The 144179-nt window shown below is 38.0% G+C and overlaps 2 protein-coding genes and 1 pseudogene across 3 annotated transcripts; 1 reads left to right on the top strand and 2 right to left on the bottom strand.

The window, feature by feature from the left end:
* Positions 1-8704: 8704 nt before the first annotated feature.
* LOC118546907 (mitochondrial adenyl nucleotide antiporter SLC25A24-like) lies at positions 8705-59561 on the bottom strand. Its single transcript, XM_078071717.1, has 10 exons — positions 59233-59561; positions 41018-41144; positions 33868-33955; positions 32494-32605; positions 24241-24399; positions 21028-21180; positions 15072-15179; positions 12425-12592; positions 10071-10221; positions 8705-8907 (listed from the first exon to the last, which is right to left on the bottom strand). Exons 1-10 carry the CDS (start codon positions 59413-59415, stop codon positions 8729-8731), a joined length of 1428 nt encoding a protein of 475 aa, XP_077927843.1. The 5' UTR covers positions 59416-59561; the 3' UTR covers positions 8705-8728.
* A 21169-nt stretch (positions 59562-80730) lies between these two features.
* On the bottom strand, positions 80731-119729 carry LOC118546841 (mitochondrial adenyl nucleotide antiporter SLC25A24-like). 2 transcript variants are annotated; one of them, XM_078071715.1, is made up of 4 exons: positions 119433-119729; positions 94984-95151; positions 85597-85738; positions 80731-81946 (listed from the first exon to the last, which is right to left on the bottom strand). In XM_078071715.1, exons 1-4 carry the CDS (start codon positions 119598-119600, stop codon positions 81876-81878), a joined length of 549 nt encoding a protein of 182 aa, XP_077927841.1. In that variant the 5' UTR covers positions 119601-119729; the 3' UTR covers positions 80731-81875. The 2 variants fall into 2 exon arrangements, with proteins under 2 accessions (XP_077927841.1, XP_077927842.1); XM_078071716.1 differs by lacking the exon at positions 85597-85738.
* Positions 119730-131860: 12131 nt separating this feature from the next.
* On the top strand, positions 131861-132255 carry LOC118546905 (cytochrome b5 pseudogene; annotated as a pseudogene).
* The last annotated feature ends 11924 nt before the right edge of the window (positions 132256-144179 follow it).

Below are 144179 nucleotides of genomic sequence, written 5' to 3'. Positions count from 1 at the left end.
GTGGCGGAGTGATGGACATTGGGGAGGGTATGTGTTGTGGTGAGTGCTGTGTGTTGTGTTAAGACTGATGAATCACAGACCTGTACCCCTGAAATAAATAATACATCATATGTTAATAATAAAAAAAGATAAAATAATCATAATAATCATAATAATCTCAACTTTCTGTGAGATTGAAGCAAGAGAACCTTTAAAAGTGTCTTGAAATAATTACTGGCACATAGCAAGAACTTAATAAAAGAAATTGGATTTTGACTTCTGATACAATAATTGGATCTACCTACTCTAAAGAGAAGCGCTTACTCAGAAGCCAGCATTTTATAATTACAACTATGGAAATAACATCCTAACTGGTCTTGCTGGCTCTACTGTCTCCTCTGTCAATGGCTTTCTTCTGTCATCAGTTATCTTCTTACACCAGAGCATGTCATTAACACATGTAACTCACAGCTCTCCATGACCTGGCACCAATCTATAGCAGTAGCCTTATATCTCACTGTTTCTTCCTATACACCATACATTTTAAAGTGACCAGGCTACTTGTCATTTCCCTAATGCTCCATGAATCACCCCCCCATTCTGGGCCCCCCCCCCATTTCCATGTTACTACTCAAGTGATCTCATCAATTTAGAATGCATTGTGAAAGTCTATCCAAACAACCACCACCATTACTCAAGTTTCTTTTTTTTTTTAAGATTTTATTTATTTGACAGAGAAAGACACAGCGAGAGAGGGAACACAAGCAGGGGGAGTGGGAGAGGGAGAAGCAGGCTTCCCGCCAAGCAGGGAGCCTGACGCGGGGCTCCACCCCAGGACTCTGGAATCATGACCTGAACCTTAGGCAGACGCTTAACGACTGAGCCACCCAGGCACCCCAATTACTCAAGTTTCTTACACACCTACTCCTGGACTTCACATGAGATTTGCCTTCCTCCCCTCTGGTGATCTGTGGCTTAGTTTAGCTAAAGTTCCACAATCCTCTCCTCTCTTACACCTCACGCCTCAACTACTCTTCCTTGTACACAAGGTTCCACTTATTCCCACCTTAACTGGGATAGGTCTGAGTAAAACATTCCTCTCTTTGTCCTAATTCCACATCAATCTTCTCATGACTTATTTGGTTTCCCAGGTACCCTGATAACCAGCAAACAGTGTGCCCTGGAGAAGGGATGAAAGTATTCTGGTGAGTGGCAAGTATTAAGCTCCACTATAAATTAATAACTTTGCATTGTGATATGTATCTCAATCTTGTAATTTTAATTAATCTATAACCAAGAAACTGATCATCTTGAGGAAATTAATAAAGTCAAATTTTGGGATCAGCAAGGCCAAGACTCAAAGCCTGCACTTGAGTCAGTTTAGTGAGGCAGTTCTTGATTTGAAGCCTGCTGTGGCCAACCCAACCCATTACCATCACCTTCCCACACTCGCATTTAATTCCAGCAGAGAACAGGATTCATTTTTTCATAAAAGTGCAGAGAAATATTTAGGACTTTGAAGGGCTGACTCACTTCGTAAGCTGAAATAAGGATTCCTTCGACAGAGAGGGGCAAGATGGCGGAGGAGTGGGGGACTCTGTTTCAGTCGGTCCCCTGAAGTTAGCTAGATATCTACCAAGCCATTCTGAACACCCACGAAATCAGCCTGAGATGTAAGATTATACGCCTGGATCTCTACAGGGGCAGAGGATCATCATTTGAGAGGTACAAAGGCCATTGGAAACTAATACTCCAATGCAAAAGCGTCGTGTGCCTGGGGACCAGCGATAGCTTGCAGAGCGTTGTGGGCTGGACGGGAAGGGCCTGATAACAGCGCTCCAACAGAACACAGGGGCTTAAGGGGAAAAAGCCGGGACCCAGGCAGCCCCTCACACGGACCTGAGCCTGCAGACCCGGGGGGCCCACCGCCACCACTGCCCGCACCAGTGCCCGCCCAGACCCGGATCCCTCACGGTTTTGGAGGCACAGGGGGCAGAGACAAGCGGGGGCCTGGGTCCACTGCTGGGGGGATCGCTGGGGGCGTGCACCACCTGCGGGAGGCTGCGGTTTTCAGGGGCACAGAGGGGGAGACTGTGTGTTCTGGAGGATTCAGAGAGGAGCTGAGTGTGGCTTTTCTCCTTTGGGGCGGAGGTCTGGGTGCGAACATTTTCCTTTGCTCTGACCCTCCCAAAAGGCGGAAAAGCCTCCAGAGAACAAAAGCCCAAAAAACCGGTTTCCACGGCGTCAGCCCCTTAATAGGGCAACTCCGCCCCAGCGGGATTGACTGAAAAACAACGTGGCAGGCCCCTCCCCCAGAAGACAAGCTGGAAGAATAAGAGGAGGACAACCCGAGAGTCCCCATAAAACTGTAAAACCCCCACACCAGGGGAAAGAGTATATTGAGCTCCTGGTGTTGCCTCACGGCCTGTGTATTTCTTAGATACAACTTTCTTTTTTATTCTTTCTCATGTTTCTTCTCTGTTTTTTCTTTTTACCTACTTATCATTTCAACTAGATGTTTAGTACAACATATTCCATCGTAACTTTTTAACTTATACTTTTTCACACATATACATTTTTTCTTTATATATATATCTATATATAGATATATAGAGATATAGATATAAGCTTTAATGTAGGCCTTTTTTCCCTATTCAATACTACCTTTATATATATACCAGTTTTAATCTCCCTGTAACTCTGGGAAGTAGTGCTCTCTAACAAAGAGAAAAAAATACACCTAGGAAGAACTGAAACACCCTACCTTGCCCACATTGAGAGATTATAGCCCTCCCTTCCTCCCCCCCCCTTTTTTTTTGAACTTTATAAATCTTATTCTTGGGTTTCATTTTGGCTGAGTTTTTTTGGTGGTGGCTTCCTATAGCTCCACACTTTCCAGGGTGCACCTTGCCTGGATTGTGGTTGATATTTTCGACTCTGTACACCCCCTCAACCACCACTCAACAGAATGACTAGGAGGAGGAACTCCCAACAAAGAAAAGAACCAGAGACAATGGCTTCTCCCGCAGACCTAATGGATATGGATATAAGCAAGATGTCTGAAACAGACTTCAGGGTAACAATTATGAAGACAATAGCTAGGCTTGAGAAAACCGTTAACGGTAACATAGAATCTCTAAGGGCAGAAATGAGAGCTAATCAGGCTGAACTTAAAAATGCTATGAATGAGATGCAGTCTAAACTAGATACTCTAACAGCTAGGGTAAATGAGGCAGAAGAATGAATTAGTGATCTAGAATATAAACTGATAGAAAGGAAGGAACAAACAGGAGGAGGCCTGGAACAAACAGCTTAGAATCCATGAGAACAGACTTAGAGAAATCAACAATGCCATGAAACGTTGCAATGTCAGAATTATTGGGATCCCTGAGGGGGTGGAGAAAGAGAGAGGACTAGAAGATATATTTGAGCAAATCGTAGCTGAGAACTTCCCTAATCTGGGGAATGGAACAAGCATTTGTGTCCTAGAGGCAGAGAGGACCCCTCCCAAGATCAAGGGGAACAGACCAACGCCCCGGCATGTAATAGTAAAACTCACAAATCTTAGAACAAAGGAAACCATCCTAAGGGCAGTTAGGGGTAAGAGATTCCTTAAGTACAGAGGAGGAACATCAGAATAACATCAGACCTGTCCACAGAGACCTGACAAGCCAGAAAGGGTTTAGACAGGGTACTAAATGAGAATAACATGCAGTCAATAATACTTTACCCGCCAGAGCTGTCATTCAGAACGGATGGAGAGATAAAGATAAAGAGCTTCCAGGACTGGCAGAAACTGAAAGAATATGTGACCACCAAGCCGGCCCTGCAAGAAATACTAAGGGGGATTCTATAAAAGAAGAAAGACCCCAAGAGTTATATGGACCAGAAATTTACAGAGACAATCCATAGAAACAGGGACTGTATGACAACAGGATAGCAAGAAACACATGTCTTTCAGTAGTAACCCCCAATGTGAACGGCCTAAATGCCCCCGTGAAACGGCACAGGGTTGCAGATTGGATACAAAGACATGACCCATCCATATGCTGTCTATAAGAGATTCATTTTGAACCTAAAGACACCTCCAGACTGAAAGTGAGGGGATGGAGAACCATTTTTTTCATGCCAATGGACCTCAAAAGAAAGCTGGGGTAGCAATTCTTATATCAGACAAATTAGAATTTAACCCAAAGACTGTAATAACAGTCAAGAGGGACACTATATCATTCTTAAAGGGTCTATCCAACAAGAAAAATCTAACAATTGTAAATATCTATGTTCCCAACATGGGAGAAGCCAACTACATAAGCTGGCTGTTAACCAAAATAAAGCATCAGATCGACAATAATACATTAATAGTAGATTTTAACACTCCACTCTCAGCACTGGACAGATCATCTAAACAGGAGATCAACAAAGAAACAAGAGCTTTGAATGACACATTGGACCAGATGGACTTCGTAGATATATACAGAAAATTCCACCCTAAAACAACAGAATACTCATTCTTCTCAAATGCACATGGAGCTTTCCCCAAAATAGATGACATACTGGGTCACAAATCAGGTCTCAGCCAATACCAAAAGACTGAGATTATTCCCTGCATGATATCAGACCACAATGCCTTAAAACTGGAACTCAATCACAAGAAAAAATTTGGAAGGAATTCAAACAGTTGGAAGTTAAAGAGCATCCTGCTGAAGAATGAATGGGTCAACCAGGAAATTAAAGAAGAACTTAAACAATTCATGGAAACCAATGAGAACGAAAACAAATTGGTCCAAAACCTATACTGCAAAGGCAGTCCATCCTAAGGGGGAAATAAATAGCCATCCAAGCCTCTCTCAAAAAATTAGAAAAATCCCAAATGCACAAGCTAACCCTACACCTAAAGGAGCTGGAGAAAGAACAGCAAATAAAACCTAAACCAAGCAGGAGAAAAGAAATAATAAAGATTAGAGCAGAGATCATTGAAATAGAAACCAGAAAAACAGCAGAACAGATCAACGAAACTAGAAGCTGGTTCTTTGAAAGAATTAATAAGATTAATAAACCACTGGCCAAACTTATCCAAAAGAAAAGAGAAAGGATCTAAATTAATAAAATCATGAATGAAAGGGGAGAGTCACAACTTAACACCAAAGAAATAGAAACAATTGTTAGAAATTATTACCAGCAACTGTATGACAACAAATTAAGCAACCTGGAAGAAATGGATGTCTTCCTGGAAACTTACAAACTACCAAGACTGAAACAGGAAGAAAGAGACAATCTGAATAGACCAATAACCAGTAACGAAATTGAAGCAGTAATCAAAAATCTCCCAAAAAACAAAAGTCCAGGGCCAGATGGCTTCCCAGGGGAATTCTACCAAACATTTAAAGAAGAAATAATACCTATTCTACTGAAGCTGTTCCAAAAAATAGAAACAGAAGGAAAACTTCCAAACTCCTTCTATGAGGCCAGCATTACCCTGATCCCAAAACCAGGCAAAGACCACATCAAAAAGGAGAATTACAGACCAATATTCCTGATGAACATGGATACCAAAATACTCAACAAGATCCTAGCTGATAGGATCCAACAGTACATTAAAAGGATTATTCACCACGACCAAGTGGGTTTTATGCCTGGGATGCAAGGGTGGTCCAACATTCATACATCAATCAACGTGGTAGAGCACATCAAAAAAAGAAAAGACGAGAACCATATGATCCTCTCAACTGATGCAGAAAAAGCATTGACAAAATACAACAACCGTCCCTGATTAAAACTCTTCAGACTATAAGGATAGAGGGAACATTCCTTGATATCATAAAAACCATCTATGAAAAGCCCACAACAAATATCATTATCAATGGGGAAAAGCTCTCCTTTTCCCTTAAGATCAGGAACATGACCGGGATGCCCATTCTCACCACTATTGTTTAACATAGTACTAGAAGTCCTAGCCTCAGCAATCAGACAACAAAAAGAAATAAAAGGCATTCAAATTGGCAAAGAGGAAGTCAAACTCTCCCTCTTCACAGATGACATGATACTTTATGTGGAAAACCCAAAATACTCCACCCCCAAATTACTAGAACTCATCCAGCAATTCAGTAATGTGGCAGGTACAAAATCAATGCACAGAAATCAGTTGCTTTTCTATACACTAACAATGTAACTGTAGAAAGAGAAATTAAGGAATCAATTCTATTCACAATAGCAACAAAACCCTTAAGATACCTAGGAATAAACCTAACTAAAGAGGAAAGCATCTATATTCTAGGAACTACAGAACATTTATGAAAGAAATTGAGGAAGACACAAAAAGATGGAAAAATATTCCATGCTCATGGATTGGAAGAATAAACATGGTTAAAATGTCTATCCTGCCCAGAGCAATTTACAGTTTCAATTCCAGCCCTATTAAAATACCATTGACATTTTTCAAAGAGCTGAAACAAAAAATCCTAAAATTTGTATGGAACCAGAAAAGACCCCAAATCACCAAGGGAATGATGAAAAAGAAAAACAAAGCTGGGGCATCACGTTGCCTGACTTCAAGCTATATTACAAAGCTGTGATCACCAAGACAGCATGGTATTGGCACAAAAACAGACACATAGACTAATGGAACAGAATAGAGACTCCAGAAATAGACCCTCAACTCTATGGTCAACTAATCTTTGACAAATCAGGAAAAAATATCCAATGGAAAAAAGACAGTCTCTTCAATAAGTGGTGCTGGGAAAATTGGATAGCTACATATAGAAGAATGGAATGGACCATTCCCTTACACCATACACAAAGATAAACTCAAAATGGATGAAAGACCTCAGTGTGAGACAGGAATCCATCAAAATCCTAGAGGAGGATGTAGGCAGTAACCTCTTTGACATTGGCCACAGTAACTTCTTTCAAGACACGTCTCCAAAGGCAAGTGAAACAAAAGCAAAAATGAACTTTTGGGATTTTGTCAAGATAAAAAGCTTCTGCACAGCAAAGGAAACAGTCAACAAAACTAAGAGGCAGCCCACAGAATAGGAGAAGATATTTGCAAATGACATTACAGATAAAGGGCTGATATCCAAGATCTATAAAGAACTTCTCAAACTCAACACTCAAAAAACTAATAATCCAGTCAAAAAATGGGCAGAAGACATGAACAGACACTTCTCCAAAAAAGGCATACAAATGGCTAACAGACACATGAAAAAATGCTCAACATCACTAGCCATCTGGAAAATACAAATCAGAACCACAATGAGATACCACCTTTCACCAGTTAGAATGGCAAAAATTAACAAAACAGGAAACAACAAATGTTGGTGAGGATGTGGAGAAAGGGTACCCTCTTACACTGTTGGTGGGAATGCAAGCTGGTACAGCCACTCTGGAAAACAGTATGGAGGTTCCTCAAGATGTTAAGAATAGAGCTACCCTACAACCCAGCAATTGCACTACTAGGTATTTACCCCAAAGATACAGTCGTAGTGAAAAGAAGGGACACGTGAACCCCAATGTTCATAGCAGCAATGTCCACAATAGCCAAACTGTGGAAGGAGCCGAGATGCCCTTCAACAGATGAATGGATAAAGAAGATGTGGTACATATACACAATGGAATATTATTCAGCCGTCAGAAACAAAATACCCACCATTTGCATCAACATGGATAGAACTGGAAGGGATTATGTTAAGTAAGTCAAGCAGAGAAAGACAATTATCATATGGTTTCACTCATATGTGGAACATAAGCAACAGCACGGAGGACCATAGGGGAAGGGAGGGAAATCCAAAGGGGAAGAAATCAGAGAGGGAAATGAACCATGAGAGACTATGGACACCGAGAAACAATCTGGGGGTTTCAGAGGGAGGAGTGTGGGGGGGAGGGGGCGACAGGGTGATAGGTATTGAGGAGGGCACGTGCTGTGATAAGCACTGGGTGTTATACTTAACTAATGAATCACTGAACACTACATCAAAAACTAATTATGTACTATACAGTGGCTAACTGAACATTAAAAAAAAAATTGCTTCGACAAGTATGAAATAATGGATTTAATCTTTAAAATTCTTCCTCTCAAAAGTTTTTCAATCAGAAGATAAAAAGAAAATTTGTCCAGTGCTGATTTGTTCTCAGTACTGACTTCCTTATAACAGCCAAAAATATCAAGAATAAAAATGAACCAACAATGTTTATGTTTACAAATAAAGTAGCCAGAGAAGAAATAGGTTATCATGCTATCATTATTCCATACAGAATCTGATAGAAGGAACTATGAAGAAATTAGGAAACCAACATTCCATTTTGCTTAAAAAAGAGAAACTGATCATTTGCTGTAACAGCGACTTTAAATGCAGTGATTTTTGTTTGTGTATAAAACATTTTCAAGAACAGCTTTTCAAAAAATTATTTAAATAGAAAAAGGTTAACACAAGCAGCTACAATTGGCCAAATGTTTTATAATGTTACCATGGTATATCCAAACCCAATAAAAAGAAGTTTCAAGTTAAGATTCAAGGGAAAGTAGTGGGAAATGTAAATGGAATTCTGTGGATATTAAGGATTTTAAATTATTAAAGAACTGTACCAAAATGATTATTTAATTTATAAATTTTGTAATAGATAAAGAAAAAATGTTTTAACAATTATTTGATATGTCTTTCCTTTTAGGAAAAGACAAATTTCTCTTTACAAGCCAGGTATTATCTTACAATTAAGTGATTTTGGTAATGATAACAGAAGTGATATTTCACTTTTAAATTAATCCCAAATATTGTCCCACTATTTCATAAACTACACAGCTGATGCCTACTGCGGGAAGCACCTTTATGATGTTTGGGGTGAGACCCCTGAAAAATCCCCTTTTTCCTTCATTGTTAAATATCTCTTGAATGAGATGAATCATAGAAGTTGTTGTTCCTTTTTCTTCCAGTGCTATAAATTGAAAAAAAATCAGTGTAATTCAATATTTAATCTTTGTACATTAAGATAGTCCAACGATTAATGAGAATTACGGAGGCTAAAATTACTTTAGAATATTCCTCTCTCCCTACTTATAGAATGGTCTTGTGCTGTCCAATATAGTAACCACTAGACACTTGTGTCTATTTACATTTAAATTAAGTAAAACTAAAAATTCAGTTTCTTAGTTGAATTAGTAACATTTCAAGTGTCCGATAGCCATGTGTCACTATTGGCTACCATACTGGACAACACAGATATAAAATATTTCCATCATCGCAAGTTCTACTGGACAATACTTGAAAGTCTTTCATAAGGGACATCAAAGGAGAATTTGGAATTGGGTATGACCCAAATACTTCGATAGGGCAATTAATGGGTGATGGGATAGATACAGAGATGCCCCACCTGGATTGCAATATAAATTAAATCCGAAAATCTTACTAAAAAGAGGAGAAAATGTAAAAGAATATCACCACATGACTCCTTAAATAATTTACTGAGGAAGATAATAAGATAGTAAGGTTTTTTTTCCTCTTCTTGAAAAGTGATAAAGGTATTTTCTTAAAATCTAAATTTCTAACATTTCACTTGACAGAACAAAACAGATACCCTCCCTTCTGCTTAATATCTCTTTGCTAGGGGGATTGCAATACAAATTCAATTCCACAAATGTATTAACTTCCTGATGCAGAATATAACGAGAGCAGAACTAAGGGCGAAACTGCATGTTCATATTGAGTAACTGTTGACTTAATTTGAAGAAAGCAAAATCTTTTCTATTGCTCGTCATAGTACTTCCTAATTATAAACTCCTTAAAGAGATCATTCGTAACTGAAGGAAATGTGGAAAGTCCCAAACAGAACTTTGGAGAAGAAATAAAATCTAAAATTAACAAAAGGCTCTATAATAAAACAATAAATTCAAGATGCGTGCCTTAAAAATCAGAGTCTGCTTTTGATTTATCAATTCTCCAGTTTTTCTGTTTTTTTACATCGTTAATTTCTACTTATTTAAAACAACCTAGTTATTTTAAACTGTTTTTAACTTAATTTTTATTAGTACTTCATTAAAGTTATTCTTAATCACTTTTTAACTGATTACTTCATTAAAAAAATAAAATAAAAAAACTCACCTTGAACCTGCATGCGAGTTCTGATAAGGGTCAGAGGGAAGGTGGCTATCTGAGCACACGTGTGAGACAATGTACTACATCCCAGCAAAATTATTATCCCAGGGTCTACAGACTCTGCCGCATGATGTTCTAGCCAATAATTCTTCAACAGCTGGCAGAGAAGATAGTAGTAAGTATCCTTTAAACACTATGCAAGTCTAAGTAGACTGAAGTTCACTGCTCATTCAATTTCAATAAACGTATTGAGTAGCTTCTTGATTCAAGAATTACACTGAGCATTATCATAGATGTTCTCTCATTTAATCCCTACAGAAACTTGACAAATCCATACTGTCATCTCCACTTTATAAATTTTATAAATGAGGAACTAATTCAGAGAAACTAAGTTATCAAGTCACAACACTGATAAATAAGAGTCAAGCTTAATGGCTTTGTTTTAGTAACTGTTCTCTCCAAAATCTTTATGGAGGATTGGTCCTACTCCGTGTACAGAGGAGGTTATCCACCTACTGTCCTATCAGGGACAGGGCACACAGATGTTTTCTCCAAAAAATGTATTCAGACGGGGCGCCTGGGTGTCTCAGTCGTTAAGCGTCTGCCTTCGGCTCAGGTCATGGTCCCAGGGTCCTGGGATCGAGCCCTGCATCGGGCTCCCTGCTCGTTGGGGAGCCTGCTTCTCCCTCTCACACTCCCCCTACTTGTGCGCTCTCTCTCTCTCTCTCTCTCTGGCACACGCACTGTGTCTCTCTCTGTCAAATAAATAAATAAAATCTTTAAAAAAAATGTATTCAGACAACCTCAGTTTGAGTTCTCCTATGTTTTGCATCTCTTGGTGTGCTTTTGTTTAGTTTGGTTTTGTTTGTTCTATTTTGCCTAGTTGTTTTGGTTTGTAATGACATTCAAAGACCCAAGCAAAATTCTGGAGATTCTCAGAGGGATTAACAGAATAATGTAGAGAAGACTGCATAATCCACTCTAGGTTAACAAAACCACATTTTCTGAACTTTTAAGAGAGATTGATCTTTCCAAATTTGCTTTTCCTTGAATAAAAGTGGCTAGAGGAAATTATTTTAAAATAGTGGGTTTAAAAGATCACTAAGTGCTTTTAGAACTGTTCATTTATCAAAAGATACAGCTTTACCATTATATATTGAGGCAATTACTATGAAATACATAATTTGATGCTTTTGAAAAAATATATTTCAAAATGTCTTTACTCAGTGCATTCATTAGTCATGCAACAAAAAAAAAAGAGAAATGTGTAATGTCACTCTTACTCTGGTAAGAAAGCAAAAGATACCGAACTGCAGAAATAAAAGAATGGAGGGAACCCAACATAAACAGCAGCAATGAATTTATTTTAATAAGACCACAGAAGCAGGCAAAAAAGGAGAAAAGAAATACATACTATATTATTCAATACTTTAAACATCTATAAAAAATATATGCATTTTTAAGTGCTAAACAAAATTGGCTATCTTTCATAGGACTGTGGTACCACTTGCCAAAAACACCATTCGGCCTGTGGCTGGAGAGCTGTCCTTCTTGCACTGAGAATGAATTTGAGTGATACTAGTCACATACTCTCACCTGGTTCTTATGACCAAATGGTATATATTGTTACAATAGTCTGCCTAAAACATATGATCATAAAAATGAAATGATTGGCGAGAAGGGGAATAACTTGGAATCCTGCCTGATCAACAAGCACTACACTATTAGGATATTTGCCCTGTCTCCATGCTGCCTCTCCCCCAGTAGCCCCCAAGGACTCCTCCCCTCAATTCTCATTTTCACAACTGGGCGATAACATCTCAGCTTTCTCAATCTTAAATGTACATCAGATTTTTCTAGAGAGTAAAAAACCTAAATCCCAGGCCTCCTCCCAGAATAATTAAATCAGAATCTCTTGGGTGTATCCCAAGAATCTTTTTTTTTTAAAGATTTATTTATTTATTATTTTAGAGAGAGAGAGAGAGTGAGCATTCATGCAAGGTGGGGAGGGGAAGAGGGAGAGGTAGCCCAAGAGTCTTATTTTTTAAAGATCTACATACAGGTGATTCTGATATCCATCCAGAGTTGAGAACCACTATATCAGCATGTAAGTTTATAAATATTATCAGTAAAACCTAATTCACAAAAAACACCAAACAAAAAGTTACCATTAGAATACTAGACAACTAAGATTATAAAATGAAAAACCAAATAAAACCATTCAACTCAACCAAACTTCTTGGTCAGAAACTACTTCATGTAAAATCATTTACAACTAGATTTTTAGAATGAAGACTATTTTAGAATGAAGACTATTTTTAAATCTAACACATAATGTCATATTATGAGAATAAACTCACCTCATAAACAGCAAAATCTATGCCTGCATAAGGTAGAACACCTAGCAAGTTAGGAATATAACCTTTGAAAAATGTTCTAACACCTTCTTGTTTCAGAAGCTTCTTGCCACAATCAATGAACCCTGAATACTCTCCAGTTTTACCTAGAGCCAGTCTGGTCTTTAGAACCTAAATGTGAAGAATATTATAAAAATATATTGATCAGATTCACTCAACTCATCTAGGAATACACTAAACTCCATTATATACAATGCTTACTAATTATCATAGAAATCAAAAAAGAAAGCAATCTTAAATAAAATTTTAGCTTCTCCCTAATTGGCTTTTAACTATAAACAGCTAACACAGTACAATTTTTACAAATTATTTAAACAGGAAAATGTAATTAATCACTGTGGTTTTGATTGATAACATCTGCTCAAACTCATTTAATGTGCTATAAGGCAACATATTCTAAAACAAACTCATCTGAGATAACATTACTGCTTCAAAATAAAGCAACTACAGCCAAATTCCAAGTTAAAAAAAAGATATATATATACATATATATATATACATATATATATATGGTCATGTTAAAGTGAAGAAGCAATATGAAAATAACATTCTGTATATACTTAAAATACATACTGTGGGAACTATTGTAACAGTGAGGTGGATAAACTATAAGCATTTAATATGATGAAACATGCTCATGAAATAGTAACATAACAGGAACTATAAGGCAATAGTAGACTTCAGTAGTCTGTCTGTGATCAACATTTCTGTGCAATAGAACCTCACTCCTTGTCCTATTAATTTCCATTAATTTAACTTAAGGGAGTCCTATAAATACTTGGAGAAATGGCTCTCCAAAACAGCCAAGACCAAAAAAAAAAGGCATGAACTTTTTCTTGATTGGGCAAACTGTGTATCTTGATGGAGCTGCCTCTGAGTCATCAGTTGGAAGGCTTTGTTTTAAGAACTTCTCTGCAGCACCCCACACTTTGGATAATCCTATTCTCAAAACTCTCTGCCCTCCCCAGGGCAGTGTACTCAACTCCCTTCTTACCCAAGTAAATCTTTTCTGTCTGCTTCCCTGGCAGGTTTTTTTCCCACTTACTCCCTAAATTAAGGTCTTCTCAAAAATTTTCTTCTCAGTATTAAAAAACAAAACAAAACAAACAAACAAACAGAAAAACCACTACTTTTTTTCTAAGTAATCTCATGACTTTAACTAGCACTTCTTTGCAGATGACACATCAAGACTTGAAACCTCTCAAATCTCAGTATCACATTTGCAACTGCCTGCTGAAAATCATAACTTGGTTGTCCACCAACAAGTCAAATTAAATACGTACAAAGCTGAACTCCTCATCCTCTCACAGTCTGGGCCACTCCCACCACTCTCGAACTCTGTTAGAGATGTAACTCTGACGTAACTCTCCTCAACACTCAGGCACACAACCCAGACAGAACTTCACCTCCTTCCTTTCCCTCTCTCCTACTTTCCACTTCTCAGGCTGTCAGTTCTCAAGACAGCTTTAATAGGAGTCAGGGTCCTCTGGTCAGTGTCATATTTCAAGCCTTTACTATCACTTCCCTGAGTGACGGCAATCTCTTGTATGTAGTCATCTCATTTCTCTAGTCCCTCTCACTCTAAAAGACTTTACCAAGATTATATTTCAGGCTCCAAAGTGTTTAATGGCTTCTTATTTTTTTAAGAAATTGAAATTATATTTCTTACACTGCATTCAAGAGCCTTTCTGATCTGGCCCCAACCCATTATTCATGGTATTATCCAATCCGAACCTAAATATCTGCTCTTTTGCCTCCATTCCTTTGCTTAAGTCATTATTTCCACCTAAAATGCCTTTCTTCATTATCTCTAAATGTCCAAAATCTAAGCCAAACTCACATATTTTATTTATGTCTTTCATGAAACCCCTAACTGGCAATAATTTCTCCCCTCTGAATTTCCATAGCACTTCATATTGACCTCTCTTCTAGAATTTATATTTTCTATTTTGGATCATCATTATTGATGTACATGTTTTATCTCCCCATCTGAACTATAAGTTTCATGACCAAAATGCCTATTTGATTTGTCTCTGCATCTAGAAATACCTTAAACTTAGTGGTTGTACAATACAGATTTGATTTGATTAATGATTAAATGATTCTATCAATCAAGCAAGCAAGCAATAATTTTTTTTACCTTCTTGATACACCTACAATACTACTTTGATCCTAAATAAACAAACAAACAAAAGAAAACATGTACTAGGGCCAACTAACTCTTGGTATAAGATTTAAATCCTGTAGCTATAAAGCTGTTTATTGTACAAAATCCTGATCTCCTTTCATTTACTTTAAAAGTTATAATTTGTGGGGCACCTGGGTGGCTCAGTAAGTTGGGCATCCAATTCTTGATTTTGGCTCAGGTCATGATCTCAGGGTTGTGAGATCGATCCCAGAGTGAAGTCCAAATCAGCGGGGAATCTGCTTCTCTCCTTCTCCCTCTCCCTCTGCCCTTCCCCCTGCTATCCCCCACCCTGGTTTGCACACACACACTCTCTCACTCTCTCTCAAATAAATAAATATTTTTACAAAGTTATACTTTGTATTGAAAGCATTACTTTACTTAAAATTTTATAATAATACATACCTCCATGGGGTAAATACAGGTCTGGGCAGTTGCACCAGCCAATGAGCCAGATATAAATCTCTCAATAATTCCTACATTAGCACCATCAAAACTAAGCCATTTCTTATACTGTATAAATAAAAGTATTGAAATGTATAATATTACTGAAATAGAATGTTTTTAGAAAAATATTATTTTTTCTAAGTTTATAACATTAATTAGTAGTATAACATTATTTGAAAAAGTATTCCAGACACCTGACATTAGCATCTAGAGGAATACTTGATTTTAATTTTTATGCAATTAGTTGTCTAAGATAATAAGTAAGACTTCTCTATTCAGCCTCCTCTTTCCTTCCCCCCCCTCCAGAATGAGTTAGCAACATTAAATCACTTAAGCATACTCATGAATGTACTATTTCATAAAGAGCATGCAAATGACAAAAAGGAGGCAGGGACTGTATCTGCTATCTCTTTTTCACCGCCTGCCTTACATAAGCACAGTACTTAAAATTATTTGGTTACAGGATAATCCAGAACTTAATATTATTTGTTTACAAGGTAATCAAGAATAGTAAAAATGTGAGAGGCTCTTTCCCTTACAAGGAACAAGGGGTTACTCTGGTTAGCTTAAGTAGCAGAGAGGTTATTGCAATAACACATGTAGAAATAAGGAAACAAATATCAGCATAAAGGTCAGGCTTCACAGGAACTAAAGTAAGTTTCATGGAGATTGAAATTGGAAACTCACTTAGGATCCAAGAGAGCCTTAGCAAACTGATTATCTTGTTACCTCCTAGGCAAGATGTTTTCCTGTTTGCCTTTTCTAGAGGCCTATCATCAATATAATTCAGCTATTCTCTATAAACTAACTCTAGTTCTCAAATCAGTAACTCCCCATCAAAAAGTGTGATTGATTCAGTTAATATGAGAGACTGCTAGATGTTCATGTACCCACTATCTTCTTCCTTTTAGTAACAGAGCTGACACAGCTGCAAACCACATTTCCCTCTTCTTTCTCGCAGCTAGGTTGTGTGGCTAAGTGACTAATTCTGGCCAATGAGATATGAAGGGAAGTTGAGTATGCAAATTCTGACATCTCCTTAAAGAGGCCTGTCCCGGACTCCTCTTCCCTCCATCTGAGAAATGGCAACGATGGAAGCAACCTCTGAAGCCATGTAGCTGTACCGCTAGCCCTGGACCACTGGCCTCTATCTCATTTAAGCTACTGTATTTTGGAATCTGTTTGTCTTAACAGCTTAGGATGAACCCCAACAAGAACAGGAAGTGGTTACTAGATGTAGTGTACTACCATAACTAAAACCTAAAATATGTGACATTGGCTTTATTGTTAGGACACAGATATTGCAGTCTGAGAAGATGATGATCTTTCATTATCAAATGCTTGATAAAACTGCCTGCTGTGATAATTTGGAAGGTAGATCGTGTGCTTTTTGAGCCTGAAGTTCTAGGAAAACTGATTGTAAAATCTCAGAATGTTGGTCAGTGTTGCCCACTCCTTGCTGCTTTTAGCAAGATCTATTAACACATGACCTAATGCATCTCTCAGCTTTTCAGCCTTAGGGCCTTCTCCAAAGCCAATTTGCAAGCAGAAATGGATGGAAATGGAGCTCTGCTAAGGGAGTTTTCTTAGCCTGGTTTGGTAGTCAAGAATGGCGGGCTTCCAAGTAGGAAAAGCCACCTGTTCTGTACCCCGACAGAAGGAAATTAGATGTCCTAAAGAGCTTGCCTAGCTGCCAAAATCAGATTAGGGGTGTTGTCATCCAATTTCAGCCTACTGTTTCATTTGACATCAATGTAGCCCACTATAAAAATGAGAGAGAAGGGGAATGACTAAGCACAGGAACTGGAAAATAAAACATCAGAGAAGAGATTTTTAGATATGGTTACTCCACATGGTATTGACTGGAAACAGAGAAGTGTAAGAAGTTTTTAAAAGAATTGTATGCTAGAAAACTCATAAGCAAAGCCTACAAAACCCTATGTTCCATTGATCTCTAAAGCAACTCTCAGGCCCCAAATCTAAGCAGGCTTTCGCTGGCCATGGCAGACCCTTCCAGAGCCCCACATCACATCTGGGCAGTTCTGTGCAGACTCACAGACTCACTTCACTGACAGAAACCCATCAAAAGCAAAAGCCTCTCATCTCTCTGCTTTTCTGCCTCAGGGCCTGCTCTGAAGCTGTGGGAGCCTGTCCAGCCCAGAAGTCTGGGGAAGTTAAAGTCCTAAGAGCAATCTTCATACAATATGGGACAGAAACTGGCAGATAAATAGCTCAGCTCTCTTCCTTCAGACAGATAATTCTGGGAACTATTGTGTACACTTCCTAGAAGTTCCCTCAGAATCAAGCCCCTACTGCATATAGCTGAAACCTTACTTATGTACCCCTGTATTGGCTTTTCTTCCTTCTGTGTCTCACTGTCCCTGCTTCCTCACTCCTGCTTCTTCACAGATAAACTTTGGGGGGAATCCAAAGTAAAACTATTGGTATTACTTCAAAAGTGGTCCTACGCACCAATTAAAAGCCAGAGATTGTCAGAGTGGCTCAAAAAACAACACCCAACTATATATTATTTACAAGAAACCCACTTTAGATACAAAGACATGTATAGATTAAATGTAAATGAATGGAGAAAAATATATCACATTAACACCAATCAAAAGAAAGTGTGAGTAGCTATATTAAATTCAGACAGAGCAGACTTCAGACCAAGGAAATTTACCAGGGATAAAGAAGGCATTACATACTGATAAAGGGGTTACTTATCTAAGAAGATATAACAATCCTTAACACATATGTGCCTTACAACAGAGCATCAAACTACATGGGGCCAAAACTGATAGAAGTACAAAGAGAAATAGATGAATCCAGGGGCACCTGGGTGGCTCAGTCTGTTAAATGTCTGCCTTCGGCTCAGCTCATGAACCAGAAGTCCCGGGATCAAGACCTGCAATTGGGCTCCCCGCTCAGCAGGGAATCTGCTTCTCCCTCTGCCCCTCACCCCACTTGTGCTCTCTTTCTTTCACTCTCTCTCTCTCAAATATATAAATAAAATCTTAAAAAGAAATGGATGAATCCACTATCATAGCTGGAGATTTCAGCATCCTCTATTAGAAATAGACAGATCTAGCAAAAAAAAAAAAGAAAATCAGTAATGACATAGCTGAACTCAACACCACCATCAATCAACTGTATATAACTGACATCCACAGACTATTTCATCCAACAACAGCAGAGTACACATTCTTCTTAAGCTCACATGGAACATTCCCCAAGAAAGACCACATTCTGGGCCATAACACACCTTAACAAATTTAAAAGAATGGAAAGCATACAATGGGTGCTCTGAGACCATAATGGAATAAAATTAGAAATCAGTAACAGAAAGATAATCTTTTAAAATACCAAAATATGCGGAGATTTAAAAACACACTTCTAAATGTCAAAGAAGAAATCTCAAGAGAAATTGAAAAATATTTTGAACTAAATGAAAATGAAGACACAATTTATCAAAAGGAGTGGGAAGTAGTACTTTGAAGGAAATACACAGCACTGAATACATATATTTAAAAAGAAGAAAAATCTAAAAATAGTAATCTGTTTCTACCTCAGAAAACTAGAAAAAGAAGAGCAAATTAAATCCAAAGTAAGCAGAAGAAAAGATATAACAAGAATTAGAACAGAAATCAATGAAATTAAAAATAAGAAATCAATAGAGAAAATCAAAAAAATCAAAAGCTGGTTCTTTGAAAAGTGGTCCTAGAAAGTAGGCCTGCTGATGTTGTTAGAACTGGATCACTCACCAGTCACCTTGACAATAATGGGATCTTTGTTGGTGAATGGGATGATGAAAATCTATGGTGTGCTATGGCATTACAATTACTAAGATTCATAGGCATAGTGGCTTGGGATAAAGTACTGGTAGACAGGAAAGAATTACATTATGCAGTTGCCCTAATACTTGAACAGCATGGGGACAATTATAAGGATTCTGGAGTTGGCTGATTCTAATTCACTATCTTAGAAACTTGGAAGGAAGACAATGTCAAGGTTAAGTCATCTAACTATCACCTTAAAGCATATTAAGAACACTATGAGGCCTTCATAGCAGCATTTAGAGATCCTCATAGACTGCTAAAAATCAGGCTCACGATATAAATGTAAAGGTAACAGAGTCACTAAGGAAACAATGTAGAGCCTCAAAAGGTCTCCTATGCTAAAGTGAGGCCCCTCACTGGGAAGGAGTAGGGTCCTGACACATGGGATGCGAACATTTGGGTGTATATGCCTGAGAAATCTGAGCCCCTAAATTCACAAGCACCCTCCAATTTGGCAAAAAGTTGTCCCCTTCCCACTGCTAGAGCAGAGCAGCTTCTCTTTGTACCGAGGCCATGCACATAAAGGCCTCAAAGAGGCAGATGCCTACCAAGAGGATGTTTGCTCTCCTCACAATCAGCCTACCCATCACCTCCTCTGACTGCCTCCCAGCCAATAACTTACATAGAGTCAGTCCTTAGGTAGCCCAAGGACCTGGCTATTATGGACTGGAAGGAACCAGGGGAACAGTGTGAGAGTGGGTCACAAGAGTACTAATGGTGGGGATCTGAGGGATGGAATATAATGCTGGATAGGGAAGACTTTATTGATGTGGAGCACTCTCCCATGACACAGGACTCCTGAAACCTATCCTAATATGCTGCAGGAATTTCTCTTTAAAGCTTGGACACAACTCTGGCTGAGAGCAAGCAAGGTGGTAATGCTGAAGTCTTGACAGTTTACTGAGGAAGGGATGAGTAGACTCAGGAAGGTGGAAATACTACCATGGAGTTTATCATGAGGAGAACCTTCTAGTAGACTATGTTTCTAAGATAAGAAGGGAATCCTTGTTGAAAGACCCAAAGATGACTGTTCTTAGGGTTGACAGCACCGGTCGTTGCCATGGAACTATAGCTACCATAAATACCTCTGATGAATCTGCACAAAGTAAATTGAAAACCTTTGGGAAAGGATTTGCCATTCTAGATGTCATTAAGAACATTCATGATTCATGGGAAGAGGTCAAAATATCAACATTAACAGGAGTTTGGAAGAAGGGGTTCCAGACTTCAGTGGAGAGTGTTGCTGCAGGTGTCATGGAAACAGTAAGAGAACTAGAATTAGAAGTGGACCCTGAAGACGGGACAGGGTTGCTGCAATCTCATGATAAAACTTCAATGGATAAAGAGTTTCTTCTGATAGATGAGCAAAAATAAGTGGTTTCTTGAGATGGAATCTAATTCTGGTGAAGATGCTGTGAAGACTGTTGAAATGACAACGAAGGATTTAGACTATTACAGACACTTGGTTGATAAAGCAGTGGCAGGGTTTGAGAGGACTGACTCCAATTTCGAAAGAAGTTCTACTGTGGGTAAAGTGCTAACAAACAGCATCACATGCTATGGAGAAATTGTTTGTGAAAGGAGGAGTTAACCAATGAGGCAAATTTCATTGTTGTCTTATTTCAAGAAATTGCCAGAGCCACTCCAGCTTTCAGCAACTGCCACCCTGCTCAGTCAGCAGTCCTCAACATCCAGGCAAGACCCTCCACCAGCAAAAAGATTACGACTCACTGAAAGCTCAGATGATGCTTAGCATTTTTCAGCAATAAAGCACTTTTAATTAGAGTATATACCTAGTTTTTTTTAGACATAACGCTATCACACACTGAATGGACTACAGTATAGCGTAAACATAACTTTTATATGCCCTGGGAAACCAAAAATTCATTTGACTCACTTTATCGCGCTGATAAAGTGCGATGAACCAAACCCACAATATCTTCACGGTATGCCTGTATTTACAATGATATCTATTGCTGTACACATTCCAGTTTTGTCTTTCATTAAAGTCTAAATTTTTTAAATAAAATTTAAAATCTGATCTTTATCATAAAATTCCATAGGCGATAACATTTTACCTGTTCATAGGCCCCAATCTTGAGAGCTGTCTCAGGTGCAATTTTAAAAACATTTACACCATTTCCCCGCCAAAGAGAACGAATTCCTCCTTCTTTTAACATCTGCTCAAATCCACCAATCAATCTCATTCTCCTTGACTTTAAACTATGAACCTAGAAATGTACAGGAAATTTATTTTTAAATTTTTTGCTCGTAATATAGCATTGATGTTATTATTGCTAATAAAATAATGAGACATAAATGTAGAAATCTATGAACTTCAACACCATTTTCACTGTCCTTTAGAGACATATAAAATTGATATATTAATTTTTTGTTGTCCCCAAATACATACATTAATCTCATACATCAAAGAGAGCAACTTAAAGAAAACAGGAATGACTTAATTATCAGAGAATTTTTGCATACAAAAAATGTGTTGTTGGGCGCCTGGGTGGCTCAGTTGGTTAAGCAACTGCCTTCGGCTCAGGTCATGATCCTGGAGTCCCGGGATCGAGTCCCGCATCGGGCTCCCTGCTCAGCGAGGAGCCTGCTTCTCCCTCTGACCCTCCCCCCTCTAATGTACTCTCTCTCATTCTCGCTCTCTCAAATAAATAAATAAATCTTTAGGGGCGCCTGGGTGGCTCAGTCGTTAAGCGTCTGCCTTCGGCTCAGGTCGTGATCCCAGGGTCCTGGGATCGAGCCCCGCATCGGGCTCCCTGCTCGGCGGGAAGCCTGCTTCTCCCTCTCCCACTCCCCCTGCTTGTGTTCCCCTCTCTCACTGTGTCTCTCTCTGTCAAATAAATAAATAAAATCTTTTAAAAAAATAAATAAATAAATAAATAAATAAATCTTTAAAAAAAAATGTGTTGTTGCTGCTAGATTATTACAGAGTACACTGAAATATGCACTGAAAAAGGAATGGATGAAAATATATCAAACTTTCAATAGTGGATACTTCTGAGTAGCAACGTGTTATGGGTTGAAATGGGTCTCCCCAAAATTTATATGTTGAAGTCTTAATGCCTCAGAATGTGACCTTATTTGAAGATAGGGTCTTTATAGAGATAATCAAGTTAAACTAAGGTCTTAAAGTGGGCCCTAAAAACTAATATAATTAGTGTCCTTATAAAAAGGTGAAATTTGGACACAGAGACATGTACAGAGGGAAGACAACATGAAGAGACACAGAGAAAAGACAGCCATCTACAAGCCAAGGAGAGAGACCTGGAACAGATCCTTTCCTCACTGGAACCAACCATGCAGACACCTTGATCTCAGACTTCTAGACTTCAAAACTGTGAGACAATAAACTTCTGTTGTGTAGGCCAGTCAGTTTGTGATATTTTGTTATAACATCCCTGGCAAACTAATACACAAGGATTACAGGTCATTTTAATGTCTTCCATTCTACTTTTCTGCATCATCCATTTTTCTAATGTATTATTTTATAATAAGAATATGTCCTTTTTAAGAAAGTGAAAATTAGAATTTAGTAAAATACCCTCCTGTCTATAATGTAACAGGATAATAATGGGAGAGCAAGGTGAAATGGGCATTCTCATCTCTCGTGGGAAGAAAAAGTCTGGAAAAGAATTTAACAGTATACACACATGCACACACACACACACAAAGCCTTAAAAATGTTCATATCATTACTTAACTTCTAGGAACTCTTTCTAAATAAATAATCCTAAATATGAAAAAAAACCTCATAATCAATGAAGCTCATCATTATGAACTATTATGAATTATAATTTTAAAAGAGTTTTAAAAACCACCTACATGTCCAAGAATAGGGAAAAATAATTTAAAAAATTAATATGACACATCCACTTGAAATAATAGTCATTAAAACCTGTTTTTGAAGAATACACAAATATTTGAAATATTTAAAGAATACTTGAAATAACATGAAAACATGCTCATGCTATACTGTTAATCACAAAACCAAAAAACAATATATAAATTATTCATAAAGTGAGCACTGCTACTGAGTATGGGGCATTTCTTCTATAGATACAGGAGATCTGGAGAAAGAAAGCCCAAATTTGTTCAGGGTTGCATTGTGGATGCAGACCTGAGTGTTCACAACTTGGTAATTGTAAAAAAGCAGGAGAAAGATATTCCTAGGCTGATCCTATTGTGCCTCATCACCTGGTGCCCACAAGAGCTAGCAGGGTCTGCAAACTTTTCAATCTCTCTGCAGAAGATGATGCCCACGGGTACATTGTCAGAAAGCCTGTGAACAAAGAGGGCACGACACCCAGGACCCAAGTGGCCAGCATTCAGCATCTCATTGCTCCACGTGCTCTGCAATACAATGCCTGTGAAGAAACAGCATACTAAGAAAAATAAGGAAGAGTCCACAGAACATGCTAAACTTTTGGCCAAGAGAAGGAAGGAAGCCAAAGGAGAACATCAGGAACAGATTGCCAAGAGATGGAGCCTATCACCTCTGAGAGCTCCTACTTCTACAGCTGAGTCTGTCAGAAGTAAGATTTTTTAAGAGTAACAAATAAATAAGATCAGACAACAACCAAAAAAACTATTAATAATCCATTACCAAATGTCACCAATGTAACCAAAAAAAAAAAAAGACAATAAAACACCCCCATATGTAAGTTTAATTACAAATTTAAACTCACTAGATTTTGAATTATTAATTTTTGTATCTTTGTGAAGAAAGTATTCAGCAAATATTAAATTTTAATCATGACAGTTAAGAGATTAAACTATGCACTATTGAAACTACTATTGACAATCCATTACTCAGTAGAATAAAGATAATTAGACACCAATACCTCTAGTGAGGTATCAGTCAATAGCATACTCTAAGTAACTTATTTGCCAATTCTTAGAAATATGGCTTAATACTTAAATAGTACAATAGAACCATGCTATTATGTAGGTGCCAGGGTCTAGAGATAATCAACAAATAAGACTAATGGTGTCTTATCACTTCTTTGATATTTTTAGTTCTATTTCTAAAAAAACTTCTAATAGAGTGTCCTATCATTATTATTTCAAATAAAATTAATTTAAATAGCACAAAGCATCTTTAAGAAAGTTTAAAAATCCTTTAATATTGAAAATAAGAAAATTTGCATTTTCAGAAAAATGTGAAATTTTAATGAGAAATAGTATGAAATGTGCCGAAACATTTCTTTTTGAAAATTGTCAAGGGTTTTTCAAGTGACTTTAATCCTTAAGGGGTCAAGTGTGCAAACTACCTGCATCATGACTTTCAAGCGGTCAAAAGGTGCTGTGCATGTCCTTGCAACTGCACCAGCTATACCTCCTGCCACCAAACGCCTCCACCAATCTCCAGAACGCTTTTCTTCTTCAGTAAATTCATCTGGGATAGATATACTCTCCCCTATGTCAATTATCTGATAAAAATGAAAAAATGAATTACACAATAAAGAAAAATATACATACTTGATAAATTAAAAGGATAATTTTTTTAAAAAGGATAATTTTTTACAAAGACCAAAAACCCAAAGAATTTTTTCATATCTCACCTCCTGTTAATGAATACTGACAATTTTGTCAGCACTTGCCCTAGACCCAATGATTTTTAATAATACATTCACATACAGATTTAAAATCTGTAAAAATCAATTCCTATTAAATTAGAGTTATAAACTTTAAATTCTCAAGCTATTTAGATTAATCTCTTCCACAAAAAATGTAAACATTCAATGCAGGGATAATGTCCTAGTCACACACCACAATGCCTGTCACACAATGCTTAATTTTCTCTACTTCATTTCAAAATCTCTCGAATTCCACTGTGTACTTACCTAATCTGTCAGAATTCAAGAGTAGTATTTTATACTCTTATACTTCTTTCTCCATTACTTACATTGACTCTTTTCTCTAATGACAATTTTCTTTTTAAAACTCTGAACTCTAACAAGTTTTGCATTTCACTTTATTTTCAGTCATCATACATGCTTTTGCTGAGATTATCCATTTCTGCTAAATATTGAGGCAAGGTGACTCACTGAAAAGAGTGCCACATTGGACACAGGGGATCTAGGTTCCATTACTTGTCAATCATGGCAGACAAGTCACTTCTCTGCTTCTTAGTTTTCCCACCTTTATTTATGCATTCATTGAGTGCCCCCTTTCCAAGTGCCATTCCACCTCAGAACTTTGTACTTGATTTTCCCTCTAGTAGGACCTTTCTCCTTGGCTCTTTCCATAGATTTCTCTCTAATACTTAGCATAATCTTTATTAGTTCATTTCTATCTGTTGCTTGCTTCCTCCTTTAGAAAATAAGTCTGATAAGAGCAGCAACCTGCACTGGGATAGATGTACTATCTATCCTGGTCTTATTTAAGTATCTAAATACTTAAAAGGTCTATTTAAGTATTTAAATCCTGTACTATTTAAGTATTAAAAAAAGACCTAATCTGGTCTTTTTTATGCACTGTTGTAAACCTTGCACTTTGGTCACTGGAGATAAGTGTGCTCAATAAATATTTGTTGAATTAATAAATTAACATACCAGGTGCTGGGTTGTGTATTCATAATATAGTGCAGAAATTAAGTTTCTTCCCTCCGGGAGTTGACAGTATAATACAAAAGATAGGAAAGGAAACAAGCAATTATAATATAAAGGAATAAGTACAATAACAAGGGTAGCAAAAAAAAATGTCTTAAGAACACAGTATCGAGACATTTAATGGAGTGTTGAAATTCTTTTTATTTTTGTTGGGGGGAGATGAGTGGAACTGTCAAGGAACACTTTTCACGTAAAGTAACTTAGAAGTAGCAAAGCAATATGAATCCAGGTATTCTGACCTCAAAGTTTACCTTCTTGTCCATCACACTGTACTGTCTCCCTATAGAAGTAGGGATTAACCAAGGGAATGTTCTAGGCAAAGAAAATAATTTGTTCATAGACATTAGATATTCTAAGAACTGCAAGACTGTATATAGGGATGGAAGGAGGGTAAAGGAACACTCAAGACCTTGGAATAATGTTGACATTTATGGCTTGAGCAATTAGGAAGATGATGACACCATTCAGTGAAATGGTAAAAGAAGATCTAGGGGACAAATGATGTGGTGTGTGTGTTTGAGGTGTCCCAATTGATATCCAATAAATGCTTGCACATGCAGAAGGAAGGTGTGCTCTAGAGATGTAAGATTTGGAGCAATCAATTGGTCTATACCTGGTAGTTCAACGTGGAAGAGTAAATAGGATTGCCTAGAAAAAAAATATACAGGGTGAGAGGCAAACAAAGTTGAAACTAGAACATAGAAGAAAGCTAATATATAAGAGACAGGCTGAGAAAGAAGAGCCTCAAGGGAGACAGAAAAGTAATGACAGAGAGGTGGGAAGAAAACCAGGAGAATGCAGTGTCAAGGAAGCCAGCTGAAGAGAACACGTAAAAAAAGAGAGTGGTAAGATCTAGAAAATATCCACTGAACTAACAGTAGAGAGACTGGCTTAGTAAAAGAATTTCTACAAAGTGGTGAAAGCAAAACCAGTTAGTTGAGAAGTGAATGGGAAGTATAGCCATGAAGAGAGAAAAAGGATAAGGTAGCTAGACGGGACTTCAGTAGGATTACATTTTTTTGTTAAAGGTACTGGCTTAAATATGTTAAATGTTGTATTTAAATGCAGGATATTTAAATACAAAAAATAAAGGAGATAATAGAGAGAATAAGGCCCCTGAATGGGTCAAAGATGAAATCAAAGGGGAAATAAAAAAAAATACCTTAAGACAAATGGAAACACAATATACCAAAACTTATGGCATGCAGCAAACTCAGTTCTTAGACGGAAGTTCACAGCAATACAGGCCTACCTCAAGAAACAAGAAAAACCTCAATCTAAATTTAAACCTTAAGGAACTACTATTATGCTAACTGAAATAAGTCAGTCAGAAAAAGAAAAATACCATATGATTTCACTCAAATGTGGACTTTAAGAAACAAAACAGATGAACATAGGGGAAAGGAAGGAAAAATAAAATAAGATGAAAACAGAGAGGGAGGCAAACTCTTAATTCTAGGAAACAGAAGGTTGCTGGAGGGGGGGGTGGGGGGATGGGGTAACTGGGTGATGGGCATTAAGGACGCACTTGATGTAATAAGTACTGGGTGTTATATGCAACTGATGAATCATTAAATTCTACCCCTGAAACAAATAAAAAATAATAATAATAATAAATAAATAAACCTTAAGGAACTAGAAAAAGAAAAACTAAGACCAAAGTTAGCAGAAGGAAGGAAATAATAAAGATCAGAGCAGAAATAAGTGAAATAGAGACTGGAAACAAAAACAAACAAAAAACAAAAGATCACCAAAACTAAGTGCTGGTTTTTTTTAAAAAGATAAACAAAATTGGCAAACCTTTAGCTAGACTAACTAAAGAGAGAAGACTCAAATAAATAAAAGCAGAAACAAAAGAGGAGACATTACAACTGATACCACAAAACTACAATGGGTCATAAGACATTACTCTGAACAATTATACACCAATAAATTGCATAATCTAGAAGAAACGTATAAATTCCTAGGCACATACAACCTACTGAGACTTAATCATGAAGAAAGAGAAAATCTGAACAGACCAATAATGAGAAAGCAGATTGAATCACTAACGAAAAAAATCGCCCAACAAAGAAAAGCCCAGGACCAGATGGTATCCCCGGTGAATTCTACCAAAATTTAAAGAAGAATTAATGCCAATCATTCTCAAACTCTACTAAACAACTGAAGAGAATTGAACCCTTCCAAACTCATTTTACCCTGATACAAAAGTCAGACAAGGACACTACAAGAAAACTACAAATCAATAGCCCTAATGAACATAAATGCAAAAATCCTCCACAAAATATTAGCAAATAGAATTCAATGGCACATTCAAAGGATCATGATAAATGGGATTTATCCCTGGGATGCAAAGATGGTTCAACATACACAAATCAAAAAATGTGATATATCACATTGAATTAAGGATAAAAATCATATGATCATCTCAATAAATGCAGAAAAAGCATTTGACAAAATTCAACATCCTTTCAAGACTAAAACTCTCAAAAAGTTGGGTATAGAATGAATATAACTCAACATATTAAAGGCCATATATTACAAGCCCATAGCTAACATAATACTCAATGGTTAAAGATTGAAAGCTTTTCCTTGAAGATCAGAAACAAGACAATGGTGACAATTCTTCTCACCAACCCTATACAACATAGTACTGAAAGTCCTAGCCTCCACAAGAAAGAGAAATTAAAGGCATCCAGAGGCGCCTGGGTGGCTCAGTTGGTTAAGCCTCTGACTCTTGATTTCAGTTCAGGTCATGATCTCAGGGTCATTAGATCAAGCCCCACATCAGGCTCCATACCAAGTGTGGAGACTGCTTAAGATTCTCTCACTCCTTCTCCCTCTGCCCCTCCCTGCTCAATCTCTGTCTCTCTCTCTCTCTCTCTCTCTCTCAAAAAAAAAAAAAAAGCATCCAAATCAGAACAAAAGAAGTAAAATTGTCTCTGTTGCAAATGACATGATCTTATATATAAGAAATCCTAAAGACTCCACAAGAAAAACTTAGAACTAATCAATGGAATCAGCAAAGTTGCAAGATACAAAATCAATATATAAAAACCAGTTGCATTTCTATACACTAACAACAAAATATCTGAAAAAGAAATATAGAAAACAATCTCATTTATAATAGCATCAAAAACAATAAAATAGTTAGGAATAAATTTAACCAAGGAGGTAAGAGACTTGCACACTGAAAACTAGATAACATTGATGAAAGAAATTGAGTATGACACAAATAAATGGAAAGATATACCATGCTCATGGACTGGAAGAATTAATATTGTTAAATGTCCACATACCCAAAGCCATCTATAGATTCAATGCAAGCCCTATCAAAATTCCAATGGCATTTTTCAGAGAAATAGAAAAAAAAATCCTAGAATGCATATGGAAACACAAAACTCAAATAGTGAAAGCAATCCTGAGAGAGAACAAAGCTGGAGGCATTATACTCCTCGATTTTAAGCTATACTACAAAGCTATAGTAATGAAAACAGTATGATACTGGCACAAAAACAGACACATAAACCAATGGAACAGAATTGAGAGCCCAGAAATAAACCCTCACATATATGGTAAACTCATATTTGACAAAGGAGCCAAGAATATTCAATGGACAAGGAATAGTCTTTTAAAAGAATGATGTTGGGAAAACTGGTTAATCACATGCAGCAGAATAAAATTGGACCCTTACCTTAAACCACTCAGAGAAATTAACTCAAAATGGATTAAAAACTTAAACATAAGATCTGAACCTGTAAAAATCCTTAAAGTAAACAAGGAAAAAGCTGCTTGATATGGGTCTTGGCAATGACCTTTTGTATATGACACCAAGAGCATAATTAGCAAGAGCAAAAAGTTTTTGTAAGCATCCAACTCTTGATTTCAGCTCAAGTAATGATCTCAGGGTCATGAGATGGAGCCCCAAATCAGGGCTCCACACTGAGCATGGAACCTGCTTAAAATGCTCTCTCTCCCTCTGCCCTTCCCCTGCCTCTTGCTCTCTCTCTCTCTTTCTAAAAAGAAAACAAAAGGAAAAATTAATAAGTAGGTCTACATCAAACTTAAAAGCTTCTTTCTACACAGTAAAAGAAACAATCAGCAATATGAAAAAAGGCAACCTACAGAACAGCAGAAAATACCTACAAACCATATATCTGATTTGGGGTTAATATCCAAAATATATAAGGGTCTCATACAACTCAATAACAACAACAAAAAAACCAATCTAATGAAAAAAATGGGCAAAACAACAAAATAGGTATTTCTCAAAAAAAAAGACATACAAATGGCCAACATGTATATGAAAAGATGGTCCACATTACTAATCAACAGGGAAATGCAAATCAAAATCACAATGATATTACCTCTTGTTAGAATAGCAACTACCTACAAAACAAGAGATAACAAGTGTTAGTAAGGATGGAGAGAGAAGGGAAGGAACCCTTCTGCGTTGTTGGTGGGAATTTAATTGGTATTAACCACTATGGAAATCAGTATGAGGTTCCTCAAAATATTAAAAAAGCACTGTCATATCCAGAAATTCCACTTCTTGGTATAAAGCCAAAGGAAATGAAATCAGGATCTCAGGGGCGCCTGGGTGGCTCAGTTGGTTAAGTGTCTGACTCTTGATTTCCGCTCAAGTCGTGATCTCAAGGTCCTGGGATTGAGCCCAAAGTCTGGCTCCCTGCTCAGCATGGAATCTGCTTGTTTCCCTCTCCCTCTGTCCCTCCCCGTGCTCGCCTAAGTGTGCGCTCTCTCTCACTCTCTCTCTCTCTCATTCTCCCTCCCTCGAATAAAGCATTAAAAAAAAAGAAATCGGGATCTCAAAAAGATATCTGTACCTCCAGGTTCACTGCAGCATTATTCACAAAAACCAAGTAATGGAAACAATCTAAGTGTCCACCTGTAGATGAATAAATACAGAAGATGCAGTATATATACACAATGGTTTATTATTCAGCCATTAGAAAGAAGAAAATCCTGCTATTTGCAACAATATGGATGGACCTCAAGGACATTATGCTAAATGAAATAAGTCAAACAGAGAAAGAAAAATACTGTACAGTATCACTTAAATATGGAATCTAAAAAAAGGTAAATTCATAGAAACAGAGTAGAATGGTGGTTGCCAAGAGGTGGGAAATGAGGGAAATGGGAAGATGTTGGTCTAAGGACAAAAACCTCTGGTTATGAGGTGAATAAGTTCTGGGGACCAAATATACAACAGCATGGTGATTACAGTTAATAATGTATTATATACTTGAAAGTTGCTAAGAGAGTAAATCTTAAATGTTCTCACCACAAAAAAGAAATGGTAATTATGTGAGGGTTATGGAGGGAAATGTGACAATCGTTTCACAATACATACGTGTATCAGATATCATGTTGTACACCTTAACTTACACAATGTTGTATGTCAATTCTGCCTCAAAAAATCTTGAAAAAATAGACAAAGATAAAAATAGACAATTTGTAGAAAAGAACATGTGAATTTCTAGTATTTCTATGAAGACAAGTTAGAAATGCCCATTAAGACAAGATACCACTCTATACCCAACAGAGTGGAAAATATTAGAAAATTGGATAATACCAAGCAATATTCATGCATTGCTGGTGGGAATGTAAGCTGGTATAGAAAGTCATCTGGGAAATAACATGGCTATCTTTCATAGAATTAAGACTGGATAACCTCTGTAAAATTGCAAATGCATATTCGTTTTGACTCAGAAATCCAGGTGAAATTCTCTAAGGTACAAAAGAGGAAAGTTTTTTGGTTTTTTTTTTTTTTTTTGGTTTTTTGGGTTTTTGGATGAAGTTGGAGAAGATCTAGATGTCTATTACTAGGGAAATGGATAAAGAAGATGTGTTAAATGCATACCATGTAGTGGTTAGAAGCAATAAACTAGATGAATGCATAACAACAAGGACAAATCTTAAAATCATAACACCGAGTGAACAAAGCAAGAAATGAGTTGTGGACTTTAGCAGAATACTACCTATGTAAATTAAATACACACACACACGAAACACTACATGATTCCTAAGAATATATACATATCCAAGACACAGACTACACATATTAATATAAGTGCCTATCATAATAAGTAACATTTATTGAAGACATATATTACCTGCCCAGCCCTTTTCTAAATTCACTAACTAAGGTATTAATTTAATTCTCAAAACTCTTACCATTATTATCCCCAGTATATAACTGAGAAAACTGAGGCACAGAGGGATTATGAAGCTAGTGGGTGGCAGAAGTGAAATTCAACCCTAGACATCTGACTCTGAAGCCTATGCTCTTTGTCCTCCCCTATATTGTCTATGAAGAGGAGGATGCAAATAGTATGCCATGAATAAATGATTAACTTAACCCCCTGCATCGAGATCTAAAAAAGAAAAAACAAGTTTTCGATTAAAAAACCTCATTTGTTCCTCACAACTCTGAGTCAAGTCCTTACATAAAAAGAACAGGTAGATTATATATTTGATCCTTTCTGATTCTGAAATTTTGAATCTTAATCTTTGACTTTACATTTCCCATGACAGAAAGCTAAGTGAGTATATCATCTCGATATACTCTGTGAAAAAAGAAAAGTATATTATTTTTCCACTTTCCGAGGACAGTTAAGTATATTAGAGTAATTTATTCTCAACACAAAGTAGGCCCTTTCAGTAGATGAGTATATACTTTAAGTTCTAGGTTTTAGTAAACAAAGAAATTGTAGTAGCTATGTTTGTACATTTAATACTAATACTCGTTGCTCAATTAGTAGAACATTATAAGGAGAGAATATTGTTATTTTAGCCACTGAGGCTGGAAGTATTATAGAGGTTATGTAATCATAATAACAGCTATGACATTGTGACAAAATAAAAATAGATTAAAATACAAAGCAATCTTACAGTAGAATGCTTCCAGAAACGAGCAATTTCATCAATATTTGTTGCAGGATGAAGTAAAAAGTAGTACTTCCATTCATCCCAGTCTACTGTCATTGTTCCATCACTATCAATGCTGAAATTTAAAACAAAAATAGTGCTTATAACATTTATAACAAATACTCTAAGAATAAGTACTAAGAATACTCTGTTGAATATTTTAAAAGTTGCTAAGACAGTAGATCTTATGCTAATTGTTCTTACATGGACACAACCTAAGGGTCTACCAATGGATGAATGGATAAAGAAAATGTGGTATGTGTGTGTGCATACAGACACACACACACACAATGTGTGTGTGTGCACAGTGGAATATTATTCAGACATAACAAAAGGAAACTTAGACATTTGAGAGAACATAGATGGACCTTGAGGGCATTTTGCTAAGTGAAATAAGTCGGACAGAGAAAGACAAATACCGTATGATCGCACCTGTAAGTGAAATCTTTACAAAAACAAAGAGCTCATAGATAGAACAGATTGGTGGGTGGTTGCCAGAGGTGGAGGTTTAGGGGATGAGTGAAATGGGTGAGAGAGGTTGAAAGGTACAAACTTCAGTTATAAAGTAAGTCATGGGAATGTAATGTACAGCATGGTAACTATAGTTAATAATACTGTGCTGCATATTTTTGAAAGCTGATGAGAGTAAATCTTAAAAGTTCTCATCACAAGAAAAAAAAATTAATTACATATGGTGATAGATGTTAACTAGACTTATTGTGATGATCATTTCACAATATATACAAATATCAGAACATTACATTGTACACCTGAAACTAATGTTATATGTCAATTATACCTCAATAAAAAAGAAATAAATTTAAGTTTTAACTATAAAAAAGTATTCTTATCACAAAAAAAATAGTTATAAATAAGACGGTGGGAGGAAACTTTTGGAAGGGATGGATATGTTTATGGCATAGATTGTGGTAATGGTTTCCTAGGTGTATACTTACCTCCAAACTCAACAAGTTGCATATATTAGTTATGTACAGATTTTTGTATGTCAAAAAAATTAAAAATTAAATATTTTTAAATCAATTGCTTAAGAGAATTACACCTATTCTTTAAACTAAAGCAGGCAGAGTTTTACTCTAGGGACTTTGTAACGTGTGAACACTTTATGATTTAGTCAATAGCATTCTCACAATTCAATAAATTTCTTAGGGATCTTTCTTATAACACTGTCAATAAAAGCTAATATTATCAAACCTAAAAAGAAAGGCAGGCAGGCAGGAAAGGAGGGAGGCAGGCAGGGGCTACACCTATAGCAATTAATTTCTACCATGGAATATTAAATAAAAATAAAAACTATCAAAAATAAGGATAAGGACTGACCTTTGTAGAATTTTTTTTGACTGAGCTTCAGAAATATTTATACCCAGTGATTTCAAAGCAGCAATTATTTCTGAAGTTTCTATTATTCCTTTAAAAAGTGAAAAAATGTCAAATTAAATTATCTGAAAAGATAACAAGGCAAAATATACTTAGAATGCAATAGTCTTTAAAAAGTCCATGTTTCTTAGACCTATAATCCTATATTCACAACACAAAGGCTAAAAGCGCTGAAAACTAAAAGACTTTTTGTAAATTTGGCACCAAAACTCATTTGGTAGCCAATTATTTATCTGATTTTGTGTGATTATTCATTTGTTTCACTGAAGAAATATTCACGCTTATAATTGCATGGTGATGCCCCAAACCCCACCTGGAGTATTACATAATATATCATACACGCACTCTGTTGCTTTTCTAAAACCCAAATTCTAAATTTCTAAACACATTTTACCCTAAGGGTTTCCAATAAGAGATTTTAGATCTACAACAGATCTAGATTATTGTACCTACTTGGAAAAAATTAAAAAGCTAACTCTGAAGATCTGATTCAGGGGCATGAAAATAAGGCCACTCAACATTTTATAAGGTAAGTTTTTAAAGAAATAACATACTTAAAATATAATAGAACACAAACTCTTTTTAACACAACCATATCCCATGTTAAATAACTCGAGTCAACTGATATATTTAATACAAGCCTACTATGCATCTCAATCTCAAATTGCTGAATGTTGTGAAGGAGAAATTAAGTATTCCATATGCTCCTCAAACTCTAAAACATTTAACTCATCATGCTGCTCTCCAAGTCCAAAAAATCTTTGATGCCCCCCCACCCGCACCACCATGTAAAACAAAGAATTGAGGCTACTCATCTTTTAAAATATGAGGACATTTTCATGTTAAAAAAAATCAACTTAATGTCACCTAGCTGTAAAATCTATAACATCAAAAAACTACTATAAATTCAGTCACATCTTTATTTCATATTTTATGAACTACAGCTGCATCTGCATACATTTATAAATAGTATACATATGTATGAGACATATTGATTTACCCTATAGACAAAGCCCAGTATTCACACACAGAATTTCAGATTCTTTGTGATCACTCCAAGGCCCCTAGTATTCCAAGTTCCACAGGGTAGAATTCATTGGTCTATTCCTTAGCCCAAAAATCAAACTTTTCCTCAATTGGGGAAACTGAATCCTCTGCTTTATATCCCATTACAATTCTCAAACACTATACTCATTAATTCAATAACTTAAAAAATTTTTTGGAAGTATACTATTAAAATCACTATGTTAAATGTGAAAGAAGCCAGAGATTAATAAAACAACCCCTGAAGAGCTTACTAGCTTGTATGGATTAACTACTTATTTTAAAAATATATTGCACTGTGCTAACTATATGTTATAGAAGAGTTATGAATAAAAAGCAATGCAGGGATAAATAAGAATTAAAAACAAAAGTCACAAATGAAGTACTATAAAGGATAAACAAGAGACCACTAAAGAAACAAAAAAAGCATTTCAGCAAAAGGTACAGTATGAGTAAGGTACACTTACTTGTTTAATAAAATTGATTGAGAACTTACATGCGGTACTAGAAAGCAGGTTAGTAGCTACTTTGGAGGGTGGTAATGATTTGGATGGGACAAAAAGGGACACTCCTGAGATGCTAGTAATATTCTGCTTCTTAATCTGGATGCTATTTCCATGTTGTATGTTTGCCTCAGGAAAATTCATGGTGCTTTTACTTAGAATTTATGCACATTGCTATATATGTTATATGTCAATGAAATCTTCCCCCCAAAATACTAAGTTAGAGCTAAACCTGAAATGCTATATAAACCAGTTCTGACCTTGACTGACAATTTCCTAATTCTGCCTTTGTTCAAACTACGATCTCTCTGCTCAAGAAACCCCTTCATTCTTTTTTTTTTAAGATTTATTTATTTATTTATTTATTTATTTATTTATTTATTTGAGAGAGAGAGAGAATGGCCCTGTGAGCTGGGGGAGGGGCAGAGAGAGAGAAACTCAAGCAGACTCCCCACTGAGCACAGAGCCCAACACAGGGTTTGATCCCACAACCCTAAGATCATGACCTGGGCCGAAACCAAGAGTAGGATGCTCAACTGACTGAGCCACCCAGGTGTCCCTCAAGAAACCCTTTCTTTTCAATTCTGTTTATGTATTGATCCAGCACAAATCTAAATTGTCCCTGGGCACAATTAAGCTCTCCCTATATCGCTTCTACAGTAACTATCATAGTCCGTCTTGTGTATGTTTATTCTTAATTCACCCAAAATTGTTTACTTCTGAAGACCTTTGTTAACACAGTTCCAAGTGCAATAGTTCACATATAGTGCTCAAAAACTGTTTGCTTCATTGAACTAAAATACATCAAGTAATTTTTACCTGAAAGAAGCTAAAAATCCAAGCTTAGATGTAGAAAAAAATTAGGTAATGAGATCCAGAATATTATCAAGGCCTATGAACTGAAAAGGAGATTCAAAATTGTCTTTAATTATATGCAGCTAGCTTTCACTGAGAATATAGACTTGAAATGAATTCAACGGAATAACAGTTGTTAGATGGATAGAGAGGAGGACCACAACCATTCCAGCATTGCAATTCCAGGGAGAAATGCAAAATATTCCATCCCTGTACCAGCAATTTATTGCTAAGTAACAAACTATCCCAAAATTTAGTGTTTTAAAAAAGATGTATTTGATTATGGGTATGCAATCTGAACTTGATTCAACTCACTGGTTCTTGTGCTGGTCTTGCCTGAGCCACTCTTGTGAATTCATTCATTTGAAGATTTGTTCAACTACCGTCGGAAATCCAAGATGGCTTCACTCATGTCTGTTACCTCAGATGGAAATGTAGAACAATTGAGAACTAAATGAGCAATCTCTCCCGTTGGGAAACTAGATCTCTTTTCTGGTGGCTCAGGATGTTAAGAAAGAGTATTCCAAGAGGACAAGCTCCAATATACCAGTACTTATTAAGCCTTGCTAATGCCCTAACGACTGAAGTAAGTCAAAATGGCCAAGCCCAGGCCTGTGTGGTTCACAAGGCTAACACAAAGGCATACATCCTGGGAGATGTGGCTCACTGGGAGAGCCAATGGAAAGCAAAATGTTTAACCTTCCTTAGCCTCAGTGTTCTCATCTGTAAAATGCAGCTGCTATAATGACTTGTATGAGACAAAAATAAGATATAGAAAATAAAATCCAATAAATGTTAGTTCTTTTCCTACCATTTCTTCAATCCCCAAAAAAACTCCATCTAAAAAAGAATTCAATAATTACTTCATTCACATCATTATAACCACATTCCATGGACACTTTGGCTGAACAGGAGCAGGAGCTCAGATACTACTTAGTGAGAGAAGTTAAATAGATCAGATCACATCAGGGCTTGCGCACGTCCTGCCAGTGAGTTTGACAGTACACCAGCCCACGTGCATCCTCTTGTCTCCAGTGATTGGCATAAGGCCTGGAAAGCCTCCTGGGGGACAGAAAGCAGGTGGTTAAAATTGAATTCTGCATACTATTAATTTTTAACAAATATAATGTGTGATGAGCTGGGAGAGTCCCAACAGGAACAATGATGTCAGGAAGGAAAAGCAGAGGAAGTGAGACAGATCCAGTGAGCCAGATCCAGTAATAGAATTCAGAAGGAAATGTTGGCTCCAGGGTCAAAAACACACACCTGATACAAGAAACTACCCTAGCCCAGCCAATCTGGAAGCACTTGGACACTCTGGAAGAAAGTGACTGCACGTTCATATGAATTGAGAAAGCTTGGGCGCCTGGGTGGCTCAGTTGGTTAAGCGACTGCCTTCGGCTCAGGTCATGATCCTGGAGTCCCTGGATCGAGTCCCGCATCAGGCTCCCTGCTCGGCAGGGAGTCTGCTTCTCCCTCTGCCCCTCCCCCCTCTCATGTGCTCTCTCTCATTCTCTCTCTCTCAAATAAATAAATAAAATCTTTAAAAAAAAAAAAAAAAAAGAGAAAGCTTATACGTTGAGGCCCCAAATATTCTGGTATTATCAGACACTTGATTAAGCATAACAGTGGGGAGGAGTTTCCTATGGCTGCATAACTAAGTACCATAATTTGGTAGCTTAGAACAAAAGGAATTTATGGTCTCACAGTTCTGGAGACCAGAAGTCTGAAATCAAGGTGTCAGCAGGGCCATGCTCCCTCTGAAGATGCCAGGGAAGGATCTGTTCTGTGCTTCTCTCTGAGCTTCTGGTAGCCGCAGTTGTTCCTTGGCTTGTTGATGCATCGCCCCATTCCTGATCCCATCACACCAAATAGCCACTTCACATCATGTTCCTCTGTGCATATCTGCCTCTGTGTCCAAGTTTCCCCTTTATATGACACCAGTCATATTAGATATTGGGCATTACCCTAATGGTGTCATTTTAACATGATTACTTCTGTAAAGACCTATTTCCAAATAAGGTCACAGTCTGAGGTATGGGAGGCTCAACGTATCTCTTTTAGGGTGCACACAATTCAACCCATACCAGAGGATGTATTCCCTTTTCCACCCACAAAAAGCATGCTGGTGAAAGTAAATTGGCTGAGCTCTACACAAAAGTGGTCACTGAAGCAACAACAGTGATGACACAGAAAGCAGGCAGCCCGATCAGACCTCGCACCTCTGCTAGAGCCTAAGCTCTGCAGTCCAGGTGGGCAGGAGCCCTGGTGCCAAGAGTAGAGCTTCATACCAACTGTCACAGCTCAGAACAAATGAAGCCCATGGGAATTTGGACAGTAGCTCTACCAGAATGGTACCTCCACAGGACTTTGGGGACTGAACTGTGATATTCCAGCTTGACTAGTCAAGGCAGAAATGAAAAGATCTATATTGCTAATCACTGTATTACTTTCGGATTTCCACCTTGCCTCAGAAAAAGTATTCTCTTTATTACCAAGAGCTACAAGCACTGATTTGCAGCTTTACCAGAGACAATAATAGCATTATGTTTTTACTAATTACCTGATTTCATTGATTATCTGACACAGTGGATTTTCAGCTTACAAATGTTGATCATGGTGGTAACCACCAATAACAGGTGAAATTCCAGAATAGCACAAGAGCAGAACTATTGGGAAAAGATCAGCAGCAATTGAGGACCAGTTCTAATTGAAAGACATTAGTAAGTAGTACCTCTAAAGCTTCTGGGCACTATTTCAATAGCAGGACCCAGAAAGTCCTAAACTTCTTTCGGAAAAAGTGAATGGAAGCTTGAAGCACTGCAATTTGGGTATCACGGGTCACTAAAGCCTGTGACATTCAGGATACATTTTGTTTTACCCAAGAATCAATCAGTACAATCCTTTAAATAGCTTCTCTGGTACACTTAGAATTTTTCAATTAACAAAAACTAAATTTCTGAAAACTTAAAAATCCATGTGTTTCTTAAATAGGGTGTAATTAGGTTCTAATTACCCATGGTTGATTAGCCACATATGGATGCGGAAATGGTATTCTACTTTTACCTACAGTCTTTATGATTTAAGGGTTTGTGACAAAGTACACCTTTCCTCTGTAAATCAGTATGGATATTTATCACAACACTATGTATAAGAGTACAAATTTGGAAACATCCCAAATGTCTTAAAATACAAGAATGATTAGATAAGTCTACTCATAAATGGAATATTTCAGAGTCATTAAAAACTATGTGAAGAATATTAAATGAAATGAAAATGCTTACATTATAACATTAAAAGAAAAAAGCAGGACATCAAACTATATGTAGTGTGACTACAATTTCAGTTAAAGAGAGAAAGAGGGATGCCTGGGTGGCTCAGTCGGTTAAGCATCTGCCTTAGGCTCAGGTCATGATCCCAGAGTCCTGGGATCAAGCCCCACATGGGACTCCTTGCTCGGCAGGGAGCCCGCTTCTCCCTCTCCCTCTGCCTGCCGCTCCCCCTGCTTGTGCTCTCTCTCTCTCTAATAAATAAAATCTTTTTTTAAAAAGTGTATGCTGGGGCGCCTGGGTGGCTCAGTCGGTTAAGCGGCTGCCTTCGGCTCAGGTCATGATCCCAGGGTCCTGGGATCGAGCCCCGCATCGGGCTCCCTGCTCAGCAGAGAGCCTGCTTCTCCCTTTCCCTCTGCCTGCCGCTCTGCCTACTTGTGCTATCTCTCTGTCAAATAAATAAATTTTAAAAAATCTTAAAAAAAAAAGTGTATGCTTAAAAAAAGAGAGAGAAAGAGAAACCAAGAAAGAAATAAAAAGTCTAGAAGAAACTATAAAAATATATTAAAATGTTAAACCTGATCTCCAGACAGCAGGGTTACAAGTAACTTTTACTTTCTTTTAAGATCTTTGTGTTATCTAACTTTCCTGCAACCAAAATATTTTCAAAATCAGCAAGTAAACAATGGCATTTTTTTAAATTACCATGATACTTTCAGCTCATACATTGCAAAAGAGTGGAAAGGCCTTGGGGCGCCTGGGTGGCTCAGTCGTTAAGCGTCTGCCTTCAGCTCAGGTCATGATCCCAGAGTCCTGGGATCAAGCCCTGCATCAGGCTCCCTGCTCGGCAGGAAGCCTGCTTCTCCCTCTCCCACTCCCCCTGCTTGTGTTCCCTCTCTCACTGTGTCTCTTTCTGTCAAATAAATAAAATCTTCAAAAAAAAAATTAAAAAAAAAAAGAGTTGAGAGACCTACTCCCTAAGCCAAGAAGCTTTAAATTCAGAGGACAAATTATTTTATTAAAAAAATAGTAACCAGGGGCGCCTGGGTGACTCAGTCAGTTAAGTGTCTGCCTTCAGCTCGGGTCGTGATCCCGAGGTCCTGGGATGGAGCCCTGCATCAGACTTCCTGCTCAGCGGGGATTCTGCTTCTCCCTCTCCCTCTGCCCCTCCCCCTGCTTGTGCTCTCTCTTTCAAATAAATAAATTAAATCTTTAAAAATATAGTAACCACACAAAAATTTTAACACTAATAAATATAGTTTATATAATATTCTCCGAAAGAAAAAATTACTACTAGACATGCAATAGAAATAACTGAATCTCTGATGGTACGAGGAAGTTAAAGGCTGATAAAACAATGTCCTTTAGTACTGACAATTATTATTTGTGTTAAGCTAATTGTAATAAAACACAAACACACACCATCATTATTTTTGTCCAGACTATTAAATGCCAGCCTCATTTTCTTCTCGTGGTCTTTAAGGTACTGCAAAAATTCTCCAAAGTCCAATCTTGAATCCTCATTGGTATCTCCAGCTTTAAAAATGTCCTACAAGAAAGAAGAAACTCATTGCAGAGACATATTGCAAGTAAACCCACTGTAGCATGCTAACATTGGCACATTTCACACATATTAATTATTGTCTTAGTTTTTCAGTCACAGATACAAGGCTAAGAACATTTGTGATTTTTTTTAAAGATTTTATTTATTTATTTGAGAGAGAGAGACTGAGAGAGAGAGCACATGAGAGGGGGGAGGGTCGGGAGGGTCAGAGGGAGAAGCAGACTCCCTGCCGAGCAGGGAGCCCGATGCGGGACTCGATCCAGGGACTCCAGGATCATGACCTGAGCCGAAGGCAGTCGCTTAAACAACTGAGCCACCCAGGCGCCCAGAACATTTGTGATTTTTTAACTTGTGCAATACTAGAGTCAATAACCACCATGTCATTCCAAATAATTCTGAATTTATAAGTAGGTATTTACCAGAGGTAAACAATGAATGCCAAGTGCCTTGAGAGAAGAAAGATACTAAGATACATAATCTTTGCCATCAGAGACCTCACATTCTATTAACTAAATGAGAGAAAATACTTAAATTTCTAGGAGGACTTAAGATGGTGGATTAGTAGGGGGACCCTGGGCTTCCTCCTCCCTGGAACACAGCTAGCTCAACATCAAATCATTTTGAACACCTAGGAAATCAATCTGAGGATTAAGAAAACAATCTGCACAATTGGAGGGAGAGAACATGGCAGATGTGAGTTTCAGAGCCATGAATTGAGGGAGAAAAAAGCTGCGGTGCCACAGAGGAGAGGGAGCACTTTTCTTGGAACAAAGTTGGGGAGGGAGGGAGAGAGTAGCGGGAGGGTCTGTGCAAGACGTCGTGGTGTGGGAATCCCCTCCGTGACACTGGGAGAGAAAGCTCCCCTTCCCAGAGTACATTTGGAAGAGGGTTTTTTTTTTTTAAGATTTTTTTTTTTATTCATTTGAGAGAGAGATAGAAACAGCAACAAAGAGCAGGAGCAGGGAGGAGAGGGAAAAGCAGGCTCCCCGCCGAGCAGGGAGCCTGATATGGGGCTCGATCCCAGGACCCCCAAATCACAACCCGAGCCAAAGGCAGAAGCCAACTGACTGAGCCACCCAGGGGCCCCTGGAAGAGGGTTTTTGCCTCTCCAAGGACAAAAGGCCCACCAGGCACCACAGAGCAGCAGTTCAACAGCAGGGGACAGAGGTGCAGGCAGAGGGCTGATAACCTGGTCATAGCTTTTCCCTGTGCATCACCATAGACTCCAGCCACCTGTGCAGCCTAGGCAACTGCTTTTCTGGGACTGAACAGTGCCAGGCGCAATGCTGTGAGGCTCTTCTCCAGGGGAGGGAACAGGTCCACACCTTGCCGTGCCCTTTAAGACACAGAGTTTTGAAACCCAGCCACGGGCCAAAGATAAAACATAGAAGAACTGTGGTGCCAGGAGTGCCCACAGCCAGCCACAGACAGATTGAGGGCATGGATCTGATGAAAGCCTGCGGCAGAGGAAAGGAGATTGTTCTCTTTTCTGTGAGGGCTGCCTAAACAGGGAGGCTGTGAGTACCCCTCCCTGGAGATGAGAGGGCGGGGTGACACCATCTTCCACCCCCACACACACACCCTGTCAGACTTCAGAGAGAAACACAGCACCTCCAGTGGAGGCTGGAGTCCCTTACACCAAATCCTGGCCCCCTGCGCCTGGCAAGGGCATCTTTACAAGGGCAGTTCTCACTGTGAGACAGAGCAGCGGGCCCCTCCCTCAGAAGACCAACACAGGCCCCCCTTATGTACCAGGTCTACCGATCACAGACTGCTCCAAAGTCTCAGCTTCAGTTCTGGTGGAACTGGTTTTTTATTTTTTCTTTTCCTTTTTTCTTTTTTTCTTTGGAATCAGGCTCATAGTTTTTTGTTCATTTGTTGGTTGGTTTATTTGTTTCCTTTTCTCATTTTTTGGATCAGGCTTTTTTCTTTTCTTTTTTCCTTCTTTCTTTATCTTTGGACTCAGGCTTATACTTTTTTGTTTGTCTGTTTATTGTTCCTTTTCCTTTTCTCTTTCCTTGGATCAGGCCTTTTTTGCCCTTTTTTAAACATATCTTAACAAACAAATCAAAGCACACCTAGTTAAAAGTCCAAACACTCCCCACTGCAAGGAAGGAGGACCTCTGCAGAGGACTGACCTGTGGAAAAGAGCAGCCAAAACACAATAGCAGAGTGCACACAGCATACACCAGAAACACTTCCTGAAATGCCAGGCCCTGGACAGTGTATGACCCCTTCTTCTTTTTTTTTTTTTTCCATTCAATACATGCCTTCTTTAATACCCATCACCAGGCTAACCCATCCCCCCACCCCCCTCCCCTCTAGAGCCCTCAGTTTCCTTCTCAGAGTCCATAGCTCTCATGGTTCGTGTATGACCCCCTCTTAATATAGTATTACTCTCAGGAGTAGGAAACATAACAAGCCTTCATAACATGTGAAAGACAGAAACTTAGACATAATGACAAGATGGAGGAATTCTCCCCAAAAAAAAGATCAAGAAGAAAGCACAGCCAGGGATTTACCCAAAACAGATATAAGCAATATATCTTAACAATAATTTAGAACAACAGTCATAAAAATACTAGCTGGGCTTGAAAGAAGCATAGAAGACACCAGAGAAACACTGGCTGCAGAGATAAAAGACCTAAAAACTTGTTGGGCCAAAATAAAAACATCTATAACTGAGATGCAAAACCGACTGGATGTAATCACAATGATGATGGAAGAGGCAGAGGATCAAATAGGTGATACAGAAGATAAAATTATGGAAAATAATGAAGCTGAAAAGAAGAGGGAAAGACAATTATTAGATCAAGAATACAGACTTAGGGAATTCAGCAATTCCACAAAATGCAATAATATCCATATCATAAGAGTCCCAGAAGAAGAGCAGGAGAAAGGGGCAGAAGGTTTATTTGAACAAATTATAGCTGAGAACTTCCCTAATCTGGGGAAGGCAACAGGCATTCAAGTCCAAGAGGCACAGAGAACTCCCCTCAAAATCAACAACAAAAAAAGTCAACACCAAGACATATAGTGAAACTTGCAAAGTACAAAGATTAAGAGAGAATTCTGAAAGCAGCCAGGGACTAAAAGTCCTTAAACTATAAGGGTAGCCACATAAGGTTAACAGCAGACCTGACCACAGAAATTTGGTAGGCCAGAAGAGAGTGGCATGATATATTCAACGTACTGAATGGGAAAAATATGCAGCCAAAAATACTATATCCAGCAAGACTGTCAATCAGAATAGAAGGAAAGATAAAGAGTTTCCAAGACAAGCAAAGACTAAATGAGTTCGTGAACACAAAACCAGCTCTGCAAGAAATATTAAAGGGGACACCTATTTTTTTTTAAGATTTTATTTATTTATTTGAGAGAGAAAGAATGAGATAGAGAGAGCATGAGAGGGGGGAGGGTCAGAGGGAGAAGCAAACTCCCTGCTGAGCAGGGAGCCTGATGCAGGACTTGATCCCAGGACTCCAGGATCATGACTTGAGCCGAAGGCAGTCACTTAACCAACTGAGCCACCCAGGCGGCCCTAAAGGGGACACTTTCTGCAGGAAAGAGACAGCAAAAGCAACAAAGACTAGAAAGGAACAATCTACAGGATCAGTGACTTTATAGGTAATACAATGGTGCTAATTTCATATCTATCAATAATCACTGTGAATGTAAATGGACTAAATAATCCAATCAAAAGACATAGGGTAAAGATCCATCAACAATATGCTGCTTACAAGAGGCTCATTTTAGGGGCACTTGGGTGGCTCAGTTGGTTAATCATCTACCTTCAGCTCAGGTCATGATCCTGGGGTTCTGAGATCGAGTCCTGAGGAAGTCTGCTTCTCCCTCTCCCTTTGCCCCTGCCCTCTGCTCATGCTCTCTCTCTCTCACTTTCTCTCTCTCAAATAAATAAATAAAATATTTTTAAAAAAAAGACTCAGACCCAAAGACACCTCCAGACTGAAAGTGAGGGGGTGGAGAACAATCTATCATGCTAATGGACATCAAAAGAAAGCTGGAGTAGCCATACTTATATCAAACTAGATTTTAAACCAATGTCTGTAATAAGAGATGAAGAAGGGCACTACTTCATAATAAAGGGGTCTATCCAACAAGAGAATCTAACAATTGCAAATATTTATGCCCCAACTTGGGAGCAGCCATATATAAATCAATTACTAACAAACTTAAAGAAACTCATTGATAATAATAATATAATAGTAAAGGACTTTAACACCCCACTCACAACAATGGAGAGATCTTCTAACCAGAAGATCAACAAGGAAACAATGGCTTTCAATGACACACTGGACCAGATGGACTTTACAGACACATTCAAAACATTTCATCCTAAAGCAGCAGAATTCACATTCTTGTCGAGTGCACATGGAACATTCTCCAGAGAAGATCACATATTGGTTCACAAATCAGGCCTCAACCAGTACAAAAAGATAATACGATGCATATTTTCAGACCACAACGCTATGAAACCTGAAGAACACAATTTGGAAAGAACAAAGAACACAAGAACAAGAACACACAAAAACAAATTTGGAAAGACCACAAATACTTAGGGGTTAAAGAGCATCCCCACTAAAGAATGAATGGGTTAACCAGAAAATTAAAGAAGAAATTTAAAAATACATGGAAACAAATGAAAATGAAAACACAAGAGTCCAAACCTTTGGGATGCAGCAAAGGCAGTCATAAGAGGTAAGTATATAGCAATACAGGCATTCCTCAACAAGCAAGAAAAGTCTCAAATCACAATCTAACCTTACACCTAAAGGAGCTGGAAAAAAGAACAGCAAATAAGGACTAGAACCAGCAAAAAAAGGGAAATAATTAAGATTAGAGCAGAAATAAATGATATAGAAATCAAAAAACCTGTAGAACAGATCAATGATACCAAGAGCTGGTTCTTTGAAAGAATTAACCAGATTGATAAACCCCGGCCAGACTTATCAAAAAGTAAAGACAAAGGACCCCAGTAAATAAAATCATGAATGAGAGAGGAGAGATCACAACCAACACTACAGAAATACAAACAATTATAAGAGAATATTTATACACTAACCAATTGGACAATCTGGAAGAAATGGATAAATTCCTAGAAACATATGAACTACCAAAACTGAAACAGGAGAAATATAAAATTTGAGCGGACCCATAACCAGCAAAGAAATTTAATCAGTAATCAAAAATCTCCCAACAAACAAGAGTCCAGGGCCAGATGGATTCCCAGGGGAATTCTGCCAAACATTTAAAGAGGAATTAATACCTACTCTTCTGAGGCTGTTCCAAAAAATAGACATGGAAGGAAAACTTCCAAACTCATTCTATGAGGCCAGCATTACCTTGATTCCAAAACCAGACAAAGACCCCACTAGAAAGGAGAATTACAGACCAATATCCCTGATGAACATGGATGCAAAATTTCTCAACAAGACACTAGCTAATCAAATCCAACAATACATTAAAAGGATTATTCACCATGAGCAAGTAGGATTTATTCCTAGGCTGTAGGGGTGGTTCAATAGCTGCAAATCAATCAGTGTGATATACCACATTAATAAAAGAAAGGATAGAACCATATGATCCTCTCAATACATCATTTTGACAAAATACATCATCCTTTCTTGATAGAAACCCTCAAGAGAGTAGGGATAGAAGGAACATACCTCAAACCTCAACATCATAAAGGCCATATATGAAATGCCCACAGCTAATATCATTCTCAATGGGCAAAAACTGAGAGCTTTTTTCCCCTAAGGTCAGGAATAGGGATGTCCACTCTTACCACTGTTGTTCCACATAGTACTAGAAGTCCTAGCCTCAGCAATCAGACAACAAAAAGAAATAAAAGGCTTCCAAAGCAGCAAGGAAGAAGTCAAATCTTCACTTTTCACAGATGACATGATACTCTATGTAGAAAACCTGAAAGTGTAATGCTAAGCGAAATAAGTCAGTCAAAGACAAATACCATATGATCTCACTCATATATGGAATTTAAGAAACAAATGAGCAAAGAAAAAAAACAGAGAGAGAGAGACAAACCAAGAAACAGACTCTTACCTATAGAGAACAAACTGATGGTTACCAGAAGGGAGGTGGTGGAGGGGGGGATGAGGATTAAAAAGTACACATATCATGATGAAAATAAAACAAAATAAAGGGAAGTGAAGTAAAATAAAATGAAAAAAAGGAAGAAAAGAAAACACAGCTAACGCTTTCAGAAACAGAAATGGACAATGCTGAAGACAAGTTATCCAGTGCGTTTGTGTTCAATAACCCAAACATCAAAGGAATGTATGGCTGTGAAGAAAGCTTTAACATTTGACTCCCTGGACTACTCTGGCTATAAGCTCCAGAGAAGCTTGTGGAAGTCCTGAGCTTACTGAAGAAATCATGTGACTATCACATGCTTAAGGTTTATAATTTACGGCTGCATTTGAGGAAAATAAAATGATTCATTTTGAAAATGAAGCCAGTGTGTTAGATTCTAGAAGAGGGGATATGTGTATAAATGAAAGGCCACTGGACTTTCGGTCATTTTTCTATTCTGTAAAGAAAAAAAATCCCACCCTGCACTTAAATCTCTTGCATCCTTTCTATTAGAACCAGTTTCATTCATGTTGACTTCCTGGGAAGATTTCAGGAAACTTACTCTTTCCAATTTTAGTATATGTGCTGCCGCAGCAAACACCTGGAAACATCTTCTTAATCAGGGTGCACTCATTTGATCTTGTCGAATGGTCTGAATGTGCATCTCCTGACCAGGCTGATGGCTGTTAAAATTCAGAGCAGGAAGTCCTGACTGCTGGTGTGACGTGTGGTGTGTTTTTCTGCCCAAACTCGGAAGGGCCTCTATTTTATAAAAAAATCTTTGCCAAATGCTTTGATCTAATGACTGGTACTGGTAAGGGGTAAGCAAATGAAGCATCAGACAATGAAATTTTTTTAAAGATTTATTTATTTGAGAGCGAGAGAAAGTGGGGAGAGGGGCAGAGGTGGAAAGAATCTTAAGCAGGCCCCAAGCCCAGCACAGAGACTGACGCGGGGCTCGATCTCAAAACTCTGAGATCATGACCTGAGCTGCAATCAGACTGAGCCACCCAGGCGCCCCACTTCACCCAGCATTTTTAATCCATTTTCTTTTGCCACCCTAAATGTCTGCTCAGAGGTGGGGATTTCAAGCTAACCCAGACCGTTTAGTTGAAAGATCTCTTAGATGGCTTTTCATCTAGCCTGCTCCCCTCAATTCTACAACTGAGGAAACAAAAGAAAGCTGAGGGCTTTTGTCCACCCCACGCTATAGGGTAGGTGGAGGCAGAGCCAGGATTCTGCTCACATCTCCCCTTCCTTGTACGTGACATGCCAGCTCGGCACTCTGAGGAAGCCAGTAAAGGCAACAGGGTGGTCTGGCTTCTGTGTCTGGTCAGCATTCTGATAAGATTTCTCTCTAATTTGATAGAAGTCATATTTAATTATATTACAAACCCCATCCATTTATGTGAATTACCATCTAGTTTCTTTAGAATTATGAAACAGTGGTTTATATTAGCAGGGAAGAAATTGTAACAATGCAGAATTACTCTTTCGGGATACAGTAGTAATCATGAAGAACATGGGGTCTTTTCCTAGAATTCCCAATATGCATATACTTTTTGGATCCTAAGTCAAATAGCTAAAATTTTTAAACCTAATATTTTTATCACCAACTTTTCTTTAACAGTATTCTTTTTGTCATTTAGTTATTGATTTTCCTGGGTGTGATATAGGTTCTATGAGATGATATACATACTTTTTTTGAAAGCTGAGTCTCATGAATTGAAGTAGTTGAGGTCCTTCATGCTTGTCATATTTACTAAAGTAGTTGGCACAAAATGCACCAAAACCTAGAGCAATAGCTTTATGTAAATGCTCTGAGAGCCTGCCTAGTATGTGTTTGGAAACATCAAAAACTCCAAGGTTGCTGAAACTATTACAGCTCACTGTAATACAGTGAGTGAAGGAGAGGGGGAGTGAGAAATGGAAGAAAACAGGAGATGAGGCCAGAGAAGTGTATGTAATTAGGGAGTATTATAAATTATATAATTATATATAAATTATCTTGTTTATCTGTTTAATGCTCCAAGAAATAAAGACTTTGTCTAGTTCATCACCACACCCCAAAAACATAGAACAGTTTCTGACATACAATGGGTAATCAATAACTGCTGAACAAAGCCTAAAAATGTGGAGAAATAATATAAAGAAAATATATTTTGTGGATTTTATTTAATCATTCTTTGGCTTACTTAAGAATGGTTTACCACTTAAGTTGTTCCCAAATTTTCACTATTATTACAGGACATGCTACAATGACTATTTTTGTGAGATTACAATCTTTGAATTGCAATCGTTTGTAACATAGATTCCTGGAAAGAAAATGGCCAAATTATCATCCAAAAAGGGAATGCCAAAAAACTATGACTGTAAAAAAAAGGAAGGGGGGAGGGAAGGTAATGTCAAAAAGCTGACAGCTTTTCTTCTAAGATCAAGAACAAAACAAGGATGTCCACTCTTGCCACTTTTATTCAACATAGTACTGGAAAGTCCTAGCTACGGCAATCACACAAGAAAAAGAAATAAAAGGCATCCATATTGGTAAGGAAGAAATTAAACTTGTCACTATTTACAGATGACATGATACTATACATAGAAAATTCCAAAGGCTCCACAAAAAAAAAAAAATTATAAGTAATAAATGAATTCAGTAAAGTTGCAGGATACCAAATTAACACCCAGAAATTGGTTGTTTTTCTATCACTAATAATGAAGTAGCAGAAAGAGAAATTAAGAAAACAATCCCATTTATCCATTTACAGTTGAAAAAAAAAAAAGAATAAAATACCTAGGAATAAACTTAACTAAGGAGGTACAAGACTTGTACTCCGAAAACTATAAAACAATGATAAAAGAAAAAAAAAAAACAATGATGAAAGAGATTGAGGACAACACAAATGAAAAAATATTCCATGCTCATGGATTGTTAAAATTAATATTGTTAAAATATCCATACTACCCAAAGCAATCTATAGACTCAATGCAATCCCTATCAAAATAACAACAGTATTTTTCACAGAACTAGAACAAATAATCCTAAAGATTCTGTGGAACCACAAAAGACCCTGAATAGCCAAAGCAATCCTGAGAAAGAAGAACAAAGCTGGAGATACCACAATTCCAGATTTCAAGATATACTAGAAAGCTATAGTAATCAAAACAGTATGGTACTGGCACAAAAAATAGACACCTAGATCAATGGAACATAGAGAGTCCAGAAATAAACCCACAAAATTGAAAAATCTCTTCCAGGGGCACCTGGGTGGCTCAGTCGGTTGAGCAATGGACTCTCGACTTCTGCTCAGGTCATGATCTCAAGGTCATAAGATTGAGCCCCGCCTTGGGCTCTGCACTAAGCAAGGAGCCTGCTTAAAATTCTCTCTATCCCTTTAGGTGCCTGGGTGGCAGAGGGGGTTAAGCATTTTGGTTTCGGCTCAAGTCATCATCTCAGGGTTGTGAGATGGAGCCCCTCATGGGGCTCACACTCATCACAGAGTCCGCTTGGGATGCCCTCTCCCTCTCCCTCTGCCCCTCCTGCTCATGTTTGCTCTCTCTCTGTCTCTGTCTCTAAAAATAAATAAATCTTAAAAAAAAAAAAAAAAGATTCTCTCCCTCTATCTCTGCCCCTCCCCCCACATGCATGCACTTTCTTTCTCTCTCTCAAATAAAAAAAAAAATCTCCTCCCCTCATTTGTTCGTTTTCCTGAAATAGTCCTTCTCTACCAGTTTAATTTATTCCTCTTTCATTCCCTTTGCTAGACAAGTCTTCCAAAGCAATTTATAATTTTCTATTGTAATGTTTGTTTAATGAAGCTCCAAGATGTATATTTTTTTTTCCTTTGGAAAGCAGGTCAACTTGCAGTATTCCTAAGACGCTATACTGTGTACACCATAGAGTTTAAAAGGGCATAGAGGTTACTGGGAGTAAGATAGATCAGAAAAAGGTTTTCTTCTCCTTGGAACCTTTTAAAAACGTTTATGTCGGAATCGTTAAGTAGCATTTTCTACCGACTGGCTTGAATGGCTAATTTTTCCTCCTTTGCCAATAAATACATTTTTATTCTACTACAGTTAAATTTCTAGAAATTATTTTAATAATGGATGATTTTTTTTGCCATAGTTCATTTATATCCCATCACTAATCACACCTGCTCATTCAATACATATTTATTGTAGATTAAATTTGACTTAAAGTCATATGTCAATTCTAAGAATACATGTAGGAACCACATGCTTTCCTATGCATTACATTTGCTAGTAAGTCACAAAACAAATAGAGGCTAAAATGAAGAAAGCTTTTTGAAGTAGTACAAGGAAATTTTACAGTGAAGGACAATAGTTTTATTTTTATAAGGCATATAAAAATGCAGAAGTATAAGTTGTTTTTAAAAATAAGAGCTTGCACAGGGTGCTTGGGTGGCTTGGTCGGTTAAGCGTTCAACTCTTGATTTCAGATCAGGTCATGATCTCAGGGTTGTGGGTTCAAGCCCCATGTCGGTCTCCCAGCTCAGCAGTGAGTCTGCTTCTCTCCCTTTCTCTCTGCCCCTTGCGCTCGCTATCTCTCTAAAATAAATAAATAAATCTTTAAAAAAAAAAAAAGCTTTCTCATTTTCTCAAGGGTCAATGAGGTTCATTTCTCCAGGTGATTTACATTATCGAGAGAATTCAAATTAGAATTTTGAAACTTAGAACTCTTGTTTTTTTATACATGAGAAAACATAAATTTAGAATGAAATGGAAAAATGTAAACTACCTAAGACAGTACCTAACACATGGCAAATGATCAATAAATGTTAGTTCTGTCACTCTTCTGCTTGCCTTGTCAACGGCCAAATGACTAGCCAGAGGCTTATCTGCACGGTTTACAACATTATTGGACAAGAGGCCGGCCTAATTCAAAATTGTATATTATGTATGCCATTTCATAAAGTTATGGGTGAACTTTTCAACTCACCTATTTTTAATTAAAGTTGGTGTGTACATATAAGCCCACCTGTGGGTTCAGCTGAGACTGCTGTCGAGGAGGGAGCTGCTCACACCACTGGGCCTTCTCAGACCCTCCCCAGCCATGCTCCCATTCTAGTGTTTCAGAATCTCCCACATTCCCGGTAAAATCTGTAGAAGTGGAAATCTTTTTCCACCACCCTATTTCCACCACCCTCCAACCCTATGGATATAAATTAGTACAATAATAACAGTTAACATTTACTAAGTGATGATTATTATGGGTCCTCACTGTGCTAAAATAAAGCCTTACCTCGTTTAACCGAAACAACTACTCTATAAGGTGGGTTCCAGTCTTATTAGGGAAATTTACCCAAGTGGAGCCATGAGATTGAGATGCTGAAATGGTGTGGAGGTGAAGGTCATTGGACATACACAGTCAAGGAATTAGGAAGCCTGGATGTGGCAAGGTTCATATGCAGAAGTGGATGTGGAAGTCACCCAGGTCAGTGGAAGGATCTGGAGTGGAGATGAAGACTGTAAGCAGGTGCCAAATCTTCAGTGACCAAGAGGTTTATACAGAAGGTCAGGAAGTAGCAAAGAATAAAATGGTTAGGTCAGATGGCAGATGGCATGGGCTTCAGTGAAGCAGGTGGTTCGAAAGGAGAAAGAGGAGGAGGGGCTCCAACCGGGAGAGGGCTGCAAGACGGCTCCTTGGAGGAGAGCTGCTTCGGTAAGACCTGCCGGGGAAAGCAAGGCTCTGTGAAGAGGTTTAAGTGCTGAGAGGTTGTTAACCACAAAAAAAAAATTCCAGGGGTCACAGAAAGATTTGGGTGGAAATGAGGGAAGGAAACTTTCTTCCTGCTACTTCCTTATTCTTCCTTAAGGAATTAGAGCACTGATAATAGATCAAAAACAATTAGGCCCACTGCTAAAACAGGAGAGTTTTACTGGGAGGAGCAAAAGGACTATAAATAGAACTCTAACAAGTGCACATTTCTTTCTGCTTAGTAAACTCTAAACTGGTTTTCTAGGCCCGGTCCCTGACCCCTCCCCTCAGAAGGTCCTGTAGGAAACAGGGTAGAGCCCAGAGGAAGAAAGGGCACTGGCAGCTTAAATTTGCCTATAATCTAGGTGTTTCTCAGCCTGAAATCCACAGACCCCTCGGGGTCTGAGTGTTTTCTATGGAAATTTTCTAATTTTGTGTTTTCTTTCTGAAGATAATCTGAAGGCAAATAGCATAAGCAACCAGATAACCACTTTAAAACTAAGGCTTAATATTGATTTCATTGCCCCCATGTATTTGTGTTCACACACAAGCTACTTTCAAATAATACCCCTTTCTTGAGGGCTAATGAAAAAAAGAACAGGGGTTCACCTCATTGGCAATAATGCATTTTTTGCCAAGTAAAATCCAGTGACATCAGAGCCCACCATATGAATGACAGTTTTCACAGTATTCAAACAAAAAAAAAAGAAAGTGGAGAACAGAGCAAACATAATTTCAGAATGCTTAACTCAAATTTATCAATCAACAGAATATTCATAAGAAAGTAGAAATTTAGTTTTAGCCAAATGTTATTAGCTATCCTATTAAATAAATGTTATTTATTAGAATTTCAGTGGTTTTTATAGTCTTGTGTTTAATTTGTATATCTGTTAGGATTTATGTTTATATAAGAGCTATAAGCATAATGATTTTATGCTTTTTATGTTTATATATATATCTAAGTAACATGATAAAAATGATTTAACTCGGGGCACCTGGGTGGCTCAGTTGGTTAAGCGTCTGCCTTTGGCTCAGGTCATGATCCCAGGGTCCTGGGATTGAGCCCCGCATCGGGGTCCCTGCTCAGTGGGGAGCCTGCTTCTCCCTCTCCCTCTGCCCCTCCCCTCCACTTGTGCTCTCTCTCATGCTCTCTTTCTCTCAAATCAATAAATAAAATCTTTAAAAAAATGATTTAACTCGATCCTTGGGAGTACAAGAATAGTTTTTCTTTAGAAGTTAATATGTAGGCATATATATTCAAGTTTGGAGACCCACTAGCCTAGATTGTGTTCAGAAGTCAAGAACTTCCAGTAGTCCAGCACAACTTCCCTCTTCACAGATGGGAATAACATGGAGATCTGGGACCAAAGCCCCAGCTCAGAGTGTCCTCCATGTTGTGCACCCCCCCTTGACTTCAACACATATCACTAGCATAGGAAGGTGGTCAGGCAGCCAGGAATTCAGAATCCTAGCCCTCTCACTTATGGCAGAGACACAACCAACAACAAGGTACACACATGCATGAAATTACTCAAGGTTAGACACTTCCTCCATCTTGACAAACCCCACAGTTAAATTCAGTCTTCACCTTACAAGACCTCTCAGCAGACTTCTCAGTTCTATATAACTCCCTCCTTGAAATATTTGACTCACATGGTCTCCCAAGAGACCATACTCTCCTGATCTCCCCCCCACTTCATTAAATGTTTTTCAGTCTCTTGTGTTGGCTCTTCCTGTTCCTGACCTTGAAATGTTGCAATGATCCAGGACTCAGTCCTCAGAGCAGCTCTTATATATCCTCTACCTGGGGGATCTCACCCTATAAAAAGCTTTAAATATATTATGCTGATGATGTACATCTCTACCCTGACATCTCCTCATGATTTACAAAACTACTACTTGCTATATCTACCTGGTTGTTTAAAAGAGACCTCAAATGTCCAAACCAAGAACTGTTGATTAATCACTCACCCTACTTCACTACTCTCCAATTCTGCCTGATCTTGGCAAATGGCACCACCATCCATTTGGTTGCTCAAACCAAAATTCCTGGAGTCATTCTTGAATTCTTCCTTTACCTCACACTCCAAATCCAATTAATCAACTAGTCCCATCAGCACTATTTTCCAAATGTATCTCTGTAGTAGATTCTGTGGTGTACTGCTCACATCTCCCTCAGGACTGAGAGTAGCTGGGAGTACTCGTGACTGACAGCTCTTAATTGAGCCCTTCCCTTTGTGTTGCCCTAGGCAGAAAAGACTCACCTTGCCTGAAGTCACTCCCTGGAGGCAGCCAACTTCAGTAAGTGGGGGAGGAGGCAGAGGAGGCGGGGGCAGGTAATAAAGGCCTGGCCTGTTGCCTCAAAGAGGGACAACTCTAAAGAACTATCCCAGATCCACAGTTCCTTGAATTGTCTGAAGCCTCTGTTGCAACTCCATCACAGCTCATCTTCCCCCTCTGTCCAATCCTGCTTCCTCTGCTCTCACAGGTATTATCCCTAGGAGTACTCCCCAGTAAACTTTCTGCACACGAATCTTGAGTATTAGAGGCAGCTTTCATGGAACACAACCTATGACAGCTGGTACCAGAAATGGTCTTAGGAAGCAGATTCCACATGATACACACAGTCATTGGTGGTAGATGGTGAACTGTGATGGGAAGAGAATTCATTGGCTGATGCAGGACCTCAGTTTTTGAAAACTTTGGGAGAAATACCAATTATAAGTACTATGGAATTGGATGGATGTTACTGCAGGCCATCAATGCATTGGAAAAAAGGCTGAGAATAATACAGCACCAAAAATGTGGCATAAATATACAATGGAGTATTATTCAGGCTTAAAAAGGAAAGATTCTGATATCTGCTATAACAGGGATGAACTCTGAGGATATTATGCTAAGTGAAATAAGCCAGGCACAAAAAGACAGATACTACATGATTTCACTTACATGAAATACTTAGTCAAAATCATAGAGACAGAAAGTAGAAAGATGGTTGCCAGGGGCTGGGGGGAGGGAGGAATGGGGAGTTATTTTTTAATGGGCATTAAGTTTTCATTTTACCATATGAAAAGAGTTAAGGAGATAGATGGTTGCACAACATTATAAATCTGCTTAATACCAATGAACTCTATACTTAAAAATGGTTAAAAGAGTAAGTATTATGTTATGTGTATTTTACCACAATAAAATAATTGGGAAAAAATCATAGCCCAAAATAAATAGCACAGATTACTACTTACAGACTTACTAAGGAATTCAAAGGTGGAGGTGTCCATCATTTAATTCACCATTCTGAGTCCTACAAAAGCTAGATGGATCACAGTGGAGGATGACAGTGAACATCTGCTCAACCAAGCAGCAGAAGAGTCAATTGCAGCTACAGATCCAGAGGTGGTATCTTTACTAGAGCAGATTAACACAGCCTCAGGGACATAGAATATGGCCATTGATCTGGTGAATGCATTGTTTTCCATTTACTAAGAAGGAGAACCAGAAACAGTTGGCATTCCCATGGCATAGACAATAATATACATTTAAATCTCCTGCCCTCTGTCACAGAAGGACCTGGTCCGTCTACACATTCACTATATTGATGACATCATGTTAATTAGACTAGATGAACAAGAAGTAGCAATGAGGGTGTGCATGGGGGGCACAATCTGTTAAGTGTCCGACTCTTGGTTTCGGCTCAGGTTGTGATCTCAGGATCCTGAGATCAAGCCCTGCGTTGTGCTCTGTGCTCAGCGGAGGGACTGCTTGGGACTCTCTCTCCCTCTCCCTCTGCTCCTCAACCTCCACTCTAAAAATAAATACATAAATCTTTAAAGAATAATAATAATTCTCTTATTTAAAAAAAAAAAGTAGCAATAGGTTGGAGGCCTTGGTAAGGTACATACACTCCAAAAGGTGGGAGATAATAGAGTCAATGAAGATTCAGGGATCTACCACATCAATTAAGTATTTCCAGGACCAGTCTGAAGCATGTCAGGACATACCCCTACCACCACCAAAATAAAGGGCAAATAATTGCATCTCATACCACCTAAGAAGGAAACACACACCTGAGGCCTCTTTGAGTTCTGGAGGTAATATATGTCAAAATTAAGAAAAATTCTGTGACCCATTTCTGAGGAACAAGAAAGGTTAACAGCTTTCAATGGGGACCATAGTTGGAAAGAGCTCTTCAGCAGATCCAAGTCATGCAGGAAACAGCCCTGCCTCTTGGGCCACCTGTCCCAGTAGACTCTGTGGTATCACAAGCATCAGAGGTAGGAAAAGATGCTGTGTGGGGTTTACAGTGAGCTCCAAAAGAAGAATCTATAGCAGAGCTCTGTAACGGTTCCTGGTATGCTATGGGGCCCGGGTAGAAACAGAGTGCTTAAATATGGGACATCAAATGATATACAGCCAGAGTTGCCTATCTTGAGTTGTATTCTGTCAGACTCACCAAGTCATCAGTTTTGGTGATTCCAGCAGCAAACCATATGATGGAACAGTATATGTGAGATCAAGCCCAAGCAGAATCAGAGCACAAGCAAGCCCCACACACAAAGAGCGATGCAGATTTTCACACCCCATCACTGTTATACCATTACCTCTCCCTAAGCCCACACTTGTAACTACATGGAGATTCAGTATGACCAGCTGACACAGGACTAAAAAGGATGAGCTCAATTCACAGATGCATTTCTTAGTATGTGAGTGCAAATTGAAAAAGGCCAGTTATGCACTACTCAGCACTACTCAGGAATAATCTGAAAGACAGCAATGAGAGGAAATCTGCCCAGTGAAAAGAACTTCAAGTAGTGTACCTGATCGTTCACTTTATGTAAAAAGAGAAGTGGCTAGAGAACAATAAATATAGACTCGTGGACTAGCTTGGTTAGATGGTCAGTGGCCTGGAAGCAAAAAAGATTGGAAAATCAGAGACAAAGAGGTCTGGGCAATATGTACAAAGATGGAAGTGGACACAAAGTAAAAATATGTTTATATTGTATGGTCACTCCCATGGAAGAGGTATGAAACAACCAAGTAGGCAGAATGACCCAGCCAGATAAAGTCAACCAGACTCTGTCAGCTGACACAATGAACACCAGTGCCAACACAGTGGTATCGTAACGGAGTGGTCATGGTGGTGGAGATAGATCGATGGGCTGAACAGCATGGGCTCCCACTCACCAAGCCTAATATAGCTACTGCTGCTGCCAAATGCCCAACCCACCAGCATCAGAGACTAATACTGAGCCACTGACATAACATCATCCCTTCAGGAAACCCACCAGCCATTGAGCAGCAAGTTGATTACTCTGGAACTATTCCACTCTGAAAGGTGCAGTGTTTCATCCAGACACATATTTTAGGTACGTATTTGCCTTACTTGCCTGAGGAGCCTCAGCCAGCAGGACAATCCAATGATTAAAGAGTGTGTGATCTTTTGACATAAAATTACACATTACATTGCATTGGGCCGAAGGTCTTATTATACAGCAAAGGGGCTGTATAATGACTATAAGACCCGCTAGCCCTCTCACATACAGGAATCTCCGAACCATGGGAATATTTTGGACTTCTAACGCATCTCACCAGCAGAGAGCTGAAACAAGTGGGGTGACATCTGAGGACTGTTTAGCACTGATAGAGGGGAAGTAGAATAATTTGTTTTCTCTTGAGATCCTGAAACTTTCACCTAACAGTTTTTAAATAATCAAGTCGCGACTGGTCCAGAGAAGGAAGACATCCCTAATTTAGGCAAAGTACTAAATCGATCAGCTGATCCATGTCAACCCATGGATCAAGGTCTGACTCCCCCTAGACCTTTGGTGTCGATGTCAGAAAGAGACAGCAGCTCTGGGGACCTATCTGTGCCCGTCTTTTGTACAAGACCCTGAAGCATGAACCTAGACTGTGAACATCCTGAGAAAAGAGAAGGTCTCTTACTCATGAATTCACAAAGGCTAACCTGGCCCCTGAAATTCTGAACGGGTTCAGTAAATGCTGAGTCACCAGAAACCCACTCAGTATCTCCCAAAAAACCCAGGAGAAGCCTCTGGTCATTGTGGAAAGTGTTCTAAGAGGGCTGAGAACGTGTTTCGCTGGGCTGCATTATTCTGCGCTGCGGGGACTTCGCGGAAGCGAATCCCAACACCGGTCTTTGAAAGAAGCTCTGCAAAGAGCAAGTATGGCTTCAACCTCTACCCAGCAACTCCGCCACGCTCCGGGTGCCACATTCCCTTGGTCACTCACATTCTCAGAGTTCAGACCGAATGAGGAGCCCCGGTTTTTCAGCCCCTCCTGGAGCTCCACGATGTCCACCAACCCGTTCCCGTCGCGGTCCAGGTCTTGGAAGAGGATCTCGTAGTTGGCGTAGTCATCGTCTTCCTGGCTGGCCACCGCGGGCAGCACGAAGTCCCGGAGCCAGCGCAGCATGGCCCGTCCCTCCCGGCCGCGGCGGCGTGGCAGCTCGGCCGCCTCTCCTCCGGGTCCCGGCGACGGCGTCCCGCCCCTCCGGCTGCGCCACCTGCCGCCGCCCCGACGACGACGCCGGGCTGCTCGAGGCTGCAGGTGGCCCAGGCAACGGCCCGACGGAGCCTCGGGGGCGGGCGGAGCCGCGCAGCTGGACTACGGGGCGCCGCTGGGAGAAACTCCGGAGGCCCGCCTCGTGGGAAGCCGGGCCCAGGCCCCTCGGGAGGGGCGGCGCGCCCCGGAAGTTGGAAGTTGAGGCGCCAAACGCGGCGGCACCCTGCATCCAGGACCGTCCCGGGCTCACCCGCGCAAGGGGGGCGCGCGTTCTCCAGGCGGCGTCGGAAGAGCATCCGGGTGTTTCCCAGGGAAACTGAGCGGATGCGACCGCTGAGTTGCCCTGACCCGCGCCTCAGACGGGAGCATCCCGTGCCCCGGTGCCACCCCTCCTCTCGGGGGACGTCTGAAGAGGGCTCCAGTCTCTCCCCTCCTGGCCCTCTCCCAGGGACCTTGGGGTTGTTTCCAGGAGCCCCCCTCTTCCTCACCTCCCACTTTCTCCCAGACCCACTGCAGCCTCGCCACTGCCCCCACTAGCCACCTTACAGAACTCTTTTGTCACAAAATCCAAAGGACACTTTAATATCCTTGTCTTATTTAATGCTGGTCCCGTTTAGACACTGCTGACTACACTTTTTTTGCTTTGTCTTGTGGGACACCAGACATTGCTGCCAGGCCTCAGCCTCTTTTACAGGCTCCCGCAAAGGAGCCTGAAACCTTCTAAAATTGAGGGTAGACAGGGTTAAGGGATTATGTAAAAACCTAGTTCTGTAACTTGTTGCACTGAAGCTTTGTGTCCTCAATCTCTGGTCACATCTTTTGAAAGTCAGAGGCACAGTCTAATGACAGGCCCAGAGCAGTGTTTTAAAAAATATTTTTTCTTGGAAAATCCCAAGTCTTGGACCACAGAATAAAATTAGCTTATTTCTTAAAATAATATTAGGTAGACTTTAAGATGTAATTTATTTCTTATAAATTTTATACTTCGTTTTGTTAAATGCTAGATAAAAATAAGAACATTAAACCTGCTCATATAGAAGCTCACCATCTAGTGTGCTCTGGGTCTATAAACAAATAAAACTCAACTTAATTGCTATAATAAAGATGTGATCAAATGTCATAAAATATGTATTTTTAAATGAATGAGTTTTAGGAATTAATAATAAACAGAAAGCTATTAATAAAACTTCTAGAAAATATTGCAAGTGCTGAGCATTTATAAATATAAAAGACTTTTCTTTAAAAGATAAATAACTTTCAAATGCAAATATAGTAACATATTGTGAAGCTTATAACATAGAAGTAAAATGTATAACAGCAATAGTAAAAAAGATGGGGGAGAGGACATGAAATCTACTGCTAAAAGATTCTTGCATTATATGTGAAGTAGTTTACATTTTAAAATGTATGCAGGAAACCCTAGAGCAACCATTGAAAAAAACCAACAACATGGAATTGTAGCTAATAAAACAATAAAAAGAGATAAAATAGAGTACTAAAAAATATTGTATTGACTCAAAAGAATGTAAGAGGAAAAAAGGAAAAAGAACAGGACAAACAAAACAAATAAGATGGTAGACTTAAAGTTAACCATATAGATAACTACATTAAACATAATATTCTATGCAGTCCAATTAAAAGGCAGAGTAAGCAAGACCTAACTGTATACTTTCTACAAAAGTGAGATATAAAGAAATACAGGTTGAAAGTAAAAGAGTGGATAGGGAAATACCGTGTAAACACTAATTATGAGGAATCTGGGGTAGCTATATTAATAATCAGCCAAGGAAGGCTTCAAGACAAGGAAGACATTTTATATGTTAGGAGAGTTGATTCATCAAGATGGCATAACAACCATAATGTGTATGTACCTAATAACAAAGCTTTAAAATATATGAAGCAAAAATGGATAGACTGCCTGCAAAGAGGAATAAATAGATCCACAACTGGAGTCAGAGATGTCAATATCTTTCTCACAGCAATTGATAAAATAAGGAAACAAAGTCTGTAAGGGTATAAAGACTTCGATGATATGATCAACTAATTGGCATTAATAGAACAGTATACCCATCATCAGGAGAATACCCATTATTTTTACACATGTAAAATTCACTAACAAAGATCATATCCTAGGCCACAAAACAAGTCAATAAACTTTAAATGCCTGAAATCAGACAGATTATGTTCTCTGACCACAGGACAATTAAATTGGAAATCAATCAGCAAAAGATGGTTGGAAGTACCTAAATACTTGGAAATTAAACAATATATTTTTAAATAACGCATGAATCAAGAAATCACAGGGAAACTGGAAAATGTAGAATGCAGCTAAAATAGTGCCTAGAATTAACATTATAACTTTAGATGTTTGTATCAGAAAACAAGAAAGTTTAAAATCCATGATCTAAGGTTTTACCTTAAGAAACTAGAAAAAGAAGAGCAAATTAATCCCAAATAAGTAGAAAGAAGGATTTTAAGTAGGCTTGAAATCAAAGAAATAAAAGACAATAAAGAAAATTAGTAAAACCAAAAGCTATTTTCTTTGAAAAACTCAATTATATTGATAAATCTATAACTAGACCAATCATGAAAAAAAGAGAAAATACAAACTACCAATATCAAGGAGACATCACTACAAATTCTACACATGCTAAAATAATAATAAGAGAACATTATGGACTTTTATGTCAAAAGTTTTGACAACTTAAAGTCTTTTCCTTGAAAGACTTATTATCAAAGCTGACAAAAGAATAAACAGTTTATCTATGTAAAACTAACATGAACATTCTTACTTAGTGGTGAAAGACTAAATGTTTTCTCCCACTAAGATGGGAAATAAGGCAGGAATGTCTCTTCTCACTCCTTCTATTCAGTATTATACCAGATGTCCTAGCCAGTGCAATAAGGTAAGAAAAGAAAAAGGGAAAGGCATACATACTGGCAAGAGGCAAGTTCAACTTTATTTATTCTTAGATGACATGATCATTTACATAGAAAATCCTAAGGAATCTACAAAAAAGCTACTTGAATTGATAAGTGAATTTAGCAAGGTTGCCAGAGATAAGGTCAATATAAAAATTAGTTTATTTCTATATATTAATAATAATTGGAAAATAAGGGGCGCCTGGGTGGCTCAGTTGCTTAAGCGACTGCCTTCGGCTCAGGTCATGATCCTGGAGTCCCGGGATCGAGTCCCACATTGGGCTCCCTGCTCAGCAGGGGGTCTGCTTCTCCCTCTGACCCTCTTCCCTCTCGTGCTCTCTGTCTCTCATTCTCTCTCTCTCAAATATATAAATAAAATCTTTAAAAAAAAAAATAATTGGAAAATAAAATTTAATACCATTTATAATAGCATCAAAAACTGAAATACCTAATCATAATTATATATGTGAAATATCTGACACTAAAAAGTGAAAATGTTGTTGAAGGAAATTAAAGACAACTTAAATAAATGGAGAGCTATGTCATCTTAATAGATTGGAACTCAATATTGTAAAGAGTCCATTCTCTTCAATTTGATCTAAAGATGAAATGTAATCCCAATCTAAGTGCTAGCAGATGTTTTCATACAAACTGACAAGCTGACTCTAAAATTTATATGGAGGGGCGCCTGGGTGGCTCAGTCAGTTAAGCATCCAATTCTTGATTTTGGCTCACGTCATGATCTCAGGGTCGTGAAATTAAGCCCCAGGCTCCATGCTTAAGATTCTCTCTCCCTCTCCCTCTGCCCCTCCCTGCCCTCACTCACATGTACACGCACTCTCTCTGTCTCTCTCTAAAAATAAATGAATAAACAAACAAATAAATAAATAAAATTTATATGGAAATGCAAAAGATGTTGAGTAGCTAAAACCATTTTGAAAAATAATAAGTTTCAGAGTCTAGATAAATAAACCGACACAATCGATTTTCAACAATGTCAGTGTAATTCAATAGGGAAAAGATAGTCTTTTCAACAAACAATGCTGGAACAACAGGATATCCATAAGAAAAAAATGTGAAACTTTGTGTCTTGAAAAGACACTGTTAAGAAAATAGGCAAAAAGGGGTGCCTGGGTGGCTCAGTTGGTTAAGTGTCTGCCTTCAGTTCAGGTCATGATCTCCAGCTCCTAGGATTGAGCCCCACATGGGCCCCCCCCCACTCAGCAGGGAGTCAGCTTCTCTCTCTCCCTCTGCCCCTTCCCCCTGCTCATTCTCTCTCTCTCTCTCTCTCAAATAAATACATAAAATCTTTTTTTAAAAAAAGAAAATAGGCAAGAGAAAGTCTGAGAGGAAAATGTTTTAGTACATATCTCTGACAAGGACTTGTTTCCACAATACTAAAGAACACTTAAAATAAAATGTCACAAAGACAACGCAATTTTTAAAAAATGGGCAAAAGAGGGGCACCTGGGTGGCTCAGTCATTAATCATCTGCCTTTGGCTCAGGTCATGATCCCAGGGTCCTGGGATCGAGCCCCGCATCAGGCTCCCTGCTTGGCGGGAAACCTGCTTCTCCCTCTCCTACTCCCCCTGCTTGTGTTCCCTCTCTCGCTGTCTCTCTGTCAAATAAATAAATAAAATCTTTAAAAAAAAATGGGCAAAAGATCTGAACAGACATTTCACAAAAGAAAATATCTGAGCGACCAATAAGCCCATGAAAAGTTGCTCAAAGGGGTGCTTGGGTGGCTCAGTTGGTGGAGCGACTGCCTTTAGCTCAGGTCATGGTCCTGGAGTTCCGGGATTGAGTCCCACATTGGGCTCCCTGCTCAGCAGGGAGTCTGCTTCTCCCTCTGACCTGCCCCCCTCTTGTGCTCTCTTTCTCATTCTCTCTCTCTCAAATAAATAAATAAAATCTTTTTAAAATTTTTTTAAAAATAGGGGACTGAAGATATACTTTAAAAAAAAAAGTTGCTCAAAATCTTTACTTATTACAGAAATGTGAATTAAAACCACAACAAGATAACCCTTCATAGCCTCTAGGATGGATAAATTTAAAATACTTACAATGTCATGTGGTGCAGAGGGTATAGAACAACTAAAACTAATATATTGCTGATGTAGGAATGTAGAGTAGTATAATCAGAAAACAGTTTAGTAGTTTCTCATAAATTAAACATAAACCAGCAATTCTATCTCTAGGTTTTTACTATAAAGAAATGAAAATATGTGTCAAAAAAAAAGAACAGTATTCATAGCAGCTTTATTTTTAATAGCCAAAAACTAGAAGCAAACATTCTTCAACAGGTAAGTGGATAACCAAATGATGGTATATCCATGCAATGGAATAGTACTTAGCAATTAAAAGGAATGAAGTCCTGATGCACACAACATGGATAAAACTCGAAAACATTACGGGAAAGAATAAAAGTCAGAATGTGATAATAGTTACATAAATGTATACTTTCATCAAAATTCATCACACTGAACACTTAAAATGAGTGCATTTTATTAAATATAAATATGCCTCAACAAAGCTGAATTTTAAAAGTTAAGCAACTAGCTATTACTATCTAAATATTGTAGAATATTTTCCCATACATACAGTATTCCTTTTTGGGGAAGGAATTCTTTTTTTTAATTTAAATTCAATTAATTAACATATGTGTATTATTATTCAGTTTCAGAGGTAGAGTTCAGTGATTCATCAGTCTTATATAACACCCAGTGCTCATTACATCACGTGTCCTCCTTAATGCCCATCACCCAGTTACCCCATCCCCCCACTCTCCTCCCCTCCAGCAACCCTCAGTTTGTTTCCTATGATCAAGAGTCTCTTATGGTTTGTCTCCCTCTCTGATTTCGTCTTGTTTTATTTTTCCTGGGTTTGTTTCTTTTAGTAACCAGAATCATGCTGTGTATTGTTCTTTGATGTGTTTGTTGGAGATGTTCTCAGCCTAGCACACTCCTTTTATCCACTAATTCCACAGAATTAGTGTCACTATTTGGGTTGCTTCATCCTGCTATTATAATTATGCCCCCTTTTGTGCACAAACTTGAGCACAGGGGCTAGAATTTGAGGGGAAGAGTGTCATTTTGAGCCCTTGTCAATCTGAGGTGAAGGTGTGTTGACTTGGCATTGAACAGGTGGCAGGCCATGCATGCTGACTCTGGCAGGAGGGCAGCTGGACTGTGAATTTGGGACCCACAGGCCAATGGCATCATGGGGATGTGTCTGGTTTTGCTCCTGGTCATGAATTCCTTTAACCTTTGTTTTTCTGGGAAACCGTATCTCTCCGGCTATTCTGAATGAAAGCCTTGCTGGATAGAGTATTTTTGACTGTCGATTTTTTCCTTTTAGCACTTTGAATATATCATGCCACTTTCATCTGGCCTGCAAAGTTTCTATTGAAAAACACACTGATAGCCTTATGGGGTTTCCCTTGTATGTAACTGCTTTCCTTTCTCTTGCTGCTTTTAAAACTCTCTCATTATCACTACTTTTGGCCATCTTATTTACTTTGTGTCTTGGTGTAGACCTCTTTGGGTTGGTTTTGTTGGGGACTCTCTGTGCCTCCTGGATCTGGATTTCTCTTTCCTTCCCCAGATTCAGGAAGTTTACAGCTAATATTTCTTCAAATAAATCTTCTGCCCCCTTTTCTCCTTCTTCTCCTTCTGGGATCCCTATCATACGACTGTTATGCTTGACAGTGTCGCTGAGTTCCCTGGGTCTATTCTCATTTTGAGTATTTTTTTCCCCTCTCATCTGCTCAGCTTGATTACTTTCCATTACTCTGTCCTCCAGGTTGTTGATCTGTTCTTCTGCTTCCTCCTCTTTGCTATTTATTCCAGGTGGTCTATTTTTATTTTCATTTAGTGAGTTCATTATCTCTAACTGGTTCTTTTTTAGGTCTCCTATCTCTTGGTGGAGGGTCTCATGGAGGTCCTGCACTCCTTTCTCAATTCTAGCGAGTATCTTTATGACCATTACTTTAAATTTGCTATCAGACATATATTACTTATCTCCATTTGGTTTAGGTCTCCTGCTATGATTTTGTTCTGCTCTTTCACTTGGGACATATTCCTCTGTCTCCTCATTTTGCCTATTGCTGTGTCTGTCCCTATGTGTTAGGAAAGTCAGCTACATCTGCCCTACTTGAAGTAGTGGCTTTAGTGCTTCAGGGGTGTCTCTTATGTGTGTTGCTACAGGGGTGTCCTACCACTGTGGCAGAGCTGTGTTTGCCTTCAGTCCAGTCTGTGATGGCTCTTTGCCTGTTGTGGGCAGAGTCTGGTGCCTGTGTTGTTAGTGGGCTGGTCCAGGGCTGCCTTGGGCTTGAGTTGAGTAAGACCAGGTGTTTGCTAGAGATAAAGTAGCACCAAACGGCAGGGCACTTCCCCTGTGTTGTGCCCTGAGCAGCTTTTGTTGGTGGGTGGGGCCTGCAGTGAGACCAGCTGCCTGCCCCCAGCCACTTCTGGGGCCGCAGTCAGACTGGTGTATGTGGTTATCTTTCCCTCTCCCTGGAGCAGGACTCACTCTGGAGTGGTGTTGGCTCTTGTCTGGGCGGCTTGCACACTACCAGGCTTGTGACCTGCTTTGATGGGATCTTACCAAGAGCAGTCAGAGGGGGTGGATCTGCTTCACTGTGGCCTTGTTTCTACATCCAGCTATGGAGAGTCTGTTCTGCCAATCTTTGGGTCACTTTCTGGGTTATTTATGCTGATGGGGGTGTTCTCTAGGTGGCCATGTGGCAAGAGGTGAGCCCAGGGTCCTCCTACTCCACCATCTTCCAGCAGCCTCTGCTCTATATACAGTATTCTTTACAATTTGGGTTCATTATAGATAAAAAGGGAAAGTATAGTTGGAATGTAATCAAATTGCTCACCAGAAAAAAAATTGCATTTATCATATTTTGGCCATTTTTGTTTGTCTCACTACTTGAAGCCAGGAACAGAGCATTATTCAGTTTCCCCAGCATTTAGCAGAGTTCCAGAAAGAAAAAAAAATCAGTACTTACTTAAAGTGTGGAGTTATTAAATCTGAACAAGATTAGACTCTCCAGAGGGATCTTAATCCCATTGACCCATAAACCTTCTTCTAGGATTTAGAGTGTGTTTGGTAAGGGGAGAAACTTAGAATTTCTCCATACTTTTGTTTTGTTTTGTTATTTTTCATCTCTCTATCCCATTCTTCACCAAACCATAAGATTAAACATAGAATTAAAAATACTAGGTGTTTACTCAGACACACTTGATCTTGAATCCCAGCTCTACCACATACCAATTATGCAACCTCAGACAAATTACTTTTCTAAAACTCAGTTTTCTCATTTGTAAAATGAGTTTAATAATTATACCTACCTTGTAGGATCATTATTAAAGTTAATAAAAAAAAATGTGAAGTGCTTACAACTGGACCATTGTAAGCATTTAAAAGTTTGCTATTACTACTTTCTTTATTAGAAGTCACATCCTTATGTTACAGACAAAGCTTTATTGGGGCTCATACTTGAGACAAGGGAGACAGCACAAAGGAAAGTGTCCTCAGGCTAGCTCTTCAAGGAGAGATCAGGGACAGTTTTAAAGAGACTGGGTGGGGGGGGAAGGGTGACATTTAAGCATGTAGAGATGGGGACTTATCAGTGCCTGCTCACTTAAAGATCATATTTTGGGGCGCCTGGGTGGCTCAGTCGTTAAGCATCTGCCTTCGGCTCAGGTCGTGATCCCAGGGTCCTGGAATCGAGCCCCACATCGGGCCTGCTCCGCGGGAGGCCTGCTTCTCCCTCTCCCACTCCCCCTGCTTGTGTTCCCTCTCTCTCTGTGTCTCTCTCTGTCAAATAAATAAAATCTTAAAAAAAAAAAAGATCATGTTTTGTCATACATGCATGTCTGGTTAACATACTAAATCTCTACCTCCCAGGCATGAATTTTTTTAAAGATTTTACTTATTTATTTTTTGAGGGAGAGATCACAGAGGGAGAGGGAGAAGCAGACTCACCGCTGACCAGAGAGTCCGACTCAGGGCTTGATCCCAGGACCCCGAGATCATGACTTGAGCTGAAGGCAGATGCTTAACCGACTGAGCAACACAGGTGCCCCACCTGGCATGATTTTTAACATTATAATGAGGGGGAAAGTCAGTGAAAGGTCAGTGCTGGGGTCCATTGTGGCTCAGACTGGTCTGGTCTGGTTCTCCCAGGAGCAAACTGGTGGTAAGCTGGGCCGTGGGGCTTGATTCCTACTTGTGGCTTCTGGCTTCCAGATGGCAAGCAGCACCTGTTAACTGGGCTAGAGAACTGGGCTACTGTGGTTTTTTTATGGGAGTTTCTGGGTGAGGAGCTTGAGTCCGGTCCCTGCTCTGTCTCACAGCAAGTATATGGAAAATTTCTTAGTGGGCTATTTTGGTGTAATAGTATCAGTTGTTTAAAAAAAATCACTTGGGAGCTGTGGCAGATACTTTGGACTGGTACTTCCAACCTTCATTCTGCATTTATGTTTGGAGACCACAGAGTGCTCAAAACTGTATTTCTAAACTCCTTTGCAGCTAGCGTTCTGCAAGAAAATTAGATTCCCTCCAAAAACCTTACGTAGAATTTGGAAAGAGGAAGTATGACAGCTTCCTTTTGCTGTTTTAGTCGGCATGCAGGGTCATGAATATTAGTGTTTAGACCAGTTTTTGTGCCTGGACTCAGCATTCCAATGCTTATTCACCAATTTCATGCATATCTTGAAGCAAATTTGACAGTGGTGGTGGTAGCTAGAGCAACTTTCTGATCTCTGAATTGCAGCTATGTTCAACTCATCAATCTAGTTCAGGAATCATCTTTATTTTTTCTACAAAGGGCCAGACAGTAAATATTTTAGGCTTTGTAGATCACACATGGTCTCTGTTTGTCGTTTTTTGTTTGTTTTTACTATACTAACCATGAAATGAAAATTTAGAAATTGGACCTCATCAACATTTAAAACATCTGTTCATCAAAAAACACAATTAAGATAGTTGATGCTCAAGTCCCAGACTGAAAAAGAGATATTCATAATACATATAGCTAACAAATGACTCCTATACAGAATTTTTAAGAACTCCTACAAATCAATAAGAAAAAGGCAAACAACCCAACTAAAAATTTAGCAATTAGAAAAAAGACTTGAACAGGCACTTCACAAGAAAGAATATCCAATGGCTTCTTAATTTATGTGTAACAAAGGTGTTTTTTAAGTTAACTGGATTCCAGAGGCTGTTGTATGTTTTTAACTCTTGAAAGTCTGCAGTTTTGATAAATCTTAAATAAGACTTTATTGCTCTAATAATAAGAGTTAAATTGACTTCTCTGTTTTCTGAAATGTAAAAGTACTTGTTCAAGCTTCTTTGTTCCTTTAATAATTCAAAACAAACCTTTGGAATTTCCTCCATCCTCTGTTCATAAATATATAAAAACCTCTAACATGGCTGAATATTTATTAAAATAGTTTAAGACATCAAGCCACGGGAAAAAAATTAAAAAATAAAATAATTTAAGAATCTATTTCTAATTTGAATTAACAAAAGTGCCCATCAGAAGATTAGATAAATCTGTGTATGTATATGGTGGAAAACCATATAGGAGTAAACATGAATGAAATAAATTTATGGGAGCGCCTGGGTGGCTCAGTCGTTAAGCGTCTGCCTTCAGCTCAGGTCATGATCCCAGGGTCCTGGGATCGAGCCCCGCATCAGGCTCCCTACTTGGCGGGAAGCCTGCTTCTCCCTCTCCCACTCCCCCTGCTTGTGTTCCCTCTCTCACTGTGTCTTTCTCTGTCAAATAAATAAAATCTTAAAAGAAAGAAAGAAATTTATGTAGATTAATCACAATATTGAGTGAAAAAGCAAGTTTTACAAGATATATATAATGTATAGTTATGAAAAATATTAATGAATACACTCATACATAGACAAAATTTTAAATGTGCATAGGAATGAAACACACCAACTTCAAGATAAGGATTACTTTTCAGGAGGGGAGAGAAGGAAAGGTAGCGTTTGAAGCAAAAAGGTAGTGTTTGAAGTCAAATAGTATTGTGAGTACATGACTGATTTATCATTTTCTTTGTGAAATGCTACATATTTAATTTTAAAATATATATATTTAATGATATATATAAAGACAGAACCAGTTTACTCTTTTTTTAGTCAGATTGGCAAAAACTGGTCATGGAAGCATTTAATAAATGACAGAGATTAATTCAATAATAATTGTTCCCTTTCCAAATATCAATGTTTTGATGACATTACTTTCAGAAATAGTCCACAATTTATTTTTTTTAAGATTTTTATTTATTTATTTATTTGAGAGAGAGAGAGCTAGCACAAGCAGGGAGAGAGGTAGGGAGAGGGATAAGCAGGCTCAGCGCTGAGCGTGGAGCCCAACCTGGGGCTCGATCTCATGTCCCTGAGATCATGACCTGAGCTGAAATGAAAAGTCGGCCACTTAACTGACTGAGCCACCCAGGTGCCCCCAGAAATAGTCCATAATTTAAAATGATGTTTGAATACATGTATCCGGGACAATGCAAGTAAGCCAAAATTCTATTTAACATAGACCTAGTCCTAAAAATCAAGGAGATTCATAGACACAAGTCAAGATTTCTGAGAGAATTTATAGCTGTGGTATTCTTTAATTAAATGACAGGTTTGGAAGTGTTTCTAATTTATCTTATTAGTAATAAGAGAAAGAGGAGTACTTTGTCTTCTGTATATTAAATAGGAAGACAGCATATGTATTATATAATACCTATCACATTGTGGGCACCTAAATCAACATTTTACATCTTTACCCCTCTCTGTCAACTTTGATGCTTAAAAAAATTGTGATTATACGTGTGCAAATATGTATGTGTGTGTATCATCTTATGTGTGTGTGTGTGTGTGTATACCATATTGGTATATACATACACATATACATATAAATATTTGTTGTCTTACTTTATGGTTAACTGGAATAAAACACCTGACTGCCTATAGAGCATTTATTGTGCATAGAGGAGAGTTTAGATTTTACTTCCCTTACTCCCTTAGCTTATTAAAAGCCAATTCAAAGATTTGTTGAGCCCTTGGAAAGGTAGATCCACACATCTAATTCACAGAAGACTCTTCTCCATTACTGCTTCTTCCCTCCACAGACAACTTTGCGGGATCAAACCTATCTGGGCCACCCTGGGATTGGACTTTTCATGTCCATATATAAACTTCTATATATTAATTGAATTGTATGCAGAAATACTTCTGTCTTTATTAACAAACAGAATAATGGGAAAATATATAAGCTCCAAGGTTAGAGTCTGTACATCTCTCCAAATCTAGGAGTACAGAAAGGACATAACAATTCCAATTTATATGCCACATTGCTATTTGCAAGTTGTATTCTAAACAATAGAGAAAAAAATAAATGGCAAAATACTTTAAATGAGTTCAGTGGATCTGATCCACTGGCAAAATGTTTCAGATCCCCTGAAGGATTTAAAGTACTTCACCAGTATGTAGTTATTTTAGGTCAATACCTGATCTTGATAGTCTGTAGTTATTGAGGGGTCCAGTTTGCCATTTATTTTCCCCCTCTGTTGTAGAGTAAAAGCTCTCATAAAAAATTTAATTTCTAATTGTTTTTAATAATAAAGTATGGTAACATAACAAATTTCACTTGAGGTATTTGCTTTATTTTAATCTCTTTTTATGTGAATTTAAGAAGCTGAGTTATAAATTAATTGGAATCCTTCTATTAATAAATCCTACTAAGAAAAAATGGGAATCCAACTAGAAATTTGACTTGGTTTTGTCACTCAAACTTATGTTAGTTGTATATTCATATTAATTTTAATTTTTAGGAAATTTAATTTAACAGTTTAATTCCATCATTAATAGTTTATTAAGTACCCTATCCCAAGGATCCTCTCCTCATCCTATCCTAAGGAAATTAAATTCATCTAATTTCACAGCAAATTAAATCATGCCACTTAACAAGAGAGAAAAAGACTATATGAATTATTCTTTTGAGTTTCAACACTCTTTATAGTGAGAGCAGATTTTAACTAAATTTTAATAACCTGATAAGACCTAACTCTAAATATTAAGGTAACTGAAAAATCCATAATCTATAAAATGACAGAAATATTTCATCCTAAAAAACACTGAAAAGAGAGTTGGTCCAATCCAGTTACTAGTTGTTGGCTATAATATAAATTGTATAATTTATTTTTTTTTACATTTTCAGGTTATTGTCTCATATCTCCATTATTTTAAACAATCAATAAAATTTTATTGAGATATAACATTATATAAGTTAAAGGTATACACTTGATTTCATACATTTATATATTGCAGTATGATTACCACTGTAGCATTAGTTACCACCTCTATGGCATCATATAATTATCATTTCTTTTTTGTGGTGAGTACCAGTAAGATCTAGTCTCTTAGCAACTTTGAAGTCTATAATACAATATTGTTGACTATAATCTCTATGCTGTGCATTAAGTCTTCAGGATAAATTATATATTTCTATCTCATTAAATCACAATTTTGGAGCCAATATAATTTTTAAAATGTAGCTATATATACATACAATCTTAAATATCTTTGGCCTATTCGCTCTCAACATAGATTGAAAAGATAGAGCAAATTTGCAACAACATGGATGGACCTAGAGGGTATTGTAAGTAAAATAAATCAGACAGAGAAAGACAAATACCATCTGATTTCTCTATATGTGGAATCTAAAAGACAAATGAATAAGCAAATAAAAAGCAGAAACAGACCCATAAATACAGAGAATAAACTGATGGCTGCCAGGAGGGATGGGCAAAATGGGTGAAGGGAGATACATGGGAATAAAAGGTACAGCGTAGAGAATGTAGTTAATGATACTGTAGTAGCATTGTATGATGACACATGGTAGCTATACTTGTGGCCAGCATAACGTTAACAGTGTATGTCAACTATACTTCAACAAAAAAATAAATTAATTTCATTTTTTAAAAATAGAGGCAAAATACAAAACAAAACAACCTCCTAAGGGCAAAGAAGAATACTACTTATTCTTCATATAAGTTTAAGATTTCAAAGGGGAGTTCTAGCCAGTCCTTATTCTTAAAGAATGGAGTTTAAAAGTACAGTATAAAGGATAGAAAAAAATATATATGAACTCATTAATATAAAAGAAAAAAATATGAACCTTTTATTTTAACACAGTTTTAAGAACAAGGGTTCTCAATTTTTTCTGATTTAATTTGTTCACATTGGTGACTTTCTTGTAATTTTTTAACAATATTAAGCACCAAGAGTAAGTTAAAAATGTCTGTATCCACAAGTAAGAGTGTTCAGGAAGTGAGCAGTAAGTCACCAGTATTCCATTAACAAAACCAGTAGAAGATTGAGGTGTTCTGATGCCATGTAATTCTGTTTAAGACAGAACTATTTTGTGTTGTTTAGTTTACAGAAAGAAAAGGGGTTCAGGGCACCTGGGTGGCTCAGTCGTTAAGTGTCTGCCTTTGGCTCAGGTCATGATCCCAGGGTCGTGGGATTGAGCCCCATGTCAGGCTCTCCGCTCAGCGGGAAGCCTGCTACTCCCTCTCCCACTCCCCCTGTTTGTGTTCCCTCTCTCGCTGTCTCTCTGTCAAAATAAATAAATAAAATCTTAAAAAAAGAAAAAAGAAAAGGGGTTCAAAAACACCACTGTTTCCCTCTTAATTATAATTTTAAACGCATAGGTTTTCTTTTAATGCTTTCAAACAGATTTAAAATATGCATACAAAACAATGTTAGGTTTTTAAAATAGAAAACAGAAAATGCTGAAAAACTTCAAAAATTCCAATTTTCCCTAACATAAAAATATATTAGGTTAATAATACAATTAGGTAATATTAGGTAATATAAATTACATCTTAATCCATTTAAATGCAAATTTCTGGTGAGTATTCATTAAAATTTAGAGAAGCTTAAATAGACTTTCTGAATATTAAAGATTTCAATTCATAAAGAACTTATAAACTATAATTCTGGCTTACAAAAAATTAAAATTCAGTATTTAATTCTGATTTGTATGTTTATCTTTTTGGAGGATGGATATAGCATCTTTTCATGCAATCCTCTAGAAATATAAGAAGAAAGCCAAGACATTTCTATGCTTATAAATAAATGTATATAAAATGGCAGTTCACAATTTCATTTCTACACCATTTCTAAGAGTGGTTTTATTGACTCGTAAACCATACAATTTATGCATACTGAAGGAAGCAACTTTAAGAAATTTGGAATCATGCCGCTGAAAAACCTTATCACTCTACTGCTTTTATAAATTTGACAAAAGATGCTGATCATATTTAGCTGTGGGACTCCCATTATGCCTAGAAAATGAAAGGGAAGGGAAAAGCCTAATTAATTTGATATTTAGCTTTTTTCAAACACTAATGAAAGTAAAACACATGTTAAAATAAATTTATATATATATAATTACTTAAATTCTTTCACAAGAAGTTCCAAGGGAACATCTCTGGTTCATCATATTATATAATCAGGGACCCTAATGGAACTATTTGATGCTCATCTCTTTGTACTTTTCTTTCCTTTAGGAACAAATTCTGTCCACTGGTGGTGAAATTTACTTATAGTTATTGTAGACATAATTTTTAAAACTAGCTAGACATACAGAGGTACCTTTATTCAACATCTTATTTCTTAGGAACAACTCAAACTCTGAAAAAAACTCAAATATGTTTCTCATTCACTACTTCTTTTCTCAGGGAGTGGCTCCACCATTCATCTAGCTGTTGAAACTGGAAACTTGAAAGGCATCCATAATGTTTCCTTCATCTTACATATCCAAACAGTTACCCATCAGTTTTACTCTCTAATAGCTCTCAAATCTATGCATTTACCTACAAGTCCACTGCCATGTCTCCAAACTACCATCATCTCTTGCCTAGCCTTTTACCATAATCACCTCTTTCATTTTTTTCTCCATACTTTAACCAAAGAGAACTTTGAATAATGCAACTCTGAAACTCTGATTATGTTACTCTGCTGCTTCAGTAATTCCCCATTATACTTAAATCCAGTATGGTCTAGCCTCTGTTTCCTCCTCCCACCTCACTTGTACCACTCCCTTGCTTTCTGCACTCTAGCCATAGAGGCCACTTTCAGTTTCTCAGATGTCCCCAAATCTTCCCTCTTAAGGCTAGTTGCACATGCTCTTCCCTTTGCCTGAAAGTAACCCCCCCAACCTTTGGCTATTAACCCTGTCTCAGCCTTCAGTTCTCAGTCCAAGCAACACTTCCCCAAGAAAGTCTTCCAGAACTGCCTCAGCTCCCTCATGGTAGTATTTAGAGAACTCCACTTTTCCTTTGTAGCTCTCATCACAGTTTATGCATTTTGTGTCCATATTTAATTAATAACTATCTTCCCTGATAGACTATCAACCCCATGAGAGCAGGGACCAATGTCTTTTTGCTTACTTAAACCCCACATGCCTGGCACATTGCATAGTACCAGGAAATATTATCAGATTCTTTAGCTAGCATTTTTCTCCTTAATCATTATACCATGTTCCCAAAATTGACATAGCTAAGTAAAAAGCAGTAGAAACTGAAAAGTTTGTCTGTTACTATTTGTTTTCATCTAAACATTTCCTCCCTCCATCCTTTCCCACCCAAAATAAAATAATTCCTTTGAAATCTAGAGAGTCTCTTGAAATTTTAGGAAATACTTACCATGGATTTCCTGGAGAATATTCTATTACTACATTCATTTTTGGCCTTTTATTTTTTAGTAGAAGCTAATGACATTGCTCTCAATTTCTATAATTTTGTAAAAGAATATGGAACAGGCTTACTTTTTTTCTAATGTTGAACCTACATTCCCCATTGATTTACCCCATCTCATTATTGTGAAAATTGTAAACTACAGAAAGAATAGTACAATGAACATTTGTATACTCACCACCTAGTTTCAAAATTTGACATTTTGCTGTACTTATTGTCTCTTTCTCTTTTCTCTATACACATGTGTGTATATATGTGTGTGAATGTATGCACTCTGAAGGTAGTTACAAACACCATGAACGTTGCAACCTTAAAAACTTCAACATATCCTAAAAACAAAGACATTAATCTACATAACCCAAATCATAATTATGCCTTAGAAAATTAAAAATAATTCTCTATCTCACCAAATACCTCCATATTAAAATTTTCCCAGTTGTCCCAAAAATGTCACTTAGAGCTGGGTTTGTTTTTTCCAAACTAAAATCTAAAGAAAATTCCCTCATCACACTGGTTATGTTTCTTTAGTTTCCTAATCAAGACTAGTACCAGTCATTCCCCCGCAACCACCACTTTTTCTGTGACAATGGCTGTTTGAATAACCTAGGCCAACTGCCTTATAGAATCTCCTACATTCTAGATTTGTCTGATTCATTCTTAATAGTATCATTTAACTTATCCCTTGATCCTCTGTATTTCCTTTAGGTCTAAAAGCATTGCCAGATGCCAGTAAAACATTTTGGGCAAGAGTACTTCATAGCAGATGCTATGCTATGTAATAGGCACTTCATATTACGTTACATTAAGAGGCACATTATGTCAGAGGTTTTTTTATTTTACTGTTGCCAATGCTGGTTGCCAAGTTGGTCAATTGGTTATAATGATGACCACCCATTCTCTCCATTGTAAAGGTATGTTTTCCTCCTTGCAATTAGCAATAACTGATAGATCATACTGTGGCATCATCATGTGAATATACTATTCCCCAACTCCTTTTAAATTAATAGCTTCAATATCAGCTGATGATCCTAGGACTCAGATATTGATTTTAAAATATCACTACCCTGTGCACTAAAAGGAAAAATAGCTGATTATAGATTTGAGGGCAGGTACAAGTGACCATGAGACATCATTTAAATAAAAAAAAAAGAAAGAAGAGCTCAGAAATAAATATGGAGATGTCAAAAGAACAAAGGAGGATTTTCAGTTCTAGTTATGACAAAGTAGTTTGTTTCAGACTAACCCTACAAATAAAAATAAATATTAAAATATGAACAAAGTACATGAAATCATTGTTTGAGAGTAATCAATGCAAATAAGACTAGGGTCCCTGAGAGGAGGTAAGCACTACATTTCACTCTGGTTTTGTTTTTGTTTTGTTTTTTTACCTTAGGTCATTTGACAATTTTCAGCATGAGAGAATAGGGTCCACATCGAAAAAATGAGTGTTACTGAATGGAGGACAAAAGATGGAGTTCAAGGATGCCAATGTGCCAGATACTTGAGGAACAAAATCTGAAATGGAGGTAATACTAGTGAAGTGAGTCCAAAAGTCTCCATGCAGTTTTCCCTTGAGGTATTGCCAACTCTAAAACTGCACCAAGTAAGATTTCAAGAAAACCACAGAAAAGACCAGGTGGAAGGCTAAAGATCTAGGAAAAGACTTTAGCAGTAACACAGTGCTAGCTCATAAAGGTTCAAGTTTAAGCCCAACAAGGTGAGGTGAGGCACTTTGGTAACAACTCTAAGCTTTCAGATAAGACCCACAAAAGTTACTGTCTAGGGGTAAGGACCATCCTCTAAGGATAAGTATCTTGGAGAAAGATCAGAGCTGAAATAAATTATCCCTAACAAATCTAAAACCAACCTTCAATAGATTTAGGTTGATCTGCCTATACAATAGCTACCTACCAGAAGAAAGATTAGTCCTATTTGGAGAAAAATAACATCATCCAGAGTTTACAATTTTTCATACAAAATGCTCATCATTCAATCTAAAATAATGAGGCATGATTTAAAAAAAAAAAAAAGATCAAATAACTGAAAACCTAGAGAGAAAAACAGACAACAAAACAAGTATTAATATATTAAATTTAAAATAATTGTGATTAATATGTTTAAGAAATTAGAGAAAAAGATGGAGACTTTCACAGAACACCTAGTATCTATTTTTTTTTTTAAGAATAAAAATGTAAAGGGGTGCCTGGGTGGCTCAGTCAGTGAAGCGTCTGCCTTCAGCTCAGGTCATGATCCCAAGGTCCTGGGATCAAGCTCCACATCAGGCTTCCTGCTCAGTGGGGACCCTGCTTCTCCCTCTCCCTCTGCCATCCCCCCCCAACACTTGTGCTCTCTGGCTCTCTTTGTCAAATAAATAAATAAAATCTTTAAAAAAAAAAAAGAAGAGGGCGCCTGGGTGGCTCAGTTGGTTAAGCGACTGCCTTCGGCTCAGGTCATGATCCTGGAGTCTCGGGATCGAGTCCCGCATCGGGCTCCCTGCTCAGCGAGGAGCCTGCTTCTCCCTCTGACCCTCCCCCCTCTCATGTACTCTCTCTCATTCTCACTCTCTCAAATAAATAAATAAATCTTTAAAAAAAATTAAAAAAATTAAAAAAATTAAAAAAATAAAAATTAAAAAAAAAAGAAGAAAAATGTAAAGTCAAACTGAAAAATATACTAAAGTTAAGACATCAATGTACTGGGTTCAACAGCAAATTAGACAAAGCAAAACATAAGATTAGTGAACTTTAGAAGATAGGTGCAGTAAGAAAAAAACATACCGATTGAAGTGCAGAGAGGGGGGAAAAGGAATATAAAATACAGAAAAGAACATAATAGGTAAATAGGACATGAAGAAAAGATCTAACATACATGTAATTAGAATGTCAGAAGAAGAGAGAGACAACGAGATAGAGCAAAATTTGAAGAAATTTTGACTGGGAATTTTCCCAAAACTGACAAAAGTCATCAAACCACAGATTTTAAGAACAGGAGGAAGAAAAGCAGAAAGCAAACCACATTTTAGGCACATCATATTCAAACTGCTCAAAACCAGAGACAGAAGGAAAAATCTTAAAAAGCATGGGGTGGGGGAGACAGTACATTAAAACAGCAACGCTAAAACTGTTGGCTAACTTTTCAACAAAAATTATGGAACTCATAAGACATTGGAATAATAGCTTTTACTGTGCCATAAAAAGAAACAAACAAAAGCTGAGAAAATCTGTTGCTAGTAGACCTTCCACTGAATAAAGAATTCTAAAGGGAATTCTTTAACTAGAAAGATAATGATCCCAGGTGAAAGCAAGAAAATTCTGGAAGTAAAATAATCAAAAGAGAATAAAATATAAATTAACATTGATTTTTTTTAAAGATTTTATTTATTTATTTGACAGAGAGAGAGAGTTAGCGAGAGCAGGAACACAAGCGGGGGAGTGGGAGAGGGAGAAGCAGGCTTCCCTCCGAGCAGGGAGCCCAATGCGGGACTCGAGCCCAGGACCCTGGGATCATGACCTGAGCCGAAGGCAGACGCTTAACGACTGAGCCATCCAGGCGCCCCAACATTGATTTTTAAAACAATAATGTGTTGTGGGGTTTAAAATATATACTGAAGTGGGGCGCCTGGGTGGCTCAGTTGGTTGAGCGACTGCCTTCGGCTCAGGTCATGATCCTGGAGTCCCGGGATCGAGTCCCGCATCGGGCTCCTTGCTCGGCAGGGAGTCTGCTTCTCCCTCTGACCCTCCCCCCTCTCATGTGCTCTCTCTCTCTCTCTCACTCTCTCAAATAAATGAATAAATAAAATCTTTAAAATAAATAAATAAATAAATAAATAAAAATAAAATATATACTGAAGTAGAATATATGGCAATAGTAGCACAAAAGAGTGTGCAGTGTGAATGAAGTAAAACTATTGTATTAGAAATTGGTAAAAAGAAAGGAAGGAAGGAAGGAAAAAGAAAAGAAAAAGATATTGGTAAAAAATACTAATTTAAGGTAGGCTGTAATTAACAAAGGATTTACCTTGGAATCTCTAGGGTAACAAAAGAAAAAAGAATCTATAACTAACAAGCTAATAGAGGGAAATATTGAAATAATGAATATACCTAATTAATTCAAAAGGAGACCCAAAAAGAGAGAGAGCTAAAAGAAAATGAAAATGGAATCGATAAGAAGTAGCACTTTAATATGTAGTCTCCACTTAAATGCAACTGTAACACTGCTTTAAAATATAAATATACTAAATGTTAATTAAAAGACAAAATAATCACACTGGATTTTTTTTTTTTAAAGATCTAACCATATGCTTTTCAGATTGGACACGCTATATATAAGGACACAAAGAGATTGAAAGTAAAAAGATGCTCTAAAAATTATATTAAGCAAACATTAACCAAAGGAAAGCTATTGTAACTACATTAATATCAGACAAAGTAGACTTTTTAAGGCAAAAACAAATATTACTAGCAATAAAGAGGACACATTTTATAATAAGGAAAGGGTCAATACTGAATTTTTTTTTTTTTAAGATTTTATTTATTTGACAGAGAGAGCACAAGCAGAGGGAGAGAGAGGGAGAAGCAGGCTCCCTGCTGAGCAAGGAGCCCGATGTGGGACTCGATCCCAGGATCCTGGGATCATGAACCGGGCCGAAGGCAGCCGCTTAACCGACTGAGCCACCCAGGCATCCCAATACTGAATTTTAATATACATAATAATATAGCTTCAAATATAGAAAGCAAAAGTAGACCAAATTAAAGGAGAGATGAAGAAATCCACAATCCTGGTTAGAGATTTAAACACACCTCTGTCAGTAACCAATAGAAAAAGCAGATAAAAAAAATCAGTAAGGATATAAAACATTTTATTAACATTTTAACTAATTTATTTTATAGAACACACATATAGAACACAAAATACAACTTCAAAATTCTCTTTCTTTTCAAGTATACAGTGAACATTTACCAAAATTGACCATATCTAGGCCAGTAAGACAGGTATCAATAAATTTCAAAGAATAGAAATCATATAGAGTACATTCTCTTTCTGCAGTGCAATTAAATTACAAGTTCAATATCAGAAAGTTCATTGGAAAAATCCCCAAATGTTTGTAAATTAAGCAGTATATTTCTAAATAACCAATGAGTCAAAAAGAAATCACAATGGAAATTTGGATATTTTTAAATGAATAATAATGAAAATAGCATCAGTTTATGGGATATAAGTAAAGCAGTACTTAGAGAAATATTCAGAAACTGGAATTGGTATATTAAAAAAGAAAAAAGATTTAAAATCAATTGTCTCAACCAGGGATCAGCAAACTTTTGCTGTAACAGGCCAGATGGTAAATATTTTAGGCTTTGTGGGCCACATGGTCTCTAGCAACTACTCAAGTCTACCATTGTAGCACAAAAGTAGCCATAGACAGTACATAAATAAATAGCAGGGACTGTGTTCCAATTACATTTTACTTACACACATGGGTGGTGGGTAAGATTTGGCCTGCAAGCCATAGTTTGCCAACCCCTGATCTAAACTTCAACCTAAGAAACTAAACAAAAAACAAACAAGCAAATGGGCACCTTGGTGGCTCAGTCGTTAAGCGTCCCCCTTCAGCTCAGGTCATGATCTCAGGGTCCTGGGATGGAGTCCCACATTGGGTTACCTGCTCAGCGGGAAGCCTGCTTCTCCTTCCCTCTTCCACTCCCCGTTTGTGTTCCCCCTCTTGCTGTCTCTTTCTCTGTTGAAAAATAAATAAAAATCTTTAAAAAAAAACAAGCAAAAGAGAATAAAAATAATACAAATAGAACAGAAAACAATGAAATAGAACACAAATGTACAATAGAGAAAAATCAACAAAATCAAAAGATGAATAAAATTGATAAACCCTGAAGAAACTGATTAAGAAAAAGAAAAATAACAAATTGCTAATATCAGAAAATAAAAAGGAGACATCACTGTAAAACCTACAGTCATTATTAAAAGTCATTATTAAAGGCATATTAAAAGGACACTATCAATGACCTTATGCTATTAAGTTTAAACATTTAGATGAAATGGACAATTCTTTGAAAAACACAATACCTCAAAACTGATGGAAGAAGAAATAGGAAACCTGAACAATCCATACCTTTTAAAGAACTCGAATCTGTTATTAAAATACAGAAAGAAAGAAAAAAACCCTCCACCAAAAATATCCAGGCAAAATTGGCTTTACTGGTGAGTTCTCCCAAATATTTAAGGAAAAAATAATTCTAGATGTACACAAATTCTTCTGAAGACTAGAGAAAGAGGAAATATTTTCTAACTATCTTTATGGGGCCAATGTAACGTTAATACAAAAACCTGACAAAAACATTACAGGAAGGAAAATTACAACCCAAAATTCTCATGAATATAGTATAAAAATCCTACTCAAAATATTATCAATCAAATCCAATATTATATAAAATGGTAATGAAACATGACCAATGAAGTTTATTCCATGATTTCAAGGTGGTTTTAACATTTCAAAGTCATTCATTCATAGAAAAAAAGGAGAAAATAATAATATTATTATGATGCAGAAAAAAGGCACTTAATAAAATTCAACACCTATTCATGATTTAAAAAACACTTTCCACAAACTAGGAATAGAAGAGAACTTCCTTAATCTCACAAAGGGTACATTCCAAAAACCTAGAGCAACATCATACTCAATGGTAAAATATTGGAATAGTTTTCTTCTGAGTAGGAATGAGATAAAGATGTCCACTCTTACCATTATCATTATAGCATTGTACTGGAGCTCCTAAAAAGTGACATGAGGCAAGAAAAGGAGGTAAAAATGAACCATTGGGACTTCATCAAGTTAAAAAGCTTTTGCACAGCAAAGGAAACAATCAACAAAAGACAAAAAAAGACAACCGACAGAATGGGAGAAGATATTTGCAAATGACATATCAGATAAAGAGCTAGTATCCAAAATCTATAAAGAACTTATCAAACTCAACACCCAAAGAACAACTAATCCAATCAAGAAATGGGCAGAAGACATGAACAGACATTTCTGCAAAGACATCCAAATGGCCAACAGACACATGAAAAGGTGTTCAACATCGCTCAGCATCAGGGAAATCCAAATCAAAACCTCAATGAGATACCACCTCACACCAGTCAGAATGGCTAAAATGAACAAGTCAGAAATGACAGATGTTGGCAAGGATGCAAAGAAAGGGGAACCTTCCTACACTGTTGGTGGGAATGCAAGCTGGTGCAGGCACCCTGGAAAACAGTATGGAGGTTCCTCAAAAAGTTGAAAATACAGCTACCCTACGACCCAGGAATTGCAGTACTAGGTATCTACCCCAAAATACAAATGTAGTGATCCAAAGGGGCACCTGCACCCCAATGTTTATAATAGCAATGTCCACAATAGCCAAACTATGGAAAGAGCCCAGATGTCCATCAACAGATGAATGATAAAGAAGATGTAGTATATATATACAATGGAAATTACGCAGCCATCAGAAAATGAAATCTTGCCATTTGCAATGACGTGGATGAAACTAGAGGGTATTATACTAAGCGAAATAAGTCAATCGGAGAAAGATAATTATCATATGATCTCACTGATATGTGGAATTTAAGAAACAAAGCAGAGGATCATAGGGGAAGAGAGTAAAAAATGAAACAAGACGAAACCAGAGAGGGAGACAAACCATAAGAGACTCTTAATCTTAGGAAACAAACTGCCGGTTGCTGGAGGGGAGAGGGGTGGCAGGATGGGGCACTGGGTGATGGACATTGGGGAGGGTATGTGTTAGCACTGGGTATTATATAAGACTGATGAATCACAAACCTGTATCCCTGAAACAATACATTGTATGTTAATTAATTGAATTTAAATTTAAAAAATAACAGAAGTTTGTAACATCAAATCTCAATTTAGTAGGGATACTTGTTAGATCTTGAAATAAATGTGTCATTAAAAAATAAAATTAAAAATAAAATGGTAAGTATTAAAGGTATTCAATATTATTAGTCATTGAGAAATGTAAATTAAATCCACAGTGAGATTTTATTGCACAACTATCAGAATGTCTAAATTAAAAGACTGACAATAACAGGTGTTAACAAAGATGTACATCAACTGGAACTCATACATTGCTCTTATAGTATAAACTGAAATAAACACTATGGAAAACCAATTTGGCAGTATCTACTAAAACTGAATATTTACCCTATAACCCAAAAATTCTTCTCCTGGTATGTGTGTATATATAGATATATAGGTCTATCTATCTATATTTTATATATATCTGAGAGAAATAAGTGTTTATGTTTTCCATAGTATAATGGATAACTATACTTATTGTGGTGAGCATTTTATAATGGATATAAATGTATAATCACTATGTTACGCACCTGAAACTAATATAATAATGTATGTCAACTATACTTCAATTTAAAAAGTAAAATAAATTTTTCAAAATATTATAATGGATTAAGTGTGGTATTCATGTGATGAAATACTATACAGCAAAGAAAATAATTGTATGCAGTAAACAAAGATGATTCTCCAAACAGTACATAGTTTTCAAGAATAGGCAAACCAGGGGCACCTTGGTGGCTCAGTCAGTTAAGTGTCCAACTCTTGATTTCAGTTCAGGTCATGATCTCAGGGTCGCGAGATTGAGCCCCACGTGGGGCTCTGCACTGAGAGTTAAGCCTGCATAAGATTCTCTCTCTCTCTCTCCCTCTGGCCCTCCCCCCTGCTCACGTGCTCTCTTGGTCTCTCTCTCTAAAAAAAAAAAAAAAGGGAAACTAATAAATGGTGATTAAAGTCAGAATAATAGTTACCTTGGGGTGAGGGTGTTTATTGATTGGGAAGGGTATGAAGGAGCCTTCTGGGGTGCTGGAAGTGTACTGTCTTGATATAGTTGGTAGTTTCATGGGTGTATATATGTGTAAATAAATTGAAAGAATCTTTCTTTTCTAAATTCAACAATAATTTTTCCTAATAATCAGCCGGTATTTTATTGAGTTATTTTTAAGTGAAACAGAATCACTGCATCTCAGCTTGCAAAAGACTTTTAACAGTCATTTAGATAGGTATCTAAATTTTGAATCCTTAGTTATCACAGTCTTATGAACGAACTCTAGGTCACAAAAAGACTGAACCCCTCTAGTGTGAAAACATTCATTCTACCACCCAAGGCAGTAAATAAATAGCACCATTCCCATTCATATAAGAAGAATTTCCTAATTTTGTCTTTTTAAAAGAAGCAGCACTGAATGATGGAAATGAGGAGGATTCTTAGACATTCTTCAGAAGAGAAAGTTAAAAAAAAAAAAGTTCCTAAATCACATAGAGCTTTTTACACTGCCATCCTTCTCACAAAAACTCACCTTGAACCTGCATGCAAGTTCTCACTAGGTGCAGGAGGTAGCTGCAAAACTGACCACAAAAGTTAGAGAAGGCATTACAACCGATCAAAGTCAGCAACCCAGAGTCTTCTGTATCAGTGTTTAGCCAACAAGTCTTCAAAAGCTGGCAGAGAACAAAGTAATAATATATTTTAATAACTATTAAGAAAAAACCAAAATAACAAAATGCTAGTGTCTTTTCTTGCCATAGGCATACACTCCTTTCTATCTTTTATGTTACATTATAGCAAAGAATATAAAAAGAATATAAAATGCAGAATGCAGTAATCCAGGACAAAGTAATAAGAGCCATAGGACATTTTTGAACTGCCAATTTTTAGTGTAATTTAATGCAGTTAAAGTTAATAAAGCCCTCCCCCCAATATTTCCAGGGCTCAAATTATCTAAATATTACCTCCTTAACTAAGCACTATCCTAGCAATTAGAATTATTCAGAGGTGTACAAACAACCAGCGATCAGAGAACCTTAGTGATGGGAACTCACTATCCACTCAACTATTAGAGCCCTGATTGCCTAATCTTTAGGGAAGCTTACTGTGTCAAACTGCATTTCGTCTAACAGCAATATCTTTGTTTCAGGACTCCTTTACACTCTTAAGAGTTCTTGAGAACACGAAAAAGTTTTGTTTCTATGGGTTATATCTATCAATATTATTTATTGTGTTAGATATTAAAACAGAAAAATTATAAACACAAGAATACATTAAATAGCCATAAGAGCAATGATGTCATCACAAATCATATAGCCTTTGGAAAATTCTCTCCTTATAGAGAATAAGAGTGATAAGGGTAAATGGTGATTTCATGTTATGAAAATAATTCAGAATATAGCTAGACATGGCTGAGAAAACACACACCTATGCTGATTGGTCTCATTTCAAATTCATGATCATAAAATCTTAAGTGGACCTTTAATTTTTCCCTGGAATGATACCATATTTTCCTTGATCATTTACTCTCCAAACCAACATCATACCAACATCATTATTTCCAGGGAACAACTACATTCTCCAATGTCCTAAAACTTCTGACACTAGCTGATCTTAAAATTCATATGAAAATGTAAGGGGACCCAGAATGGCCAAAATAATGCTTAGAAAAGAAGAACAAAGTTAGATAATTAACATTTTCTGGTTTCAAAACTTACTATAGAGCTCCAACAACCAAGCCAGTGTGGTACATAAGGATAGATATACAGATCAATGGAGTAAAAGTCAGGAGTCCAGAAATAAACACTTTCATTTATGGGCAATTGATTCAACAAGGGTGCCAAGACAATCCATTGGGGAAAATAGTTTTTTCAACAAATTAAGAGTTTTCAGTTGGCTCTCTTCCAGTTGAAATAACTGGATATCCACCTCCAAAAAGAATGTAGGTGGACCCCTGCCTAACACCAAATACAAAAATTAAAAATAGATCATAGACCTAATTATAAGAACTAAAACTACAAAACTCTTAGAAGAAAACATAGGAGTAAATTTTCCATGATCTTGTATTAGATGATGGTTTCTTAGATATGACACCAAATGCACAAATGACAAAAGAAAAAAATAAATTAGATTTAATCAAAATTAAAAACTTTTGTGTTTCAATGGACACCATAAAGAAAATAAAAGACAACCCATGGAATGGAAGAAAATATTTGCAAACTATATATCTGATAAGGGACTTATATCCAATATATAAAAAGAACTCCTACAAGTCAACAATAAAAAAGACAAACCAATTAAAAATGGGCAACACTACCACTTCATATCCACTAAGATGACAATAATAAAAATGATGGATGATAACAAGTGTTGACAAGGATGTGGAGAACTTGGAACCCTCATTCACTGCTGGTGGAAATGTAAAATGGTCTTACCACTTTAGAAAATAGTTTGGTAGTGCTTCAAAAGATTAAACATAGAGTTATCAAATGTTACAGCAATTCTACTCCTAGATATATACCCAAGAGAGTGAAAACATTTGTCCACACGTAAACTTGTACTCAATTTCATACCAGCATTATTCATAATAACCAAAAGGTGGAAACAACCCAAATATCCATCAACTGATGAATGGACAACTAAAAGGTGGCATATCCATATAATGAAATAATGTTCAGCAATAAAAAAAAAAAGGAAATACTGATACATGCTACAACATGGATGAATCTTGAAAATACTATGGTGACTGAAAAAAGACAATCACAAAAGACCACATTATTGTAAGATTCCATTTATAAGAAATGTCCTGGTAAGACAAATCTATAGAGACAAAAAGGTTAGTGGTTGCCAGGGAGCAGGAGAAATGAGAAAGGGAAGTGAGTGCTAATAGGTACAGGGTTTCTTTTTGGAGTGATGAAAATGTTCTCAAATCAAACTGTAATGATGGTTACAAAAACTACCGAACTCTCCTTTAAAATGGTGAATTACATGGTATGTGAATTATATCTCAATAAAGCTGTTATAATAATGAAAAAAAAAAACTTGTCAGATATGGCATTCCTCTGCTCAAAACCCTCCAGTGTTTTCCTATTTCATCTAGAATAAAAGTTAAGTACTTTCAATGGTCTGCAAGGCTCTGCTAAATCTGGCCCCCACTCGTTCTCTGACCTCATCTACTAACCTCTTCTGGTTTACTCCACTCCAGCACATGGGCATGCTCCCACCCTGAATGTTCTCCCTGTAGATTTATGCATGGCTCACCCTCTCAATTTCCTCAGATCTTTACTCAAAAGTCACCTTCTCAGAAAGACCTTCCCCAGACCTTGATATCAAAAATTTCAGTCCCTAACACTACCTATTCCCCTTTCCTGTTCTGTTTTTCTCTATAACCCTTATCACTAAGGCATTATATGTTTAAATAGTTTATTGTCTGTCTCCCAGTGAAAGAATGTTGAGCTCCCCAAGGACAGGACAGGAATGTTGAGCTCCCCAAGGACAGGACTAAAAAAAAGATTTTATTTATTTATTTGAGACAGAGAGAGAGAGAGAGCATGAGTAGCGTGGAGGGGCAGAGGGAGAGGGAGAAGCAGACTCCCCACTGAGTGGAAAGCCCGATGCGGGGCTCAATCCCAGGACCCTGGGACCACAACCCAAGCCAAAGGCAGATGCCTAACCAACTGAGCCACCCACATCTTTATCCATTCATCCATTCATCAGTCAATGGACATTTGGGCTCTCTCCATAATTTGGCTATTGTTGATAGTGCTGTTTTAACCCATTGGGGTGTATGTGCCCCTTCAAATCAGCAGTTTTATACCCTTTGGATAAATACCTAGTAGTGCAATTGCTGGGTCATGGGATATTTCTATTTTTAACTTTTTGAGGAACCTCCATACTGTTTTCCAGAGTGGCTATACCAGTTTGCATTCCCACTAACAGTGCAAAAGGGCTCCCCTTTCTCCACATCCTCACCAACATCTGTTGTTTCCTGAGTTGTTAATTTTAGCCATTCTAACAGGTGTGAGGTTGTATCTCAGTGTGATTTTGATTTGTATTTTCCTGATGATCGGGGATGTTGAGCATTGTTATTCATGTGTCTGTTAGCCATCTGGATGTCTTCTTTGGAAAAGTGTCTATTCATGTCTTCTGCCCATGTCTTAACTGGATTATTTGGTTTTTTGGGTGTTGAGTTTGATGAGTTCTTTATAGATTCTGGATACTAGCCCTTTATCTGATATGTCATTTGCAAATATCTTCTCCCATTCTGTCAGTTGCCTCTTAGTTTTGTTGATTGTTTCCCTCACTGTACAGAAGCCTTTTATCTTGATGAGGTCCCAATAGTTCATTTTTGCTTTTGTTTCCCTTGCCTCCAGAGATGTGTCTAGTAAGAAGTTGCTCTGGCTGAGGTCAAAGATGTTGCTGCTTGTTTTCTCCTCTAGGATTTTGATGGTTTCCTGTCTTACATTAGGTCTTTCGTCCATTTTGAATTTATTTTTGTGTATGGTATAAGAAAGTGGTCCAGTTTCACAAATAATGCAATATATGTTAAGGAAAAAAAAAGAAGAAGAAGATAGCAGGAGGGGAAGAATGAAGGGGGGGGAATCAGAGGGGTAGACGAACCATGAGAGACGATGGACTCTGAAAAACAAACTGAGGGTTCTAGAGGGGAGGGGGGTGGGAGGATGGGTTAGCCTGGTGATGGGTATTGAGGAGGGCACGTTCTGCATGGAGCACTGGGTGTTATGCACAAACAATGAATCATGGAACACTGCATCTAAAACGAATGATGTAATGTATGGGGATTAACATAACAATAAAAAAATTTAAAAAAAAAAGAAAGTGGTCCAGTTTCATTCTTCTGCATGTCACTGTCCAGTTTTCCAGTACCTTTTATTGAGGAGACTGTCTTTTTTCCATTGGATATTCTTACCTGCTTTTTTGAAGATTGGTTGACCATAGAGTTCAGGGTCCATTTCTGGACTCTCTATTCTGTTCCATTGATCTATATGTCTGTATTTGTGTCAGTACCATACTGTGTTGATGATAACAGCTTTGTAATACAGCTTGAAGTCTGGGACTGTGATGCTTCTTGCTTTGCTTTCCTTTTTCAACATTACTTTGGCTATGTGGGATCTTTTCCAGTTTCATACAAATTTTATTTTATTTTATTTTTTTAAGATTTTTATTTATTTGTTTGACAGAGAGAGACACAGCAAGAGAGGGAACACAAGCAGAGGGAGAGGGAGAAGCAGGCTTCCCGCGGAGCAGGGAGCCTGATGCGGGGCTCGATCCCAGGACCCTGGGATCATGACCTGAGCCGAAGGCAGACGCTTAACGACTGAGCCACCCAGGTGCCCCTCATACAAATTTTAGAATTGTTTGTTCTACCTCTGTGAAAAATGCTGCTGTTATATCGAGAGGGATTGCATTGAATGTGTAGAATGTGTACTTTGGGTAGTATAGACATTTTAAGAATATTTGTTCTTCCAATTCATGAGCATGGAATGTTTTTCCATTTCTTTGTGTCTTCTTCAGTTTCTTTCATAAGTGTTCTATAATTTTCTGAGTAGAGATCCTTTGCCTCTTTGGTTAGGTTTATTCCTAGGTATCTTATGGTTTTTGATGCAACCATAAATGGGATTGACTCCTTGATTTCTCTTTCTGCTGCTTCATTATTAGTGTATAGATATGCAACAGATTTCTGTACATTGATTTTATATCCTGCAACTTTGCTGAATTCCTGTATCAGTTCTAGCAATTTTTTGGTGGAGTCTTTCAGGTTTTCTACATAGAGTATCATGTCATCTGTGAAAAGTGAAGATTTGACTTCTTCCTTACTGCTTTGGAAGCCTTTTATTTCTTTTTGTTGTCTGATTGCTGAGGCTAGGGCTTCTAGTACTATGTGGAACAACAGTGGTAAGAGTGAACATCCCTATTCCTGACCTTAGGGGAAAAAAGCTCTCAGTTTTTGCCCATTGAGAATGATATTAGCTGTGGGCCTTTCATATATGACCTTGATGATGTTGAGCTATGTTCCTTCTATCCCTACTTTCTTGAGGGTTTTTAATCAAGAAACGATGCTGTATTTTGTCAAATGCTTTTTCTACATCTATTGAGAGGATCATATGGTTCTTATCCTTTCTTTTATTAATGTGGTGTATCATGTTGATTGATTTGTGAGTGTTGAACCATCCCTGCAGCCCAGGAATAAATTCCACTTCATCATGGTGAGTAATCCTTTTAATGTACTGTTGGATTTGATTAGCTAGTGTCTTGTTGAGAAATTTTGCATCCATGTCCTTTTTAGTGGGGTCGCTGTCTGGTTTTGGAATCAAGGTAATGCTGGCCTCATAGAATGAGTTTGGAAGTTTTCCTTCCATTTCTATTTTTTGGAATAGCTTCAGAAGAATAGGTATTAATTCTTCTTGAGATGTTTGATAGAATTTCCCTGGAAGCCATCTGGCCCTGGACTCTTGTTTGTTGGGAGATTTTTTATTATTGATTCAATCTCTTTGCTGGTTATAGATCTGTTCAAATTTTGTATTTCTTCCTGTGTCAGTTGTGTAGTTTATATGTTTCTAGGCATTTATCCATTTCTTCCAGATTACCCAATTTGTTGGCATATAATTGCTCATAATATTTTCTTATAATTGTATTTCTGTGGTGTTGGTTGTGATCTCTCCTCTTTCATTTGTGGTTTTATTTATTTGGGTCCTTTCTTTTTTCTTTTTGATAAGTCTGGCTAGGGGTTTATCAATTTTGTTAATTCTTTCAAAGAACCAGCCCCTAGTTTCATTGATCTGTTCTACTGTGTTTTTTTTTTTAATTTCTTTTTTTTTTTAAAGATTTTATTTATTTGTCAGAGAGAGAGAACATAAGCGGTGGGGGGGGGGGCGGTGCAGCAGGCAGAGAGAGAGGGAGAAGCAGGCTCCCTGCTGAGCAAGGAGCCTGATGTGGGACTTGATCCCAGGACTCTGGGATCATGACCTGAGCTGAAGGCAGACGCTTAACCGACTGAGCCACCCAGGTGTCCCTTTTTTTAAATTTCTATATCATTTATTTCTGCTCTAATCTTAATTATTTCCCTTCTTCTGCTGGTCTTAGGCTTTATTTGCTCTTCTTTTTTCCAGCTCCTTTAGGTGTAAGGTTAGGTTATGTACTTGAGACTTTTCTTGCTTCTTGAGGAATGCCTGTATTGCTATAACCTTCCCTCTTATGACCACCTTTGCTACATCTCAAAGGTTTGGACTGTCATGTTTTCATTTTCATTTGCCTCCATGTATTTCTTTATTTCTTCTTTAATTTTCTGGTTGATCCATTCATTCTTTAGTAGGATGCTCTTTAACCTCCATGTATTTGTGGTCTTTCCAAATTTTTTCTTGTGGTTGACTTCAAGTTTCATAGCATTGTTGTCTGAAAATATGCATGGTATAATCTCAATTTTTTATACTGGTTCAGGCCTGATTTGTGACCCAGTATGCGATCTAATCTGGAGAATGTTCCACGTGCACTCAAAAAGAATGTGTATTCTGCTGCTTTAGCATATGTTCTGAATATATCTGTGAAGTTCATCTGGTCCAGTTGTCATTCAAAGACATCGTTTCCTTATTGATTTTCTGCTTAGAGGATCTGTCCATTGCAGTGAGTGGGGTTTTAAAGTCCCCTACTATTACTGTATTATTATCAATGAGTTTAAGTTTGTTAATAATTGATTTATATATTTGGCTGCTCCCAAGTTGGGGACATAAATATTTACAATTGTTAGACCTTCTTGTTGGATAGACCCCTTTCCTATGATATAGTGCCCTTCATCTCTTACTACGGTCTTTGGTTTAAAATCTAGTTTGACTGATATTAGTATGGCTACTCCAGCTTTCTTTTGATGTCCATTAGCATGAGATGGTTCTCCACCCCCTCACTTTCAATCTTGAGGTGGCTTTGGGTCTAAAATGAGTCTCTTGTAAGCAGCATATCGATGGGTCTTGTTTTTTCTTATCCATTCTGATACCCTATGGTGTTTTAATTAGAGTGGGGAGTGTTTGGACATTTAACTAAGTGTGCTTTGATCTGTTTGTTAAGATAAGCCTGATTTTAAAAAATAAAAAAATAAAAAGTCGATCCAAGAAAAGAGAAAAGGAAAAGGAACAAAAAAGGAAGGAAACAGACAAACAAAAACTATAAGCCTGATTCCAAGGAATAAGAAAGTAAGAAAGAAAAAAGAAAAGAAAAGAAAAGCCTGATCCAAAAAATGAGAAAAGTAAATAAACAAACCAACAAAGAATAAAAACCTTAAGCCTGATTCCAAGGAAAAAAGAAGAAAAATAAAATAAAATAAATATATTAAAAATAAAAAGAAAGCCTGATCCGATTTCCACCAGAATTGAAACTGAGACTTTGGAGCACTCTATGATCAGTAGACCTGGTACATGAGGGGGGCCTGTGTTGATTTTCTGAGGGAGAGGCCCGCTGCTCTGTCTCACAGTCAGACGGGCCTTTTTAAAGATGCCCCTGCCAGATGCAGGGGGCGGAGTTTGGTATAAGGGACTCCAGCCTCCACTGGAGGCACTGTATTTCTTTCTGAAGTCCCACTGTGCTGGTGGGGGTGTGTGTGGAAGATGGGGTCACCCTGTCCTCTCATCCCCAGGGAGGGGTACTCATGGCCTTCCAGTGTAGGAAGCCCTCACAGAGAAGCGAACAATCTCCTCTCCTGTGTCCCAGGCTTTCATCAGATCCCTGCCCTCAACTTGTCTGTGCCTGGGCTGTTGGCAGGCCAGGCGCCACAGTTCTCCCGTGTTTTATCTCTGGCGAATAGCTGGGATTCAAAACTCCAAATCTTAAAGGGCCTGGCAAGGCACAGACCGCTCCCCTCCCCCAGAGGAGAGCCTGGCATTGCACCCGGCACCGTTCTGTCCCAGAAAAGCAGTTGAACGGTATGTGCATGGTGGCTGGAGTCTATGCTGATGCACAGCAAAAAGCTGCCACCAGGTTATCTGCCCTCTGTGTGCGCCTCTGTCCCCTGCTGCTGAAGAGCTACTCTAAGACTCCCAGTGGGCCCTTTGTCCTTGGAGAGGCAAAAACTCTCTTCTAAATGTACTCCAGGAAGGGGAGCTTTCTCTCCCAGTGCCACCCCGGGGATCCCCTCACTGCAGCGTATTGTGCGAACCCTATGCGCTATTCTCTCTCCCGCTCTTTCCCTCTCTCCCTGACTTCACTCTGTGAAAAGGGCTCCCTCCCCTTCATGGCACCGCAGCTTTTCTCTCCCCCAATTCATGGCTCCAAACTTCACATCTGCCATCTCTCCCTCCAATTGTGCAGATTGTTTTCTTAATCCTCAGATCGATTTCCTAGTTGTTCAAAATGATTTGATGTTGATCAAGCTAAGGATGAGGCAAGCTCAGGATCCCCCTACTACTCCACCATTTTAACTCCTCCTCCCCCCTTACTATTATTTTTTGAGAAATCAAGTGACTTTAATTGATTTGGAGTAGATAATTATCATTACCAGAAATTATCCACAAGGAAGCCCAGAACAAGAGTAACATGAGCCAAATCATATGCCAGAAAAAATGGAAAACAAAACAGTGTTGTGCAATCTCCTTGGTGGTCTGGAGATCAGAAGAGAGGTTAAAAAACAGGTCTGCAAGTAAGTGGTATACCAGCTATACTGAAACCCAGCAACAGATGGAGTCATTGAAGGACAGTGGGTTGTGTGCAGGGAGAGAAGAGGGGAGGTTGAGGTCAATACTCATAGAAAGCTACATGTAATCTTGAGGAAGAGGAGCCAGCAAAACAAACTGTAAAAACTGTGTTCTCTATTGACTCTGCCTTAAAGGTATAATTTGATAAAAAATTTTTAAGTTGTATTATAATTTCAGACCTAATAAATCTGTTTTTAAGTCCATCATGGAAACAAACTCACCTCATAAATAGTAAAATCTATGCCTACATATAATTTGACAGCCAGAAGACTAGGAACATAGCCTTTGTAAAAGCCGGTAACTCTTTCAAGCTTCCAGATCTTCCTGGCACAATCCAAAATCCCAGGGTACTGTCCAGTTCTACTCACGGCCAAATTAGTTTTTAAAACCTGAATGTAAAAAAAGATAATGTTGTAAGGTCATTGATCAGTTATCTAACCCAGAGCATTACCACAAATTGTAGGCTACAGAGCTCACCCATTATTATGGAATTAAAAAGAGAAAACAATCTTAGGTTATACTGTATTTTTAACAACAGTATATCTATATATTTTCCTACTGTTCCCTGAATATTTTAGTTTTCCATAGGAATAGCTTACAAATACCGTGTTTAAATGCTTTTACTACATTTCTTAATTTAACTTCATAGGAAGATAGAGTGTATGAATTCAGCTCTGTTTTCTTTTTGTCCAAATTATAAGATTTTAACCATAGCTATTCTACTGTGACTCAGATAAGGGACCCAAAATAAAAAAAGAAGCTCTTACAAACCCCCACCCCCAAATTTAGTGTCCTAAGAAACTGATGTTAGGATTTCACAAACAACTACACATGTATATACGTATACACAGGGAAAATATAAGAAAAAAGATTGACAGAATTTCGGATGGTATCACCAGGAATTCCAGTATCTATCAAAAATAAGAGTTACAGGAGGGAGACTTCCAGGGAAGATGGAGGAGTAGGAGGATTCTAAGCTCACTTTGTCCCACAAATACAACTGGAAAACACCCACATCAGTGTAAATAACCCAGAAAACACTGGAAGCTGGCAGAATAGGCTCTCCACAAGTAAATGGAGAGACGGGACTGATCAAAGAGAGCAGGAATGGGGGTGACATGGTTGGGAGCTAAATGGACTACAGGACTGTCCAGGGACAAAGGGGCAATGTGGCCAGGAGAGGGGGAAAAAACAGACCCTCAAACCAGGTACCCCAGGCACAGGAATCTCACATGAGGAAGACAAATTCCTGTAATATTTGGCTTTGAAAATCAAAGGGGCCAAATTTTGTGAGTTCTTACAATCAGCAGGGCCTACCACCTAGAATTTTAAAAATCAGCGCGCTCAACTCTAGGAGATCCAGGAGAGCCAAAGGAAGCTGAGTCCCTGCCCTTAGAGAGACAACACAACCAACAACCACGTGGAGATACAGCATAGAAACAGCAGTTTAAAAAATGCCTGGAGTATATGGGAGGGATATTTGTTTACTAAATCAGAGTATGTGCTAGAGGGGCAGGGAATGTTGGGAGACTTCTCCAGGAACAAAGGACCTGGTGAGCACCATTTCCCCCCATCACCCCCCAGTAAAGACACAGACTCAGGCGGAAACCAGCACAGTGCCAACACCCGCTACAGAGTGCTAACTTGCTAACAGTGCCCCGCCCCTGCATTCTCCTGTGAACACATCCCCTCTAGGCAGGCTTCAGCTCCAGGTCCCCTACAGAGCAGACCTGTGCAAACCTTGCTAACACTGTGCATCCCACTCCCACAGACTTCTGCATATCTGTCCCCATAACCAGGCCTGCCTCAGTCCCCTGAGGCTGCAGGTCCCCTCCCACAGTGGAATTGCCCAGACCTTGCTGGAACCACAGTCCCCACCCCCACATTCTTCTGTGGACTTGCCCACTCCAATAGTCCCTTGATCAGAGCCCATCCAAAACAGTGCCATAAGTCTAGCAGTGTGCAAACAGCTCCAAAAGAGGCCAGCACTACTCCAAAGTGACTCATGCCTTGGGGAGAAGGGAAGATAACCACACATATGAAACCAATTATGGCCCCAGCAGTAGGATGGGGGCAGACATCTGGTCTGAATGCAGGCCCTGCCCACCAACAAAAGCTTCTCAGAGGACAACACAGGGAAAGCACCCAGCAGTTCAGTATTACTACATCTCTGGAAAACACCTTGTCTTACTCAACTTAAGCCCAAGGCAGCCCCAGACTGGCCCACAACAACACAAGGACCAAACCCTGTCTACAACAGGCAAAGAGAGCCATTGCAGATGACTAGACTGAAGAAAAAAGTGGCTCAGCCGTAACAGCAGATCACATGCAATACACATAGGAAACTCCCTTGAAGCACCGGTTCTGGCAAAGAGGGAACATTGCACTGCAGGACATTACAGGACATCTTCTTCAGAAGTCCACTACTTTCAAGAGCAGGAGACATAGCTGAATTACTTAACATACAGAAACAGACACAAGAAAGTAAGTCAAAATGAGGAGACAGGAATATATCCCCAATGAAAGAATGAGACAAAATCACAGGAAAGAGATATATGAAATGGAGATAATATGCCTGATAGAGAACTTAAAGAAATGGTCATAAAGATACGCACTGGACTTGAGAAAAGAGTAGAGGACCTCAGTGAGACTATTAACAAAGAGACAGAAAACATTAAAAAAAAAAGGGATGAAGAACTTAACTGAAATTTAAAATACACTAGATGGAATAAATAGTAGATGAGAGGAAGAACAAATCAGCAACCTGAAGGACAAAGTAACGGAAAGGAATCAAGCCAAAAAGAAGAGAGAAAAATAATAATAAAAAATGAAAGTAGACTTAGGGAACTCAGCAACACCATCAAGCATAATAACATTCACTTTATAGGGATCCCAGAAGAAGAGAGAGAAAGGGGGCAGAAAATTTATTTGAAGAAATAATGGCTAAAAACTTCCTGAATCTGGGGAAGGAAACAGAAATACAGATCCAGGAGGCACAGAGAGCCCCCAACAAAATCAACCAAAAGAGGTCCATACCAAGACACACAGTAATTAAAATGGGAAAATAGTAATAAAGAAAGATTTTAAAAGCAGCAAGAGAACAGAAAAGTTACATACAAGGGAAACCCCATAGGCTATCAGCTAATTTGCCAGCAGAACATTTGCAGGCCAGAAGGGAGTGGTATTATATATTCAAGTGCTGAAAGAAAAAACCTGCACACAAGAATACTCAATCCAGCAAGGTTATCATTCAGAATAAAAGGAAAGCTTAAGAATTCCCCAGACAAACAAAGGTTAAAGAAATTCATCACCACTAAACCAGCCTCACAAGAAATGTTAAAGGGGACTCTTTGACTGGAAAGGAAAGACCATAAGCAGGAACATGAAAAGCAGGCAGACAGAAGCAGTAAAAGTAAGTATATCTATAACAATCAGTCAAGGGATTCACAAGAAAAAAAAAAAGAAGAAGAAGAAGATGTTCATTATGACACCATATACCTAAAGCATGAGGGGGAGAGGAGTAAAGAAACGATGCAATCTCAAGGGACCATCAATTTAATATAGACTGCTATATGCAGAAGATGTTATACACAAACCTATTGGTAACCACAAATCAAAAACCAGTAATAGCTATGCAAAAAATAGAGAGAAAGGAATCCAAATATATCACTAAAGAAACCAAACAAAACAATGAGACAAGAGAGCAAGAGAAGAAAGAAACAGAGAAGAACTACAAAAACAATCATAAAACAAGTAACAAAACGACAATAAGTTCTTACCTATCAATGATTACTTGGAATGTAAATGCTCCAATCAAAAAAACACAGGATATGGAATGGATAAAAAAGCAAGACCCATCTTTTTGCTGATTACAAGAGACTCTACTCAGACCTAAAGACACATATAGATTGAAAGTGAAGGGATGGAAAAACATTTATCATGCAAATGGAAGTGAAAAGAAAGCCGATAGCAATACTTATATTGGACAAAATAGATGTTGAAACAAGGACTGTAGCAAGGGACAAAGATGGACATTATATAATAATAAGGGGAATAATCCTACAAGAAGATATCACAATTGTACATATTTATGCACCCAACATGGGAGCACCCAAATATATAAAGCAGCTAATAACAAACATAAAAGAAGTAATCAGTAGTAATACAATAATATAGGGGACTTTAGCACCCCACTTATATCAATGCATAGATCATCCAAACAGAAAATCAACAAGGAAACAGTGACTTTGAATGACACATTGGACCAGATGGATCTAACAGATATATTCAGAACATTCCATCCTAAAACAGCAGAATATACATCCTTTTCAAGTGCACATAAAATGTTCTCCGAAATAGATTAGGCTCAAAACAAGGCTCAACAAATTCAAAAAGATCAAAGACATACCCTACATCTTTTCCAACCACAATCCTAGTGGTCAGAAACTACATCTAGTTTCAAACTAGAAATCAACCACAAGAAAAAATCTGGAAAGAACATGGTTGTTAAACAACATGTTACAAAACAATGAATGGGTCAACCAAGACATCAAGGAGGAAATAAAAAAATACGTGAAGACAAGTGAAAATGAACATACATACATTGGTCCAAAATCTTTGGGATGCAGCAAAAGCTGTTCTAAGAGGGAATTTTATAAATATACAGGCTTACCTTAACAAGCAAGAAAAATCTCAAATAAACAACCTAACCTTATACCTACAGGTGCTAGAAAAAGAATAACAAACAAAACCTAAAACCAGTAGTAGGAAGGAAATAATAAAGAAATAAAAACTAAAGTAGAAATAAACAAAATAAAAACTAAAGAAATAATGGAACAGGTCAATGAAACCAGGAGCTGGTTCTTTGAAGAGATCAACAGAATTGATAAACCTTTAGCCAGACTCATCAAAAAAAAAAAAAAAAAGAATGGAGAAGGAACTCAAAAATATCAGAAATGAAAAAGGAGAAATAAGAACCAACACCACAGAAATACAAACAATTATAAGAGAATATTATGAGTAATTAGATGCCAATAAATTAGACAACCTAGAAGAAATGGATAAATTCCTAGAAACATAAAACCTCCCAAAACTGAATCAAGAAGAAATAGAAAATTTGAATAGACCAATTACCAGCAATGAAATTGAGTCAGTAATCAAAAAGCTCCCAACAAACAAAAGTCCAGGACCAGATGGCTTCACAAGTGAATTTTACCAAACATTTAAAGAAGAATTAATACCTATTCTTCTCAAACTATTCCAAACAATAGAAGAGGAAGGAAAACTTCCAAATTAATTCTGTGAAGCCTACATTACTGCTACAAAAACCAGACAAAGACACTACAAAAAAAGAGAACTACAGGCCAATATCTCTGATGAACATAGATGCAAAATCGTCAACCAAATATTAGCAAACTGAATCCAACAATACATTAAAAAAAAAAATTCACCATGATCAAGTTGAATTTATTCCAGGGATGAAAACATGGTTCAATATTCATAAATTTCAATCAATATGATACATCACATCAACAAGAGAAAGGATAAAAAAACCATATTATCATTTCAATAGATGCAGAAAAAGCATTTGACAAAATACAACATCCATTCATGATAAAAACCCTCAACAAAGTAAGTTTAGAGGGAACATATCTCAACATAACAAAAGCCATATATGAAAAATTTATACTAAAATTATACTCAATGGTGACAAATTGAGGGCTTTTCCCCTAATATCAGGAACAACACAAGGATGTCCACTCTCACCATCTTTATTCAACATAGTATTGGAAATCCTAGCCACAGAAATCAGATAAGAAAAAGAAATAAAAGGCATCCAAAGTGGTAAGGAAGAAGTATAACTTTCACTATTTGCAGATGAGATGATACTATATACAGAAAACCATAAAGACACCACCAAAAAACTACCAGAACTGATAAATCAATCAGTAAAGTTACAGGACACAAAATCAATATACAGAAATATGTTGCATTTCTATGCATTAATAATGAAGTAGCCGAAAGAGAAATTAAGAAAACAATCCCATTTACAACTGCACCAAAAATAATAAAACACCTAGGAATAAACTTAACCAAGGAGTTAAAAGACCCATAGTGTTCAAAAACTATAAAACCTTGATGAAAGAAATTGAAGATGACATAAACAAATGGAAAGATATTCCATGCTCATGGATTGGGAGAAAAAAATATTGTTAAAATGTCCATACTACACAAAGCAATCAACAGATTTAATGCAAGCCCTATCAAAATACCAACAGCATTTTTCACGAACTAGAATAAATAATCTTAAAATTTGTATGGAATCATAAGAGACCCCAAATAGCTGAAGCAATCTTGAAAATGAAGAACAAACCTGGAGGTATCACAATCCCAGATTTCAAGATATATTACAAAGCTGTAGTAATCAAAACAGTATGGTACTGACAAAAAAAAAAAATGGACACATAGATCAATAGAACAGAATAGAAAGCCCATAATAAACCCACAATTACACGGTCAATTATCTTCAACAAAGGAGGCAAGAATACACAATGGGAAAAAGACAGTCTCTCAACTAATGGTGTTGGGAGAACTGGACAGCTACCTGCAAAAGAATGAAATTGGACCACTTTCTTAAACCATACACAAAAATAAACTCATAATAGATTAAGGATCTAAATGTGAAACCTAAACCATAAAAATCCTAGAAGAGAGCACTGGCCATAATTTCTCTGACATTGGCCATAGCAACTTTTTTCTAGATTTGTCTCCTGAGGCAAGGGAGACAACAGCAAAAGTAAACTGTTGGGACTACATCAAAATAAAAAGCTTCTGTGTAGCAAAGGGAACAATCAACAAAACTAAAAGCCTACAGAATGGGAGAAGATACTTGCACATGACATATCCAATAAAGGGTAAGTATCCAAATCTAAAAAGTACATATACATCAACACCAAAAAAGAACATATAAATCAACACACACACACACACACACAAAAACCAATAATCCAATTTTAAAATGGGCAGAAGACCTGAATGGACATTTCTCCAAAGAAGACAAACAGATGGCCAAAGACACATGAAAAGATTCTCAACATCACTAATCATAAAGGAAATGCAAATCAAAACCACAATGAGATATCACCAAACACCTGTCAGAATGGCTAAAATCAAAAACACAAGAAACAAGTATTGGCAAGAATATGGAGAGAAAGGAACCCTCGTGCAGTATCTGTGGGAATGCCAACTGGTGCAGTCACTGTGGAAAACAGTATGGAGTTCCTCAAAAAATTAAAAATAGAACTACCATATGATCCAGTAATTCCACTACTGGGTATTAACCCAAAGAATACAAAAACACTGGGGCGCCTGGGTGGCTCAGTTGGTTAAGCGACTGCCTTCGGCTCAGGTCATAATCCTGGAGTCCCTGGGATCGAGTCCCACATCGGGCTCCCTGCTCAGCAGGGAGTCTGCTTCTCCCTCTGACCCTCCCCCCTCTCATGCTCTCTCTATCTCATTCTCTCTCTCAAATAAATAAATAAAATCTTTAAAAAAAAAAAAAGAATACAAAAACACTAATTTGAAAAGATATATGCACCCCTATGTTTATTGCAGCATTATTTACAATAGCCAAATTATAGAAGCAGCCATAGATAGATGAATGGATAAAGAAGAAGTGCTGTAACTATATGTTAACTAACTAGAATTTAAATTAAAAAATTGAAAAAGGGGGAAAAAAAGAAGTGGTATATATACACAATAGAATATTACTCTGCCATAGAAAAGAATGAAATCTTGCCACTTGCAACAACATGGATGAATCTAGAGGGTATAATGCTAAGTGAAATAAATCAGTCAGAGAAAGACAAATACCATATGATTTCATTCATATGTGGAATTTAAGAAACAAAACAAAGAAACAAAGGAAAAAAAGAGAGGAACCAAAAAACAGTCTTCAATATAGAGAACAAGCTGATGGTTATCACAGGAGAAGTGCTTGGGGCAATAGGTGAAATAGGTAATGGGGATTAAGAATGCACTTATTATGATGAGCATTGCAGTGTATAGAATTGCTGAATCTCTATATTGTACACCTGAAAGTAATATAACACTGTATGTTAATTATACTGGAATAATTAATTAATTAAAATGAGTTACAGAAGGAGAGTATAGCAAGATCAAAAAGAAAAATATAATCCTCAGGTGCCTGGGTGGCTCAGTCAGTTAGGTGTCCGACTCTTGATCTCAGCTCAGGTCTTGATCTCAGGGTCTTGAGTTTGAGCCCCATGCTGGGCTCCATGCTGGGCATGGATCCTACTTTAAAAAAAAAAAAAAGAAAGAAAAATATAATCCAAAATTTAATAGTAAAAAATTTCCCAGGACCACAAAAATGCCAACTGTTTCATTGAAAAAAAAATTAACTAATATGAAGAAAAGAATCCAAATTTGTAGATGTCATGGTGAAATTTCAGAAGAACAATGATTAAGAGAAAACCTTAAAAGCTTCCAAATTATTAGAATTAATAAGAGTAATGTAGAGTGGTTGGATAGAAGTTAAAATCCAAGAGTTTTCATATATACTAACAATAAACATTAGCAAAATGTAAAGGAATACATTAATAACAACAAATATAACAAAGATACAGTAATATAAAAGCCTCATAATGTGTAAGACCTCTATAAGAAAATTATAAACCTTATCAAAGAATATAAAGAAGATTTAAATAGAGAGAGAGATACCTCCTTCCTGGACAAAAAGATTCAGTATTACAATTATCATTTCTTCCCAAATTCATTCAGTACAGTTAGAGTCAAAAATCCCAACTGGTTTTGTTTTTTGTTTTTAAAGAACCTTGGCAAGCCAATTTTAATGTTCATATGGAAGGGAAAATGAAAAAAAAAATAGAACAGTAATAGAAACGCCAGCTTGGATGTCACAGCTCTGGTGATATTGCCCTGGCAATAAGTTTTCCTTACTCCATGTAATTACTACTAATTGTAAGAGGATTCAGGCTCATTTGAAAAAAATAGCCATAATTTTCATTAAAATTAGCAATTAAATCATCTTCTTTCAATAGCACTTACCTCTAAGGGGTAAATAAGATTGTGCAGTAGCACCAGCCAAAGAAGCAGAGGCAAATGGCTCAAAAGTTCCTAATTTGACTCCTTCAGAAGAAAGAAACTTCTTATACTGTATTAATAAGAGTTTAAAGTTATGTTAATACTCAGAAGTCCCAGAGGGCATACAAACATTTCATATCAATGAACACCTGGGCATTTAATCCATAGTCAAAAACCATAATGCACATTACCAAGGACGTAAATACAGTCATGCCCTTTAGGTGGGAGGCCCCAACCTTAACAGTAGAGACTCCAGCTTGTATGTCTTTTTGCCTGGAATAAGATCTGGTATCCAGCAGATACCCAACGTGTTGATTATAATAAGGAATTATAATGGAATGGAAACCACTGAGATGGAAATAACTAAGCACCTTATGCAGTAAGTTCTGGTGGCAACTCTATCCAATTTTAACGAAGCAACGTAACATCACAAACAGACCTAGGACTTGATCTTGCCTAGGTCACTTACTGAGTAATCCAGGACAAATTATCTAACTTCTCTATAACTCAGTTTTTTCATCTGGAAAATGAAGTTACATGCCTTGTCCATACTGGTCACCATTATATTTGCAGTCCCTACTTTGCAGGATTGTTGTGAAGATTAAACACAATAATGCAGATGTGTAACATGCTTGCCACATAGAAACTGAGGGAGCTGTCATTATTACCGCATAATGATAATAAAATTTTCCTTAAGGAATGGATATTTCCTTGGCCTTTATTTTGGTCTGTATTTTAGCTTCTTGTTCCAAACCAATCAGTACATTCTATCACTCTGCAATATTGATTAGTTCAAGGATTGATAAATGACACAACCTGGACCAGGGAGACCCAAGGAAATGTTTTAGGAAGACTTCCCAAAAGAAGCTTCCTTGCTCTTCTGAGAGAACTACAAGAAGAGTCAGCTCTCTTCCTGCTACAAAGAACATGAACCCCTGGAAGCCTCAGGCAGTCATCTTTCAATCACAAAAAGAATAAGTCTTAGGATAAAGAACCCAGTGGAGGTCAGAGAGAAGATGGGTGGGGTGGAGTCTTTGGTGACACAGTTGATCTGATAAATAAAGCTTCACCAGAAGTCCACCCTATTTCTAAAGGTGAGAAAATAAATTCTGTTTATTATGGAAGCCAGCTTGAGTCACACTTCCTGTTATTTATGACCTAAAGATTCCTAACTAATACGGACACCTCAAGCTCCACGTGCCCAAAGCTAAATACACACACACACACACACACGCACGCACACACACACACACACACACACACTGCCCCTCAAAATATACTGCAAATGGAGCCCTTGAGGATTTGTGACATGGCAGTGCTGCCCAAGTGTTCCCTATCACAATAAATGGCCCCAGTTGAACAAACTAATAATTTCAGTATCATCCGTGACATCTCCCTCTCTTTTACAGTCCACAAATAATTATAACAAAATCTTATCCACTTCCTAAATATCTGCAGAATCTGTCCACTTGTCTCTCTCCACTGACATCACTTTCATCTCTCACCTGGGTTACTTCATACTGTCCCAACCATTCTCCCTGTGCTTTTGCCTCTTCCCTTTGTTTGTCTGCCTCCTCAGCCTCCTCTTTAACCACAATCACCACTCTAGTCTTAGGGAGCTTCTTTTTTTGTTTGTTTTTTGTTTTTTGTTTTTAAAGATTTTGTTTATTTATTTGACAGAGAGAGACACAGCGAGAGAGGGAACACAAGCAGGGGGAGTGGGAGAGGGAGAAGCAGGCTTCCCGTGGAGTAGGGAGCCCGATGGAGGGCTCGATCCCAGGACTCTGGGATCATGACCTGAGCTGAAAGCAGACGCTTAACAACTGAGCCACCCAGACGCCCCTGGTTGAAGTAAATATTCTATGTCACTTCAGATATTTCACATTATACAAGTTTGTAAGGAAATAACATTCTATATCATCACTTGTTTAATCAAGAAAACCTCACTAGCTAATATTCTGGCCCCATAATTTTCTAACAGTTTATAATGCATTACATTTTATGCCCATGACTCATGGTATAAAATACACAAATATTAAAGAAGAGGCCACTTACAGTAAAATAGTTCCAGTGATGGGCAACTTCCTTAACATTTCTTGCAGGTTTATATAAAAAAGCTTCCTCCATTCATCCCAGTCCACTTTCATTGACCCATCAGTATCCATGCTGTATATTTTTAAAAGAATATGCTCAAATATAAATTATAATTCATAAATTTCAAACAGCATTATCAAAATGATATCTTATATTCTTAAAGTCAGAATATCTGGGTTATAGTTGAGCTCTGTCCACTGTTACTTTTGTGAGGTAGAGTGCATCCTACACCTCTAAACTTCAGTTTCTATGGGAATAATCCTACAACATAGAGCTTTAGAGTATTTTTTTTAAAGATCTTATTTTTAAGTAATCTCTACACCCATTGTGGGGCTCCAACTCACAACCCTGAGATCAAGAGTTGCACGCTCCCCCAACTGAGCCAGCTAGACACCCTTAGAGTATTATATGGGATTATATATACAATGGCCTTATAACCTATAAAGAACTACAAAACTATAAGCGAGTATTCCTGCATCCCAATCTTCTCCCATTTCTTCTTAAACATTTTCCCTTCTTTCCATCTGATAAACCTCATCTTGTAACTTTTCTAGCAACAAAATGATGACCGAAAATTACCTTTTTGGTAATTCAGCTCTTAAAAGACAATTTCCACTTTCTATGGGTATGAAATGTGGATATAAAAAATACCATAATAAACCCAAATACCCACAGAAATATAACTTCCATTAATATGGAATAATATAATTAAGCCAATTTTAAGAATTTTAAAGAATTCTCATTAGAGAATTTCTCAAATCCCTGAATGAAATTAAGAATTTGAAGAAAGATAGTGAAATATATTGCTAAGTGTGAACTTACCAAAATTTCAACTTCTTGTCTCAGTCAGCTCCCTCTCTCAGCTTCCGCGGTTGCTAAACTTCAAATATCTCCTCAAGCCACCAAATCAGCTCCAGACACTCAATCTCAGGCCATTGTCATCCCGTTTCTCCCCAAAACATGAGTATTCACACATTCTCATCTTTAAAAAAAAAAAAATCTGTGGACCTTATTTTCTCCACTATCACCACCTTTTATCTCTCTTTGCCTTTGCAGTAACACTTTTTTTATTATTTAAATTCAATTAGCCAACATATAGTACATCATTAATTTTTGATGTAGTGTTCAATGATTCATTAGTCGCATATAACACCCAGTGCTCATCACATTGCAGTAATACTTTTTTTTAAGATTTTATTTATTTGTCAGAGAGAGAGAGAGAGAGCACGTGCGCAAGCAGGGGAGGGCAAAGGGAGAATTAGGCTCCCTGCTGAGGAAGGAGCCCAATGTGGACTCGATCCCAGGACCCTGGGATCATGACCTGAGCCGAAGGCAAACGCTTAACCAACTGAGCCACCCAGGCGTCCCACATCGCAGTGATACTTCCTTTTTTTTTATTATTATGTTATGTTAATCACCGTACATTACATCATTAGTTTTTGATGTAGTGTTCCTGATTCATTGTTTGCGTATAACACCCAGTGTTCCATTCAATAAGTGCCCTCTTTAATGCCCATCACCAGGCTAACCCATCCCCCCACCCCCTCCCCTCTAGAACCCTCAGTTTGTTTCTCAGAGTCCATAGTCTCTCATGGTTCATCTCCCCCTCCTATTTCCCCCCCTTCATTTTTCCCTTCCTACTATCTTCTTCTTTTTTTTAACATATAATGTATTATTTGTTTCAGAGGTACAGGTCTGTGATTCAACAGTCTTACACAATTCACAGCGCTCATCATAGCACATACCCTCCCCAATGTCTATCACCCAGTCACCCCATACCTCCCACCCCCCACCACTCCAGCAGTGATACTTCTTAAAGAGTTGTCTATCTTCTGTCTCCAATTTCTCCTTCTCATTCTCTCTTGAACCCACTCCCATCAGGCTCTCACCACCATTACTCCACCAATGGCCTCTGCAGTGGAAATCAATGGTCTGGTCTCTGTCCTCATCTTACTTAGCCTATCAGCAGTATTTGAAAAAGACAGCTGCCTCCTCCTTACATTTTCTCCATTTGGCTTCCAGAACAGAGTATTCTCCTGGCTCTTGTCCTATTTCTCTAGCTGCTCCTTCTCACTCTCCTTTACTGGCTTCCCCTCAATACCCTGCCTCTTAACTTTAAAGAATATCAGGACTCAGAGTATATTCTCTCTCTGGTCATCTCTTTCAGTCTCATGGCTTTAAATATCATCTATAAGCCCATGACTCCCAAATCTCTGCCACAATGTTCCTCTGAACTCTAGACTCCTGTTTCAAGCTGCCTACCTGGCATCGCTACTTGTATGTCTGATTAGCATCTAGAAGAGAACAAGAACAAACCTGTACTCTGATAACCACCCCATCCCAAACTTGGTTTTTTCAGTCTTATCCATCTCAATGCATAGCCACTCCATTATTTAGATGCTCAGGCCAAAAGCCTTGGCATTAACCTTGACTATTTTCTTTCCTTTTTACCCCACATGTGCTCCCCAAAGTAAATCAAGTCAACATTTCAAAATATATCCAGAATCCAACCTCCTCCATCCTGGTACAAGCCACCCTCAAATTTTGTCTGTATTTTGCAAAACTGTCCTGGTTGGTCTACCTGCTTTCTCCCTTGCTGCCTACAAACTATTTTCAACACATGAGACAGAATGAGACTGCAAAACCTAAGTTAAATCATGGCATACCTCTGTTTAAAACCATCCAGTGACTTACAGATAAAAGCCAAAGTCCTTATAATTTCCCTCTCAAGATCTGATGTGATCTGACTCCTATTAAAATCTCCTACCACCCTCTTTCTCATTCACTCTATTCTGAACACACTAGTCCCCTCTCAGTGCCCTAGCCATATAAATACACTGCCCAACTTGGGCCTTTGCTCTTGCTGTTTCCTTTACCTAGAAGGCCTTTCCCCCCAAAGATTATCATGGCTCCTTCTCTCACTTTCTTCAGATCTCTACTCAAATGTCACCTTCAAGATCTTCCCTACTCACCATGTCTAAAACTGCAGCCCCTTGTATCACTCACACACAGAGACTGTTTCCCTTCCTTGCTCTATATTTCCCCTTATTGCTAATCACCATCTAACATAGATTGTTTATCTAGCTTACTGTTTTCTTCTCTTGTTTATTCTGAGTTACATAAGAGCAGGGATTTTTGCCTGTTTCCTTCACCACTACATCCTTAGCATCTAGATGAATGTCAAGCACTCAATAAATATTGGTTGAGTAAATGAATAAATTTCTCCCTACCCACTTTCATCCTTACCTCCCGTGCTCTAGACCTAGAGGGTGAAATGTCGACTCCTACTGAAGGACCCTGTCTCTCTGTCTCTGTCTCCGTCTCCGTCTCTCTCTCTCTCTTTCTCAAATCATTGGTCCCAATCACTTTTCTCCTCTCTCTACAACATATCCAACAGTTCCCTCTCTGATTGTTACTTCTCCTCAAATCTCTCCTATCCTTAAAAAAATAAAATAAAAATAAAAAGACTTGCCTGTCTTCTTCTTATCCAAATATCCCAAATCAGTAAACCACTTTCACACTCCCCATATCCTCACCTCCATTCACTCAATAACAATCTGACTCAACTCTTTAGCTCCCTACTGAAAATGTTTTCACTAAGATCCCCAGAAATCTCCTAAATTTCAGATCCAATGGATGATTTTTCAGTATTTATGTTGCTGACCCATTCTGTTAAATATGACATGCTCCACTCTTGGCTCTTGTGACACCATTAAATCAATAAGAAAACATGTATTGATCTGCTAGTATGTGCCAGACACTAGGTAGGCACTGACTACAGAACAATGGATAATAATATACTCTGTCCCTGCTTCACGAAGCTTACAGTCTACTGGCAACAGGGAGTATGACAAGCAAGCCTCTGTAAAGCTGCTGTAAAAGCAAATACCAGGAAGATAAAGAAGTTTCAGAGGTTAAAGTCACATCTAAACTGAGACCTAAAGAGTAAATAGGAGATATTCAAATGAAGGAGTTGGAAAGGGTCTTCCAGGCAGAAAGAACAGTTTGTACAAGGTCTGGAGGAAAGAAAGACCATGGTTTTTTAAAAGTTGAAAGAAGCCCAGTCAGCCTAGAGCACAGAGTAGAAGGAAAGTTGTAGAGATGATGCAGCTAGAGAGGCAGACAGGTGCCAGATCACGGAAAGGATTCCATGTCCCATCTTAGCTGTTGGTATAGCATCACTTATTAATATGGACACAAATGGTCTAATGAAGTGAAAACAACTCAAATTCAGCTGTACACTTATAAAAGCCACAAAAACCATAGTTGGATATAAATCCAGCTAAAGTTATACAAGACCATTTTAGAGAATGTATACAACTTTATTAAAAGACAGAAAAGAGAATTTAAATCAATAAAGACATATATAATATTCATGGAACAGTTAACATTTAACATCATAAGCATATCAATTTTTCCTTAATTAATTTATAAGTTCAATGCAATTCCAATTAACATTCCAAAAGGAGTGTGTATGTGCACACATGTGTATGTAACTAAACAAGTCAATTCTAAAATTAATATAGGGGCGCCTGGGTGGCTCAGTTGGTTAAGCGACTGCCTTCGGCTCAGGTCATGATCCTGGAGTCCCAGCATCGAGTCCCGCATCAGGCTCCCTGCTCAGCGGGGAGTCTGCTTCTCCCTCTGACCCTCCCCCCTCTCATGTGCTCTCTCTCTCTCATTCTCGCTCTCTCAAATAAATAAATAAATAAAATCTTAAAAAAAAAAACCTAAAAAAAAAATTAAATTAAATTAATATAGAAGAGCAAAGGGCCAAAAGGAGCACTGACACTGTTGAAGATGAGGAAAGTCAAAACATCAAAATAGATTCTAAAGTGATAGTAAGGGGCACCTGGGTGGTTCATTCAGTTAGGCATCCAACTCTTGATTTCAGCTCAGGTCATAATCTCAGGGTCATGAGTTTGAGCCCTGCATTGGGTTCCATGCTCAGTGTGGAGCCTGCTTAAGATTCTCTGCCCCTCTCCCCCTGCCTCCGCAACTGCCCCCCCTAACCCAGCTCTCTCTGTCTCTGTCTCTGTCTCTCTCAAAAAAAAAAAAAAAAAGCCACATACATATTGACCAAAAATATAAGTATATAAAGTGATAGTAATTAAAACATGTGGTAATGATGTATAATAGACACCAATGTAATAGAATAAAGAGACCAGAAACACATCCATACACAGATGGAAATTTGATATATGACAGAGGTAAGCATTTAAAATCTGTGGGAAAATGTAAAAATACATTTTTAGTAGGAAGCTAAATTGGTACAACCACTTTGAAGAACAATTTGGTATATGTAATTAAAGTTAAATGTCAGCATACCCTATAATCAAGCAACTCTACTGTAAGTAATAAACAATGACAGAACAACCAACTGTGAGAAAGAAAGAAAGAAAAAGAAAGAAAAAGAGAAAGGGAGAGAGGGAGGGAGGGAAGGAGGAAGGAAAGAAGGAGGGAAGGAGGGAAGGAAGGAAGAAAGGAAGGAAGGAAGGAAGGAAAGAAATGGATCCTTATTTCACACCATACACAAATATCAATTACAGATGAATTAAAGAACTAAATGTAAGATACAACATTTTTTAATGAGATATAGATTAATATCTTGGGGTGCTTGGGTGCCTCAGTGGGTTAAACATCTGACTTGGTTTCAGCTGAGGTCATGATCTCATGGGTCGTTAGATAGAGCCCCACATCCCTGGCTCCAGGTTCAGTGGGGAGTCTATTTGAGATTCTCTCCCTCTGCCCCTTCCCACCACACATACGCGCAGGCACGTGCATGCTCTCTCTAAAATAAATAAATAAATCTAAAAAAAAAAAAGAAAAAGAAATAGAGATTAATATCTTTATGTCCCAGGGCAAGGAAGAATTTCTCAAGATGTGAAAAGCATATCCATAAGGGAAAAAATAAAGAAATAAGACTACATTAAAATATTAAACTGCAGAATGACAAAAAAACACCTAAATATGAATTTAAAAGTAAGCAACAAGCTAGGAAAAGATATTTGCAATGCATATAATCAACACAGGATTAATCTCCAGGATTTAGAAAAACACCTGCCAGCCATTAAGAAAAAGACAATCAATCTAGCTGAAAAATAGGCAAAAGACATGAGTAGGTAATTCACAGAAGAGGAATATCCAGATGACCAACAAATATATGAAAAGATACTTAGACTCACTAGTAATGAGGAATATAGTTAAACTGAATCAAATTCAATTAAAACAACAGGACAATATTTCTGACTCATTGGCTTGGAAAATATTAAAATATTAGAAGCCTACAGTATCAAATATTTGAAAAGAAATACATTTTTAGTAGGAGGCTAAATTGGTACAACCACTTTGAAGAACAATTTGGTATATGTAATTAAAGTTAAATGTCAGCATACCCCATAATCAAGCAACTCTACTGTAAGTACTATACAAGGAGATGTACACAAGAACATTCACTGCAGCATTGTTTTGTATTAGTAACAAAACAAAAAAATTTTAAACCTAAATGACCATCATCAGGAGAATTCATAAGTAAACTTAATTATATTTATTAAACAGGACCCTTACTGTGGTTAAAATGATTAACTAGAGCTATATGCACCAGCAGCAACAAATCTGAAAAATAGAAGGCTTAGAAAAAAGTAATTTTAAAAAATATGTGGTATGCCACCTTACTTAAGTAAGGTTTTAAAAACATAAGAAACAATGCTATATATTTTAAGAGTATGCCTACAGTAAAATAGAGAGAGAGATAAAAATCTGAATGGATAATAGTTACTTCTGGCAGCAGGGGAGAGAATGAGTATTAGGAATACACTGAAAACTTCAACTATGTGTAATATTTTATTTATCCAAAAAAATTTGAGCCAAATATGGCAAAAATGTTAACTATGATAAATCCAGTGATGGCATGGTTGTTAAATGTTTACCTTTATCTTTTTTTTTAAGATATTTTTTATTTATTTATTTGACAGAGAGATAGCACAAGTAGGCAGAGTGGCAGGCAGAGGGAAAGGGAGAAGCAGGCTCTCTGCTGAGCAGGGAGCCCGATGCGGGGCTCGATCCCAAGGACCCTGGGATCATGACCTGAGCCGAAGGCAGCTGCTTAACCAACTGAGCCACCCAGGCGCCCCTACCTTTATCTTTCTATACATATTCCTGTATGAAATAGTTCATAACAAGTTAGCCTTATCCCAGGAATATTTAATGTCAGAAAATCTACCACTAGAATTTATTATGTAAATAGGTCAAATGAAAACGGCTTGAAATATGAAAATAGTTTGATAAAATTTACTATTTTTTATTGATAAAAGATACTTTTCTTTGTTGTTTTCCTATATATTCCTATCATAACCTTTGCCACAGTGCAACTGCCTACCCATTGTTTGCACTCCCCACCCCCATGGACCGTTAGCTCTGTCAGGGTGGGCACCAGGAGCATCCTATTTACCACTGACTCCTCATTGACTACTATGTGCCTGGCAAAATGTACCAAACAATATTCAGTTGATAGCTAACTTGATTTGTTGACTGACTGACTAATAATATAAAAGTCTTACAAAAAGCAATAGATATATGCACTAAAACTGTATCAGTGAGTTAATATTTGGGTGGTAGATTATGTTGACATAGGGCAAATTACTTACCCTCACTATTCAAAAATTTCCTAATCTGCGCAATGAGGAAAATAATACTTTGAGTATAAAGTCTTATAAGGGGGTGCCTGGGTGACTCAGTCTGTTAAGCATCTGCCTTCAGCTCAGGTCATGATCCCGGGGTCCTGGGATGGAGCCCCACATTGGGCTCCCTGCTCAGTGGGAAGCCTGCTTCTCCCTCTCCCACTCCCCCTGCTTGTGTTCCCTCTCTCGCTGTGTCTCTCTCTGTCAAAATAAATAAATAAAATCTTCAAAAAAATTTAAAAAATAAAGTGGCTACTAAATAGGGAAGCCACTCATGCTTCCCTAAAGTTTCCATTATTGTCATTATTACAATGAAAAGGGTTTTAAAAGTAAATAAAAAATAATTTTAAAAATGTATACACACATATAAGGGCTGGCCTTTCAAGAATTTTCACTGCCTATTTTTCAGAAATCTGTATACCTATTAAGTCGAGAGCACCAATAATTTCTGAAGTATCAATCACTCCTTTAAAGGAACAAAGAAAATAAAGATTAACTGGAAGTTTTGAAAAGATACAGAGGCAGAGTTAAGCAGTATGCACTGCATTGTTGCAACATTTCATAAGACATTAATATCCCAATTATTTCTTTTACTTGCCAAGATAAAAAGGAGAGACTAGAGAGCCCATATGATATTTCCTGTATCAATAAATAATACTACCACCCTCCAATGTTGCTCAAACCAATTGTTCTTGCCTCTCTCCTTTCCTTCACCAATTTCAATCACCAAATGTGATCTGTTCTATGCATAAACGTCTCCCAAATTATTTATTCCCATCACCACTAACCCTATGTAAGCTTAGACACCAATCAATGCTCCACACAAATATTATGGTGCTACTCCTCCTACTGAAAACTCTTCAGTCGCCCCCTCACCTCATCCCCCAGGGATCAAGTCCAGAAACTTCACAGGCCTCAAGGACCTCCATGATCCTGCCCAGGCCTGCTTCTTAGCTGCCTCATCTCTGAAACTTCCCCTTGCTCTCAGCCTCGACCTCACTGGTCTTCCCCCAGTTCCTCAGACATGACCTGCTCTCCTGCTGTGACCAGTCTCCCAGCAAGCCATTTTTCCTGCCTGGAACACTTTCCTACTCCTCACTAAGCTAACTTTCACTCATCTTTCCAGATTTGGCTTACCCACCATTGCTACATGGAGCTTCATGTAAAAACCTTATCAAAATGTTATAAATATCTTTTAGATATTTATATTGTTCAAGGGAAAAAGCATATTGTTCAAAGGGTACAGGCTTTTTTGTTGATGGTTGTTATTTTTGAAAGATAGTATGCAAATAAAGATTACATCGTTAAAAAATATTCCTTAGAAGTAATAACAGTCAAACAAATGACAGGATTAAATAAATGAATTTTTAATAACCTTTCATGGAAGCCAAATATCAAATAATAAACCTCTACTAAAACATGGCTAATTCTTGGCTACACATGTTTGTTCACTGTATAGAGACATACCATCATTATTCGTGTCCAAACTCTTAAAAATCAACCTCATTATCTTCTCATTATCTTTAAAGTACTGCATAAATGTGTTAAGCTTCAACAGATTGCATGCATTAATATCAACAGATTTTAATAGTATCTATAAGAGAGAAGAAATTATATTAGACATGAGATTCAGACAAGGTAGATTACAAGTTATAGTGTTTAAACATGTGTACATTTATCCTATATAAATTAGATGTTCTGCCATAGATTATTGGTACCTTAGTCTTAGAGTAAAATTTCTAACACTAAAAACATAGAATCTTTGAGTATTGGAACTTTAAAGAAGTTTAGCAACTGACTAGTCTACTCTTCTACTCAACAATCATGCATGTATTCACTCACTCAGTAAATGCTTAAGAAAAAGAAATGAATCAGACATAACCTCTGCCCTCAAGAAGTTTACAGGTTAACAGGGAACACACCAGAGCCACTATGACAGAAAATGTTCAAGGTTCAATAGCCAAATTATGGAAGCAACCCAAGTTTCCTTTGATAGATGAATGGATGAAGAAGAAGTGACATATATATATTACTCAGCCATAAAAAAGAATGAAATCTTGCCCTTTGCCACAACATGGATGGATCCAGAGAGTAGAATGCTAAGTGAAATAGGTCAGTCAGAGAAAGACAAATATCATATGATTTCACTCATATGTGGAATTTAAGAAACCAAACAAAAAAAAAAAAAGAGAAAAAAGAAAACTCTTAACTATAGAGAACAGAGGTGGAGTGGGTTGGGGGATGGGTAAAATAGGTGAAGGGGATTAAGAATACAGTTATCTTGATGACCGCTGAGAATGTATAGAATTGTCAAAGCACTATATTGCACACCTGAAACTAATACAACGCTGTACATTAAAAAAAAAACTAGAACTCTTGGGAAATATGTCTACATATTTTATGAAATTCTTATAATGATAAATGTTTTATTGAAGAACAGCTAATTACATCATAAACTAAAATATATCCAAAGAAAAAAAAAGAAAATGTTCAAGGTTCAGTGGGGAATAAAGACGTGAGGGAAATCATCATAGAAGTGGCTCTACCTGAATATTTTAAAAATGAGTAGCAAAAGGTGAACAAAGATACAAGAGTGTGAGGGATGTAGCAGAGATCACTAGCTGTCCACTAAAATTCCTTCTTGCCTTCTTTGGGCACACTGCTCGATTACATTTCTCAGTCTCGCTTGCCGTTAAATATGGTCATGTGAGCAAGGTCTCACCGATGAAGTAAGAGGGAAGGTACCTCTCTAGGCCTAGCTAATGAAATCCTACATGCTCATTCCACCTTCACCAGCTGAAGGCAGATAATGATGAGAGACCCTTGAGGATGGTAGAGCCACAAGAAGAAAGGAATCCAGATCTTTGAATAACTGTAAGGTGGAGAACTGTGTCACCAGCCTCAACACCTACCAAGAAATCATCTTATATACCATGCTCAGAGGCTTGGACTTTTCCCACTGACATTGTCGAGACCCTGAAAAATTTTAAGCAGGGTCATGATACAATCAGATGGATCTTTTAGAAGGGTCATCTGGTGGCAATGTGGGGGAAAAAATGGTGAGAGGAAAAGCAAGAAGACTGGTTATAAGACTGGTTACAGTGACTTAGGTGAGAGATGGTGGCGGCCTGGGCTTACCAGGAGCAATAGGTAGGAGAGGAAGGGAATTGGTTGTGAGATATACTGAGGAATTACATAGGACTGTGTGATGAACTGCATGTTGGGGTAAGGGAAAAGGAGGAATATAGAATGACTTGGTGGTAGAACACTTAACCAAGACTATGATCACAGGGGGAAGTGGAGAGACTCAGAAGCTGGGGCTAGCTATCCATTTGTGCATCACCCACACTAGGATGACAGTTGGAAGCTTGGAAAAGTAATCTTGAAGCCCACCTGTTTGAGGGGTGAGCCAAAAGAGAGTCCATAAAGGGATCTGAAAAGCAATAGCCAGGGAACTGAGACAAAGTGCCAAAGGAGAAAATAAAGGAGCCATCATCAGTGTTCCATGCCGCAGAATAGAGCCCAAGAGCCAAAGTGCACAATGCAGAAGCCCTCAGTGACCTTTCACAGAGGGAAAGAATGGAGACCGAAGCCTCACCACAGAGAAGAGAAGGGATAGCTTTGTCAAAGACCAGACTACATACAGAGGAAAATGAAAGGATAATTGCTAGGCGGGGAGCCACGGCCATGGGAAGATCATTGTTATTAGAGGGGAAAAGTTTGAAAATACAGGAGGAAGAAAGGGAATAAGAGAAGTTGTACTTTTCCTATTTTAAAGGAGACGGAGAGGACCTGAAGTCAACAATGTAACTGGAAGAACCAAATTTGAAAAGAAGAAACACCTCATTTCTTGAGACTAGTGGAAATAAACTGAGCATAGATGTAAATAAAGATAAGATTATAGTCTGTGTATCAAATTTATTGAGGCTTACTAACTGCTTTAAGCTGAATAAATAATTTTAGGCATTTTTCATTTATTTGCTCCTTAATCATCATAACAACCCTATGAGCTAGGCGCTATTATCCCCATTTTACAGCTGAGGTAATTTTACAAGAGGGCCAGAAATCTGAAGGAATTCAGTGCAGTTCACCTCTATTCACTCACTGAAGTAAAGGGCATGTTCAACTACTGGAAGAGGGGTGCAAGGAATGGCAGGGGCTGTGGCTGGGGTAAGTCAGAGTTTTTCAACCTCGACGCTATTGATATCTGGGACCAGATCATCTTTTGTTTTCCCGTGCACTGTAGGATGTTTAGCAACATCCCTGGCCTTCATTCACTAGATGCTAGTATCACACATACACATACACACATGCACACATATCCCCAGCTGTCAGGACCATCAAATGTCAAAAATGCCAAATGTCCCTGAGGGGCATAATCACTCCTAGTTGAGAACCACTGGGATAAATGGAATGAAGATAGAGCGGACTCTGGACAGTCTGATGAAACCTAGATCTTTATTAGAAGGGAAATGGAATATTAAAATAATGGGGCTGTATTCAGAAGGAAGGCATAAAGTCATGTTTGTTTTCTTGATAATGCAAAGTGAACATAGCAGAAAACCTTGGACACAGAGAACCCAGTGACATCAATATATATTGTATATAATTAAGACTGGCATCTGTGGTTGGGTAGGCCTCAGGGAACAAATCATCAATGTCTATAACAAAATGTGACACAGCATTATCCAGGGTATGTAGTTATCACCCCATTTCTCTGGCATGCACTTTATAAATCCCAAGAATTATGGACTTAACAGTAAATGCTACTGCCCTGATTGTCTGGACTCCATGTTGTGTGACCTCACATCCATTATTCAATTCAAGCCTACCAGATGGAAACTTATTAAATATTGTTATTTTCTCTTACTGAATTTAATTAAGTCTCCTCACAAGAAAAAGATTTCCAGAAAACCTGGTGACCCCTTCCCCTTTTCAAACACTCCCATGCTACTGCTGGGCCTCGTAGTCTCTTAGAGAAGCTTAATAAAACACTCTTGTTTTTTTTTTAACTCTAGATGGTCAGCTGGTTAAATGTACAGCTATGGACGTGGGGCTTCTCTGAAAACACAGCAGTCAGTATTGACATCATTTGGTAAGCTAAATGATAATTCTATACTATAGTGTATGGCATATTGTTGCAGTATAATATAAATACTTCAGTGGTGTTAGGTTAAACTGAAAATACGTGGTTGTAATTAATGTGTTAGGATCAGAACCTCTCCAGTTCCCTGCCTGCGCAGTAGCCAGTGCACACACAGGAAGGTCCCCAAAGGGCATGATGCAGGCCTGAGGCGGGAGCATTCTGGAGCAAACGGCTGCGCGGGCTGCATCGCCCCAACTATGGGATGCCCTTGCAGGATGAGCCATCCCAGGCTGTCAGGGCAGACCCTTGGAGTTCCCAAAAGCTAACAGAATTTGAACACAGGCCATAGGCATTTAGCTCACTGGGGACGTTTGGTTAACGTTGTGATGGTGCAAGCGGGCCTTTTAAGAGTTTTAATGGCTTGGACCCCATCGAGGCAAGATGGTAAAGTCTTCAACACATTTTCCCGTGGCAGGTCACTATTAGGAGAGAAACTTATGGAAAGTGTTCCAACAGCGGGGCAGTTTTAAGTGAAGCAGCTCACACGGAAAGAATTTCTGAGCCTGGAGAGCTCAGGAAGGGCTGAGGGATCTTCTCAGTCCCCACCCCCAGGCCCAGCCCCACCTCCTAATGGTTCCGGGGGTCCTGCAACCTCCCACACTCTGTGCGGCCTGAACGCACGGCTGCCCACCTCCTCGTCCCGGCCCACAGCTTCCAGTTCTTTCTGCAGTTCTGTGACGTCCACCATGCCGTTCTCGCGGTGGTCCAGCTTCCGGAAGAGCTCTTCAAAAAAGCGGTCGGATTCGTCTTCCTGGCCAGCCACTGTGGGCAACAGGAAGCCCCATACTCGGCGCAGCATGGTCACAGAGCGCTACGGCTCCCCGGAAAAGTGGGAAAGCCCCACCGTCACACGGAGCTGCCGCCGCAGGGGACCGGGCGTCAGGAGCCTGAGAGGAACCAGTAGTGGGGGTAGCTGCCTGGCTGCCCGCAGCGCAGCACCTGGCCCTGGAACGCATGTGCTCCCAAGCCTCTGGGTTCCGAGCCCGCCGGCCGGTGGGTTCCCGCCTGCTGGGCAACAGTCCTGCTTCTGGATTTGCTGCTGCCAGTCTTGGCGGGGGTTAAAGCTGCTTGGGACCACCGTTTTTGTTGTTCAAATTGATGTTTGGCCAGGGATTCCCAGACAGCACATTCTTTTTTTTTTTTTTACACTCAAAGATGCATTCCTTTATTTTGATCTCTGTAGGGTGTGGAGACAGTCATATGCCCCCCTAAATGATCTTTCTTATTCATTAGTTTATGTTAAATTTTTTTTTACATTTTTTTAATTAATTTTTTTTGATGTAGTGTTCCATGATTCATGGTTTGCGTATATCACCCAGTGTTCCATTCAATACGTGCCCTCTTTAATACCCATCACCAGGCTAACCCATCCCCCCACCCCCCTCTCCTCTAGAACCCTCAGTTTCTTTCTCAGAGTCCATAGTCTCTCATGGTTCATGTCCCCCTCCAATTTCCCCCCCTTCATTTTTCCTTTCCTACTATCTTCTTTTTTTTTTTTTTTTTAAACATACAATGTATTAGTTGTTTCAGAGGTACAGGTCTGTAATTCATCAGTCTTACACAATTCATAGTGCTCACCATAGCACATACCCTCCCCAATGTCTATCACCCAGCCACCCCATCCCTCCCACTCCCTACCACTCCAGCAACCCTCAGTTTATTTCCTGAGATTAAGAATTCCTCATATCAGTGAGATCATATGATACATGTTTTTCTCTGATTGACTTATTTAGCTTGGCATAATACCCTCTAGTTCCATCCACGTCATTGCAAATGGCAAGATTTCTTTTTTTGATGGCTGCATAATATTCCATTGTATATATATACCACATCTTCTTTATCCATTCATCTGTTGATGGACATCTTGGCTCTTTCCATAGTTTGGCTATTGTGGACATTGCTGCTATAAACATTGGGGTGCAGGTGCCCCTTTGGATCACTACATTTGTATCTTTGGGGTAAATACCCAGTAGTGCAATTGCTGGGTTGTACGGTAGCTCTATTTTCAACTTTTTGAGGAACCTCCATACTGTTTTCCAGAGTGGCTGCACCAGCTTGCATTCCCACCAACAGTGTAGGAGGGTTCCCCTTTCTCCACATCCTCACCAACATCTGTTGTTCCCTGACTTATTAATTTTCGCCATTCTGATGGGTGTGAGGTGGTATCTCATTGAGGTTTTGATTTGGATTTCCCTGATGCCGAGTGATGTTGAGCACTTTTTCATGTGTCTGTTGGCCATTTGGATGTCTTCTTTGGAAAAATCAGACAGCACATTCTTAATTCAAACTCCCAACTGATAGAGGGTAGCCCCACCGTTATGACTTATTAGGGGAGGATTTTGTTTGTTTGTTCAGTTTTGTGCTCAGAGCCAAGGATGATAGATCAACCTCCATGGGGCCATCCCAGGCCAATTCTCTCTCTTCCCCTTATTAGACCAAGGTTTCATCTCTCATTCCCATAGGGTTGTTGAAATCCAAACCCCTTAGGAACCAAGGGAGAAAATATTAAGACATCTTTTTATATTTATAAAAGCAAGGGGAAAGTAAGCTTTCTAATATTTAACATGAATTGACAACTGCATGTATATATAATACTTAAATAAGTGTACACAAATTGTGGGTGGATGAACGAAGATATTTGGAACCCACCGCTCTTGTGTAATGGGATTGATCACCTGGTCAGTGGGTTAAATGAAAGAGTTGATAAGAAATTCAGGAGTCTGTAATCAGTAGCCACTAAGGATTGCCATCAGAAGCACTGCTCAAGTCAAGAGAACAGACCAGCCACAGCAGTGGAGCAATGGAGACCAGCACTGAACACTTAAAGGATCAACTGATGCCAACCAGCATGCCAAGGATCTAAACGGGCGCTTTGGCCCTTAGCCCCAGTGCCACAGAAGTCACAAGTAAACGACATTAGGACCTCAGACACCCAGATTCTCTCCTTGGGAGAAAATTAGTGAGCAAACACATTTTATCCAAAAGAAAGTAAATACTATCTAAAGGGGCTAATCAGTTACCAGACAGTCCAAGCATTAAAACAAATTAGATATTTGGTTAACTTTTTTATTTATTTTTCTTTAATGCAGCAGGTGAACCTCAGGAGAAAGATCAGAAAAACCAGGTTAGGCAAATAAAATACATTTTATGCACATATCTGATTTTTAGTATGAGCTGAAATTTAGGAGCCTTTGTCCCATTAGTATTATTCTGGACCCATGTTTTTAAATTATCTCTGTGTGAACTGATACTGCTGATTATTTCCTTATTATCTCTACTGATGTTGGGGCAACAAGACAAGGTGAAAGTCAAATACTTAGGATGGCAGAGGGGCGCCCGGGTGGCTCAGTCAGTTGAGCATCCCACTCTTGATTTCAGCTCAGGTCATGATCTCAGGTCATGATATCAAGGTTGTGAGATCAAGCCCTGTGTTGGGCTCCTTACTCAGTGAAGAGTCCACTTGAGATTCTCCCTCTCCCTCTGCCCCTCCCCCCCAGTCAAATGCTCGCTCTCTCTCTCTCCCTTTCTCTCTCTAAAATAAATAAATCTTTAAAAAATTTTAAAAAAACAAAACAAAAAAAACCTAAGGATGGCAGAGCAGAAGGATGGAAAGCGTCCAAGCTCTTGATCACATTGCTGAGCCAGTGAACCAACTCTGGAACCAGTTTCCACTGGACCTGTTTGGACAAGAAAGGAATCAAATCTTTGTTGTTTAAGCCACTTTCTGCTGGGTATTCTGTCACAGCTGAAAACATACTCATAGAAAATCATAATTCACAGAATAATTACAAACTGAGGTGAGTGTAATGAAGGAGAATTGCACTCATCTCAGTTTGTAATTACTCTATGAGAACATAACAGGGACCATAATACATACTGGGTAATGAAGGAAGGCCTCCTGAAGTTTAGGTGATATTTAAGCCAAGACCTGAAAGATAAGTAGGGGTTTGCCCATTATGAGTGAGGAAAATAGCATTCCTTGTATTTTTAACATTCCTGAGAAGAAAAGAACTTAGAAAGTTCAAAGAACTAAAAGAAAGCCACTGTCACTGGAGAATAATAAACAACAGTAAGAATGGCACAAGCTGAGATTAAAAACACAGGCCACATTAAAGATCCTGGCTTTTATCCCAAGAACAATATAGAATTATATCAGCTGGGATAAGCCAGGTTATGCTGTGATAACAAACAACTTCAGAATCTCAGTGACCTACAGGATGAATATTTCATTTGTACATATATCCATCATAGGTCAGCAGTAGGTTCTGCTCCTGGGATGTCATTGTCTTCTGGGACTGAGGCAGCCACTATCTGGAACATCACTGGTAGCCGTGGCAAAGGGAAAAAAGAGCATGAAAAAGCAGGCTGTGGATCTTAAACCCTCTGCCTGTAGGTGACATATTCAATTTCTCTGTTTATTTTATTGGCCAAAACACGTGACATGCTCTCCTGACTTCAGGTCCTCCCACAGGGAAGAATGCTGAATATTGGTGAGAAATATTACAGCCTACACCAGGAACCATTTATGCATTTTTGGCAGCAGAATAACATGGTTTAATTTAACAGTGTGTAAAGATCCTGCTAGCTACTGTGAGGAGAATGAGGAAGAAAAGTCAGGAACCAGTGCAGCGAGGTCAATTAGCAGGGGTCAGCTTGAGGGACACCTGGGTGGCTCAGCTGGTTAAGCGTCTGCCTTCGGCACAGGTCATGATTGATCCCTGCATCCTGGGATCCAGTCCCACTTTGGGCTCCTTTTTCAGCAGGGAGCCAGCTTCTCTCTCTCTCTCTCCTTCTGCTGCGTGCACTCTCTCACTCTCTTTCTCAAATAAATAAATAAAATCTTAAAAAAAAAAAGGAGTGGTCAGCTTGAACTAGAGTGGTGGCAGTGGAGGGGAAGAGAAGCAGACAGATCATGATCATTTTAGAGGTAGAATTGAAAGAACTTTATGAAGGATTGCAGGATATGAGGGAGAAAATGATACCTGCTATAGACTGAATTTTTATGTCCCTCCAAAATAAATATTGTAATCCTAACCCCCAATGTGATGGTATTAGGAGGTGGGACTTCGGGGAGGTATTTAGCTCATGAAGGAAACACCTCCCAATGAAATTAAGTGCCCTGATAAAAGACACTCAAGAGCTCTCTTTCCCCTTCCTCCATGTGAGGACACAGCAAGAAGGCATCTAAGAACCGGGAAGCAGGCCCTTTACTGGACACCGAGTCTACTGGTGCCTTGATCTCGGACTTCCAGCCTTCAGAACTGAGAGAAATAAATTTCTGTGGTTTATAAGCCACCCCGTCTATGGTATTCTGTTACAGCAGCATGAAGGGACTGAGACAGTATCAGAAATAACTTTTAGGTTTCCGGGCATGAGGCACCATGTAGATGGAGTTGTCAATCCCCGAGGTGCAGGAGATTGGGATTAAGATAAAGAGTTCAAATTTAGACTTGTTAAGATGCCAATGAGTCATGCAGGTGGCAAAATTGCATGCACAGCTCAGGAAAGAGGTCCAAGCTAGAAATATAAATTTGTAAGTCATTGGCATACAGATAGCTTTTAACCCTATAGGAGAGAAGAATATCACTTAGAAAGGATAGAGTAGGGGGCGCCTGGGTGGCTCAGTTGGTTAAGCGACTGCCTTCGGCTCAGGTCATGATCCTGGAGTCCCTGGATCGAGTCCCGCATCGGGCTCCCTGCTCGGCAGGGGGTCTGCTTCTCCCTCTGACCCTCCTCCCTCTCATGCTCTCTCTCTCTATCTCATTCTCTCTCTCAAATAAATAAATAAAATATTAAAAAAAAAAAAAAAAAGAAAGGATAGAGTAGGAAGAGGGCCCTAGCCCAAGCTCTGGAAAACTCTAAAATGTACATTTCAAATGCAGGCAGCAGAGCCAGCATGGCGTAGTGGTAAAGAGCTCGGGCTCAAATTCAAACTGCCTGCAATTGAATAATCTTGGGCACATGACATAATTTCTCTGAACCTCAGTTTCTTCATCAGTACCAGTTTTGTCTCAACATTGTCTTGTGAGGGTTAAGTAAAAAAAATACTCATTATGAGGCCTGGCACATAGGAAGCACTTCGTAAGTGGTAGTTATTGTTAATGTTATTTCTATTAAAGGATGACTGAGAAAGAGCCTTCATGGAAGTAGGAGAAAACAGGAGAGTGAACTATTAAAGAAAGCATGAGAAGAGGCTGTTTTCAGGGGGAAAAAAAAGAGTCAAATGCTGCTAAAAGTGTTTTACGCTGAGTAAAATTAAAAGCTAGGACTGTAAAGTGTCTTTTGGATTTGGCAAGAAATGCATCAGCATTTTCGGTGAATTGGTGGAGCAGAAATCAGACTGGGGAGAGTAAAAGACTGATCCCTACTTCATACTATGCATAAAAATAAACTCCAGGTGTAATAGAGACCTAAAAGTAAAATGTGAAGTCTTAAAATGTTATGAAGAAAATGTAGAAGAATATGTTTGTGATCTCATTGTAGAGAAGGAGTTCTAAAATAAGACATTAAAAAAGCATAAACCATAGAATACAAATTTGATAAAATTGAAAATATCTGTGCATCAAGATACATCATTTAAGAGGTGAAAAAGAGTCACAGATAGAAAATCCAACCTTACAGCTTCCATAGAATAGTATTCAGAATATATAAGGAATCCTAAATCAGTAAGAAAAAGACAATTGACCTAAGAAACAGGCAAGTAATATGAACAGGGATGTCACCAGGACCTACAATCTATTAATGTTTCTGTATTGTCACTGTCCCCATTTCATTGTGCCCTCACTTGTCTCTTTCCTTCCACTTACATTCCATAATCCATCATCTTAATCATTACCTTCCATATCCCTTTACATATTTGCTCCCTCTTTCTTTGCCTTATTCATTTTGCAAAACCATAACCTTGAGGCAATCCAACTCTCCATATTCTCTGCAACTTCACCTCTCCCTCTCCCTCAAATCCTTCATCCAATACTTCATAAAGTTCTTTCAGTTTTGTGTCTAAAATATATCATGATCTGTCTGCTTCACTTCCCCTCCATTGTCACCACTCTAGCTCAAGCTGACCACTCCAAGAATTTCCTAATTGATCTTACTGCGCAGGCTGACTACAGCTGTAGATGCCCTTCTTCCAATGCAATGGAAAAATGGATGCAAAGTCTGTTGAGAGTTTGTAGGTACAATAGTGGAAAGATGAAGGGGACCCATGCAATGGCTTCCATTCCTTCAGTGAAAAATGAAGAACTGGTGAAAATGAGGATGTTAAATGTGAGGGAGGGAAAATCAGAAAAAGAGGATGTGAGGGCCAGAAATTTGAAGAAATGGGAGAAAGTACAGCATAGTTATTGTGGAGAATGGAAAAGCTATGCTATAAGAGAAACTGGGTAAGATTTTGGGGCACCATGAGTACCCATTTGTGGTCATGAATTTATAGAATATCAATTTGTGAAACTTACTGTGTATCATGTAGCCCAGAATTGAGCACACCAATCTCATCTAGTTGCAATGGGCCAAGCCCATCACATGAGCACCCTTGGTCAGAACTACCAATACACCAACTTTCACTGTGCTATGACATGGACTTTATTCTAGTCTACTCTCTGAAAGGCGCTGCACCTATTTATTCCACTCAGCATATACAGCTTACGCATAATGGAGCACTAAGACAGAAAGAACCAGCATCCTGATGACTACAGAGCCATCATTTCAGCCTCTGGACTACATCTATATGAAACAGAAATAAACACAGACCATAAGCCACCATTATTTCTGGTCTCCTGCCAAAATGTTTTTGGTCTTCAAAAAAGAAATCCACTTTGGCTGGGGGAAAAAGCTAAATGTAATTTGGCCCACTGATCAGTAGAGGGTGATAGAACATCAGAATGACAGCTTAAGAATGCTTTTATGAACCACATGTAAGCATTTTTCTATAATTCATTCAATTAATATTTTTCCCCAACTCATTAACATATTTAACTATGAATATATAGAGTATATAAATCCATTCTGAATAAAATGCATGGTTCATCACCTGGAAACATTTGGTGAGAAAAATAACAATTTTCATTATTCCTCTTTTATTTATTACTTTTTTTCTCTATGCCCTACAATATCATGAAATTTCATCGATTAAAGAAATATGTCACATCATTTTTTTCCTATAAGTGTTGCAAATATAGTCTATTTGTTTTATCAATATCTTTCCAAGAGTGGTCAAGTTAATGAAACCCAATGTAATGGGTGCACCAAACCACCTGTGGCTGTTAACAAAAGGTAAAGGATAAAATCTTTATGTTATTTGTGGGTAGCATTCTGAAACATGAAATTTGATCCCCTTCGCTTATGTCAGTTTCTTTGGCTATGATTCATATTATGTAATATTAATGAAATAAAACTTTTCAAAATGCAATTATAGTAAAGCATTTTATATGATACCATAGTGTGTTTTTTGTTGTTGTTGTTGTTGTTTTAAGATTTTATTTATTTATTCAATTGACAGAGAGAGAGAACACAAGCAGGGGGAGGGTCAGAGGGAGAAGCAGGTTTCCTGCCGAGCAGGGAGCCAGATGTGGGGCTCGATCCCAGGACCCTGAGATCATGACCTGAGCTGAAGGCAGTCACTTCACCAACTGAGCCACCCAGGTGCCCCACCATAGTGTGTTTTTGAAAGAAAGAAAGAAAGAAAGAAAGAAAGAAAGAAAGAAAGAAAGAAAGAAAGAAAGAAAGAAAAAGGCTTTTCTTCATCAGAATGTGTTTTGTCTAAAATTATTGTAGAAGTGCCACTCTTATTCAGATTATTATAGGCTTAATTAATTCTCCCTTATGAAGGATATCAATTGGCAGTTATTTATGGAGCACCTACTAGATGCTCAATTTATATTTTAAATAATTAACAAATCACCAAAAAGCGGGTTGCTTAACACAACAGAAATTTATTCTCTCACAATTCAGGTCAAAAGTCTGAAATCAAGATGTAAACAAGGTCACCTTCTTCTGGAGGCTCTAAAGGGGAATCTTTTCCTTGTCTCTTTCCCAGTATCTAGTGGTTGCCAGCAACCCTTGACTTCTAGCTGCATCATTTCAATCTCTGCTTCCATCATCACATGGCCTTTATGTGTCTATGTCTTTACATGGTCTTCTTAAAAGGACACCAGTCATTGGATTTAGGGCCAACTAGTACAGGCCCTAGTATGACCTCATCTTAACCAATTACATCTGTAAAGACCCTACTTCCAAATAAGATCACATTCTGAGGTTCTGGGTGGCCATGAATTTTGAAAGGAACACTACCCAGTACAAGTAGTAATGGTATTTTGTATATCTTGAAAGAAATCTTAAAAGAGAAAAAATAAGATGGTTCTCCTTTATGGAAAATATATGGAAACCGATTATATTATATTCAGAATAGACAAATACCAAAGTAAATTCAACGGAGTCTTTTTATTCTACTTTATTTTCACATCCATGTGTATATACCTTACCTTGTTATATAATGGTTTTGTGGTATCTTACAATAAAAACACTTAGTAATATGCACAATATAAAATGTATGTGGCTCACTGTCAATAAATAGTATATACTTTTTGTTGAGACCCAGTAGAATTAGAGACTTTGTAATAAATAAAGATAAAACCCTCTCTATAAATTCAATCCCCAAAATTCCATCACATAAAATTCATAGTTGCAATATTGCAATGTTAAAGAAAGCAACCCTTTTCAATTAATCTTCCAGTTACTATGTATTTTAATGTATTTGCTTTCACTTATGAAATGTGTAAGAAATAGACCAATTATTATTGAGAAAGCCCCAAATAATCATAAAGTCATTTTCTGACACTTTACCCTGCAGAGGATAATACCTTTAACTGGTCCTTAGTTGAGAATTGCAGCCAGGTGGAGGATGGGAGCCAATTGCCAACTGAGTTCTATCTGAATTCATATTATGTCAAAGACATTATCACAATTTTTAGAGTAGAAAGTCAAGACCAGAGAATGCTAAACTATAGATGATATGGGGAAACATGGTCAGTAGCACAATTCTTATTATCAGACAGGAGAGAACATATCATCAGCTCCTTGGGAGAACCAAAATTTTATGCAGCAATGAGTTGTTTTAAAAATGTCTCATTGAGTGATGAAAGAAGATAATGTCCTTCAAAAATTCCCAAAGAAATTGCAATAACAGGAAAGGCTGCTTCTTGTCAACAGTTTTGTTAAAGTGGAGACCATAATGCTAAAACACAACTCAGCCAAGGCAGTTTTGGGAATGGCCAAGATAACACAACCCCAATAATTGTGTCAGCTTATTCAAGGACAGAAGTGAGGAAAGTGAGCTATTGCAAATGACTGGACAGAAGGAAAAAGTGGCTCAGCCATAACAGCAAGTCATACACAATACACATGGGAGATACCCCTGATGCACCAGGTTCTGGTGAACAGGGGACATTGCATTGCAGGGCACTATAGCTCCTCTTCTTCATAAGGCCACTACTTTCAAGAGCAGGAGAAGTAGCTGATGTTCCTAATACATACAGACATAGAGAGACAAAATGAGGGGACAGAGGACTGTGTCCCAAATGAATTAACAAGACAAAATCACACCAAGAGGCCTAAATGAAATGGATATAAGTAATATGCCTGATAGAGAATACAAAGTAATGTCCACAAAGGTACTCACTGGACTTGAGAAAAGACTGTAGGACATCAGTGAGACCATTAAAAAGAGGTAGAAAACATAAAAAAAGAACCAATCAGAGATGAAGAACTCAATTAAAACTACACTAAATGGAAAAATAGTAGACTAGAAGAAGCAGAAGAACAGATCAGCAACCTGAAGGGACAGAGTAATAGAAAGCAATCAAGCTAAACAGGAGAAAGAAAAATAGTAATAATAATAAGTGAAAATAGACTAAGAAAATTCAGTAACACCATAAAGCATAATAACATTCACATTATAGGGATCCCAGAAGGCAAAGAGAGAGAGAAGGGGTAGAAAAATTTCTTGAAGAAATAATAGCTGAAAACATCCTGAATCTGGGGAAGGAAACAGAAATCCAGGTCCAGTAGGCAGGACCCCTGAATAAAATCATCCAAGGAGGCCACACCAAGACACACAGTAATTAAAACAGCAAAAAGTGATAAAGAGAGAATTTTAAAAGGAGCAAGAGACCAGAAAACAGTTAAATACAAGGGAAACCCCATAAGGTTATCAGCTGATTTTTCAGCAGAAATTTTGCAGGCCAGAAGAAAGTGGCATGATATACTCAAAGTACTGAAACAAAAAAAATCTGCAGGGGCACCTGGGTGGCTCAAGGTTGAGCATCTGACCCTTGCTTTTGGCTCAGGTTGTGATCTTGGAGCCGTGGGCTTAAGCCCGTGTTGGGCTCCATGCTCAGTGCAGAGTCTGCTGTCCCTCTCACTCCTCCTCGCCCCACTCATGCTCTCTCCCTCTCTCTCTCTCAAATAAATAAATAAATAAAATCCTTAAAAGAAAAAGAAAAAGAGGAAAACCTGCAGCCAAGAATACTCTCTCCAGCAAAGCTAACATTCAGAATAGAAGGAGAGATAAAGAGTTTCCCAGACAAACAAAAGTTAAGGAATTTATCACCACTGAACCAGCCCTACAAGAAATGTTAAAAGGGACTCTGAGTGGAAAGGAAAGGACATAAGTAGGAGTAAGAAAGATAGGAAGCACAAAAGCAGTAAAATTAAGTATAGCTATAAAAATCAGTCAAGAGATTCACAAAATCAAAGGATGTAAAGTATGACACCATATACCTAAAATATTGGGGGGGGGCAGAGAGGAATAAACAATGGATTCAAATTTAAGCAACCAACAGCTGGATATAGACTGCTATATGCAGATGTTATATAAAAACCTAATGATAACCACAAATCAAAAACCAGTAATAAATATGCAAAAAATAAAGATAAAGGAATCCAAGTATATCACTAAAGAAAACCAGCAAATCATGAGGGAAGAGAGCATGAGAAGAAAAGAACAGAGAAGAACTACAAAAACAATCATAAAACAAAGAACAAAATGACAATAAGTTCTCACCTATCAGTAATAACTTTGAACATAAATGGACATCAGTGAGACCATTAAAAAGAGGTAGAAAACATAAAAAAAGAACCAATCAGAGATGAAGAACTCAATTAAAACTACACTAAATAGAAAAATAGTAGACTAAATGCTCCAATCAAAAGACATAAGATAATGGAATAGATTAAAAAAGCAAGACTCACCTATATGCTGCCTACAAGAGACACTTTTTAGACCTAAAGACACATGCAGATTGAAGGGATGGAAAAACATTTATCATGCAAATGGAAGTGAAAAGAAAGCCAATAGCAATACTTATATTGGGCAAATAGATGTTAAAACAAGGACTGTAGCAAGGGACAAAGATGGACATTATATAATAATAAGGGGGACAATCTTACAAGAAGGTATCACAATTGTACATATTTATGCACCCAACATGGGAGCACCCAAATACGTAAAGCAGCTAATAACAAACATAAAGGAAGTAATTGATAGTAATACAATAATAGTAGGGGACTTTAGTACCCCACTTACATCAATGGATATATCATCCAAACATAAAATCAACAAGGAAATAGTGGCTTTGAACGACACATTAAACCAGATGGATTTAACAGATATATTCAGAACATTCCATCCTAAAACAGCAGAATACACACCTTTTCAAGTGCACATGAAATGTTCTCCAAAATAGATTAGGCCCAAAACATGGCTCAACAAATTCAAAAAGATCAAAGGCATACCCTACATCTTTTCCAACCACAGCAATATGAAACTAAAAATCAACCACAAGAAAAAATCTGGAAAGAACACTAATACATGGAGTTTAAACAACATGCTACTAAACAATGAATGGGTCAACCAATAAATCAAGGAAGAAATAAAAAAATACATGGAGGTGGGGTGCGGGGTCAGGGCCCCAGAAATGTCCCGGGCCAGCTGGCTGAAACACGTGCTCCTCTCCTCCCGGCTCGGCTAGTATCTGCACAGCCTGAGGCTCACTGGGTTCTGAAATGGCCGGGCAGTCAGACCATACTGTCAAGTACTACACCCTACAAGAGATCCAGAAGCACAACCACAGCAAGAGCACCTGGTTGATTCTGCACTACAAGGTGTAAAATTTGACCAAGTTTTTGGAGGAGCATCCTGGCGGGGAAGAAGTGTTAAGGGAACAAGCTGGAGGGGATGCCACTGAAAGTTTTGAGAATGTGGGACACTCTACAGATGTTAGAGAGTTGTCCAAAATGTACATCATTGAGGAACTTCATCCAGATGACAGAGCAAGCCTTCGGAAACTCTCATTACTACTGTTGACTCTAATTCTAGCTGGTGGACCAACTGGGTGATCCCAGCCATCTCAGCACTGGTGGTAGCCCTGATGTATCACCTCTACACAGTGGAAGATTAAACACATTCTCAGAAGCCAATGAAAGAAAAGACTGCTTTGGATCAGGGAGAAAGAAGAAAGAATGTTAACTGCTTCAACTGACAGAAACCTTCACCTGAAAAATAATTTTAATACACCTATTTCCCTTTTCTCCTACTTTGAACCAAACCAGAAAGAACTCTTCTGCTCTTTCTACTCCTGAACTCTTAAAATGTGCCTTTTGTTCATCAGCTTTTTTTGATGTTCCATCACTACATAATTTACTCATTGTAGGCATGATCTTTAAAAATATATCTGGCTTTTAAAATTAAAAAAAAATACATGGAGGCAAATGAAAACACAGGTGCACCTGGGTGGTTCGGTGGTTAAGTGTCTGCCTTCGGCTCAGGTCATGGTCCCAGGGTCCTGGGATCAAGCCCCATGTTGGGCTCTCTGCTCGGCGGCAAGCCTGCTTCTCCCTCTCCCACTCCCCCTGCTTGTGTTCCCTCTCTCGCTGTGTGTCTCTCTGTCAAATAAATAAAATCTTTTAAAAAAAGAAAATGAAAACACAATGGTCCAAAATCTTTGGGATGGAGCAAAAGCTGTTCTAAGAGGGAATTTTTATAAGTTTACAGGCCTACCTCAACAAGCAAGAAAAATCTCAAATAAACAACCTAACTCTACATCCACAAGAGCTAGAAAAAGAATAACAAACAAAACCCAAAACCAATAGTAGGAAGGAAATAATAAAGATTAGAGCAGAAATAAACAAAATAAAAACTAAAGAAATAATGGAACAGGTCAATGAAACCAGGAGCTGATTCCCTGAAAAGATCAATAGAATTGATAAACCTTTAGCCAGACTCATCAAAAAATAATAATAATAATAATAATAGAGAGAGAACTCAAATAAAATATCAGAAATGAAAGAGGAGAAATAAGAACCAACACCACAGAAACACAAACAATTATAAAAGAATACTCTGAGCAATTATATGCCAAAAAATTAGACAACCTAGAAGAAATGGATAAATTCCTAGATACATATATCCTCCCAAAACTGAGTCAAGAAGAAATAGAAATTTGAACAGACCAATTACCAGCAATGAAATTGAGTCAGTAATCAAAAAATTCCCAACAAGTAAAAGTCCAGGACCAGATAGCTTCACAAGTGAATTCTACCAAACATTTAAAGAAGAATTAATATCTATTCTCAAACTATTCCAAACAATAGAAGAGGAAGGAAAACTTCCAAATTAATTCTGAGGCTTACATTACTGCTATGAAAACCAGACAAAGACACTACAAAAAGGAGAACTACAGGCCAATACTCTGATGAACATAAATGCAAAATCATCAACCAAGTATTAGCAAACTGAATCCAACAATACATTAAAAAAAAAAAATTCACCATGATCAAGTGGAATTTATTCCAGGGAAGCAAACATGGTTCAATATTCATAAATCAATCAATATGATACATTGCATCAAGAGAAAGATTAAAAAACCATATTATCATTTCAATAGATGCAGAAAAAGCATTTGACAAAATACAACATCCATTCATGATAAAAAACCCTCATAAGTTTAGAGGGAACATATCTCAACAAAGGCCATATATGAAAAATTATACTAAAATTATACTCAATGGTGAAAAACTGAGGGCTTTTCCCCTAAGATCAAGAACAACACAAGGATGCCACTCTCACCATTTTTATTCAACATTGTATTGGAAGCCCTAGCCACAGCAATCAGATAAGAAAAAGAAATAAAAGGGGTGCCTGGGTGACCCAGTCAGTTAAGGGTCCAACTCTTGGTTTCAGCTCAGATTGTGATCTCAGGGTCCTGAGATCAAGTCTCACATTGCTCAGCACTCAGCAGGAGTCTGCTTGGGTTTCTCTCTCCCTCTCCCTCTGCCCTTCCCCCACCACTCTCACTCACTCATGCTGTCTCTAAATTAAACAAATCTTTAGGAAGGAAGGAAGGAAGGAAGGAAGGGAGGGAGGGAGGGAGGGAGGGAGGAAAGGAAGGAAGGAAGGAAAGGAAAGAAAGAAAGAAAAAGAAAGAAAGAAAGAGGAAGGATGGAAAGAAAGGAAGAAAGGAAGGAAGGAAGGAAGAAAGAAAGAAAGAAAAAGAAAGAAAGAAAGAAAGAAAGAAAGAAAGAAAGAAAGAAAGAAAGAAAGAAAGAAAGAAAGAAAAGAAAGAAAGAAAGAAAAGAAAGAAAGAAAGAAAGAAAGAAAGAAAGAGAGAAAGAAAAGGTATCAAAATCGGTAAGGAAGAAGTAAAATCGTCACTGTTTGCAGATGGCATAATACTATGTATAAAAAACCCTAAAGGGCGCCTGGGTGGCTCAGTTGGTTAAGCGACTGCCTTCGGCTCAGGTCATGATCCTGGAGTCCCGGGATCGAGTCCCGCATCGGGCTCCCTGCTCGGCAGGGAGTCTGCTTCTCCCTCTGACCTTCCCCCCTCTCATGTGCTCTCTCTCTCACTCTCTCAAATAAATGAATAAATAAAATCTTTAAAAAAAAAAAAAAAAAACCCTAAAGATGCCACCAAAAAACTACTAGATACAGAAATCAATATACAGAAATCTGTTGCATTTCTATACGCTAACAATGAAGCAGCAGAAAGAGAAATTAAGAAAACAACCCCATTTAAAATTGCACCCAAAATAATAAAATACTTAGGAATAAACTTAACCAAGGAGGTGAAAGACCTGTACTCTGAAAACTATAAAACATTGTTGAAAGAAATTGAAGATGATACAAACAAATGGAAAGATATTCCATGCTCATAGATTGAGAGAAAAAAATATTGTTAAGATGTCCATACTACATAAAGCAATCGTCAGATTTAATGCAATCCCTATCAAAATAGCAACAGCACTTTTCACAGAACTAGAATGAATAATCCTAAAATTTGTATGGAACCACAAAAGACTCTGAATAGCCAAAGTAATCTTGAAAAGAACAAAACTAGAGATATCACAATCCCAGATATCAAGATATAGCATAAAGCTGTAGTAATCAAAACAGTATGGTACTGGCACAAAAATAGACAAATCAATGGAACAGAATAGAGAGCCCAGAAATAAATCCATGATTATATGGTCAATTAATCTTCAACAAAAGAGGCAAGAATATGCAATGGGAAAAAGACAGTCTCTTCAACTGATGGTGTTGGGAAAATTGGACAGCTACACGTAAAAGAATGAAACTGGACCACTTTCTCACACCATACAAAAAATAAACTCGAAAATGGATTAAAGACCTAAATGTGAGACCTGAAACCATAAAAATCCTAGAAGAAAGCATAGGCAGTAAGTAATTTCTCTGACATCAATCATAGCAACATTTTTCTAGATATGTCTCCTGAGGCAAAGGAAACCAAAGCAAAACTAAACTATTGGGATTACATCAAAATAAAAAGGTTCTGCCCAGCAAAGGAAACAATCAACAAAGCTAAAAGACAGCCTACTAAATGGGAGAAGATATTTGCACATGACATATACAATAAAGGGTTAGTACCAAAAGGGTTAGTTCTTGTATATAAAGAACATATACAAATCCACACACACACACACACACACACAAATTATCCAATTAAAAACTGGGCAGAAGACATGAACATACATCCCCTCAAAGAAGACATACAGATGGCCAAAAGACACATGAAAAATGCTCAACATTATCATCATCAGGGAAATGCAAATCAAAACTACAATGAGAGGGGTGCCTGGTTGGCTCAGTCAGAAGAGCATGTGACTCTTGATCTTGGGGTTGTGAGTTTGAGCCCCACGTTGGGGGTAGAGATTACTTAAATAAGTAAATATCTTTAAAAATCTACAATGAGATATCATCTCACACCTGTCAGAATGGCTAAGATCAAAAACACAAGAAACAAGTGTTGGCAAGGATGTGGAGAAAAAGGAACCCTCATGCACTATTGGTGGGAATGCAAATTGGTAGTCACTGTGCAAAACAGTAGAGAGGTTCCTCAAACAATTAAAAATAGAACTACCATATGATCCAGTAATTCCACTCCTGGGTATTTACCTAAAGAATACAAAAACACTAATTCAAAAAGATATATGCATTCCTATATTTATTGCAGCATTATTTACAATAGCCAAATTATGGAAGCAGTCCAAGTGTTCATAGATAGATGAATGGATAAAGAAATATACACACACACACACACACACACACACACAATATTACTCATCCATAAAAAAGAATGAAATCTTGCCATTTGCAAACCATATGATTTCACCCGTATGTGGAATTTAGGAAATAAAACAAATGAACAAAGGGAAAAAAAGAGACAAACCAAGAAACAGACTCTTAACTACAGAGAACAAACTGGTGGTTACCAGAGGGGAGGTGGGTGGGGGGAATGGGTGAAATAGGTGATGGGGATTAAAAGTGAACTTATCATGATGAGTCCTGAGTAATGTATAGAATTATTGAATCACTATTTTGTACACCTGAAATTAATATAACACTGTATGTTAACTATGCTGAAATTAAAATAAAAACAACTAAGCAGAGAGTAAAGTTATATATATATTTTTTTAAAGATTTTATTTATTTATTTGAAAGAGAGAATGAGAGAGAGAGAGAGCACATGAGAGGGGGGAGGGTCAGAGGGAGAAGCAGACTCCCTGCTGAGCAGCGAGCCCGGTGCTGGACTCGATCCCGGGACTCCAGGATCATGACCCGAGCCGAAGGCAGTTGCCCAACCAACTGAGCCACCCAGGCGCCCCTAAAGCTATATTTTTAAGAAAATTAAAGAAGTAGGGATGCCTGGGTGGCTCAGTCAGTTAAGCATGACTTGATTTCAGCTCAGGTCATGATATCAGGGTTGTGAGGTCGAGCCCTGAGTTGGGCTCCATGCTGGGCATGGAACCTGCTTAAGATTCTCTCTCTCCCTCCCTCGTTCCTCCCCACCTCCCTCTCTCCTCTCTCTCTCTCTCACACACACACACACACACAAAAAGAATATAAATAGAACTCCGGACAAATACTCAAATGGTTCCTGTAAGAAAACTCAGGATTTTCCTCAAGAAATAGTTCTGGGGCCTCAAGTTCAAAACAATAAATCCAAGGAAAAAAAGCTTTGTCTTCCCTAGCTCCCTATCTTCTGAGACCTAAGGATAACACAGGAACAAACCCAGAGCAATAGAGAGAACAGAAGTGTATGAGAGATTAAAGCCAATATGTGGAAAATGGAAAGAGGCTAAAAACCTGTGGTTAGATAATAGAGAACAGGCAGTCCAGAATATACAGGAAGCACATTCAGTGTAGGAGAGGGTCAATCTCCTGGCAGAAACCCACAGAAGCTCCAGACAGAGTTGGCAGGTGCATCAGAGGGCAGGAGTCAGAGGGGAGGCTAAAACAGAGGGACCGGTTGAAATTGTGTCTAATACATGACTGCACCACACACCAACCAACACTCCCCACCCTCCTCTCCCATTTCTAATACATGGAATACCAACTAGCATTTGACTCCTACTCCCCCCGGCCTCCCCCCAAAAAAGGGTTTTTGTCATTAAAAAACTGAATAAACTGAGGAGAATCAGGAATGCCAAGCTGGATGCCAGTGCCCCAAGTAAAGCTCTCTCTAGTCTTGCATTTTGGAGTGCCAAATCTGCCCCCTAAAAAACTGAAAGGCTCCAGAATTCTACCCTAAAATGAAGACAACCAGTGGTTAAGTCTATTTATAGAAACACCAAGAACTTGTGCTCCTCATTCTTCAGTGTGATATACTTCTGGGGAATGGGTGCACAGCCAGGGACTTGATTTTCCAGTCTCTCTTGCACCCAGGTGTAGTCATCTAACTAGTAGAATGTGAGTAGAAGGGAAGCATGTCACTTCCAGCCAGGGATTTTGAGAAAGTAGGTGTGCCTTTTCCTGTTTACCCTTCTGGAAGCTGGAAGCAGAAGGCACCAATGTTCAAGGAGATGTTAGGGGAAATAATTCTGGGCCTCTGAATTATCACATGCAGAAAAGCCACCTGCCAATCAGGGGCATTTGCACTGTACTATGACCCAGATGAGAAATAAATCTATTGTGTAAAGCCATTGCAATTTGGAGGTTTATCTGAATAACTGGCATTCCCATAATCAGTGATTCCCCACCCCCACCCCCACCACGTACACAGAGCCATCCCACAGGAAGACAGACCTATGCATCAACAGTCAGAAACTCCTAAAAGCTGTCTAGAACAGTCCCATTCTTAAACATGATGGGCAACTCAAGATCTCAAGTGAGAAAACAAGCAACATAAAAGAGGAAGACTGAGATACATAGTACACGCACTGATCTTAGGGAAAAGTAGAGATTATTGGAAGAGAAAAATTAGCTTTAAAAATTTTTAATTAGCATTATCAGATAAATTTGAAAAGATATTGCTTCTACAAAGTTCAAACTGGATGCTCCTACCTCTCATCTTGACCTCCCCAACACATACCAAAATAAAAATCCAAAAGAAGACTTCTTAGAAATTAAAACGTGTAATTGCTGAAAATTTTAAAAATCAGTGGAAGAGTTACAAAAACAAAATCTAGAACCACTCCTAAGACATAAAGCAAAAGATAACATGAGAGAAAACTTTAGAGAAAAGATAAAACAAATCCCAAAGTTTCAATATCCAGCAAATATAAATTCCAAAAAATAAAAACATGGAAGAAAGAAATACCATTCTTGTAAACATGTATGTTTACATAAATATGTAACATACATACATATTTATGTTTATGTATATTTATATATTATATTGTTATTATTTTATTTTTTCCTAGAAGCAATGGGTGATTAATTCTCATACAGTAAATTAAAGGAGGTTTTAAGTCACTAAATGAATTCATCAAAATGTTTACGGAGTAATGTTAAGATGGTACACCAATTTTTTTTTTTTTAAAGATTTTATTTATTTGAGAGAGAGACAAAGAGAGCAGAGGCAGGGGCAGAGGGAGAGGGAGAAGCAGACCCCCTGCTGAGCAGGGAGCCCGACGTGGGGCTCGATCCCAGGACCCTGAGATCATGACCTGAGCCGAAGGCAGACGCTTAACCGACTGAGCCACCCAGGCGCCCCAAGATGGTACACCAATATTCTCAGAAAAATCGCAGTTAAACTGAGTAGCTTGATTTGGACCCAAAATGGCAGAAAAAGATATACAAGTGGAAAAATGATATAAATTCAGTTAATTCTAATATATGGCTTATTGGAAACCCTCGTAGCATTTTTCAAAATGACTTACAGATTTTATTTTAGTAAGACATAGTAGAGAGGAAATGGTTTAAAAGATGTCATCAACCTCTTATTTAACTAAGCACTGCCCTTCATTTTGAAGGAAATGATACAATTTCAAATCAGAACTTCCTTCTCAAGAAGTGGTATGAGGACATAACATTTATTCAACATGCAATCTTCAACAAAAATAAAATTTACACAACTCACTGGGAAACAAAATGCATGTGGAATTATCATGTTAATCAATGTCATTCTCCCTGGGTCACAAATGTTATAGCTAAGAACAAAACAACATAATGAAAAGTAGAATAAACCAGTCAAGTTTATAGTTACCCTGAATTTTTTAATTCACAAATAAAATAAAACTTTCCAAACAAATTCATTCAATAATCATGATCACGCTAGATTTCATTCTAATTTATCAAAAATGGTTAAACAATCACATATCAAGAATCTTCCACACAGTCAATTCCATTTTGTTAAGGAAAAAAAAAAGAAAACAAGTAGTCCTTAAATTTTCTTAGCTCTCCATAACATATGTCATCTAAAATTAAAGTTTTCCATATAAATGGAAACTTGCATAAAGTTTGACATATATATGTCATTCCTTAACTCTGGAGGAGGTATATATATAAATACACACACACATACACAGGAAGATACATACATATACAGGAGGATATATATATATCCTCCAGAGTTAAGGAATGACATAAGTATTCCTAGTAAAGGAGATAAATGAGGGCCAAGCAAAATGAATGAAAAAAGATCATCTAGATATAACATCACAAAATTTTAAAATGCTAAATATTAAGAGACTTTTTTAATTAAATTTTTTATTGTGGTAAGAACACATAACATGAGATCTACTTTCTTAGCAAATTTTTAAATGAGCAATAGACTATAGGCTTGTTAACTATAAGCACAATGTTGTTCAGCAGATCTCTAGAATTTATTCTCTAGAATGTATTCATCTTGCATAATTGGAACTTTATACCTGTTGGACATCAACTCCCAATTTTTCCCTCCTTCCGGCCTCTGGTAACCACCATTCTCCCCACTTCTATGAATTTGACTACTTTAGATACCATGCAGCGTCTGTCCTTCTGTGACTGGCTTACTTCCCTTAGCATCATGTCCTCAGCATTCACCCATATTGTCACATGTGTCTGGATTTCCTTCTTTCTTATGGCTGAATAATGTTCCATTGTATGTTTTTTGGGGTTTTTTTAGTTTTTTTTAAATCCATTCATCCATCAGTGGACATTTAGGTTGTTTCCACATCTTGGCTATTGTGAAAAATGCCGCAATGAAAATGAGAAGAGAAAATCTTTTAAAGCCTTTAGAGAAGAAGAGCAAAAAAGGTCACTTACCGAGGAACAGTGAACTAACATCAAACTGCTTGTCAGTAATTATCATGCTTAGAAGATAGTGGAACCAAACCTTCACAGTTCTGAGGACAATAAAATGTTTGAATTCTGTGCTCTGACAAATTATAAATCAACGTGAAGGCATATTAAGACATGTTCAGATTTACAGGTACTCAGAAATTTCATCTCCCATCTGTGTTTTCTGATGAAAATTTGTTGTTTTTTTAAAATATTTTATTTATTTATTTATTTGAGATAGAGATACCAAGAGTGAGTGAACAAGAGAGACCAAGAGTGAGCAAACGAGAGAGCATGAGTGGGGGAGGGAGGAGGAGAGGGAGAAGCAGGCTCCCCACTGAGCAAGGAGCCTGACGTGGGGCTCAATCCCAGGACCCTGAGATCATGACCTAAGCTAAAGGCAGACGCTTAACTGACTGAGCCACCCAGGCACCCCGAAAATATGTTTAATATATTCCAGAGAAATGAGGTAGAAACTAACAAAGAGGGAGATATGGAACATAAAAAAGGTGGAACTAACCCAGGAGTCTAATGCAAAACAATTCTACAGTGAAGCTGTGCATAGGGTTTACAATCTAAATCAGAAGAGGAAGTCAGTGGGTCTCAAGTGCAATGTCTTCAAGAAGAAAAATGAAATGTAGTCTGTGCAAAAGATACAATGACTATAGAAATATTGACCATATCAGTAATATGGTAAAGAAAACATGTATTTTTTTTTCTCAACAAGATACAAAAAAAGACAACTGGAAATTCCAGGCTACCCTGGAAACAATAAGAATTACACATTTAAAAATTTGTTGATGGGGCACCTGGGTGGCTCAGGCAGTTAATCATCCGACTCTTGATTTTGGCCCAGGTCATGATCTCAGAGTTGTGAGTCTGAGCTCCACATCGGGCTCTGTGCTGGGCATGGAGTCTGCTTAAGATACTCTCTCTCCCTCTCCCGCTGCCCCTTGCCCTGTCCTCTGCTGGCAAATGCAAGTGCGTGCTCTCTCTCTCCCTTTCTCCCTCTCCCTAAAAAAAAAAAAAATCATGGTAAAAAAAGGAAGACGGCTAAAATGTGGCATAATTTTAAGCAATTTCTGAAATTATAAAAGAAAATGCATTTAATGTGGACACTAAAACATTCTTCTTCAAGGAGCCCGGAGGTCATGACCTTGGACCTATTTTTGTTTAAATGTAATTTTTGCACATTATTTGGCTATGCAATGAACAATAATTAAGTAGGAAAGTGTTGATTGTTGACTTTCAGGATCGACCTATAAACAACACATGAAAGCTAGGTTACAATAAAGAATGAGCTTGGCATTGACCTTGAAAATGTAAAAACAAAAGTATGGATGACAGAATATGGTAGGGAGAAGGGTAGAAGGTAGGATAAAGGGGAGAAGAGCTGATAGTTTCATCAAAGTATATCTAGAATGTGACTACTTCTCACCAACCCCACAAGTACCCCCTGCTCAGAACTACCTTTATCTCTGTCTGGGTTACTGTAATAGCCTCCCAATCCATCCCCCTGCTTCCACCAATGCCTTCCTATACTTATTCTCAACATGGCAGCTATTTGAAATCTTTCCTTTTTTTCAAGATTTTACTTATTTATTTATGAGAGAGAGAGAGAGCAAGGGGAGGAGCAGAGGCAGAAGGATAAGTACTCTGAGCTGAGTGTGTAGCCAGAAGCAGGACTCAGTCTCCTGACTCTGGGATCATGACCTGATCAAGAGTCAGATGCTTAACCGACTGAACCACCCAGGCGCCGCCCCCTGGAAGCTATATAAATCCTTCTAAATACAAGTCAGACCATGTTATTCTCTGCTCAAAACCTTTCAATGGCTTGCCACTGCACCCAGAGCAAAAGTGAAAAATCCTTATATTGGTCCCTATGGCCCTACGTCAACTCACCCTCTGTTATCTCTCTGACCTCGTCATCCACCACAGGGCCCTTGGCTCACTCCATTCCAGCCATACTAGCCTCCTTGCCAATCCCTGAATGTGCCAGGCACACTCCTGCTTTGAGGCCTTTGCTCTTTCCTCTGCCTGAACTCTCTTCCCTAAGATATTCACGAGGATAACTCCCTCCCTGCCTTTAAGTCTTTGCTCAAACATTACTTCTCATTGAGGCCAAATCTGACCACCCTTTAAAATTGTTACTCCCACCCCCCTGATTCCTGATTCCTCCTACCCTTATTCTACTTTTTTTTCCCATTAAACATGTCAATGTCTACTATATAATTTATGTGTCTCAACATCCCTTCCCCCACCAGAATGTACAGGCCAATGAGGCTGGGATCTTTATTTTGATCATTGAGCATTTAGAATAGTGCCTACCATCATAGCAGATACTCAGTAAATAATCATTAAATGAATAAATATAGTTTAAGCATCAAGAGATATTATATAAGTCTGTTGAGACAAAACCTAGAGGTTTAAGTATATTATTTAGAAATATAAAAGCAACCGATAATAAAACTATAATATCCATCAAAATTCAAGAAAGGACAGTTGAATCTTTGTTTTTATTACAGGCAGTGAATAGATAATGTCTTTTAAGTTGAGAAGTCATGAAATGGCAGCAACAGCATATAACTGGAAGTTGAGAGGTAATTCATGGACCACTCAAAAGAAAAGGTTATTAAAAGTAGTGGTGCCTCCATGCGTGTATCTATGTTTGTTATAAGCATAGAAACGAAGACTTGAAGGATACAGACCAGATTACTTGCAGTTATAACTTCTTAGGAGATAGTTTAAAGGAATAAAATCAGTAATTAGTAAAAATAATTTTAATCTTTTTACCAAATAAAGGAAGCTTATTTATTTGCCTCTGGAAAGGAAGACTGAGAAGTAGGGACAGAGAGCTGTTGTTTTTCAGTATAAATTCCTCAGTTCTGTTTTATTTTTGTCACATACATGTACGACTTTGATAAAAATTGGAGGGAAATAAATTAAAAAGAAGAAAAAGAATAAACAGATCTAGTTTTCCTCTAGCACGGAAACAAATATCCAGTAGGTTCCCAAAGCACCATCTCATGAAGGCCAAGATGTTGTTGACCTTGGGAATTTTCAGAGCAGGTGCTTCCAGTTGATCACAATGGCTGTAAAAAGTAAAATGGGGTCGCCTGGGTGGCTCGGTCTGTTAAGTGACTGACTCTTGGTTTCGGCTTAGGTCAGGATCTCGAGGTTGTGGGATTGAACCCCCTGCCCAGCTCTGCACTCAGCACGGAGTCTGCTTCAGATTCTCTCTCTCTCTTCTTCTCTCTCTCTCTCAAATAAATAAATAAAATCTTTTAAAAAATAAAATGAGATGAAATAACATTAAATATTTGG

The sequence above is a fragment of the Halichoerus grypus genome, chromosome 5 (assembly GCF_964656455.1).
Source record: "Halichoerus grypus chromosome 5, mHalGry1.hap1.1, whole genome shotgun sequence".
NCBI classification, from domain to species: Eukaryota; Metazoa; Chordata; class Mammalia; order Carnivora; family Phocidae; genus Halichoerus; species Halichoerus grypus.
The sequence above is the reverse complement of the archived record's forward strand: the minus strand, read 5'-3'. Positions and strand labels throughout refer to the sequence as shown.

Coding starts and splice junctions, on each gene's coding strand:
- LOC118546907 (XM_078071717.1), bottom strand. CDS start 59,415: ATGCTGCGCTGGCTCCGGGACTTCGTGCTGCCCGCGGTGGCCAGCCAG. Junction 24,400..32,493: donor GTTTCTGGAAGCATTCTACT/GTAAGATTGCTT, acceptor CATTTTTATCAG/ATAATTGACATAGGGGAGAG. Junction 10,222..12,424: donor TAGATTTTGCTGTTTATGAG/GTGAGTTTATTC, acceptor CTTCTCTGCCAG/CTGTTGAAGAATTATTGGCT.
- LOC118546841 (XM_078071715.1), bottom strand. CDS start 119,600: ATGCTGCGCCGAGTATGGGGCTTCCTGTTGCCCACAGTGGCTGGCCAG. Junction 85,739..94,983: donor TAGATTTTACTATTTATGAG/GTGAGTTTGTTT, acceptor GTTCTCTGCCAG/CTTTTGAAGACTTGTTGGCT. Junction 81,947..85,596: donor AACTTGCATGCAGGTTCAAG/GTGAGTTTTTGT, acceptor ATTTTTCAACAG/AGAAAGAGACAGCAAGAGGG.